The sequence below is a fragment of the Macrosteles quadrilineatus genome, unplaced genomic scaffold (assembly GCF_028750875.1).
Source record: "Macrosteles quadrilineatus isolate MER2022 unplaced genomic scaffold, UCM_ALF_1.0 Scaffold_1__1_contigs__length_201487025, whole genome shotgun sequence".
NCBI lineage: Eukaryota > Metazoa > Arthropoda > Insecta > Hemiptera > Cicadellidae > Macrosteles > Macrosteles quadrilineatus.
In genome coordinates, this window is record NW_026542594.1 from 12,284,398 (window position 1) to 12,416,622 (window position 132,225).

Genomic DNA, 132,225 nt, shown 5'->3' on the forward strand with positions numbered 1-132,225 from the left:
GAATGGTTGTTATGTGTAATGTGTAGCTTTGTTACTAAGTTAAGCTCAGATATTTTTTGTTAATTTAATGTTATAGTTAAATGACAAAGGATAAGTTGGTCTAACCATTTAAAGCTACTGATTTTCTCAGTACAGTACCAACAACCTTCTGGTTGAAACGCTAGCACTACACACACTCAGCTACCAAGCTAGCTACCCCAGCTAGCCAGCCACCCCAGCTACCCAGCTATCCCAGCTAAAAAGCTAATCCTGCTACCAAGCTACCAAGCTACTCAGCTACCCTGCTACCCAGATACCCAGCTACCCAACTACACAGCCACTCAGCTACTCAGATACACAACTACTCAGCTACTCATCTAACCAGATACCAAGCTACCCAGATACCAAGCTACCCAGCTACCAAGCTACCAGCTACCAAGCTACCAGCTACTAAGCTACCCAGCTACTCAGCTACCCAGCTACCCAGCTACTCAGCTACCCAGCTACTCAGCTATCCAGCTACCCAACTACTCAGCTACTCAGCTACCCAGCTATTTAGCTACCCAGCTACCCAACTTTATATATTCCAGTACAGTGCACACAATGCGATTGCAAACACTACAACACCTGCACCTGAATGAGGAAGTTTAAATTTCAGCAAAAACTTCGGCAGACTGGCGAATAATAAACCATAACCGTTGTAGAAAGCAAGCAGAAGACGACACAATGTACAGAGAAACATTAGCGGTGGCTAATCTGTCGGAGGGTTCTGTAGGTCAAAGCAGTGAAAGCAAAACTGAAAGTAAGTGCTCTGCCCTGCTACCATCCGCTGTGGGACATACGGTAGCATAGACTGACAGGAATACAGGGTGTGTTAGTGGTGAATAAGCTTGTAGGGATGTAAAGTAGGAGTTGGGATAGTGGAGTATGAAACTGTTGTACGAAATTGTGAGCCGTAGATTTATAACAAAATACCTGGCTTGACGAAGAAGCAAAAATAAAAATGAGGCTAAAATAAAAGTTTCAATGTGAGGCATCATTCAGGCTTAATTAGAGATAATCTTAATTTCAACAAAACCAATTTCGTTATTAAAACATTATTTTAAAGGAAAAATCCTCTTGGGCAATTATAGTATTCATAGGCTTACGTACTGTACAAGATAAGCAAATATGCATTTACGTATTGCCTGATACTGCATTTGCCTATATGGCCTAAAATAAGCCGAAGAATATTTTACGGTATTTTATAGATTTTTATTTCAAAAAACTTAACTACTGTTACTCTGTTTGGTGTCTTTACTTGTTTTACCTATTTAGAATCAATGAAACATGTTGTGACAAAAGCACTACTGAAATTTAAGCAAGGTTATGGTATATTGGTATATCTTAAAACAAGAAAATAAATGGTGCATGGACGAATTTATATCCAAGCTACACAAAAATGTGTGTTTGATAGAATAAAATCTCAAATGGAGGTCCCTACCTTCCTTACAACTTACTACAATAAATTGTGCGATAAATTAAAAGAGAAAAAATCTTTTTGTGCAATTTTGAATAAACCTTGTATATGCGATGTTAAAGACCTAAAGGGCTGAGCCAAAGGTTGGGAATCTTAATGTGGATTATATCACGGTTAAAGTTGTGGAAATAATCATATCACTTATATGATTATTATAATGTGGATTATATCACGGTTAAAGTTGTGGAAATACTTTCTCAGACTTCAGTGCAACAGGGTCAGTTACGAATTTCTAATCACTCACAGTTTTCTGCAAAGTATTTTTATTCTGGTTAGGAAATTACAGGATTACTATATAACAATAGTATATTTCCTCACTAGTAACGAATGTGACCCATTTCGGGGTGAGATCATGCGAGTCGAAGACGAGCATAGGGGAACATTATCGAGCCCCGAAATGGGACTTAGGTGACGAGCATTGAACGATACTTTTTATCACGATTAAAATAAAAACTACTTCATCATACTTAAACTTCAGTTGTAACTTTGTTGATGTCAGGCAAAATATTGTTTGTGTAGCGAAAATAATGTTTATGTCAGGAAAAGTCAGCTGATCACTATTTGTTTTTGATGTATGGAAATTGACGATTTTTGAAGATCTCAGCTGAAATGGGCTATTTTCGAATACAGAGTGATGAAAAATACAATTCCTACAAATCTGTTCTGCCCTCACCCTATTGGAAATTTACTATTCATAAGTAACGATAGATTTTTTGATAAAAATGATATATATTTTTGTACACAAAATGATGACCAAAATAATTCCATGTGTGCAAAACCTACTCAGCTTGAGGTTAAATTTTAACCTCAGACCCACTGCTTAAACTGGTTTAATCCAGAAAATGTTTTGTTAGCAGTACGCCTATTCTTTCTGTAATGGACCAACAAGAAAAAAATGACCCGTTGTGATTTTACCCTCCATTACCGAGCGGACCTGTTGCACAATGCCAGGAGCGGCGGCGGCGCCCAGGAAGGAAAGCGGGTAAAGACGAACAATACATTATTCGTGGGCTGGAGGCGTCGCGGTGGCCGAACAAGTGGAATAATTAACAAGATCGATTGGTCCTGACAGTGTTTCACCGAGTGTCTCGTTGTACTCCATTAACCCGGAGACACAAAACATAGCCTGACTAACAGCAGCGAGGTATAAGAGCGAGGGCGGCGTCGGCGCGGCCATTGCAGTGTCATGGAGTTAGGCCGGAGCGTCGCGGTGCTGGCAGTGGTGACGTCACTGGGGGTGGTGTGTGGGGTGACGGCAGATACTAACACTACTGGGCCCTTCCCTGTCAACGGCCACTCTGATATATTCGTCAAGGTAGATCAACGATCTAATGAGTCATATGGATTGTAGTTAGATTATAGTTTAATGTACATTGTACACCATTTAAATAATTAAGTCTTGAACATAATGCACTACCATACATGTAGGAGTGCATTTCAATGTTTGTTCAATGTTGCACAATAAACAAAGTAAATATAGAAATCTGTAAACTTACTCCTTTTTAATAAGATAACAATCTTGCAATCCGAGCAAAATTGTATTGTATATAACATTATATTTTTATTAGGCTATATTATACTCTAGTCTTCCTCGTGATTATCCATTAAACCCTACTGCCATAGTTTTTTAAGATGAGCTAAAATTCGGAGTATTAAAAGGATGTTTGAGTAGAACGCGTTTGGGAAATAATTGGCCACATTCTTAGTATTACAGAACAAGACAAACATTTATGTGTTTTAAAAGGATAATCAATACGAAGGATAACTATTTTAATTTTGGTTTATGGTATTTTCTTATGCTAAACGTGTTTTGACTAAGCCATTCAAAACCTTTTAGGTTGGGTTGGATAGGATGGTTGGGTAAATGCAATAGTTAGTCGTTAAAAAACGGGAGGAGTTTCCCTACCTCCCGAAAGCTTAGGTAAAGTCCATTAACTAAAACAAGCATTTCCCTCCGAGTTTTGACATAAATAACCGTAAATGAGTCAAAGTTCAGAACGAATGTAGGCAAGGCCGCCACACTTCGTGCACTGTTGCCTCTTTTTACGAGGAAAAAGCACATTGCTCATATTTAGTTTGACCTGTAATAATGAGGAGGATATGCATTTCTCTCTGCCTGCCTCGCGGTATGACCCATGATACCATCTGCCTAATGGGAATAATAAGCTGCAAATTATAGCCCAACATTGAAGAATTATAGGCTTGGTGTCGTTCGTTAAAATATTCCACAAATTGAAAGGTTGAGGTTTTATCCTGAAACTGGTTTTCAAATGGCAACTCTTTAGAAGATCTTTAATGATGAGAAAATAGCTCTTTTTCCCACCGTAAACAACTTTTAAAAACAGTTTTATAAATGACTGGTCAATTTAACGTTAAACTGTAATCATGATGTCAAGTTTAATAACTTTATACAAGTATTTTCCTATAAACAAATTTTGATAATTTATTCTTAGAAAAAAAACGTCAATCAACTTAAGAAAAAAAATGGTTTTTCTTTTCCGAGTTCGTTTGGTTCTTTTACCTGTCCGATTTTCATGATTTAGGTCCCAAATTAAAGGTATGCACGCAAAGATTTCACATTAAGCATCGACACATATTTATCTACTGTATTACTTGACAAAAAAACGTATATTTGTTTTATTTTCGAATACTTACACCAATCTAAGATGTATTTCACCAGTTATAATTATTTAATCCTACTAGCAGAGTACCCGTCCTTCGTACTGGGTTGGCGTAAAAGTATATAATGCTTATTGCAGTTATACTCGTGCTTTACGTTTGCAATGTGAGAGGACACGGTTTAAGAAAATTTGGTTCTTTTAATTTACAGAATGCTTTAGTATAGCACATATGCCATAGCCAGTTGTCCTACCACTGCCCCTAAACAAAAAAAGTGAAATTCTTATTTTCACAGCTTTTTGTTGCTAGTTGGTTAAAATTAAATGTTGTCATAAATGCAAAAAATAAAAAATAAATAATAGTGCAGGGGGTAAACTTTATAATCTGTTAATGCTATTTAATATCATAGAACCAAGTTTGTGTAGTTGAAACAGCTGACAAATTTATTTAATTCCTTTTGAATATGAATACTCATAAGGTTAACATGGGAAAAATTCCAGAGCCACTGGGACGGAGCCCGAAAGGATTTTTGAGATAGGAACCCTACTAATGTTATGAGTTAGAAAGTTTGAATGTATGGATGGATGGATGGATGGATCGATGGATGTTTGTGACGAGTAAACGCGAAAAATACTGTTCGGATTGGGCTAAAATAATTTGGTGTGATAATTGCTCACATTCCCGATTAACATATTTTTTGTCTAATAACCTTCAGTGAAATACGGCTTTCATTTAACATATTAGTTATTAAAATCGGACGAGTTTCAAGCAAACGCAACGTGAACAACCGACATAAAAATATTTTCTTTATTTTTTTCTATGATTAAAAATCAATAGTCCCAGTATTGTTTAGGTTTTTGTATATGTTTTTGACTCAAAATAATCAGTAAATTATAGGCTTTAATTTGAGCTATTGATAGTTTGAATCGGTTAAGTTCAAGATACTGTATTACTTAATCAAAAATCATAAATTTGATTATTTCTCGGATATGATATTTATTTTAAAGCTGCGGAGCAGCATGGATCCTCTAGGTGCATTTAATTTTAATGCATTTTTGTGAAGGAAATGTATTTTATTGATGTTGTTGGATAAGACACGTAGACAAATAATTTGTGTATCAGGTTGAATCATTGGAAATTAAAATACACCCTTAACAGCTTATCTGATTATGAATGTATATTTGTTAATATGCTGAGGAGTTGAAAAATGTATAACCGTGCTCTTTTGAATAATAACTTTTCCTACTGGCATTTAAAATCGTAAAAAAAGATACAACTACCTTATAGCTGTGCTTTTAGGTGAGGTGAGTTGATCAATCTTATCGTCAAGGTTAATTTATTGGTGGGCTAACAATTATATGACCTCTATTTACACTAGTTAACACAAATAACTTTTCATCAAACTGTCCGGAAAGCAGCCATTTTTAGTTCTTTAAATCGTCCGCAAATTAATTGATTTCGGATAACTTCAAATAGGTAACAGAAGAAACATATGGTAAATTCTTTGATTCGCTAACCCCAACATTTTATCAGTGCATTATGAAAAGGCTGCTAATCACACAATATTTTTAAAGTTATGTTTGTAAACAACAGAATTGTAAACATTGATGGCGACTTTGTATAACCTCAAATTATGTGGTATAATTTTGTAACGATTATAGATGGTTATTTTCACAGTATAATGAAAATAGTTGTTCATCACACGGAGCGAAAGTATTTTTTTGTGTTAATCGCATTTCCTAGTTCGGCTGCACCTCACTTGTATTATACGATTGCGTACCAAAAAGAGCCACATTCGCTCCTTGTGATGAAAACTACTAATGTAAACAAATCTGGGGAGGGAACGTTAAAGGCCACTAGGACAGAGCCCCCAAGGGAATTTGCCTCGTTTCTCTTTTGATGGTTCATCTACAGACCGAGACCTTTCTTTAGAAACCTCTACCAAGTTTCTACGCCCAGCTGTTCTCTCAATACAGAATTAACTTCCTGGTGAATTTTTCATCTCCCCCATACTGCTTGAGTTTCTCATACAACAACATGTTTGTTACAGACCATGTCCACCCACTGCTCCCAGCAGTACAGCCTGACATGTTTCAAGCTAGACGTGGTGCGGTTGGTAGATAAGCTGGGACACTCGCCCTCCTACGTCTTGTTCCCTGGGATCTCCCTGGTACATAACAACTACTCCAGGGTCTCCGCCCTACCGGAGGAGGTGGTCACTCCTCTGGCGGAGGGTAACGACACTGCCTTGGACACCTTCCTGGCCGCCAGAGTCACGGAGTACCTCAACTCTCTCACCCTGGCCGTCAAGGTGCTGGACTCTGGGACTGTCAACAGCGCCAGGAGACTCAGCGAGCAGATCCTCAGTGGAGCGTATCCCCAGGACGTGCAAGCCGGTGAGCTGATGTCAAGTGTAGCGCAACAAATCTCAGTTGTAAATCTGGGTTCAAACTGGGAAAATTGCTTTTAACGCCATGCATTTTTTATGTAAAATTACATCGTGTGAGGCTTATGCTTCTTAAATCCTACTTTTTCGACGGAGATGACGAGACATTGCTTTTATGATTAGTATTATATTTGATAGTTCAGAGCTACAGTGGTAATGCGAAATAAACTGCACTATTAGATAAGGTGATGTTAACGTAGATTAGGAAAAATGCATTTGTAATTTTAACGGAATCGACTGATTGGAAAATACAAAATAATCATCAGGGACAAAGACTAATAGGATTGACTATATAACACAGTGTTATATAGTCAATGCTAATAGCTACTACCAACCATTATATGTCACTGGCTCGTTTATATTTAGTCTGCTAGTTGTACTCGATGAGGCTGTTTCTCTCTATGAACTTAATTATAACTCTATAATAGTCTTTATAACACTTTATTATAAGTGGTAGTAAAGTTGTATACGTTTTTACAAATATATGAGGCCTGACATGGCATGTTTTCCGCATAATGGGGATTTATAACTTTTACCTTTGACTATATATTTACCTTCATTGACTCAGTATCTTATTGACCTAGTATCAAGTCAATAGTTCTATCTAACTAACACGATAATATGTTGTCTGCCCAACGATGGTGTTGCAGGTCGCAAGAAGGGTGGAGGCGCAGCAGTGTGGGCAGCGGGCACGATGGCGGCGGTGGGCATGGCGGCGTTGGCGGCAGTCAGCGGCAAGGCTATGATGACGTCCATGCTGGCACTGATGCTGGCGGGGGCGGGGGCGCTGCGAGGCACCGGGGGCGGTGGCGACAGTGGAGGCGGCGGCAAGTGTGCGCCCTATGCCTACCCTGCAGCCAAACGCAGCATCGCAGTACAGGAGCGACCTGTCTACCGCCCCTCTATCACATCCACCTACGGCCCAGCCACTCCCTGATCATTGATCATCCACTAGCATCTCAGATAGTTATTTATTTTTTATGTTAATTATTAAATAATTTATTTTTACCAGTGTTTCATATTTCCCACTACTATTTAAACCTAGAGAGACTGCATAGTAATTTCAAAGTAGCGCATATAAAACTGGCCTTCTAACCTATAGCATAGTAGTAGTATGTTTTCTGTGCATATAGTATGGTGCTTTAGTAATCAACATGATACACAGATTAGCAAAGTACACTTTTAACAGGTGGGAGGATTTCGTTTAGGACATAGGTTTGTACTAATCTATTTCACGATTGCAGTTTTAATTCCGAATAAACTTGCGATTTGAGAGCTGAAAATCATCGCCGACCGAGTATATTTACAACAAAACTTTATTTAACGCAAATAATAATTTGGCAAGTATTTGCCTTTGTTAAAAAAAACACGCAATCCCTGAAATCGAAAATCTTTTACGGAAAGAGAAAAGACCAGTAAAGATAGCTTAAAACATTCCTGCACCTAGAAGTAATTGTAATATAATTTCTGTCAATATATTCTTATGTAAAAATGCCTTAAAAAAACGATGGCGAAAAGTCTACCACTCTCCGGAGTTGCGTAGGGCTTGATTTTCCAAAATGGCCGCCTTGTTATGTGAATTAAAAGCAGGATCATCATGGAGGCATATACAGGGTGACAAAAAAGTCTGGAAACGGCCTCATAACTTTTTAACTAAATCCGTTAGAAAATTCAAACCTTTCACTTCAACTTACATGTATAAAAATTACTTTTTCCAAGCATTTCCATTTTTTTACCTCTACCAGGGGACGACCCATGAGGAGAGTAGGTACATAATCTTTAATGTAAGCATAGGTTGATATGCACATCATTTTAAAGGGTTAGTCAAGTGGAGTTCATTGCCGGAAACCGCGTCTCAAAAGGTTTATCCGTTACAAAATGGCGGCTGTTCAAAGTTCTTGTTGAATATACCTGCACAGACCTTAGTATTGGTAAATACTCGTATTAAACATTAGCTTGAGAGCAGAAATTGTATTTTAAAGTCAACTAGGTCATAAACTAAGTTTATTCAATCTTCAAAACAAATTTAACCGGGTTTCAGATTTCTCGGCTAATGTTGGCTACGAGTATTTAGGTACCATTACTACTAAGGCATGTGCAGGTATATTCCGCAAGAACTTTGGACTGCCGCCATTTTGTAACGGATGAACCTTTTTTGACGCGGTTTCCGGCAATGAACTCCACTTGACCAGACCTTTGAAATGATGGGCATATCAACCTATGCTTACTTTAAAAATGCTGTTCCTACTCCTCATGGGCCGTCCCCTGGTGAAGGCACAAAAATGGTAATGCTTGCAAAAAGTAGTTTTCCTACATATAAGTTGATGTGAAAGGTTTGAATTTTCTAACAAATTTAGTTAAAAAGATATCAAACCGTTTCCAGACTTTTTGTCACCCTGTATTATCTTAACTTTTTAAGGGGAATGTAGTTTTTAATCATAAATACGTTTTATTCTAAATGCAATATATTTACATCTTCTTATAATACCTATACCATACATATCACAAAAGATATTTTGTGGGTAGTGGTATATTTTCAGTAAGAATGCAAAACTCAAGAACCAACTGGGCTAAAACTTTACATAAGAGTAGGTTAGACTTCTCATCCCATTATGAATTTGGAAGCTAGTTTTTTGTGTCTAGTTTATTTCCGGTGTCACTGATCGCTTGTGTTGACGAAATTTTGTATCTATTATTTTAGGGTCAATTTAATAATTTTACTTTACTCTGTACTTACGCAAACCAAAAATCTATACAATACTCATTCTTCATGTGAAAGTCAAAAAGGATTTATCTGTAATATCTGTGTAAAGGCCCTAAAAACCGAGAAAGGTTTAAAGCTTCACAAAATCCACTGTTTAAGAAGAACAGAGGCCACCAAATTAACACCAATAACTAATTTGCCCCCTAACAATGAATCATCAAATACAAATTCCAACCTTCTATGTAGTCAAACAGAACGGTTAACTCCTGGTATAGGTGAAAATTTGGACCTTAATGCATTTTCAAATCTAGTTACAAATCTGAAGAAAAACGTTCCCATATTGAAGCGCATCCCGAAAGGAGCAAGACCAATCGCAGCAGACAAATTATCACGTCGTATTACAACGTGCATCAAAACTAATTCGCAATCTGCTTGGTTAAGCCTTATGTTATTTTCATACGAGTGTTTAAGAATACCAGAAAAACAAAACACAAAATCATTAACACTTCTAGTAAAAGAAAATATATCACACGAAAAACTACCAATAATAAAAGAAAATAAATTCAAGAAAAGTACAATAGAACACAAAGTTATGAAAAAGATTGAGGATTTCGACACAAAAGGAGCAGTAAGAATAATTTCTTGTAATGACACAGTTGCTGATGTAACGGCTCAAAATCACGACAGATTGCTTTCCATGCATCCTACTCCGTCTCGAGACCTCCAAATACCTGATCCTCCAAATGAAACATCTATTTTCTTAAAAACAAAAGAATCCCAAGTAAAAAGTTCAATCTCCTCCTTTCCTAATGGTTCTTCTTCTGGTTTTGATGGTATTTCACCTCAACATTTGAAAGACTTAACATCTAAATCTGCAAATGACCAGGGGGGGAAACTGCTGAAAAGCATTACAGATCTTGTTAATTTTATGCTTGAAGGAAAGGTCAACAGTTAAATTTTAAAATATATTTATGGTGCTAATCTTTGTGCATTGAACAAGAAAGATGGTGGATTAAGACCAATTGCTGTTGGATGTGTGTTTAGAAGACTCACAGCTAAAATATGCTGTCAAGCTGTTCAAGAAAAGTGTAAAAACTATTTTCAACCTTATCAATTAGGTTTTGCAACCAAGCAAGGTTGTGAGACCATTATTCATGCAACACGAACATTTCTTGAGAATGAAAAAGAGTCCAACAAGGTTTTGGTTAAAATTGACTATAAAAATGCATTCAATTCTGTTGAAAGAGACATTTTACTAAAAGAGATTAAAGAAAATGTTCCCGAACTATACCCATTTTTGTGGCAATGTTACAGTTCGTCATCTACATTATTTTTTGGAAACAAAATTATTGAATCACGTGTTGGTTGTCAACAAGGTGACCCAACAAGCTCACTCACCTTTAGTCTAGACATTCACCCAATTTTGCTCAAGCTCAAATCGAAACTAAAACTGTTTTATTTAGACGATGGTACATTGGCTGGTGATCCGAAAACTGTATGGGAGGACATCAACATACTGATAAGTGAATCAAGAAAAATAGGATTAACAATAATTCCTAAAAAGTGTGAGTTATTTTTCACATCAAACATCATTGACCCTGACATAGAAACACATTTCAGAACTGTTCTTCCAGGCATTCAAACAGTACATTCCTCAGAATTATATCTTTTAGGTTCTCCTTTGTGTTTTGAAGGATTTCAAAATCCATTGAATAAACATTTAGAATCTTTGAAGATCATGGTCGAAAGGCTTAAATCACTACCCAAACACATTGCCTATTTTTTGTTGAAAAATTGCCTCGGTATACCCAAAATGCTTTACACACTTAGAAGTGTACCAACATTTCTATTTCAACAAGCTTTAAGTACTCTGGACGATACAATCATTTCATCCCTGAAGGATATTTTAAACCTAAATATTACACCCAAGCAAATGGAACAAGCAAGTCTCCCTATAAGCCGTGGTGGCATTGGTATACGAAGTCTCATTGATTTAAGTTTGCCCACTTTTCTTTCATCATGTGCAGGAGTAACACCACTCGTCTCCAACATACTTGATATACCAGTTGACGAATTGGCGTTATCTTTCTGTACTAATGGAATCGAAGAGTTTTTAAAAAATTACAATGAACTGCTTTCAAACCCAATCTTACAGCATAAATGGGACAACATAGTAATGAAGAAGAAAGAAGAAAATTTAAAATTCGAAAACGTTCAAGATTTAGCAAGAATGAATGCCATCAAAGAAAAAGAGTCTGGAGCATGGTTACATGCCTTTCCATCAAAAAACATTGGAATGTTTATGGATGACAAAAGCTTCCAAATTAGTATTGGACTTATATTAGGTTGTAATCTCTGCCGAGAATTTCAGTGTGTCTGTGGTGAAATCGTAGACAAGAGAGGTTTACACCCGTTATCCTGTATCAACAGTTCTGGAAGATTTTTCCGACACGCTGAAGTTAACAATCTGATAAAAAAAGCTTTGGTGTGTGCTGACATCCCAGCCCAACTGGAACCCACAGGTCTTGACCGAAATGATGGGAAGCGGCCAGATGGAGCCACAATCATCCCCTGGAGCAAGGGCCAATGTCTAATCTGGGATTTCACTTGCTCTGATACTTACGCAGTAAGTTATATAAATTAAACAAAAAAGCAATCCGGAGCAGCAGCTGAAATGGCCACCCAGAGAAAACATACAAAATATTCTAATATTACGTCAAAAGGATACCAATTAATCGTCCTGGGTGTGGAAACTGCTGGGCCATGGTGCAAGGAAGGCAAGAACTGGGTAAATCAAATAGGCCACAAGCTAATAGAAAAAACAGGCGACCATAAAGCAAGGAGCCACTTAATACAACGAATTGCTATGGCCATACAGAAAGGAAATGCCGCCAGCATAATTGGTTCCACACCCACAGACGACGACCTTTCATCAATATTTTATTTGTAAAATTAATGTAAGAATTAAATTTTGTCTATTTTACTTTACTGTTTGGTTATATAACTAGAGGACGTGTTATTGTTTATGATTAGGTCGTTTTATTTGGTTAAACATTGTTTTAAATTACTGTAATAACAAGAAACAAATTGTAAACAAAACACGACCTCTACAGTGCACCGGACAGAACTGACAATAAAATTGGCTTCAGATGTTCTATAGGGATAAGAAATTGAATGGTAATAATCAACCACTCAAATGACTAATCATGTTTCGAAAATCCTACCCATTGACCGTAAAAGTTAAGAGTTAATTTTGTATTCCAATTTATTTATATTCATGATTACCATGGACACTATTGATTTTTTATGACTTAGCATTTAGATCAATTACCTCCTACATGACAGCTTATGTATATAAAAACACGACTTTCAACTAAACAACATTTATTGCTAAATAATTCAACAATAAAGGTTTTTTTTTATAAAACCCATTTCATTTACAAAATCGTTTACTCGTCTTACACATTATGGTATTTTATAGCTGTATTGGTCAAGATAGTCAGTCCTCATCAACATTGACACTTGCAGAAATGCAGCAGCGCATGCCAAGACAATCAGAGCAAGCACTTGTCGAAACCCGTCCAAGTCGACGGTTACTGTTGAAGTTTCAAGCAAAATCATTTAACTATAAACCAATGATAGGCCTAAATAACTCCATTTTCGGAAAAACTTGGGGTACTTTCCTGTTAAAGGGAACATTCAATTATTATCAATGATTTTCTTTAATATAGATATTTTATTTTTCTATCCGAAATATCGATATTAACGGAATAGAACGGATAGAACTTACTTGAACTCATACTAAAAGTAAAAATTGTTCAGTATCAACAAACAATTAAAAAGAATCTATTGAAATGAAACTGTTTTTAAACAAAACATAACACGACTAACCAAACTTGCTGTAACATTTCAAAATTCCGTTTGTTATTCCTCACATGTATTTTCCGTTACCAAACAGAATTTTGAAATGGTACAGTGAGTTTAGTTAGTTATGTTAGGTTATTTTAGAACAGTTTCATTTCTTAATCCATACAGGCTGGATACATTGTTTTTGCCAAAACAAGATCAGTTGTGAATTTGTAATTTAAATGTATTTCATCTATATAAAAAATCCAATGTATGTTTGTTTGTATGTTTGTTTGTCCTTTATGGACTCCGAAACCGCTCGACAGATTGTAATGGAACTTTCAGGCATTATTAAGCATTATTCAAGGATGGTTTGTGTGAAGTTTGGTGCAGATCCGTCAAAAGGGCTCCACCCCAGTGGCTCTGGAGTTTCCCATGTTAACTTTATGAGTACAGTACTCATATTTAAATGGAATTAAAGAATCTTAACAGCTGGTTCAACTAAACAATTTGATTCTGTGATGTTCAATAGCATTAAAAGTTAATAGGTTTACCAACAGGGTGCAGCACTATTATTATTTTTTTTATTTATGAGAATTGCTAATTTGCAACCAAAAGGTGAGTGAGCGTAGCGAGCGAACTTCAACCTGGAGGTGAGTTAGCGTAGCGAACGAGCTAACCTGAAGGCAAGTGAGCGCAGCCAACGAGCTCCAACCTAAAGGCGAGTGAGCGTAGCGAACGAACTTCGACCAGGACGTGATTGAGCCATGCGAACGAGCTCATCTTGAAAATGAACGAGCATTTTACATAAAACCACATAGGACAGGACGACGTCTGTCGGGCCAGCTAGTTGAATATTAAACAGAAGGAATATGGATCGCAAAGAAAAACTAAAATATCGATATTTTGACAAAAATCTTCGACAATAATGAATTTTCTCTTTAACAGGAAAGAGCCCAACTTGGGATGTTCGTGATTCAGCAGCAAGCTTTAGGTACGTCCGATCTTAAAACAAAATATTTAAATGAATTCTGGTATTTCACTGGAGGTTCTTAGATCAAAACATACAGTAAGTATATCGTAATCAGAATTAAGTAAATATATCTAAAATTAGATTCCATATCCGAGGAATAATCTAATTTATGTATTTTGATTGAGCAGTACAGTATCTTGATCTTGAACTAATTCAAACTATCAATATCTCAAATGCCAAGCCTTTATTTCTAGGAGTATCTTAAGACCAAGACATATTAAATAACTGAGATAAAAATTGAGTTACGTTTCATTGATTGCAGACAAGTCCTAAAACAATTATAATTATTGTTTATTCGTGATTCAGGTACGTCCGATCTAATCAATAGCTCAAATGAAAGCTGTTATTTCACTGAAGGTTCTTGTATTAAAACAGGAAAACATCTTTAATTGAAGTAAAAATTTGATTAAAAAATCAAATTTATGTTTTTGGTTGAGTAATACAGTAGATAAATGAATGAAGATACTTGGTGGAAAATCTGGGCAAATGTGGCAAATTCGTGACCTCCTAGTAGCTGGATTACAGGACGACGCCACCCGTCCCAGTCATATAACTAGATAACAACAATAACAAGATAAACGATTAAACAATGAAAATAGAAACAATAATAGATTTTTGTGAATACAATAACAACAACAAAATACACAGTGTGGAATTCCCTAAGCAAGAGACAAAAATAATTCAAATCTATGTTTACAACAGTAGTTGACATAATTGAGCATTACGTATAAAGCCTTCGCAGTGAAGAGGTGACAGAGATAGAAGCGGAAAGCAGCTGCAAATGGAGTGCTTCACTGCAAATATAAAATATTGTAGTGCCGCCACTTAAACGTATTCTTGCACCGTGTACGGATAGGTACGTGGATCACTATGAATTATCAATGCATTAAGATGGGGACACGTTCGTATTTTAACCCAAACGATGACATCGCAAAATCCACTGCGATCACAATAACATCCGTAAATACCCACCACATACGTGTTGTTTACTCGACGTGATGACGTGAAACGAAAACCAAAAAATTGTCGTTATATTGCCTTCGACTGTAGGTTAAACTGGTGTACAATCCAAGAGCTTTATTCCCGGCCAAAGATACTCAAATTCACATTTACCAGTCACTAGTGGTCTATATCCTTGATGGTGCCTTAATTAAAATTATTACAAACTACACAACACACCTATCTAGATCTACCTAAAATGAGGATCGGCATCATACAAACGTGTGGCAACGTGTGTAAAGTATCGCAAAACACTGGGTTTTTGAACGTTAATTATTTTATTTTCTCGGAGAAGGCCACGTAAATTGGAACTTTGCCCTCTAAGACACAATGATAGACAAACAGACAGACTTAAATTTTGATAAAACTATATCGGCTATAACACTTAGAGACAACCAAAAACATCATTATTCTACGCAAAATACAGACAAAATCTGTAAGTTAAGCGAATTTTCCATATACGGGAATATGTTAATACCAAGTCTCGTGGTAAAACGTGGATCTGAGACTGAGTTACTTTTAGCGAATTACCCTATAGGGAAGTAGCTATTACCGTAGCTGGCACGGTGACCGTAGGTGGCACCTAGGTCCGAGACCGATTAACTTTTTCATTTTGAGGTCTCCAGAGGCCAAAAACACAATTCGTTCAAATATACAGGGTGTCCCGGAACTCTCTACCAATATTTTAGGGCATTGCTCCTGGGTAAGAAACATAACTAAATATCATATTTAAACTGTCCAGAAGTCCTTAGTTACTCACAAGCCACCATTTTGTTTTTTTCAGTTATAAATTTTTTTCTAAAGAATGGTTAAACATAAGAAATGGAAACTTTGCACAAACATTAATGACAACTAGACAAAGCTACCAAAACATTATCACGAAAACAAAATTCAAATTCATAAAACAAAATGGCGGCCATTTAAAATGTTTGTAAAATCAATGGTTTTTGAGTTATTTAAGAAAGAAAATTTTCTTCGGCTTTTTCGGCTTAAAGAAATGTTAAAAGTGAATGTGTTATTGTTACACTGGATTAAAAACGATAATGAATAACATTTTACCTACGACCGTTTTTTGAACTAGCCGTTTCATCTCAGTTCTTAGAATTGAAAAGATTCACTCAACAACATTGTTTTACTTATATTAACACGAGTAACGGACCAATGAGATTCTAGGATTGAGAAAAGAAGTAAAATTGTAATGCTTCGAACTTCAACTAATCAGCTGTAGGGACCAATTTAATTGTTGATAACAATAGAATCAACAGTCACAAATAACCTAGTTTACTAATTCTTTAATTTTAACCTTTTTAATAAATAATATATTATATATTACGATAATATATAATATATATATATATATATATATATATAATATATATACATATATTATATGTACGATGTATATTTTTATTATCGTTTTCCTGCTACTTACTGAAAAGCAAAGCTAAATGTTTAACTTCTTTTGATACAAGTCAATTTTAATAATTAATCATCAGCTAAAAAATGTCAATTCGGTTAAAGACTATCTTTAAAAATAAGGTAAACTAAGGTCTTGTACAAAGTATCCCTACAATATAAATTACTATTATGAGAATATTTACGTGGGCTTTTGAGTTACAGTAAAACGTCTTACGCATAACCTCATCGTATCACTACTCTATCGTATGCGTAATATGTACGCATCCTACTACTATGTACGTTTCTCTGAATTAAGAGGAACAGAGGCACTGAATACATAATTGCATAGGAATTGTGCTTCTATATAAGATGCAATTAATTACTTCAAGCCAATTAACAAGACAAAGAAGCTGAAGGAAACATGTAGTGAAGGAGCGCGAGTGTGGAAACGCTGCTAAGTGAATGCTACTTTACATTGTTTTATCCAGAGGATTTTCCCATTGTGTCTGTACTATTAAACAGGTGCAGTTACTGAATATGTCAGGTCAGGTATAGTTCCCATCCTTGATAAGGATTTACTAGACTAGTCTTGTAGGGATAGAAGGCCCTAAACATTTTAAATGTAAAACCAATTATTGTAATATTTAAACAAAGTATGAATGAATTTACCAATGTTTCAGGACAGATATCCCTGTACAACATATCCTTTGAGTGAAAACATTATCTTTGTTTGCCTTGGATTTGGTTATTAGTTTTCAATAAAAAATTTAATTCCTTCCAGAGTTTAAAATCTGCCCAAGGAAACAAATAATGCAATTGTTTGTGAGTAAATACTGTTTACTATTAAAATACTGTTACATACTGTAAAAAAAACTAATCTTTGATTGATTTCTTTCGACTTTGACACTGGGTAGGGTTTTGTTTCTCAGTTTCCAAAGCGAATTACCAAAAATTGCTAAAACGATACATTTCAACACTGCATTACCATTCTCACAGAACACTAAAATCAATAAACAAACAAATTCGTAATGTTTACATCAGCTGGTGTATTTAAAATAGCTTATAGAAACACTGTAGCAGTACTAACATTAGAAAATTACAGGATGTTTGACTGCATGTGGGGCATAGCAGGGACACTTCTGATATTTTCCCCACCGTCCTTGGACCTTAAGCTTTAAAAGAATCCTTAATAGCCATGCTACCAGTTTCCTAGCTCGATATATTTCGTGGGGACTAATTCGCTTACGGAATCAAATATATAGGTATGCGATTTAGATCCTTTCATTATATAATAATGATAATATAAACTAAAAAATATGAATGATCCTCTGATACACATCGGCATGGCATTCTACGCTCAGTCTACGTGATGAAAAAAGAACGGATACAATTTTCTTAATTAAGTTTTGCCTGAATTTATGTAACTGAACTGCTAATAATAACCTTTATATATATATATTACCCCCATTGACCCCTAAGCTATTTCTGAATAGACGAAAGAGTGGTTTTTGAAATTTCTATTTACTTACATCAATGTTAAACCATACATATATACAAAGTAAACGTGAAGGAAGAGAAAATACATTTCAACTTCAACTACTGTATGGATATTGGATAATGCTTTCTTGTATGCATAGTAAATGAATGAGTTGTTGCATGGCGTAGTACCTTCTTGGTTCCCAAAACGAGATAAAACGACAATTTTACAAAACAGTTACAGTATATCTATATTAGTGTTAAATATGCAAGAAACCGTTTAGCGTAAAAGAAAACTGAGACCTTAACTGGTAAATAAAAAAATATAGAGGAGAGCAGGTTTCTTGTGCGTTTGTTCCAAATGAACTCCCAAAACTACTGAACCTACACATTGGCTTATTCACGTTTTTAAATTGCCCTCAGGCTACGCTTCGTGGAAGACCAAGTTTTTGAGGTGGAACGTTTGAGAGTAAATACTGATACTGATGTCAGCTGCAACAAAATTTAAATATCAAAGTTTACGTTTTCTCTGTTATTGAAAGGAGCGAAGCGGAGCTCTTTGGGATCGACTTCAATGCAATCTTTATAACAAATTAACTCAATAACGGCTGAACATATTTTATCCAAACTTACCAAGGTTGTTTAGTCAAATTTTTGAAAGGTTTAGACGAATCCAATTTCAATATTTTATAATGCATATATAATTTAAAAGTAACTCAAAGTGTTTAAAATTTTAACATTTACCTTACGGGTTGCCATGATGGTTACAAAATAACAACGTAAATGTAAACAAAACAAAGAATCATAGCCTATGTTAAAATCAAGCCAAGTCCTGACTAAACACAGTACAAAGGAAAAAATGCATATGATGACCACTGATCAAATAATAACACAGAAAGTCTTAAGTTAACATTTAAGTCGCTATTTGAAAACAACCACTGATCGAATAGGGAGAGTATTTTACAGATTTGATTTACGTAGCTAAATAAGGTTGTAACAAATAACATTTATCTTATGTTATTGGGAATCAAAACAACTACATGATTCTGCAGTTTTAAATAACAAACATCTAGCAATTCTCAAATAATTTTTTTATCTAAATAGGCTATTACGAACAAGCTTTATTAATATTTACTTTGAAATATTTTTGATGATATCATCGTGTTGGCAATACACTTGTTGTTTTGATTGTTGTGTTGGCAACAACTTGGGGTATATTATTACCCAATAAGGATAAAGCATGTTTTTGCTAATCTCGCATAAGAATGTCATATTAAGGAAAATCTTAGTATGCATTCTCAAAAACTGCCTGATATTTGTAGAAAATGAAGACGAGAAATAAACGCAGGAACAACTATTTCTGGCATTATTTAGATAGTTGAATGTAGAACACTTGCTTGAAAACAATGCTTTTCATAATTATTATGAACATAATTATAATGTTAAATTTACAACACCCCCACCACAGCAAACCTGCATACCGAGCTAATTTCCATTTGCCTGGTTGAATTTTTATCAAAACATCTCCCTAAAAAGATATATTTATTCCCTATATTTAAATAATATTATATAAACTAATACATAGGTTTACCGCTACAGGGAAGGGAAAATGTGTTTTCGATCAAATGTTAATAGCATAGGATAAAATAAATGAATTTGCCAAATATAATCAAAATATATCAATGAACGAGCAAACTACAATAGTTTATTTATTCTCCATAACAATAACATGACAATTTAAAAATTTACATTTTTTATTTAAAGTTTTACGTAACTGTGTGGCATATCAAAACGCTTATATATACTAAATGATTTGTTTGTTAAGCTCTACAAAATTGTTTGAATAGAAATTGCAAAATAGACTGTATTCAGTTGATAATAGGACGTTTTTGTTAACTCAGACTGTGAAAACTTAGCTTATAGTCGAGTCAATATAGGCACTTGAGATAGAACAAATTCCAACAAATGGTTTTTCGACGGTTTTTGGTAGTAATAGGTGTAGAAAGTACCAGAAAAAAAGTCTACCAAAATCGGACAACCGGAAGTCGGGTTTTTCCAAGATGGCCGCCGTGAGGCCCTCAAATCGACAAGATGGCTGCAAATTCGTCGATTCTTAGTTCCAGGATTAGCCGATTTCCACGAAAATTGGCAAACACATGTAGAACTATATTTCCAACCTTAAATATGAAAACTAGGCAGATGAAGTAACCCAAAGATGAATTTTCAGGGTATTATGTGCTAAAAAATAAGATTTTTTACCTCAAATATATGTTTTTCTAATATTTTGTACAAAGTTTGTTATATATTCAAATTTATTTTTTCACCATTAGCTTAAACACAAAAAAACATAACAATTTAGTATATTGAATCTTTGTTCTGCTTCAATTTGTTACAGATATATTGAAAGTAATAACTTTAGTATGTTTTCTTGCCGAGATAACTCAATGTTAATCTTATGGAGAATAAGCATAAAAATATTAATATTATTTTTCATTAAACCTTTATAGATAAGACTTTTTGTTCTGCTTCATATTATCTGTTTTAATATTTTTTTACTAAAAATTCCTTTTTTGGCAGTTACCATTGCAGCAAACCTACGTATTCGGTTCCTTAGTCTTAATCATAAAGAGAATAAGCAAAAATCAATTTTTTTATTAGTCCGAGAAATATAGAATATTACCTTAAAAAAATGCAAGAAAACGTTTTATGGTTTTATGTTGTAGTGTTGGGTATGCAGAGTAACATAGTAAAAATTGCCAAAAATCGGTCTACTGGAAAACCCCTAGAATCAAGATTTAATATGACGGATTTTCTCAACATTGGAAAAATAAAAAAATTCCACATGCATTTTCATTGATATTGACTTCAAACCACCACCGATATTTATTGGGTGGTCATTTCTTCATTTCGATAGGGAACGTGTTTTCGGCCGTCATTTTGGATCCCCCTATTGGATATATATATGTTTTAAAATGTAATGACAGTGTCATTTCAATAGGGAACGTGTTTTGGCCGTCATCTTGGATCGGCCATATTGGATGTAAATAATTTTTTTAATGTAATGGCAATGTTGTGACACATTATTTTAAACTAGATTTTCACGCCCATTCCATTGCCAAAATGAGTTTTTAAATATCTTTTTTTCGTTTTAAAGATATATTCAAACGAAAATTCTCTTGCATACATTTCTTAAGGACATTTCGTATTTTGAACATTTTTTAAGATTATTTTTTCTTATATCTCCAGTACATATTAACGCTTGCAGTTCGTTCTAGCCTTAAACATTTAGTGATGTAAGGGCTTTCATTTGAGCTATTGATCATTAAAATCTGACGAGTTAGAGACTAGTTATTAAATACAACACCAACACCAACAAAATATTAAATTTCACTTTTTAGAAATACATTTTTATTAAAATATTTATATCTCGGGATCTTAATACACCACCAAGTTCTTTCTGGTTTCATATTACTCAGTAAATGTTTGGGTTAATTTTTTAAATCACTTAATAAAATGTGACAAATTTAATATGGGTCTGTCTTATTTAAAAAAAAAATTTTTCGAGATTTGTCTTTAGTTTAAGACATATACCCCCAAATCGAATAATAACTCCCAATGCTCTTTATAATCTTAAAAGTTTCATCAAAGTATTGACTTTTACTGTAGTTATGGATTATTTATTGGGAGTTATTAGAATTGGGGATATATGTACTTAACTAAAGACAAATTTCAAATGCAAATAATTTAATATTAAATTAAGGTGCATGACTCATTTTTTATTAATTATTTAGATATTATTTAGTGACTAATAAAATAAAAAACCTAATTCTCTACTGAGTAATTTGAGACCAGAAAGAACATGGTGACGTATTAAGAACCCGAGATATAAATCATTTAATGATGAAAGCCTTTACATCATTAATTATTTAAGAATGAACTACTAACTGAAGATAAGGAAAATAATCTTTAAAAAATTTCAAAGTACAAAACGTTCAAAACAAAAAAATGTATTTAAAAACGGATTTCGGCAATGGAATATGCGTAAAAATCTAGTATATACAGTAGTAATATGTCACAACACTGTCGTTATAACAACAAAAAATTATATCCAATAAGGTGGATCCAAAATGGCGGCCAAAATACGTTTCCAATCGAAATGAAGTACTGACCACTCAATAAATATCGATGTTGGTCCCAAGTCAATATTTAGAAAATTGTGCATAGAAAATGCTTATGGTATCTTTTTTCAAAATTTGTCCAATGTTGGGAAAATCCGACTCTGTGCACCCAAAACTACAACATAAAACCATAAAACGTCTTCTTGTATTGTTTTTAAGGTTACATTCTATACTTCTCGGACTAATAAGAAATTGATTTTTGCTTATTCTCTTTATGATTAAAACTGAGGAACCGAATGCGTAGGTTTGCTGCAATGGTAACTGCCAAAAAAGGAATTTTTAGTAAAAAAATATTAAAACAGATAATATGAAGCAGAACAAAAAGTCTTATCTATATAGGTTTCATGAATAATAATATAAATATTTACAGTAGACTCCCTCTTATCCGGACACCTTTTAACCGGACATCGGCTTAACCGGACTACACTCGAACGGAAATGACATCTCTTTAACCGGACAATTTTTATCAGCACATTGGTTTAATCGGACTAGATCGGCAGGAAGTGGGTGGTACTGTAACGACTGTTCTCGGGGGAAAGATTTGAGACCAGTGATCGCATGTCTAAATACAATGCTCTCCTAAATTTAAGTTGAATATCACCGTAAACGGTTCATTTTAATGAGTTTTTGGGGACGTCGGCTTAACCGGAAAACTCGTTATCCGGACTGGCCTTGGTCCCGAGGAGTCCGGATAAGAGGGCGTCTACTGTATGCTTATTCTCCATAAGATTAACATTGAGTTATCTCGGCAAGAAAACATACTAAAGTTATTACTTTCAATATCTCTGTAACAAATTGAAGCAGAACAAAGATTCAATATACTAAATTGTTATGTTTTTTTGTGTTTAAGCTAATGGTGAAAAAATAAATTTGAAATTATAACAAACTTTGTACAAAATATTAGAAAAACATATATTTGAGGTAAAAAATCTTATTTTTTAGCACATAATACCCTGAAAATTCATCTTTGGGTTACTTTGTCTGCCTAGTTTTCATATTTAAGGTTGGAAATATAGTTCTACATGTGTTTGCCAATTTTTTGTGGAAATCGGCTAATCCTGAACTATGAATCGACGAATTTGCAATCATTGTCGATTTGAGGGCCTCACGGCGGCCATCTTGGAAAAACCCGACTTCCGGTTGTCCGATTTTGGTAGACTTTTTTCCTGGTACTTTCTACACCTATTACTACCAAAAACCGTCGAAAAACCATTTGTTGGAATTTGTTCTATCTTAGAGGCTTTTTTGAGCTAAATCGACTCGTCTATTAGGCTACCTAGGATACAAAATCAATTATAGATTTTTAAGGTATAATCAAATAACGTCATGTTGAATGGTTTGTACTAAACTAAAATCTATCACAATAGTTTCAAACCTGTCAACAGTGTACTTTTCTAACTTATTTTTGTGAAATTATAATCAGGCAAATGGAAATATTCGCTTGGTCTGCAGGTTTGCTGTGGCAGGGGTATATTATTACTATTCACACAAAAATGTATCTAAAAATAATAATTCTCATAAAACACAGCATTCCACTAATATCAGAACCAGGCTCAGTATGGATCATAAATATAAGCTAATGACCTAACTGAGAGAATACTAAACTAATGATATCAACATGGTTTGTCAGTCCCATTTTAAGTAATGTTAAATTATATTTACATTCGGGAGAGTGACATAATTTATTTATGTTTATGATCCATACAGTTTCTGTTCTAATATTCGTGCAGTAATGTTTGAACCAGCTGTGTGGAATTGTGAAATCAAAATTCATATGACAGTTCGTTATGCTTGTTTACATTTTTAAACTTTGTAGGTGTGTTCTTTGTTACCATGGATACCATCAATCAATATTTGCTTTTACATCTCTCACCTCAGATTTTCGAAAGCCCACGGGGCAGAGTCCTAGGGTAATATCGAAGCGGGAATAGTTCTATACGTATCCTCGAGGCTGTAGCTTTATTTGTGTGCAATTTGAGCCCTGTCGGCTCAGTAGTTTTTGAGATTAGCTCATACAAACACACAGACAGACAGATAGACAGAAACCACACACCTCTTATTTATAATAGTATAGATAGATAGATATAGAAGATTTTTTTTGTTTCCATTTTGATAATGTTATACATTTTATCCTACCAAATAATTAATTGAATAAACCCCATTTTTTTACTTCGAAACACAATTAATTGCGTTTTGTATGTTAAGCCATTGTGTAACATTGTACAGTGTATACAGTAAACCGTACGTGATGTCACTCAGTATTTGCTTCAAAGAACCCCTTTATTCTCTTCCGCTTCCCCACGTAAACTGAAGCACAGGTGAAGCAATAGTACAAACTATACAAGGGAGGTAACCCGAGTTTCCACTAGACCGTTATCTGTCCGTCTAGACAAGTGCATTTTTCACGCTGCAGGTCTTCCGTCGCTGCACTCTGTTTGCAATCCACTCTTGAAGTTCATTCAATCAGAACCACTCAAGGCCTCAGTTCTTGTCACTTTCGTGGTTGTATTGTTTTGCCTAATCTGAGACCAATTGGACGCGTTGGCCCGTGGCTGAGGCACATCTCCAACCACGCTCCACTAATTGCGGGGATCGACTATTCACACCTTTCGATACAGTTTCCATTCCGTTTTTGTTTGTTGAAAAAAGCTTCGTATAAGACTGGGGGTCGGAGTGGCAGAGTAGTTTGGCTGTGGACTGTGTCAGAGTGTACTGGGACCATGAGGAGGTTATGTATTGTTGTGGTTTGTGTGTTGGTGGTTGTGGTGGCGGGAACTACCACGAGTGCCCAGGAGGAGGTGTTGCAGAAACCAGAGGTGCGCGACGAACCGAAGACTGTCAGGAACAACTCCGAGAAGGATTTCAGGCAGGTTAGCTTATATTGAAAATATGGTTGAAGCTCATGATGAGATAAGGAGAAATGGTATCGACACATTCTATTTGGTGTATAAAAGGCCATTAAAGTATAAATAATAAAACTATAACCCATTTAATTGATAAGTGATAGTCAAACTACATAATTATAGAGGGTCGATCTCTTTGTTAGCTAAACATCTTTTGGTTTTACGATTTTCAGATCAATATCAATATAAAACCTTTTGAAAACTAACTTCAATTTAGTTACCTACTATTTTTGTTCACGCATTCAAACCAGTTTATTCCCAAAAAGTATAAAATACATCATCATATAGACTTTTGCTTATCAGGGTATTAGAATTATAAGTCAAATATTTTCGCCAAGCTCAAGCAAGCAAGTACTGCAAGGACGATATATTCTGTTTACTTTTTTAATCCTGATGACAAAATATGAAAATTCAATTAAAATTGGGCAAATTTATTATGAGAGGTTGTCTAGTAAGTTTAAGCATTGCATTGCACAAGCGTAGTACGGGTAAGAGTTGTATAACATTAAAGTAATATAAGTAATATAACATAAAAGTAATATAAGTAATATAAACATTAAAATTAATATAAAATTGCTCCATGCATAAGTCAATGGTTCTTAGTTTTGCATGCACCGTGTAATTTTGAGATACATAATTATGTTCGCATTGATCCTGTTTAATAGTAATCGATATACAAACTGAGCAGTTGCTTAATTGTATAGTCTAAATTATTACTCAAGTGTGCAACAAAAATTAAAACGAATAAACTACCATAAGTTGTGCCTCTTAAGTTTTAAAACAACAAACGATTTAATCCCTTACAGTAATGGTAAAAAAGTAGGACTATACTCATCCAGTTAATTCTTATAATCATCATTAACAGTTTACAATACGAGTACAATTTCAGTTTGTCGTTGCTTAGAACTCGTAACATCAAAATAAAAAAAAATAAAACTTAAATGATGATACTGTATATGTATAGCCCCAGATAGTGTATTAAACGGTTACGAGCTGCTTTACCCGATACCCGTTCTTCGCAACGGGAAGAGGACACGAAAAGAATAATGAATGCGCTGTTAGATCGGCTGTATGAAACAGCTACACATTTATTACTTATTTTAGGAAACTATGCTAGTTAGAGTGGTAATTCTATTTGATTTAAATTCAGATACAGTGATTAAATTTCCTAGTCAACAATTACAGCGTAGGCTATAAAGAGGCACTGATGTGTGTTTGAAAATACTGCTACTCTATGATCTAATTTCTAAATATAAACTTATTTAAAAGAGAAGACCTACTTACTTGAAAACCCCTACTAATACGTCAAGTCAATTGATCCAAAAGAATTTAACAACATACTTCAGTGTAGTAATAAAATAAATTACTTGAATTGATGTTTCATAAAAAATAATATATTTTACCCTTATTCTTAAATTTTAGTCAAGCCAGGTTAGGATGTGGCCCATTATATAAATTACTAATAAAACTGCGAGCAAAATTCTACAAAACCTTTACTATCCATTAAACAACAAAAAATACAGCAAAAATTGTCTTAAAAAACACAAATTACTACAATGTAAATAAGGAAAACTCCTTTTAAGTAAAAACAATATACAGGCAGCTCTATCATTTCCATTAAACAATTGTTTCATTAAATTAAAATAATTTATACTTCGAAAGCATGTGAGTTGTACCTCTTTGGAAATCGCCCTGTGGGTCAGGGCTCTTGGGGAATTCGATCATACTAATAAATTTCAGCAAATCTGCATATTCTGACCTTCGTTTCGATGTTTCGTTTGTCTATATTATTTTTATTTGGTTAATTGTCTTGAACGATGACAACAAATTTGACTGTATCACTTTAATACTGTAATATATTAGATATTAGTAGAGCTAGACGTTTTTACTATTAGGAGATCGGAAGTATGTCTTGTAAGCCAAGTGTATTTGTAGTGTCTACACCAGCAAGTTTTTGAATGAAAATATCTTAATCAATAAGTTGAGGGAAATCGGTAATTCTATCAAAATTTTGTGAATATACCAGCTTGCAGAAAGTCACACCTGTCGCAGTCCGACACACCTAGATTAGCAACATACACATACACATATATCATCACACTTGTGTCATCACACTTAAACTTGTGTGTAACTGTAATGTTACACAGCATACAGAGCGTAATATTATGTCTTCAGTGCAACATACTAACTGAAATGTTGTTTTAGACTTGGAAGAAGTGTTTCCAGAAGTTCACCCCCGGCTGTGCCAAGTTGTTGCTGACTCGTCTATCACATCACCTCCCCCATGCTAAACTACAGATCGCTCCTGGTATTACTCTTCAGGTGGGTACTTGCACTTGTAGATCTAGCCATGTCTGAACACTGGCCACCATGGACAGAGCGTTGCATATCATATCACCTAGACACATCAGATCTAGTAGTCTCCATCACAAATGGCAGCAAAGATACTTTTTTTTTTTTTTTTTTTTTTTTTTTTTTTTTTGTTTTAAAGAGGTTGGCGGCCTCTTTTTACCTTGCATTTGCCCGTCCACATAGACTAAGCGCCCGTGCGTGGATCGTTTACAGCAAAGCAAGGAGTGAGCCGGTACAGTACAAAGGTGAACTGTCCTGATAAAGTGTTATCGGCAGTGACCAGGATCCGAACCCACGACATCGCTGCCTTGGGCCCGAAGTCCGCGACGCTACCGACTGAGCCACCGACTCACTAAGACTTTGGTTGGCCTATGTAATAAAAAGATTAAAGGGACGATAAATGCAATCTTTGAAAGAGGCCTACGTCATATCCAGCCGTTCATGGCCGCGGATTATAATTTGGATTAAAAAAGAACCGTGAAAACAGTTTTTTTATTTACAGATTTGTAAAATAGTCTCAGGTTTATTTAGTTTTGAGTGTAAAGTGAATCATTTTACTCACAGTGTTATTATATACAGTGACATTGTATGAATTAAGTTAACTTCATTAGTTAACACCATTATTAATCTACAAAAGAGGTAGTATGTATGTATATATCTGTATACCCTATGGTCTCAGACAGATTGTAATGAAACTTTCAGGCATTATTAAGCATTATTCGAGGATAGTTTGTGTGAAGTTTGCTATAGATCCGTCAAAAGATCTCCTCTCCAAAGGGTTTAATAGGATCCAATGTCAGACTTTTGGAACCACAATATTTACAAATAAATATAATTTAAAAGCAGATGTTTACTTTAACCAACTATTTGTGGGTTTCTAATAATCACAACATTCTGTATTAGTCATGACTTGAAATGGTGCCACACTGTTTCCACCGAATGCAGTACAGAAAACTATTTTACTTTTGGATAAGTCCAAATCTCAACAACGTTTAAATTCTCCACTATTAAATATGTAAATGTAAATAGTAAAAACCTTTATTAAAGTATTACAAACAATAAAAGCCAATACCTTAATATTTTTATCTTTTGTTCTATACCTACCGATTCTAACATAAATTATTAAGTGAATAATAACTGTACGTGCTATCTCAGGTATTCAAATGCCTTTCAATTTGTCATTAACCACAACATTACTGTCATTACAAGAAGGAACTCCAATAATACTAATGCGTAACTTAAATCCACCTAAGCTGTGCAATGGAACCAGACTGACGATAAAAAAATGACACCAAACTTGATGGAAGCAACAATCATCAGTGGCAAGTTTAACTTAGAAATAGTCTTAATTCAAAGATTACCGATGATTTCATCCGAATTACCCTTTCAATTCAAGCGACTACAATTTACTTTGCGTCTTGCTTTCAAATCACCATTGTAAGGCACAAGGGTAATCCCTGACTATCGCCGGTTTAAATTTAGGAAATGCAAGCTTTTCATACGTACAGCTGTATATTGCGTGATCACTTGGTGGTAGGTACGCCAAAAAACTTATACATTTATACACATAATGAAAATACCCCCCGCCGCAGCAAACCTGCCGACTAAGCGAATTTCCAATTTGTCTGAATAGATTTTCAATTTAATATATTTAAATAACATAAGGTTTAACGAGTACCTACGTTTGCTGCTACAAGGAAACTAATAAAGTGCGTTTTTTAGTAAAGTATTGATAGCTTAGTATAAAATAAATAAATTTGCCAAGTTTGATCAAAATATATCCATAAACAAGCAAACTTCAACATTTGACAATATTCTCCATAAGAATAAGATGGGAATTTACAATTTTCTTTATTTTCTCCGTTACCAATAACCGAACAAAAATACTTTTATATACTAAATTATTTGTTTTTTTAAGCTCTTTAAAAAAGTCTAAAGAGAAATTGGGAAATTTTGTGTTTTGAGGGTCAAAAGTGAGAAAAACCAATTTTTACCCCATAAAACCCCCCGTAAAGCCTTTTTCCCATGGTCCGATCATGCTGGTTCTCGGACTCATTCAAGTTTATCCCGCTTTACACCTTTAAACCAAATTTCATCAAAATCGGACAAAAATTACTCAAGTTATCGCGTTCACGGACGTATATATATATATATATATATATATATATATATATATATATGTATATATATATATATACATATATAAAATTTTGAACGAATGGTGTTTTTGGCCTCTGGGGACATCAAAATGAAAAAATAAATCGGTCCCGGGTCTAGGTCTTACCGTGCCACCTACGGTAATAGCTACTTCCCTATAGGAAAATTCGCTAAAAAAAACATTGTTTATCCGTAAAATAAATATTCTATTTTTGTTTTTGGTATACATTTTTATATTTATCGTAAAGAACAAATTACCATTTAAAATAATAGTTAGCGCAGCAACGCGCGCCGGGTGACGGCTAGTGAACTATATACATAACTATCAAACACTGTTAGTTGGCTGTGACCAAACAAGAGGTAAAGGAAAGAGAGGCGATTTATTTTAAGGATCTAATCTTGAAATACTATATGTATTATGTTTTAAGATTCATAACCACCATAATACACACTTTAAAAGAATATCTTCTCAATTTATACAGGAGAACCGTTTGAAAGTCTAACAATCCAATTTTGCATGAATCGAAAATCTAATCCCAAGTCCGCTTACAGGTTTTATTTTTTTGTAAATATGGTGGTGAAGTTAACCGAACAAAATCACTAACAAACCCGACCATTTAAAACTGTTGGGGAGTTAATTGTATGATATGGCATGTCATGCTTCCTACTATTTGCACGTAAAATGTAAAATAATTACCTCATCTAATACAGAACCACGGCGAGACAAAAGGCATCTCCACAGTCCCGACCTACTGAAACACGTGTTGCTCTAATTCATAATGTAGCGTCTGAGCAATGTTTATGTTTACACGTTTGTTATTACTGTTATTACCATGGCAATGAACATGCTGGCGTGACGTTGCCACTCACCAACCCCGCGGCGGCCTTGTGCTAGAGGAGGCTGTTTAAAAAAATATATCGCAAGTTTAACCATCGAACAAGCAATACAAAGATAACGCACATTCTACATTTTACTGTGTATTCACTTTACCATTTGTGCAGGCCAACTCGTCACACAGCTGGCCTCTAGAGCTAGCCGAGCTGGCAGTAGGCCTGGTGGCCAACCCGCTGGCCAACGTCTACAAAGTACACCACCTCCTAGAGGCTGTCACTGTCAGAGTGCGGCTGGAGGACCCGGCGCTGCTGCGGAGAGTCACTACACTCACTGAGGAGGTGGTGGACGGCATCGTCACTACCGGGGAGACAGGTCAGATTATCATTTCATTATTTTTTTCTAACATCCAAACTGCCTGTCATCGCGGACAAATCATCTGTGCAGTAAACTAAAGTCAGGGGAATAGGTCGAAGAGGGCAAAACCTAGAAGAGCCCTAAAGACTGTTCATTCCCTGAATGAGAAAGACAAAGAGGTCTGGAGGCGAGCTAGTGGTGTCTGCAATATCTGGCTTATCAGCACAGACGTAACCACTGAGTTACCTTGTGATGAGACGATAGTGTGTTCGAATACATTTTTGAGTTGCTAGATACATGCAATGTGAAATGTAAATGTAAGTCATTTGCAATGTGTTAAGGCTATGTGAATTAATTTGCAGTTGATCTGTTGAATGCTAGTTCAGAAACTAACATAATAAAAAAGGACATTTTCCCTCGTACAGTAGTGCATTAGTATTTATTCATTTGTATTTCTCCTTATACCGGTAGTTCAGTGTAGTTTCATGGATCAATAAGAAATATATTTAAAACAAATTAGAATATAACGTAGAAATAATGTAAGAATATAAATTTATAACAAAACGTAAACGTGTTTACGCCACACTATACTATTTTGACGAACTTCCCACGCAAGGATTTAGTCCAGAAAACAGCTGTTTGCCACCAGCTTAATCAAATGGGGTTTCATTGCGTACTACTGTACTGTAATGAGTTTTACCGGGCACCAATCAGCTGATTATACAGTACTGTATTTGGGTAACAATGAGTCGTAATAAACAAAAACACAAACTCTCTTAAAGGTTATTACTAGTGATTTTTAGTCCTTTAGTTGGTGGTAATATGTAAGGATTTGTACAGATTTAGTAGTATGGCGTAAGCTATCGTACGTCAACTCGTCCAAAATGTGTTAACCGAACTCGTCCGGTAAACACTTATTTTCAGGACTAGTCCTCAAAATAATTCCTATTTTCCTCAAACTAATATACTATCTAAAACGCAATGTAATGTTACAAACACAGAACATATATCAAATAATTTAAACAATCCATTTTTCCTAATAAAATAAAGAATGCCTACTAGTGCATTGCTTTTGTAAAATAGTTGCCTCTGTATGCTAAAAAGATATATTATCCTATTCTTAAGCCTAAAATAGATATTGGAATATACATGTTTTTAGAGATAGGATCATTTCATAATTAATACCCATTTTGAAGTTATGCCTTCTATTTAAGCTCAAACTTACATAGTTTGTACCACGAATACTAGTTAAGACCCGTTATGGATCATAAACATAAACAAATGACGTTTTTGGCCCAAAAGTAAACAAAACCATATGTTAATTAATGCTATTAGTATAGGGGTTTTGTCTACTTTCGGGCCAAAAACGTCATTTGTTTATGTTTATGATCCATGTGGTTTGTACACTTTCGATTGTTGCGAATTTAAACAGGTGATAAAACAATTGACCATATACCCAACCATATACCCAAGCAATAACAAATGCTTGTTTTTTATGTCGGCAAAATCCTAAAAGGAAGAAGTAAACAATACTTTTGCATTGTAAATTTTTTTTGCGTAGGAAACAATGTAATGATGAATTTTAGCCCGTGAAAACTTATAACGAAAACGGTCGATTTCACAGTAGTGTAACAAAGTAGTCTACTTATAGTATCTAGAGTCAATGGTTTCATCAATGGCTATACACAATGAGCTGTTTGGTGAAAGGAACCCGCTAACTATCAGTGAGACACTCGGGTCATTGGAATCAGCTGTTTATGACTTTTATGAAATTACAATGCTCCAGGTAAAGCAACTTTCTCTAAAAAATGTGGAGAATCCGTTCTCACGACGCGGCTTAACCTTTGACCCATCTGATGTTTTATCGTAGCTCTAGGATAACCTTGCCCTTCTACTGTCGGTGGTAAAAATAGCTTGAAAACTCAACCCATTAATCTTTTACTGTGTCGTAAACTCGATGGGAGTAGCCTACGTGCTAAAAGCCTACAATAGAAAGCTGAAGCGTAAGCGATTAAACACATTACTGTGTTTCTTATATGTAATTTTGGAGCCAGCCAAAAAGTAATGGTTTTATATTTCAATATGCTTTAGTCACAGTAGATTAAGTAATCAAACATCAAAGTAATGTTAAAGTTGTTTTCTTTTTAGTGTACAGTACTACTACATTAATTATAGTAATTCAGTAAAATCATTGACAAAACTGATATAATTAAGCTACTGCTAAATGCTAAATGATTATTCAAGATGCTACCTACATAAAGTCGACGACGTATAGACAACATAAAATAACAGCTCCTCAAGTGTTGTTTTATCAAAAGCTTTCATATCTTTGTAACTATCAATCACCTGTAACTTATGATTGGTATGCATTGTAAGTTTATATGTTCTAGGATTGGCTCAATTGAATTTAAAGTACGAGGTTGCCACAAAAACCCCTATCAAGGTAAACATCAAAGTAATATTTTTTTTCTTTTAAAACGACTAAATTTATGTTTGATGAAAATACCCAATAAAGAAATTTAAACTTTGTTTCCACACTTAAGAAACGTGTGAGCCTATATAAACATTTTGCATTATTTATACTATTTTAGTGAATTGAAATTGAGACAGCTAATATTCGGCGTTGTTTCCGATAGTACAAAAATGGCTTTAAAATGGTGTACAATCTATTGGGCTTTGGATTTAACAATTTTGAGGTGCCTTTCCCCAGCTTGTGCTTGTCCCTGGTGAATTTGTGATAAATGTCATATCCACGTGGCGTATGCTGAGTTAAGTTTTACGGGTATAATCCGTAACAGGTTAGTGTGATCTACTCTATTGTCTTTCCCTGTATATCAATTACACACCAAATACAAGTCTTATACCATAAATATATTTTAGGTTTTGTTTCAAACGAAGATGAATAAACATTAAGAAAATAATGCAATTTTAAATTTGCATTAATACAATGATCGTTTGCAAATTTGGTACCGTATATGCAGTGTGTAAGCGTTAAAGGAACAATAACAATTTAACTGTACCGTACAACATTATTGTCCTTATCTATAATATCTATTTCAGCAACAATATTCATACATGATAGTTGGGTCCCCTCGTAAGTGAGTACCAGTCTTTGCACCTGTTCGTTGTTCGTATAACATTTGCACATTAAAACTGGAAATTCTTTGGCTATCGGATGCTGAGCCATACTTGGTCACTTTCTAGTACCGGTAGGCTACTGTATGTCTAATCTAGGTTTGTTTGTTCTGTATACAGAAGGACGCAAGAAGGGATACGGTGGGGCGATGTTGTGGTCTGCGGGGGCGCTGGCCGCCGTGGGGTTCGCCTCCCTAGCAGCGGTGGCAGGCAAGGCTATGATGGCGTCCATGATGGCGCTCATGTTGGCTGGGATGACGGCGCTCCGGGGTACCGGGGGCGGCGGAGGAGATGGCGGAGGCAGCAAGTACTCCAACGTGGAGATAATCAAAGCTCCGGCGCACTTCGAGCTGGCACCGGCCCCTCACTACGAGGGTGGACACGCGTTCGAGCACGACCACTACTACACGGCTCCGGGGGGTGGCCAGGCGTACGAGTACGGCCGCATGATGACCGTGTCACGCCCCACCGGCGACAGGACGGTGCTGGTTAACTACAACACACCTCCGACTCAGTAGTTAATATGTACACTATTTCAACTTTGAATATAATACTATTTATTTTTCTGTACAATTTGTTTTAATTTAAGCTTCCATCATTGATCCGTTCTTAAAATAAAAATAAATACTCAATGGGAAAAATTACCATACGTAACTTACATAGAAACGCCGAAAAACAGCAGTAGGTGTAGGTTGGTGAACATTGGTGTTTACAGGATTGTTTCCACACCAACAAAACCTTACATACATTCCTTATGTACATGTGTCCCCAAAGAATGTTTTCATAAAATAGAATAAACCATAATATACAGCGTATAATATTTGTATATGGAGAGAGGAGACTCTCAATCCGATGTTAAAATTTTAGCCAGTTTATGAATTAAATGCGTTAGCTTCATTGACCCACTGCCTGAGTGTGTTGATGTTTTAACTACTGTATCAAATACAATACTTTCTAACGTATACAGACTTTTGAACCAAGCTAAACTGGAAGGACAATTGGAGCGAAACCTGTATTGGTTCAAAGATTCAAAAGCTAAAAGAGAAAAATGTCATTTTGACATTAGCACACTCATTCAACTATGTTTGATTCGAATAAAATATTGGCTAAATCTAGTTTATATAGATGGCATGTCTCTCAGTATACAAAATCAATGATATATTTCATGTAATCCATGGTATCGATCACGACTCGCTCAGACAGAAGCTACGGGAGATCCATGGTAGGTGGTCCGTGGTCTGAGCAGACGTGCTACCGTTGTCACAGCTGCAGTCATGATAGCTTCCTACCACTGACCTTTTTCCGATTTGAATTCATCACGAACCTTTATTCACGATTAGAACTCCATAATATTCTCACGAAGAAGAGGAAGTCCAAGTATTAAATGCAGTCATTTGTTATAAAATTAACTTTACTAACAATAAATACTAAAGGTCGTAGTCAGTCATTAACGTGTTGCTGATCGCTGATGTGTGAAGTTCATGATGTGTAAGCGCGGTACACGATGTGTTGTGCTGAGTCACTCCATCCCCCAGCCTCTGGTGGCTGCTCCCTCCGCCACTGGTGATGATGATGGCTGGGTAGCCCTGAGACTACCACGTGCTGCGGCGCTGCCGCCCCCTTGGACGCTGCAAATAGTATATACCCATTAATGTAGTTAAATTATAGTGGTGAGAATTTGTGTTTCTTTCCTTTAAAATTTATTTCTTTGAAAAAGTTGTACTGATAATTTTGTTGATGTTATAATTAAAATGAATAAGTGTAGGTTCAATAATAAGTTTTATACGCTTCCAATGATTTTTCCTGACAATGGATTTGCTGAAAGATGCAGTAATAAACAAGAAAATCCTAACTTTATGTATTACACTTCAACATGAAAAAGAATAAATTTCTTCAGGCCTTAATATTATAATGGTTTATCTCGGGGAGCAAGCTAGTGGGTATAGCGCGGGACTTTAGTCCCTGAGGTCCCAGGTTCAAATCCCACCAAATCACCAATGAATTTTATGTATGTGATAGTGCTGCAAAGGTCTAGCCTGAAGTAAAGTGAAAAACATTCCCAAGCTCGTGCCTAGTGTCTTATGAAAACAATAGATAAAATGGTTATTTGGTCTTCATTAAATTAGAGTAACAGTTGGTTTCATTTGCAGTATGAACTGCACTTAATTACTCTATTTTGTAGAGTTGTAACATAATTACTATTTTCTTGTACAACTGTGTTTGAATGATTATCGTTTATGGAAAATAGCTCTAAATCTCTAAGAGATTTGTTGAAAAAGGTTGTAAGTGTAGATAATGTAAGAAGTTTGAATGGCAAAAATCGATAACACAAAAGGTCAAGGAAAAGTGGATTTGTTTTGATGGTTGATTTCAACGCTTGGAAACATGACATTCTTAGCAAATCTTGGACATAAATTATTAATATTTAATTCTAGCAAACGGGAATTCATATTAATTTAATGAAATAACTTGATGAAAGAACTACCTATCATATCATATGATAATGTTGAAACACTTTATCCAACTGTAAATACAAACCGTACTATTACCATCTATTGTAGAAACAACATGTCATGGTAATTTCTTATATTTGGTTAAAACTCTGTTTCATATTACATTTTATTTTAACTAATGCCATATTTGGACTAACAACCTTCTAGTTAAATCTTGCATGGATCGGCGTTGTATGTAGTATTTATTTGAGTGAATTAAACAAGTGATCTATTAAATATCTGAGATGTGTTCAAAATATATAACAATAACAATAATATTAAAAGTACATTCCATTAAAACCCGTGTAGAATATGATCATGAGATTATGAATAGCCTGGTTGCAGGGATTCATTTAAAGTATCTTGGTAATATTTACTGCTCAAGAGTCGGTTAATACTGTGGGTATTTAATTTAAAATGTTTATGATTTCAGTTAAATCGATTTATTCAGGTGAATTATTACTATCTATTAACAATTTTTTAAGACATTTTTAAGATCACAGTTATTAGAACAGATATTTATTTGAAAATCACATCGCCTTCAATAGCTTCAATAGGATTTCTCGAGTGCAACACGTTCAAGAAGTACAAAAAGCATTGACATTTGCGAAGGCGGAGAATGCTTTGTGTTGATTAAGAATAACACACTACATCGAGCATTAAAATTCCCTTAACCCTCAATAAATTGACAAATCGAAAATAATGTCGAATAGTAAATGTAAACAAACTATACAATTTATTTTCAAACTATGGACCAATACATTTTACGAGATATTTTGCTTATGGATACATACATATATCAGTAGTACTATACAAAGGTGAAAGGCTATTGTTAACACAACTTATTAAACACGATTGGACGGATTAGATAGGTGGACCATTGGTAACCCCAGACCATTAGATAGGTGGACCATTGGTAACCCCAGACCATTAGATAGGTGGACCATTAGTAACCCCATTTGTTTATTAGATAGTAGTGTACTATTAAATATTCTTGAATAATTCAGTACGATTTTAAACTTTTCAAGCTAGGTTTACGTTTCTGAACTAAAATGAATATCAGTTTGCTTCTGAGAATTAAAAAAAGAAAAACGAAAATGCAGAGATCTCTGACCTGAAGTATATGTTGAAAACTACTTGACTAAACGTGTCAAAATTATAAATTAAGAATATTGACAATAATTTTAAAACACAAATATGTGTTAGTAACGCAAAATTAAACCAGTTCATAAAGGGTTCTTCACTTCTTGATGGATATTTTTGATTATTTTGACTGTTAGACATAACGCCTTCTGTTGTTCGTCGTAGCCACACCACGCCAGAGATGTGGGATGTGTATTGATATTTGTGAAGGCGCAACAATCTGTATGCAACAATTGTTCAGTCAAGTTGCCTTTGTTTTTTGTATTAATTTTATATGTCTTTGTTTTAACAATCCATCTGCGATTCCCATCATATGACCATATGTTGATTTTCATTGTTGAATTCATTCGTCTCGAATCACCGCTCATAACATCACGCATTCATTTTTCTCGTAATAAATTATACTCTTTTATACCAAACCTATCGACTTTTTCCTCTCTAATATAAATACACCGCACAACATTAGTACATATTTTCGTATATATATTCGTACATAATATATTCGTATGTATATTCGTCTAGACCCAAAATACAAAATCCCACTACAGTATTACATCTTAAAATATCTTTGCTTTGCACTAGTCTTGCACATTAACAAGAAATTTATGCATTGACCAGAATATGCTTATTCCTTCATTGTTTCGGCATAGCCCATGGCCCTATAATTAGCTGCTTTACGTGTGTTTGCTACTACACCTAAATAACTAATGTCTTTTGTTATGTGAATATAAATATCCAAATTACTTCCAAATGCTGTACATTTAACACGGTTACGTGTCCTGTGAATAGGAGTAATATAGCGGTTTTATAAAAAGCGAAGATATTTATTAAAAACCAGGCCACGAAATGAGGATTTGAACATTGTTAAAGCTTGAGGGCTATCACATACTGTTTAATTGGGGTATTTTCCAAATAAGACAACATTTTCAAAAACATGTTATCTTAATTGAAAGGTATTTTTTTATATTGGGAAAGTCCTATTCTCAAATACGAGCAATGTCTGTTGTTTGTATGTCTGTCTGTAATATATATCTCGAAATCGGTTTTGACTAAATTTTGGAATTAGGGACTTATAGCCCTAAAAACGTGATTGGTGACAGCCACTACCTCAGGAAAATTCGTTTTTCGCCACACAACTCTTTTGAAAATGTAAAAAAATTACATTGGCCTTATGGGTTGCCAAGTAACTATGTTGGTTGAACAAAATAACAAGGAAAAAGTAAACAAAACACTTGTAGCATGTGTTGATAACTATCCACAGTATACTAGCAAATTACAAAATACAGTACAAAGGGAAAAACATCAGTTGTATATATTAAGCAAAAATTACACTTAAGATTTGATTGTTTATGGATGTTCTAACTAAAGGTATTTAAAAACTAGGGGAAGAATATGGTTGTAATTTTAGGAATGGATAATTTTTGAGATAAGAAAGTTATTGGTGGACCAGTAGGCCTATTGCTGGGAACTGCGAGTGTTGGTGAAAAAACTAATTTGGTAACTAAAAGTCTTAGCACTGGTGTGGTATTAGATCGAAAAATTTTTATGATCAGAAATAGATTTGATCATATCATTATAACAAAATTCCAAGTAAATTAATTAAATCTGGGAGTTTAAATCGACATGAAACATTTACCTTATACTAAATCCCAATGAAAAAAATGAGATCGAATCTTAGTATCTTCAGAAGTAGTAGTGCAAAAGCGAAAAATCGTTGTCACGAGCATTTTAAACTAATATGATTTTGTTTGAATCATACTTTTATCTTCTATCACCTGTGAGTGCAAAAGTCGAACAACGGGTTTCAATGACTAGACTCCCCTAAAAATTCTGTTTCGAGGGTCACTTAAACTTAGTCAAGATCATAAAAGTGTATCTTATTTTTGTTTAAAATTTCATACTTCTACAGAGTACAACTTTACAGTACAGAGTTGTTTATTTTTTCTGCGATAAAATGTATATGGTATGTAATAAGAATGTTTTTCGTAAATAATAAAATGTCTCTGTTTACGATATTGTTTTAACTATTTAACCCAATTAACCACAACCGAGCAAGGCTCGGTCCCCCGGTACTATTGTTTAAAAGACAACGACTACCCGGCTTCTCTTCTGCATGGGTATGCAGTTCTGTAACGCTATGAATGAAGAACCTTCTGCTGTTTTGGATGCAAAATTAAAATGCTTGCCAGCAAGCCAATCCCAACGACTAACTGCAACTGTTTTGCTGTTACCTTTCCTTACTTCGATTGTTTGAAATCTGAGGTAAAAGCTTTACCGTAATAAACAACGCTTTCAATTTAACCCGTAAAACTTACCGATCCATAAAACTTTAAAATGTGTATACGTGTATGTTTTATACGGTTTATTGTGTGCGTTACAGTTAAGCGAATGGTTTGTGGCAGTTCCAAGTACTCTTTAGTCTTGGCATGCAATATTTTATGTTCTGCCTATTTTTGATGCTCTTTATGATACGTTTTAACTAGTACTTGATACATAACGCATGTTGATAACGCTAATGAACTATATGAAATCCCGCTCATATCAGTACGGGGCACATGGTGACGAGCAGGTTATAATATTCAATATACATAGATGGGCAAAGGATGTGTTTGCTTGTAAATGTATAGTTTAGAAATTATACTGTGATTAAATGTATCATTTTAGATTTTAAAACATAGAATTCAATACTATCAGAACTAATCTAGTTGGACAAATGCAAATGCTAACAAATGTTGGAACAATTAATTACGATGCAATTAATTGAGACTAACGGCCTATATTGTATCCGTGCAAACGAAGGCCACACTGAAATAATAATAATATAATAACTAAACACAGAATAATAATGAGAAGTCCACTACATCGCTCATTGTGATGTGGCTACCAAACTTTATTATTTTAATGTTTTATCATAACGATATTCATATGGTATTTCAAATTCAAAGATTGACCAAACAAAAATCAGAGATACTGGCAACGTTTTCATTTGGAGTAAAATGCCACAGCCGATACAGGTAAGAATAAAAATATGTGCGTGGCGGTAATGTCCTTAGATTTTTATTTCATTATAATTTTTATGTTGAATACTAGCAAACAAAGGTGATATAATGAAGGCAAATGTTTATGAGGAAGTGTATTGAATTATTCGACCTACATTTTATAGTTTACAAATCGCAATATAACTTCATCCTCCTCCTTACAGTTATTTAGGTCTTGTCTTGACGAAATCAGCTGTGACCTCACAAGATGGTGGGATGTGTCACAAGATGGCCTGGTTATTCTATCTCCAAGATTCAATCCATCTAGGTGTTCAGATGGGCCACCCATGACATTTATTATGGTTTGATATGCTTCCAAGCTAACCAGCCCCATCATCACAAACAACACCAAACAGGCCAAAATCATTTCGAAAACACTTGAATACTTGGAAATGGTTTACTTTATAAATTTGGGCTCATGGACTCTTGAATCTTTCCAGGTCTGAAATTTGTCTCCATAGATACTGACTGAGATAAATTGCTATGGAATAAAATGGTTAAAGAATTTTTAAGAAACCCATTATTTAGAAAATTATCTTTTTCATACCTCAAATTATGAGTTGAAATAGAGAAATCTTTGGCAAAATGTCAGATTATAAGTTTTCATTGTAGGATTACAACTTCAGATAACATTTTTTTCACGAAAAAAAAATCACATTTCATATAATACAGTAGTTCCCTCTGATTATACGTTACCGCATCGCCAGAAACAAGCTTGCGCTTTCTTAATGCAGTTCTTTTTTCACTGCTTAAGAAATTGCGAGATTGTGTTGACACATGTACTTTTATGTTAGGCTAAATTGACTGTGGGTTTTATATAGAGAGTTGTCTTTCCTTGTAGAGTGATTTCACACAAAGGACGTCTGTTATGATATGATTTATAGAATAAATGCAAGTCCTTAAGAATTTAACATTATAAGGGAACTCAAACCTTTAATTCACTAAAACTTAATTTTTCAGAATGTTGTTATTATCTACAAATCCTTTTTATTATTAGGTTATTTTAGGTTGGGTTAGGCCAGATAAAATTAGAACCAGGATATTACTTAAAACTTCAACTATGTGTTGTTACATGCAAATTATATAGAGGTAGGGTAGTGAACTAATGGAAAAGGCCCTTGACATTCAACAAGTCGTGTGTAAGTATAGTATAGCGTAAATGTAAATATGCATACCTGAAGCAACAAGGCCTTTTATGCCAATGATGCCGGCCAACAAAAGAGCCATAAGGCTAAGAGTGATTCCCTTCCAGGCTGCAAACAAAGCCACAGCCACTGCACCGGGCAGCACAACACCCAACAGAAGTGTCTTCATCCACAGAGCCATGCGGGCCATCATCTTGTGGCGCTTGAAGTGTCTGCCTACAAACAATACACGGTTAGAAAGTAAAATAAACTTGGGATAAATATGAGAAGGCATCGATAAAATACACAACCTTTTCATTTGACAGCACAACTCGTTTATTCGAACGAGTTAGTGAACCCGCATGATCAGGCTATGGGAATAATGATTTTTTTGGGGGTTATGGGGTAAAAGTTGGGTTTTAATACTGTTCACCCTAAAAACATAAAATGACTCAATATCTTTCCAAAACGATTTGAAGGAATAAACAAAATTAAATAATACTAAGGGCAATTACTGTCCTTTACCTCCGTGGCAATACGGCCTTATTAACCATTCCCTATGCTGTGCACCATTCTAAATACTTTCCTTCGTAGTCGCGGTATTCCCCTAAAACGATACATTTCAACCCTGCATTACCATTCTCACTTAAAAACAGAACACTAAAATCAATAAACAAACAAATACGCAATGCTTACATCAGCTGGTATATTTAAAACAGCTTATAGAAACACTGTAGAAGTACTTAAAAACGACTGGATCTTTGACGGCCTGTGAGGCAGAGCAGGGTTGATTTTTGACACTTCTGATATTTTTACCGTCCTTGGACCTTAAGCTTTAAAATGAATCCTAAACAACCATTATACCTTTTTTGTAGCTCGAGATATTTTGTGGGGGCCGATTCTCTTACGGAATTAAATATAGATAGTATATTGAAGCGTTGTTGTATGTTAAATGGTTACAAAGAGGGGAAAAATCAAGTTAAAAATGCTAGTGTTATTCTTATGGAAATACATAAACCGTTGTAGTAATCACTGAAACATTAGATATTTACATTATGATTAGAATGTTGTTTATGATGCAATTTTGTTTTGTTCTGGCATGCTGTCGTTGTTAGTGTGCTTGTTAATGGATACTAGAGGTCGCCCAGTGGTCGAAACTCGACCAAAAATATCTAGGCCTACATTTGGATTTTTTAGCTAGAAGCGGTTTAATTTATGTTGAAATCCTTAAAGATGAACCTTTTTGGCTGTAGTGAGTGTGATCATGTGTTAAAAGTTCAAATGTAAATTTTTGAGGATAAATCAAAACAAACAAATTGGCATGTTGTCAATTAGGGACAATGTTTTATTACTTACAAAAGAATATTCATTTAAGATTAAAAAAAATAATTTAGTAAATGGCATTGTCTGTTTTATCAGAAAACATTCAGTATTTAGGCTACTGCATTTTATAAACCAAACTCGAATCTTGCTATCTTGGCTATCGTAAAACGTTTCCCTCTTTGGTACCTGGTAAACTTTTCAGATTGCATAAGTGAATTATTAGCAATACAATTTTGCTGTTATTTATACCTAATTTAAGTGGATCAAAACTTAAAACTATAGTTTATTAAGGTTCATCTCGTCATTTCAAGAGTATATAAGAGTGTGTATAAGAGTGTATAAAATCCTTAAAAGGTGGGTCTGGGTCTTAAGATATTTTCAAACAAAACGTAAATCATCATTATGTCCCAACAGTTTATCATATGTGTCCCAGTCACAGCAACTACATTATTCTAATAATATAATGATCGACATAAGTTTTGCAATAAGATGCAATATTGTAATATTTGCTCATGTTAAATTAATAATTTTCAAAGCAACCATCACTTAATTTTGAAGACAATAATTAAATAACAATTTATTAATGAATAAATTGTTATTTAATTATTGTCAACTAATGAGTTGATTTGGATCACGTCTTTATTTCACAGTAAATATTCTTTAATGACCAAGTGATTTTATTAAAGTAGAGTAAGTACTGTATATTAAACTATCGTCAACTAAAAGAATATATTATGCCAGTTTGTTTGTTTTGATTTAACCTCAACATTTGAAACGTCGTATGAACACATGATCACACTAAAAAAGTCCATCTTCATCCAACTGTGGAGGACATCCAGTGAATCAAATCTGGACGTCATCCAAAGATTCAAATCTAAAGTTCTAAGGCACATTCTCCAGGCACCATGGTTCGTTAATAACGAAATGCTTTACAGGGACAGTCGAACCCCAACGGTCAAAGGGGAAATTTCAAGGTTAAGTTACAAATACTTCAAGAAATTAAAGTACAGTACCACACTAACTACCTTGCTTTAAATTTATTGGAGAACAGCAACTGTGTCCAGAACAGATTGAAAAGATGCAATGTTTTGGACTTAAGTTGTTGTTTTTAGTGACAAAAAATGCAAAGTGTGTGTGTTAGCTTTATTGTTAGTTTAAGACTAACTACTGTATTTAAATTTTATCATATTTGCTTATTGTTCTATTTTTCTTGAATAGATTTTAAATTAAATAAAATGTTTAAAAAATATATATTCCACCACAGCTTAACCACTTCTAGCTAAAAAAATCCAATTGCACTGTACAGGCTTCTCTACTTTTCACCCCGCACTGTAAATAAAACATGTGATTGGAATTTCTTACATTTGTTTTGATTTGTGTTTATAACTCGTTGTTATTTCGTCACCAGCATGGCAACCCATAAAGCCCATGTTAATTTTGTTTAATTTCAAATTCATTTTTCGTGCTTATTTTTGAGCCTATTTTAATTTTTAAAGGGATTCTGCACATCTACAGGAAAATATCTTTCTAACAGTATGAGTAGATTTTCCCTGCAATGCACGCGAGCTGAGAATAAAGGTTTTAAAGAAACATGCTTGCCTATTAATATATAGATAGATATCTGAATAAAATTTGGAAACTTTGTTTATTTCATTCTAAGCAATCAACATTTCGATAAAAACACACCTCATTAAAAACAACACTACCTTCCCTGTAGCAACAAACCTAAGTGCTCATTAGCATAATATTTTTAAAATATGAAATAAATCTGACCATTTAACGGAATATTTTAGTGGAAACTTATACAGGTAAAAACAAATTCGCTTAGTCTGTAGATTTGTTGTGCCGGGGGTAGCCTATTTAGTGTGGTTATGTTATAAGTTTTAAAAAGCTTTTTTCATAATTTTTTCAAATAATAAGTGGTGAACCGTCTCAGTTTGCCACTGAAGTCAGTGGGTGTAATAATTATGTACATAATGTTTAGTCTTATTGTCTATGAGCCATCCTATAAAATAGAACAATGCATTTAAAATGTAGCTAACTATATACAACTCTATACCTAAATTGAATAATCGTAGCATGTTCATTGCAAAATTTTTTATCACAATTTTGATAGTAATACTCTTGCTCTTACTTATTCCATTAGGGGCTTAGAGTAAGAGTGTAATTGAGTGGGATGTTTTTTAAATACAACACTATAATAATACGGTGCAGTATAATTTACTTCATTAAGATGCATATTTTATGGTTTGATGGTCATCTATTAGTTGATTAAGTAAGTGAAAAATATGTTATGAGTATTCATTACTGCAACTCAACATAGTTTTATTTGATTTGTTATGAATGATTTATCCCAAGAACAATCTACGAAGAACTACTAAAGACGCTTCTTTATCAAAATCAAGGTTAGAACATTTCATAGTAAATTTAGTTAGCATTACTACAAGCAAAATTTATTTTAGCACGTAAAGTAATGTCATCAATTAAGAAGTCCTCACCTTCCTCTTCATCTTTGATCCACTCTCGTAATTCCGTAACGAACTGTTTAGTCGCGGCAACGAGCGACTTCGGTTCTATCCCAGCGTCGAAGTCTCCGGTAAAGTTCGCTTTCAGGACATCCTTGAGGCCCTCCACCAGTAACTCCCCGATGTTATGCTCCCTGGGCCCACCCTGCACCTTCACACCCACGTCCTTGTCTAGTCCTAGACCCACAGTCCGCGCCCATGTCCCTTGCAGAGCACACACCACCAGCAGGCTGAGGCAGATCATTGTAGTCACCCACTGAGTCCCTGCAGACTCTCTGCCATCTTAAGTATGGCTAATTAGGTCCCCCCTCTAGTTGACAAGTTACTTGGGATGACTGCGACGTTTGCACGACAATATCAATATTGATTGATGGTTAGCATACAATCAATCTTAAGCATCCTTTGGAGTTTGTTAGGGAGGGGAGACCCATCATCATCTCATCAACTTGTTCGTGTGTAGCATGCTACTTTCCATTGCTCATCACTTGAGTGTGGTTCACGGGTGGCCTGTTGTATATGTTTAAATAAATATCACCACTTCGTAAAAATTTTTACTTCTGCACAATTTTAATAAAATAAGACTTTATTATAGTTCACCGGTGATTGGTATGTTTTCAAAAATAATAAATATCAATATTTATGAGGGCATTGTACGTTTCAAAAATGTTTAACACGTATGTAAATTTATTAAGTTATTTACATGGTTCTACGAAACAATCGTATTTTCTGTTCGTGTGGTTTCTTTTAGAGCTCTGCAGTTCAATCTCTATAAAACTTAATATTTAATAAAATTTTAAATCTTTTTTAATACAGTTTTTTAAAACTCACGCATCAGCACTAATTGAATTCTGATTATAGCTATAACAAGATAGACATTTGAATATAAAGTAGGCTAAACACTCCATAAAACATTGCATGAGATACTTTCAATTTTGGACTATTTATTTATAGAAAATTCCCCCTAAACTTCGGAAATGAATATTATATATCCATTTTAGCTTGAATTACAAGGAGTTTTTCATCTTAGTTGATAGAATCTTCAGTATTAATTAATCATAATGTCTTTGCAGCATTTACGATCGGAAAAACCTTAGAAATTTTTCGTATCCTTTTAATTCTGAAATAAATTAACTGATTTCAAGTTCAAACATATCTGTAAGGTTAATTATAATGTTATACTAAGAATAGAAATTCTATGTCATATATAACGCAAGAATTATCACGCATTTACCGTGACCTATTTTATCCACGGGAAGTTTCTCCATTGTCAATATCTATGTCAAACAGATTCAGCAACAGTCTTGTTGATGTTGATAGCTGAGGTATTATTAATGTGATGCTGCAGTACATTACTGGTAATGGTGATGACACCAAGTGGTATGTAAATGTTGATCTTGACTTTGGTACCCATTAACCATTACCTCTCCTCATGCAAATGTTCTAATGTCCTGCATCTCATGTAACGGTCAACTACACCGTGCCACGTGTAGGTGGCAAAATAGTCTCATGGATTTTTGTTGTAGATCTTACAAAAGCGAATACGACAAAAAAGGCGTAATGTAGTAATTTTGTATATTGACATTTATTCGGTCTCAACTTACGTTCAATTATACGTCAAATACAATACTTTACTGACATCTTAAATTAATGTCATTCGAAACAAAGGAAGAATAATTAAAATATGAGCTAGTACACTGATGATTTGAAAAATAATGGTCTTATAGGTTAAACAAACTATTAAAAACTAATATTTTTTGTTGAAACACTTAAGAAAAGAACATTAAAGCTGCCTTACAAGTGCTTAAAGATTATATCTTATTAGAAAATTGTGTATACTTTGCATCTATAAATATACAATATTGCGAAAAAACTGAGAATTTACGGTTCAGAAACCTTCAGTTCGGTCTTCAGTTTGATCTTTCAGTATGGTTTTAATCTCCGCCATTAATTAGAAATGCCAACATTCATCCATCTACAAATAAAAGTACAATCTACGCATTTTAACCTCATCTTCTAATTCAGGGCTGGAAAATGACTAGTATTACTGGCATACAGTACCAAAAGAAGATATTTGCACATAGCTTGAACCACGTTGAAAGCAGTAACTTTAAAAACGGTTAGATTTATACAGCTATTTATTTATAAATTTTGATTTAGTATTGATATTCGTGGAGTCCATGTTGGATGGCCGTACGCAGGGCCTCCAGATGATGGTGTTTGGCAGTAGCGACCTCTTGAGTGTCTGCCAGGTATCCGGACTTGAGCACCACAGGCTTGGCAAGAGGTCCATGGTAAGGCACGACATGATGGAAGTGTCCGTAGTTGGCGTTGTAGTCTGAAGCGTATCTGCCACTGTTGTAGTGGTCACCGTGTCCTCCGTGAGCCGTGGCCTTGGCTACGGCGGCGAAATGCTTAGCCTTAGCAGCGGCCACCTCGTGAGTGTCTGCGATGTGTCCGTCATGCAGGACGTGTGGGATGGCGGTGGGACCGTGGTACTTGATGTCTCCATGATGGCCGTCATATGAGCCACTGATTCCTGGACATGATCGTATCCTTTGTCTCCTCCGTATCCACAATGTTCTTCATAGTGATATTCCTAAGCTAGAGTGGCGATATTCCTTAAATGCTATGAGAAGGGAAGGAGACAGGTCCACGATGTAGGAAATGGTGAAGGAAGTAGCAAAGACGAGCGAAGTGGAGTGTGGGAATGGATTTATGTATCTGCAATATTAAGACTGGTCTCAAAGTAAACTAATGATGTTCCTCGAGCAAAGCTTGGTCCCCAGATTACTAAACATTTATAAAAGCAATCTTTTTGCTTTCTGCAAAAGCACGAATAATTAGACACTTAAAACGCGTTGAAAGAAAAAGCTGATGTTTTATTGAAAATGTCTAGTTTTATGTAGGATGTATGCGTTTACGACGAAGGTTCATGGAGTCCAACGGTGGTGTTCATATTTTTATGATCGATCGTATTATCACTCCCCTCAATAACTAATGACAAGTCCAAAAGTTGCCGATTTTATCTTCCGAAGAATCATTTATGGGCAATGTTACTATAATTGATCATTGAATGTTACGATGTTGAATGTACGATACTCTCTACTTTGAATACTACAAGTAAATAGAAAGAGCCAAAAGCAGTTTTTAATTTGTGAAGGCAATGTAAAATGAATATAAAGCATCATTAGTTAAAAATTATGACACATCGTTATTTTATTATAGTAATAGAAGTTGATGTCATAGCAGCCTGTCGCAGATGTTTAGGAGAGTAATTATGGTTTGTTTTTTCTTATAGGTGAATTCAATGAGGGCTTAGAATAGTGTTGTTTTAGTGGTTTGATGGGCAGCTCGGTAGATGTGTTGTTTGAGGAAAACGAAAAAATGTTGAATCAGTTATGACAACTTTTATACAGATATTTATTTAATACTCTTTAGTTAATAATGAAAATCGTAAAGACCATGATGACTGGCCTTATGCAGAGCCTCCAGATGATGGTCCTTGGCAGCAGCGACCTCGTGAGTGTCTGCCAGGTATCCGGACTTGAGCACCACGGGCTTGGCGAGGGGTCCATGGTAAGGCGTCACATGATGGGAGTGTCCATGGTCAGCACCGTAGTCTGAGGCATATCTGCCACTGTAGTGGTCACCGAAGCCCCCGTGAGCCTTGGCCTTGGCTACGGCGGCGAAATGCTCAGCCTTAGCAGCGGCCACCTCGTGAGTGTCTGCGATGTGTCCGTCATGCAGGACGTGTGGGATGGCGGTGGGACCGTGGTACCTGATGTCTCCATGATGGCCGTCATAAGAGCCACTGTATTCATGACCATGACCGTATTCGTAGTCTCCTCCGTAGTGAGATTCCTTGGCTAGAGCGGCGAGATGAGCGTTCTTGGCTGCTGCTACCTCATGGGTGTCTGCCAGGTAGCCGTTGTGGAGGACTACAGGCTTGGCGGTGGGTCCGTGGTAGTAGCTGCAGTACACGCTGTTGGTGTACAGAGCAGCAAACACCAGGAATATCTAATAAACACAATTGTTTAAGTCAACTTGGGTGCATAATTTATTTATTTGTTAAAATACCCATACTTACTTAAAATACACCATACATAAATACACGTTTTTTACTTTCATATCTTGTTTTGTAACAAAGTACCTAGTTACAGTATTTAGAAAAATGTACGTAAACAGTTTCACTGGAATCTAGCTATACTACGATTTAAATGAATTACTACTACAATATAGTTATCAAGCAAACTTTTCGGCAGAATATGCCCATCTTCGATTTTAGGAAAGTGATTTAGAAATGTTCAGCAATGTTGGCGCAAAAAATATTATATAGTCCTTAGACTTTATCAAAATAGTTTAAATGCATTTTTATATACGAGAACTTAATCCACCTTCAAACAGATAGAACCTCTAAAACAGTATGAAACAAGTAGGGTTAACAGTATAAAACAAGCAACAGTATGAAATAAGTTGAAATAAGTTTTAATGGCTAAACGACTTCTTAATCATTTCCTAAACCTAAAATTATTTTGTAGTATTTATAAATGTGGGTTCTACGCCAGAAAAATCATGTTTAATCTTGATAGTACTACGTATGTTTAATCTATGGTACTACTCACCGAAGTGTTCATATTGTAGTGTTGAGGATGATCTGTATTGGCTAGAGCTCTGTCCGGTATATATACTGTTTCAATGAGCCAGCGGTCTGGCTCAACATCCCATGTCTCAACACACAGGTATGTGAAGTGTATTTTAACAGGACAGCGTAACACTGCTGAACACTAATAACTTTAGGTACTATATACGTTTGATAAAGAATAGCTTTTATATTTCAAATAATTTTGTGTTTATCACAATTTTAAGAAGCAACCCAAACTACTAAAATTTACATAAACCTTGGTCTCAGGACTTCGCTTGCCAAAGATATTTACGAGCTATGATTGAAGGGATATGATGAATTGTCAGTATTTTGAATGAAATAATACAATCATTGTATGTTTAATTGTTTATAATTCAAGTATTACAAAATACGAACAAAAAGACATTAAGGTTGTCCTCATACATAGTTGTTTGCGAATATCAGATAACTACTCGTAGATTCCATTAATAGCCTAAGACTTTCGGACCATAAAAGTAGAAATAAATTAATTATTTCTCTGACAGGTTGACTTGTCATCCCGTTGTAAATTTTGACGCTAGTTTTTCGTGACTACTTCATGTATACGTCGACACTCACTGATCGTGATAGTGTAAATGAAATTTTGTTTATATTATTTTGAGGTTATTTTCATGATTTGTGATTTACTGTTTGGTTACGGTATATAACTAGGAGACCAGTTATTGTTTAAGATTAGATCGTTTTATTTTGCCAAACGTTGTTTTACATGACTGAAATAACAAGAAACAACTTGTAACCAAAACATGACCTCTACAGTGCAACGTACTTGCAACGGCTTTAGCTGTTTCATAAAGATGGGAAATCTAAGGTAGTGTGTTTTATCTTTGCTTTTATGAATACAAAAAAATCTGCTGGATTTCAGGCTGAATGCAAGGAACTCTTGAAATCTGTCTAAAATATTACAACTCAATATGCTCAATAATTATAATACTGAAATTACCACGTCTAGCAATACAAAACACATTACTTTAGATGTGCATGAAGTTCTCAACCAATTACACACGTACTTCCATTGTGTGTGAGACAATGTAAAAGCGGTTGTGATCAATTTTTCGTCGTAAAATCCAGCATAAAACTACGCATCTGCGAGAGTGCGATTTTCCACGACACGTTTACTTGCGTTGTCACGCGCCAGTTTCCATGGCCCTATTAACCTGCAGATCATCGAAAGTGGAGGGCCGTGATCAATGACACAAATCCCGGATGACAGGTGCATCGGTGACTCGGTTCGGTTCATCTTGTAAACAGAGGTTCATCTTCCTACTGAAGTGACAGTGTCAGAGAGAGGATGGCTCGGTGGTGGTTGGTGCTGCTGGAGCTCGCTGGAGTGTTGGTCAACTGTAGAGGGCTCAACAACACTGCTGGCCCCTCGTTGGACAGCGTTGTCAGAGTAAGTGAGTGATAGTGTTATCTAAGCTATGAGCTCTTTAAAGAAAATATAGGTATTCAAAAAGTGATAGACTGTTGTTGATTGGAATTTAGCTATACTATTACAACTATACTATTAAAACTATACTTTTTAACTATACTATTACATGAAGGCTGTAAACTTTGCCTGCATTTGAAAAGTTTACACGGATTTTTAACTGTAAGGGTTGTACAATATTGTGTGTTTATAGTATCGCAGAAACCTTTTTCTCAGCTGTCATCTTTAGTTTAAGGTTATGTTTGTTAGTAAACATACATTTGTTAGACTGGTGTGCTTATTGTAAATACTACTAAGATATGTGCTAAATAATTTTGTTTTCGATGTCTAAAAGTATTACTAATACTTTTAGAAATAGTAATCATTTAAATGATTACTAATAATTAAAATTTAGCCTATGAGATTTTTTACTATGTAGGCTAATGTTTTCATTGTGTGATCAGCAGACATTTCTTGCAATTTATGAACACTGTTATGTACTTTAACACACATCAGCAAAAATTCACCCAAACAAGTAAAACCATGTTGTACATTTGTATACAAGACAGATGACATGATCACACGTTTGGTTGGCCAGGTGATGTCGAGCCAGTGTCGCGGAGTGTTCACGCCAAGCTGCATGCAACTGGAGTTCCTGAGTCAGCTGGAGCACGTGCTGACGACCAATGACTACGAGCTGATACCAGGGGTGTTCCTCTCCAGGGCTAACGTGACGTCACCTCCACTACCCCCAGGACTGGTGGACCCTCGCGCTGCCTCCCTGGACCCTGACCCTGCGGCGCGGGCAGTCGCCCCCTACGTGGCTGAGCGGCTGCTACGTCAACTTGGCACTTGGACACTCAGTGTGCCTGTGTTCAGCAACAACACTCTGCTGCAGCTGCAGCGCATGATGAATGTCTACCTCAGCGACGGCGGAGGCGTACAAGAAGGTCAAGCTCTACCTAATTTATTTAAATTTTTATTGATCGCTTTAAACGTGTTTACAATTATAGAAGGTAACCTACCAGTAAAAATCAAATTCTTACATAAATATTTTTAACTGTTCCGTGATTCCAAGTTTGTTTTATAGAGTGGTATTTTCTCTATTTAAATTTGTTAAATGTTTGTTGCGAATCCATAGTAGGCCTATTATGGAAAAAGCTTATATGTGTCTAAAACTTGTTTTGTACAAGAGGGCCCTATATAGAACCCTCAATCCCCTCAATCCCTATATAGAAAAATATATACAATCTTTTTTGAAAATATACTAGTCAACGTAACACGACTGCTTTAGTAGTAGTCTTACTAATTCATGAAATGATTTTTCAGGGAGAAAATCAAAGTTCTGGAAGTACATGGCACCAGCGCTGCTGACGTTGTCGTTCAGTATCTTGTCTGCACTGATCAGCAAGTCTCTGACCATGTCTATCATCGCCCTGATCCTGTCTCTGGTCAGTGGGAGAGGCAACTTTGGGTTCGGGTCCCCGCCAGCCTCGGCCCCGGTACCCTCGATAGCCTACCGCTCACCGCCTCCGCTACGGTCCCACGTTACACACTCCAGCGAGCTGCAGTACGTGGACGAGCTACCCGACGACGGGGCTCAGCCCTACGTATACGTCAACAGAAAGGCGTGGAAGGCGAGGGCTGACACTGTCTCACCGGTTGTACAGTAGACAGACAATTTAAAAGAATTGGTTACTATAGAAAGTGTAAAGAATAAGAACATACTTGTGTTTCAGTTATGATTCCTTACGGAACTGTTAAAAAAACACTGTCAGTTTCCTTAAAGATAAACTAATTATATTCAGGTTTCAGTAACGACATTTTTTATACTATTACTAAATGCGCTTGTAGTGAGCTGGGATTTAATTTATTCTAGCAACACCTGCTAGTCCTGGTTATATGTAAATGTTTTTGTTCGAATTAACCATTTGTGAGTATTTTATAAAACGATGTTATGTAAAATAATGTAATGCTTTCATTCGTTCTCAGGGAGAGGTGTACTGTATGTAGGTTTACTGTTTCTATGTAAATAAGGAAATCCACAACTTTGTGGAACGGGTTTTTTGCTCAGGTGAATGTGGAAAATCTCTTGAAAAGCCAAGCCCAGTGTTTTCGATAAGGGCAAATAATAATAAAAATATCCTTGATTATATAAAAAACCAAATGTCGAGTTGACTTATGTTAAATACGTTAGGCTAGGGAGCGTATTAGTCTAATTTTTGCAAAACCAATATGAAATTTGTTAAATTATTGTAAAGTAATTAAAGTGTCCAATCATGCCAATCGAGGTATGGCTGCGATGTCTTTAGAAGACGCTATTGTTTGCACATAGTAAACAATTATCAAGCAAAACATTGATTTTAAACCATTAACGTGAAAGCAATTTTAAACCAAATATTTATATTTATACAAACAAACAAATTATTTTTAAGTAAAGAATAAATGATATTAAAACTAAATTAAACTTTTCTTAAGCTTTGTTCTTTGGTAACCATTTGATTTTTATGACTTTAACATAAGATTTAAATGATATTTAAGTAATTTAAATTTGAGCTCTGTGACGTTTATTTAATTTTAACAAAATAACTTTCAATAAATTCCATATTGTTTTTAATTTGAGAAAATCCCATACGTAGGTTTGATAAGAAGAATTAAACATTATATGTTACTGATTAGCTTTTGATATGCTTTATGACATGAACTTACGTGACATTATCACAAAGAAAATATGCATACAATTTTAATATGCTTTTCCCAAAACCAATCAAAAACTAAAAAAAGGAAATAACTATTTCGTACCAAAAGTAATTTAAATACAGATATCCCTTCTGTAACTCTCGAAACTATGGTCTAGTTTATAATAACCAAAATATAATTGCTTCAAATAGATAAATGTAAAAAAGTAATACTTATTTATTACTTAGTATTTATTAGTAGATATAGACTAGGAACATGTAATACTAGACTATAAGGAGCTTAATAATTGAAACTTGCTTGTATTGTATTAAAAATACATTTTAAATTCACTATATGTAATAAATATAGAGTAAGAATATGTAATTAAATAAAATAAATTATTTATGGAATTGAAGTTTATATTTACTATAGTACTGTATAAGTTTCAAGACCCTGGTACAATTATTGTTGTGGCTTACATATAACACACATGTTGAGAAACTACCATCGTGGGGTAAAACTTATTACTACAAACATTAAAAAGTCAAATGAAATCAGAACCGTACACGGACAAACGCGGAAATGGTTTATTTTAAGAGGCAGCAGAAAGAAAGAAAGTACTGTATTGACTTGAAGTGTCCAACCACGTCAATCTAGGTATTGTTCGCGTTGTCCTTAAAATACACCATTTCCCATACTTCCCGAGACACACTCTACTCACATGCATCCTAAAAACGCTTTTTTTTTAGCATATCATGACTTAATTTTATAAGGAGAACATTAACAAAAGATGATAGGGGGGATTGCTATAAAGACACACCTTATCTAAATTATTAAAATAGTTATTATTAACTAACTTCTGGGATTGATTAGTCAAAGATACATGAACTAACAGAGATAATAGACAGAGAGACATAACGTAACAGGGGGAATAGTCAAAAGAAACATAAATTAATCGACGGAATAGTCAGAGAGCCATATCGTCACAGAAGTAATGGCCAGAGAGCCATATCTTCACAGAAGTAATGGCCAGAGAGCCATATCTTCACAGAAGTAATGGCCAGAGAGCCATAAATTAACAGGATATACCACAGAGCTATATGCAGTCTAGGGTACAGGAGAGTGACTGGAGCTTCTCAAGGGTAGAACCGTGTCTACACTTCTTCTCCAGCCGTGGTCAGAGTGATGAGGCTGTGCGATGATCTCGTATGTAGTGGACTTGCCGCCTCCACCACCCCCACCCTTCATGGAGCTCAGGGCTGCCAACATGAGTGCCATCATAGACGTCATCATCGCCTTGCCTGCCAGTGCTGCCAACCCAGCCATCATCATCGTCATCATGGCACCGCCCATCATCAGTGCCACAGCGCCTGCTCCTACACTGTCCTTCTTGCGTCCTGCAAACACAACGTTGCGGTATAAACATATAGGACATCAATTCATATAATATGACTTATACAGTTAGTTTGAACCCCTATAAAAAAGTAATTTCTGGCCATATATGGCCATATCAAAATTCCATATATGGTTTTATAAAGCCATATATGGGTTTTGATGAGCATATATGGAAGCATATATGGCCAGATGTGGTTGTATCCATATATGGTGGTGTCCATATATGGCCATATATGTAGTATATATATGGAATTATTGTTCATATATGGCCATACATGTTTTCGATATATGAAATAATTGTTCTTATATGGCCATACATGTTTTCTATATATGAAATAATTGTTCATATATGGCCATACATGTTTTCTATATATGAAATAATTGCCCATATATGGCCATACATGTTTTCTACATATGAAATTATTGTTCATATATGGCCATACATGTTTTTTATATATGAAAATATTGCCCATATATGGCCATAAATATCCTCCATATATGGAATTATGGTCTATATATGGTCATATATGACTCCCAGGTATGAAATTAAATTACTCATATATGGAATAATAATTTTCCATTTATGCTCATCTATAAATGAGTTTTTGACAATAACTGGAATTATTATAAGGGATTGTTGCCACTTTAGGATTATGTAACTCTCAAACTCCCAAACACTTCTTATAATATTAAAAATCTAAAGTTTATCAGTTTGTGTATTTTCTTGTTGCTCTCCAAGCACAAACTACTTAACTGATTGAGTTGATATGTGGTACAGTAAGGGGGCAGATAATATAGGCAATTCTCCTTTAAAGTAATTATTAGTAAAGAAATAAAATATCCAGATTTGAACCCTGATGACAAAATCCTGTACATACATCTATTTTACAATTTTATTATAACGCAACAAAATCTTAAAACTGACGTATAATTTTAAAATTGTAAGTGTAGTAGGCCTAAATAAGGAGAATATTATATTAATAATTAATTAATTGTACCTTTGCTATTAAACAGCCGCAAATATCAATGTCACGTAGTTAGGCTATATTAATAATAACATTCTTCAAATGACATAAAATGTCTAAGAAAAATCTTGTTTTACGAGACCAAATACAGCTTCTCTTATTCGTAATGGGTTTTGATCATCCACATGATATGAAGCAGACGTGGTGTAGTGGCTAAGGGGGCAGACTCTCACGCCGGAGTCCCGGGTTCAATTCCCAGTCAGATGCGTAATAATTTTGTTTTGAAATTTTTGAATTTAAAATTTTTATTATAGTTTTAATTTATAGTTTATACCATTTAAGGTAAAAATATGTTTAATTGTTATTTTTTTATTTATTTATATATTTTTTATTAAAAAATTCCATATATGGAGGATTCCATATATGATCATATATGGAGGATTCCATATATGATCATATCTGGGGGATTCCATATATGATCATATCTGGTTGTATTTGGTCCAAAACCAAATATAACCGGATAAAAAAAATTTTATATGGCCATATATAAACTTTTTCATAAGGGAATGCTTATGGTGACGGGTTAGTTTACATGACATTTTTTGTACCAATTGTCAATACAGAGGTTTAGAAAGCAAAGATCATGTTAACAGTTAATATTGTGGTACAGAACTTAAAAAGCTGGATTCAGACTACCAAGCTTATTTTATAACAAACGAAGGAGACATTCTGTATAAAAATACGTGTATTATTTTAAATGTTATACTCTGTAAATTGTTTGGTTTATCTTGGAAATTCATTAATACTTTAATTTGGTTAAAAAGTGGTATATGACAAACGGAGCGGTTTGTGATTCATGAAAAAATATATTGAACAATTACAAAACTTAAACGGGATACAAAAATTATGATTAAATAAATTTGTGATTAAACATAACATTTACAAAAGCAATAAACATGAACAATATGTTCGCCAGTTTGTAAAGCTAGTTAGTAAAAAGGTTATATTAAGCATAATAAATACTATTTATAAGAACATTTTTCAAATGGTCTGTGAAAGTTTCACCCGTTTTATTCATTTTGAGAGTTTTTTTTTTTTTTTAAATTGACTTTGAAAATTATTTAAATGTGCAATTACATAATATATTGTACCTGTGGAACTATCATTGACTGCAAGAAAGAGGCTCGTGCCGTTGACCAGAGGAAGGTCGAATGGTTTGACAGTGAGTGTGAGTGATCGCATGTACGAGACGACGCGGTGACGGAGATGCTCGTCCAGGCGGTCTGCCAAGGTCATATCACCTCTGCTAGAGGCTGCTGGAGACTCCACGGAGGCGCTGGACTGGTTGCTGGAGAGGGTGACTCCAGAGAGTGGCTGGTAGGTGTCATGTGATAGCCGGTCTACCAGCAGCACCAGGGTCAGCTTGAGACAGACGGGGCTCAACTGTAGCGCGCACTTCCTCCACAACATGTGTCGTATGTCCACGGTGTCGTTGGGCTGCTGAAAAATGTTAATAAATAACAAGAGTTGGTGTTTTAATAATTTTGTGAGAAATTAGTAGACCTGCGTCGGAACAATATTATTGCCAACAATTCCATGTTTTATACTATAAGTTAATTTAAAATATTTGACACAAACTTCAAAAAGTTCTTAGTTGTTGAAAATATGCATGAGCATCATAATCGTTGTACGTTTCATTAATTTTAATAACAGACACTGCCTTATGAAGAGATGACATTACACCCTAAGTTATGAAGTACTGTAATTATAATATAATCTTTTTATATTTAAGGCTCTTTAAATAACAGTGTGTCAATATTTACAAAAATTATTAAAAACTTATTTGATAAATATATTAAATAACCAAAAATGTAAACATATTAAATTTTCATTAAAATAAGTATTAGATACTTAATTAATATAACATACAAAAAAAATACAATTTGCGTGGATGTACCTGCTTTGATTCTACATCTAGAGTCGAATTCGTTGAATTAGAAATACTATCAAAAACCTCTTCAGCGATCACTGATGTAAAAGTGGTGACAACCAAAACCACAACACAACCCCCAAACCCTCCGACCATCTTGACACGAGCTCGGTGACTGGTGTCCTACAGTCCTAGTCAACATTTATACAAACAAACCACCAACCACTGGATTTATGATTCATTGTTCACTGGTTCTTCTGCTCTCCCAACCCGAGATTGGCATTGAGCTCTAGTTCCTCACTGGAGAAACTTGCATTTTCCAATGATTACATTTCTGGGCGGATCCCTTTACAACTGACTGGGCTAATTTTCTTGGTAGTATTGGCTCTAGAAGATTGGACTTCTAGGGTACCTAGTGTTGTTGTGTAGGTGAAGATTTTTTAGAGGTATTTACAGTTAATGAATTATTTTTCACTTTATGACCTCCTGAGTTAGCAAAATACGAGATTAATTTATTGTGTTTTACTATGATTTTATTAGTTACTTGCTACTATAGCCATGCTTCGCAACGGGAAAATGTACTATACCGCCTAATCAAAACACTAAAAGGTAGTTCAAATTTAAAAACAGCCACCAAATTTATAAAAAAAACGTATAACGTTCATGTAATGTTCTACTGTTTACATGAAAATATATCAATACAATTTTTTCATACCTTAGATACTTTAATTCAAAAGCAGAGCCAGGATTGATACAGCAATGGTCATCAAATCTTGTTTATTTCCATAATCAATGACACAGTTTGAGGACAAATAATCAATGACTAAGATTTTTGGATAAATAAACCTACCAAATAGTTGTGTAAAATACTTTATTTGATTTTATATTTGTTTAATATTATATATGTTTGGATCAGCTGTCTGAGGCCTATGACATTCCTACATATGTTGACAATCTTTGTGCTTAATTTTGGCTGTATCGGTTTAGTATTTTAGTGGTGTCAGCTGCACAGACAAACAGACAGACACCACCTCAATTTTATAATATTATAGATTATTTGAATACTTTGTTGCAGCGTATGATTCGATGGGTCAGTAAAATTTTATTCTATTAAGTGTGAAATTAAATATAAATGAGGGGACCCATGCGCTAATTGTAAATTGCATTGGGTCCAGACTTGTTTCTGAGGCAGAATGAAAAATCAACCCATTTACCTTTTCAAGATTATTGTTTGTTTAGAGTAGTAGTTATACTGTTGATGCGATACTCCCTGGTGTGGATTAACGTCCGCACTAGTGAGTACTACTACTATCCGCAGTACTATCTTGATAATTACAACATTTCGTTAATTACAAGCCCTTATTGTATTAAGTATAAATCCCTAGCTGTAAACATAACGTCTCTCATGTTATTCTTGTGGAGAATAAATCGATTGTACGAACATTTTTGTTTTTAGACTCTATCTGACTTTGTTTATTTCCTTGTACCATCGTAGTATTTAACATTTGATAAAACAAAAACTTGGTTATTATGCATATCACCATTTAATTCTTTGATATAAATTTTCATTGAGGCAAAATGATTTACTTGACTCTTTGCGTGGATTTAAGATCAATCATTCCTTTTACTCTTTATTGGACGTATAAAAAATACAACTAGTATATTAGATTCAATTGGTTTGCTGCTGTGCAGGTTAAATGGGGAATTTTAAAATAACAACGTGGCTTTTTATTTGTACTTAAAAGAGTTGCCCTGCCTGCCCCCCTCCCCTGAGAAAATGTAAACTAGGATTGCTTTCATAGCAGTGAAAGCCAGTTGAGCGGAAAGATAACGTTTCATGGTTTAAAGAAATGAATAAAAACATGTTTGTGGATTTAACTGATCAGGTTTGCTCAGAAATATCAACATCTATAACTTTCATCTATAAGTTTCATAAGTAAATAAAGATGTGGAGATTTAATACATATAATTTGTTTCGGTGTTTTCCCTGTGTTTGGTTGCTAATCTAATCTGGTGAACCCACAGTTCTGGTTGAAGCCGGCCTTGAACCTAAACTAATCGACAATTTCTCAATCTTGGAAAAATTTTGCAATTCAGGTAGAAATAATCCTGCATGGATGGTATTTTTAACATAATTATGAAAAGCATTGTTTTCAAGCAAGAATTTTGGAAAGATATTTTAGTTTTTTAACTTTTTAAGATAACCCAAAATATTTTTAAAGCTGTTTCCTATTTAAACTTTTGGAAGCGTAATTGTCCCCGACCCCTGGAACAGGCGCTCCTATTTGGGGGTAAATAATCAAATACGATATCGCACGAATACTAGAAAAATACCGGTATGGATCATAAACATAAACAAATGACGTTGTTGGACCGAATCCTATACTAATAGCATTGAACATACGTTTTGGCAGTTCCCTTTAAGCAATGTTAAATCATGTTTATTTTCGGGCCAAAAACGTCATTTGTTTATGTTTATGATCCATACCGGTATTTTTCTAGTAATCGTGCGATATCGTAAATTCTAGGATTCGTGTAAAATACGGAAAAACTATTTGTACGATTACAATTACAATCCCTCTTGAAAACAAGGGCAACCGGCGGATTGACGAAACAAGAGTAGGTCAACAGAGCCGGGACGGTGCGCTTCACCGGAAAAGGAAACAATTGCCAGGCGCGCAGCCAATTAACAGCTGGTGGCTAACAGGTAATCAGCTGTTCTTGCGATCAGCTGTTTGGTGCACAACAAGAACAATCACAGCTTGTGAAAAGAAACATAAATTGCAAGTAGTTTACAATGCAGCATTGAGGGGGGACAAATTATGGTTTGAAGTGGGAATAGTTTGCTGGTTTGCACTACATTTCACTGCAGAAACCAATGAAAACTGCCACAACTATTTTAAAACTATGTTACTTTCCCTTCACATTCAGTCAAAAAATTTAAATCCCAATATTTCAAATGGAAAGTAAAGTATAGATCTTTAAACTGGTATTTTAAAATATTAGGTAAATTTTATAAATTGTTTTTGAAATAGTAACAATAACGACTAAATTTGTATCTAGTCTCTATTAATTACACACTTAACTAAAAACTTAAATATTGACCTCGAATAACTCAACAGTTTTCATGGATTTGTATGCAAAAATTAGAGAGGAACATTGACAATAAAACATTCACGAATAAAATAACGATATAATTCCTTAATTGTAGAGAGATCCGAGATTCCTCGTAACAGTAGATCAAAATTAATCAAACGAGGTTTAAAAACGTAATACAGGATTTTTAAATGCATTTTTGTACGTGAAAATAACTTTAATAAATATATATACATATACAGTATTTTCAGTAAAAATTCATGAACTACTAATTTTATGTCTTGACGCTGCCGTACAGTAAGAAATTATTTAACAGGTCTATCTTCCTCCAGTGTATTTAAGCATTACCTTAATGAAAAGTCAAACCACTACAAAAGTACATCTGATGCGGTTTTTAGAGATTGAGTTTCAGGAGACCGAGCATTGCTCGTGGTGTTTACTTTGTAGGAGACGTTAAAAAAACATAGGCCTAAATATGTACAATTTGTATTATATTATAAAATAAAGTCTAAAATCTGTAATAAAAAATATGACATGTTATCATGCTCACGTTTGTGCTATTTGCACGACATTTTGTACACGGCACGGACGCTGTCGTCTGAAGTCATTGGAAAGCATTTTAGGCATGAAGACATAAACTCGCATTACTGATACAATAAAAATTTACTAACATAAGTATTCTGCATTAAAATAGTATCATTAGAGTAATGTCAGTTTTGAAAGCTGAGCCATTGTATAAGACTTGAATCTATAATAGTAGTTAATCTCATGTCATCGTTTATTGGTCTATATTTGACATCGGGTTTCATATACCAAATAATTGACTTTAAATTGATAAATTAATTGCCTAGACGAATCGTACAGTTTTGTGCTAGGCATCAGAAAATGTTATTTTTACTCAAAACTAATGAATTCCACTGATGAATCTACTCTCAGAAATAAATTAAAGTGTAAACATAAAAAACGGCAATATATTTTTCATATTAGATAGTTAACATTGTGTAAAAAAATATCCATATTCCTTTTAAGCATTTCACTAAACCTCTAATTGTGTAATATTTAAGGACGTATGAACATCCAGAGCTAAGTCAGTTGTAGTAGGTTAGTTATATGTATGCTACATTTTAACACATATTATCGTATGACAGAGATAAATGGCCGTTGTAACATAAACATAGACTCAATTCTTCATAATTTGTAAGGCTCTTCCATGCAACAATGAAAACGAACTTTTGCATTTTACATCAGATATAAGTGGAAGTTTTGGATCCATAAAGATTTCTAACTATCACTTTGTAAAACAAACTAGAGAAGTCCGAGGAATATTAGTATAATAAAAAACATCACAAGCCGTAAAAATTAATAAAAAACTTAAAAAAATATTTGATTTAAAAATATAGAAACACCATATGTATAATATATAAACTCTTGTGTGTGTACTGTTGTATGTATAAGTGATATTTTGTCTGTTAGTTAGTAAGAATGGTGCTTTTAATTAAATCGAGATTGACCACAAAGAAGTGCTCTGGCCACGCACGATGAGCTTACGCAAGCAATAGTGGACCAGATACCACAGTTATCAGCAATGATATCAGGGATGCTTATCTACCCAGGATGTTGAGCCATCGACTCTATGTGTACTTATACCCTGGCATCGTCCTGTACCTGTCAGACACCCTCCGAGCTCTAGGTCCATCCTAGCATCATGTTCACCAAGGTTAGTTGTACGAGTTAGATTAGTATTTTTATATGACGTTTTTCATTGCAAAATAACAGTCTATTTATGTATTTCAACAAAACTCTTCAATATCTATATTGTTTTATCAATAAATAGCTTCATTGTTGCAACAGTATAAATCAACTCTGTAAATACTACCACCACTGGGTGTTAACTGCAGTAGTACAAATCTAAGTTTTATATACAGGGTGTCCCGGAACTCTCTTCAATTTTTATTTTAATACAGTTATAAGAAATATCTAGTCATTAATGCCACGCTAGTCAAACATATTTAAAGTAGTTATATATAACACAATAATATTTAAGCTTAGTTTTCTCCCTAAACGAACACGAATATTATGATTTTAATTATCGTTGTATCGCGTTCATGCTACCTATTTAATAGTTTCAATTTAACTCAGTATGTAATCGTGATAATATTTTTCGTTTTAGTTTGAGACAAAAAGTTTAAATTCTAGTCTTGCCCCTATTTTATATATCGTGATCAAACTTACATCCCTAAGATATCTTTCTTCTTTCATAGAATCATAACAACCATATTTAAATTTTAAATAAACAAATATTAACTAAGACATATTATCACAATGACACTATATTATCCACATAATATTATGATCATGTATTATCATATCATATTATCCACATGTATCCATGATTATACTAGGATAACAAATAATAAATCTTGTTATACTTTTTACATTCTATTAATTTTTAAGTTTTTGATTGGCTAGAAACTGTACAAATGGATTTATAATAATTAACTGTTAGTGTTGTTTCCTAAACTCGTTTATTATTCCAGGCCATCCTTTTGATCGCTACCGTTCACACAAGTAGTGTATATAGCAGTTATCACTACAATGGACCCATAGCCAAGCCTGTCGTCCTCCACAACGGCTACCTGGCAGACACCCATGAGGTAGCAGCAGCTAAGAATGCCCATCTCGCAGCTCTAGTCAAGCAATCGCACTACGGAGGACATTACGGATACGGTGGAAGCTACGGAGACAACTACGGATACGGTCATGGCCAAGAATACAGTGGCTCTTATGACGGCCATCATGGAGACATCAGGTACCACGGTCCCACCGCCATCCCACACGTCCTGCATGACGGACACATCGCAGACACTCACGAGGTGGCCGCTGCTAAGGCTGAGCATTTCGCCGCCGTAGCCAAGGCCAAGGCTCACGGAGGCTACGGTGACCACTACAGTGGCAGATACGCCTCAGACTACGGTGCCGACCATGGACACTCCTATCATGTGGCACCTTACTACGGACCCCTCGCCAAGCCCGTGGTGCTCAAGTCCGGATACCTGGCAGACACTCACGAGGTCGCTGTGGCCAAGCACCATCATCTGGAGGCCCTGCATAAGGCCAGACATTACGGCCATTACGACTACCATTATTAACTAAAAAGTAATAAATAAAATAATTATCTCTCTGAATTTTATAACTATTTTAAAAGTTGGGGTTTCCTGTTCAAACAACACCTACAGAGTCACAACAATTTAAACAGCCCTATGTATGTTGTTATTTAACTAAAGCAACTATGTATGTCCTTGCTGAACAGACATACAAATGAAAATAATCCAAACAGCATTATGCTCTCATCACTAGCTTCAACAGGTCGTTATTTCGTAATACAGCGAGTCCCTGTCAAAGCCTGCCTAAGGTGAAAGAGGACAGAGTCTTAGAACATCCTCATTATATGTCTCTACAACTATACGGCCACGTTGCTTACAATCCTTTGCTGTGCCAAGCAACATTGCGACCACAGTTATTCACTTTTGCAAATATAAACAAAACAATATTTTTTTTTGTTTTAAAGTATGCAATTTTATAATATCATTGACTATACACCTCTACCAAGTAGCCACATATACCATCCGATCAGATCCGCACGGATGAGAGCTAGGGATGTACGCATAATGCAAGCCACATGTCTGTTACCCCATGATATCTTACATAAAAATGTGGGAGAGGGTTTTTATTCCAAGATTCTAAATCAACTACTTGACGGATTTTCATTATTTTCTTATTTATTTTTTTTTCTTTTCGTATTGTTTTGTATAGAAATATAATTTTGAAAGGAAGGGAATGTTGAAGCCATAATTTTAATCTGGAGTCAGAGAAATTAAGTTTTAATTTTTAAAAAGTGTAGCAGCAGTCGGTATTATTTAAAGTTTTTTTTCAGTGTAACTTTGTTTAACTAACAGCTGGTTCCAAACTGTCACTGAAATGTTTACGTTACAAGTAGTTTACAAATGTTCGTATTTGGTAGTACATGTTTGTAATGGTGTTACTAAATGTAGTTTTTTTTACATTTTTGTAAAGTATTTGTATTTTCAGGAAATGTGCAATTTTGAACTTTATATCCTAAACATTTACGGATAATCAAAATTAGTCGTAAATATAATCTTTGTAAATTTAAGTTTATGGTTTTTAAATTTGAAATCATATTAGGGAAATATCTTTTCAACAAACTATCACTTGTTTAAAGTTATAAGTGGTTTGAGTGTTGATAGTTCTTATATTTATGTTCGAACGTCTGTCCGTCGGCATGCCCAACTGATACAGAAGATAGGTATACAATATTTGTCTTTAGAAAACTGTTTAAGTCCAAATTACTGACAGTAGAAACAAAAATCAATTTATACTGTACCATAACTATCCAAGTAGGTAGCATTGGGGTATTTAGAATCGTGGGCACTGACCAAGAAACCTGAAATACCTTTTAATATGAATAGAGTGCAGAGAAAAATATTATAGAATAGAGGACCAGTTCAAGATAAGGGAGGTTAAAGGCTAAAGGGTACAAAAAAACTAAGGGCTAAGAGATATGTATTAACAGCCAGATATAAGTGATCTTTTCAAAAGTAAAATATAAAATTGGCATGGAGGAGAGAAGACACACCAACTTTTAAAAGTATATTCAAAGGAATACAACAAGGTAGACGACAACTTGGAAGGCCAAGAATGAAGTGGAAAGTCCAAATAATGAATTAAGTCTCCAAAACTGGGATCTTCATTATAAGAGGCAGGTGATAGAAGAAAATGGAGATATGTTGTTAATTATGGGCGAGGCCAAAGCCCTATTAAGGTTTCATTGGCCATGGAGTTATAGTATTTAGTATAATTATTATTAGAGTAATTAGTTATAGTATGTATCCAATGTAATAAACAATTATATCCTATACTTTAATCCTAGACGTCTGTTTGTCTGGCTGTCCGTCTGTCTGTCCGTCCATCTGTCTGTAATATACTGTACATATTGAAATCCAGTGGGAGGATTTTGATAGAATTTTGGAATTAGGGACTTATGGGCCTAACAACGTGATTTACGGCAGCCAAAACCTCAGGAAAATTTGTATTTCGCTACACAACTCATTTTAGAATTAAAACTTTTAACATTGGCCGTATGGATTGCCAAGTAACTATGTTGGTTGAACAAAATAACAAGGAAAAGGTAAACAAACAAATTGTCACATATGTTTATAACAATCCATCTACTGTTTTGTATGTTCCTAGCTTTGATGGTGGAAATGGTAAGGAGAATCGAAATGAACGATAGCCTAACTAACCAATAGTTTAGAATTATTGTTAAACTATTTTGTATGGAGCCGGTTACGCTATAAAAGAATCTTTACTTAACATATGCTAACGCTGTGATACATATTCTGTTTTAAATAGGCCTATTTATTTTTATTGTTCCAATAATGAACATGGATTACGAATCTAGCTAGGCTCATTACAACATCAGCATTTTAAGGAAGACGTCGTTGATTTTCTGTTTATGGTAGCTACAGCTGGCTTTTCTAAGTAAGAATTAGCTGTAGATGCAAAAAGTTTTTTTCATCACTCTGTTTTCAATAAACCCATTTCCATACACCTGAGATCTTCGAAAATCGTCAACTTCCATACACCACAAACAAATGGTGATCAGCTGACTTTTCCTGACATAAAGATTACTTTCGCTACACAAACAATACTTTGCCTGACATCAACAAAGTTAAGTTCCTGGTTAACACAAAACGAGCGAGCATCATTGTGTATTAATTAAAAATACATAGCAGAAAATTGATTAATTTAAATACAATTTTTATTAACAGAGTTTACAACTTGCATTCATATCAAATTTAGTCTAGAAACAAGATTAGATGTGACGAAATATTGGATAATCTTTTTAAGTTTAATGAAGTAGTAATTTTCATCGTGATGAAAAGTATCGTTCAATCAATACTCGTTACGAAAGTCCCATTTCGGGGCTCGATATTGTTTCCTACGTTGCACTAGCATGTAAAACACTATCTCGCCCGAAATGGGTAACTTTCGTGACTAGTAGTGAAATATACTATTGTTAGATTAATATATCATGAGGGAACAATTTTCCTGAAAGCTGTATTTATGATCAAACTTCCAAAATACGCCTTAAGAGGAAAGAATTGCCTTTTTAAAGCGGCCTTTGTTCACATATGTTACCTCGAATGAATAATGAATTATAAGGTAATTCCCTAATTTCAGAGACTAATAATAAACTACTTACCATTGTTGTTTATATAAATAGCTAAGGGGTAATAAGATGGAACTCTGTAAAATTAAAAATGTACTGTTAGGATGTTTAGAGGAAGGATAGTCAGAGATCGTACCTATTTTGTTTATAAAATTTCCTGTTAAAACTATTTCTATCGTTTTTACCTATAGCCAGAGTGGTTTGGATTGAAACCGAATGTGTATTTTTGTTTCATGATCAATGATCATGGTTATAACCACACACATTGTGCTTAGTCCGCTCACGTTGTAAGAGAAAAGAGTGTTACTAGCTTTTTGTGTTTAAACATATTTGTTGTTTGACATTAAATTTGCATTACAACGATATTTTACAATCACCCATAGTCATGACTCTTATAAGACCCAACTGTATAACATTAGTAGGAAAAATGTAAAATCTTATAATACGGACTGTAGATACCTTAAAAATGAAAATGTACTCTTTGAATGGTTTACTATATTTTTATTTTTTACAGTTAGTAATAAGTTTGAGAATCTGTTCTGTATGAGAAGACAGGAAAGTATCGTCTCTGGACAGGACGATGAGAGGTAGCTCTCGCGGCAGATCTCGCTCTCTCCACAGCTGCTAGGTGTTCCTTACGTGCAGCCTCCACCTCGGGGGTGTCAGCAAGATAGCCGTTATATAGAATAACTAGAGGTTGCAGTTGAGGTTCTGCACTGGGTCTTAGTGGCTCGTAAGTAGGAAGTTCATAGTTCTTTAGAGGAGATACAGGTTCTTGAGGATTTACAACAATTATTCGACGACTTAATTGCTGAAGCTGGTGAAGAGTCTTACTTGGAGTAACCATGGGACTGTTTCGGTGAAAAATATTTGGATTTCTCCGAAACACTGATTGCCGTCTAGATGAAAAATTTTGTGAATGCTGCTTGATAGTCCCTCTTGCGAGCTGCCACTTCTTGAACATCATGAAGAGGGTAGCCGAAGACGTCTTGCGATATCTCTGTCTTTGGTGGTGAAATTCGTCTGAGTTCTGCGGTGTAATGCTGGGCTAACGCTCGTGATAGAATAGTCAGGAAAACCAGTTTTGGCAGCACCTTTAACAAGTCATTTACATTTATTATCTCTTTATACTGGAAAGATTGTGACCAGCGAAGGAGATATTTACTTGGCGGAGATAAAGTTATTTGTTGCATTAATTGCTTTTTTAACAAAATGAAAAAAAAAATAAACTTAAATGTTAGTCTGCTAGGATACAGGCGTACATATTTACAAAGAATGATTTTCAAAGGGACATAGCCTCATGACGTTTACTCTTACTTATATGTTATACTTATATGTTACTTATATGTTATATGTAACTACTAAAGTTCAATGCGTCATATTATGAGATCGACATCTAAAATTCGACCGTACCACTCGGTTTTTATAAAGGGGCTATACCAATTGTGGGTTAAACATGGTAAACTATGTATGTGTTGACTTAATGAATCTAATTAGCCTGGTAAAAAAAATTACGATAGACTATTATTAGAGATTAGAGTGTCAAAAGTAGGTACTTAACAAATAAAATGAAATAAGTAAGTACAACAAATACAGTATATTTATATACTTAAATTTGGTCTATATGTCAAGTATTCTTCTCATGATTTTCTTAACTGATCCAACAATAATAAAATAAAATACCGGTAATGAAATATACATATGGAAAAAAAACATTGTTTGATATTTATATTACTATAATATTGGTTTTTATTTTTGGAATTTTCCCTGATCACCCTAGGTTATCCCATTCAGTAATCTGCAGATAGAATTGAATGAGCTCATAAAACCCTATGTATACTAAAGTTCATTGTAACTTGTCTTCTTTAAAGAAGAAACAAACAACTGATTTTATTTGCTGACTAGCTGTGTACCCGTTCTACGGACGGGATCATGTAGTCAGCTTATAATCAAAACAGCAGTTGGTTTGCATATTTGGTGTGCATTTTTCCAGATATGCAGGCAAAACTCCGTATACAACACGGATTCAAGGTCTTCTTCCCGATGATAAAACTCAAGAACAATTTTATATACAAAGAATCTCTAGTTCCTAACCTAGTCATTTAATTTCATTTACGGTTACACATTTTGCGATTAATCAAATTCGTTATATAAGAAAAACGTTTTTAATCTAACTTGGTTTGGATTTGCTTTCAAAACGTGATCGAAAATGGTTGTGGTATTTGTAAACAACATTTAATGTAAACATATCAGTGACAATATCTCCAATATCCTCTTCATCATCTGTTTTTACTTTACTTAAAATTAATTTATTATTGTAAATATTTACTTTTTGTATCAGTTTAAACACAGCCTGACGATGGAAACATAGTTTCTGAAAGCGCTTGTAGATTAAAATAATTTATTATATATTGGCTTTTTTGAACTTTTAAATTTAGTTATACATTTCATTATATCAGTGACAGCTAGGAAAAATAATCTTAATCCGAACAGATATGCGTTATCTCATAAATGAATATGTGACAAACATTGGGAGAAAATTTGACAAAAATGGGACAAAACTGCGTTTTTGAACGCCTATTATTTTTATTTCAAAAGTAGTGAGGTCATATTTAATAGCTAAAGACACTCTCGCCAATCCAGTGAATACAAAAAGACTATTTGAATCCTGATCGCTGCTCTCGTTTTTCAGGAGAAGGCCGCGTAATATGTCTTCTGGTCAGTGACAGACAGACAGACAGACCGACAGAAAATGAGATAAGAATTGTTTAGTCGTCTTTAATGTATCAAACGTAAAAATAACCAAAAAATATATAATTATGAGCAATGTACAGACAAAATTCTAATTTTATTTATATAGATAGATAGACAGATAAGAACAAGTCTCATGGCAAATTACTTACCTCAGTCATGGTGCCTCATGTGATCCACTCTGTTGGTCGGACCGTATGATATAGCCAACACGGTCTTGTTACGTCATCATATCAATTCATTGCGCAAACCTCCTCTCATCATACACTAACCATTCTTTAGAATTCTTTAAATACCTAACAGTTCAACATCTTGTCATGTATACTGCTTTACCAGCTGACCAGCTGGTAATTATTTTCTAATGATTGTTTATGTTTCGATTTTACTGTTTAGTTTTTCTGTTTACTTTATATCTTTAATCAAATGAGTTCAATAAGTTTATATCACTTATTGTTTAAGAAAAACAATACATACCAATTTAAAATCCTCAATGGTTTGTAAAATTAGTGTTTTAACTTCACGTAACAAAGAGGAATTTCTTATAACAAATATCCGATCTTTGTCAACCATTCACCCATTTTGACGATTTAAGTGTCACAAAAATGACCCTGATCTAAAGTTTTGCAAAGGGTTCTTTTGAGTCATTATTAATAGTTCTGGCAGGAACTTCCTTCAAACTTTTTTACCCCCACAAGGTTAACATTGGGGAATAAGTTGTTTTAAATTTTCTTCTGTTTTGCTTATGAATGCTTGGCAGCTTTAATAAAGCAGCTAATCAGATCATTTGTTTATATTCTTGCTCAAATCAAAGCTTGTGTCAGAGAGTTCATAATGAAAAGGATAATGTTTTTAGTGAATTTCCCTATAGGGAAGTAGCTATTACCGTAAGTGGTACGACCTAGGATACGGAACCAATTTACTTTTCCATTATGATGTCCCCAGAGGCCAAAAACACTATTGTTTAAATTTATATAAATATTTTGTATATACATATGTCCGTGAACGCGATAACTTGAGCAATTTTTGTCCAATTTTGATTAAATTTGGTGTACAGGTGTAAGGGGAAATAAACCAGAATGAGTTCGCAAACCAGCATGATCGGATCATGGGAACGGGGTTTTATACGGGGGGTTTTTATGGTATAAAAATAGTTTTTCTCATTTTTGACCCTCAAAAAATAAAATGTCCCAATTTCTCTCTAAATCTTTTTAAAGAACTGAAAAAAAAAACACAAATAATCTAGTATATCAAAGGGTATTTGTACGTTTATTGGTAACGGAGAAAATTACAAAAAAAATTAAATTTAAAATTGCCATGTTATTCTTATGGAGAATATTGTGAAAATGTTGTAGTTTGCTTTTTATGGATATATTTTGATCAAACTTGGCAAATTTATTTATATTATACTAAGCTAATAATATTTTACTAAAAACACACTTTATTAGATTCCTTGTAGCAGCAAAACTAGTTTTCGTTTAACCTAATGTCATTTAAATATATTTAATTGAAAATCAATTCAGACAATTGTAAATTAGCTTAGTCTGCAGATTTCCTGCGGCGGGGGTATTTTGCGATGCTGCAGCAAAAATAGCCGTTTGTAATGCATGAGGTGCGGGCCTAAAGTAGTATTTTTACTCTCTATGGAGTTAGCCCCATTTTTAGCACCTATAGAGTTAAAATCGAGTGTATCGAAAGTATGCATGGATTGTTTAATCGATTTTAGCTTATTGTTGCCTCATTTTACATAGTTCAACATATCGATAGGATAATGTACACTAACCCAATCATAATAGACGAAACGATTGGGAATCACTTACAAAAAAGCTGCTCGTTTCCATTGCTAAATTAAATTAAATACAAGTTAGAACTAGTTTTAGAGGTTATCTTCACATTAAAAACTATTTTGGCTTTGTAACATATTTTGTTCAAATGATGGTTCAATATGACGAAAAATATAGATTTTTTTGCACTGATAATTTATTGTTATTTACCTTTAAAAAGTATGTTAAATTAAAACAATCAAATTTAGTTGAAATCTTCAGACCTTTATTTCAAGTATTTCTCCTCGTATAAATTAAGTCTCCTATTTATACGAAGTTTTTTCCACTAATCACAAACAATTAAACTTATACAAAGGTTTTTCACTTGAAGGGAAGTCACCAACAATCAAGACATTATTATAAGTCAAAATCAAAAGCTTCAACAACTCCTTTGTAAGTGATAGAACAAACACAACCAAACACAAGAGAAGGACCTTATGTGTCAAGTTCATCACAGAGTTGGTATAGCAGTCGCTATGGTCAAGTTTATTTGTATGGATGTTGTGCACTCTGACAGACAAGATAAAAGACGTTACAATTGGCCAATAAGTTTTCAATCAACTCTAAGAATCTTAATACAATTACTCGAATTCAAGCACATAGTTTGTGTTTCTTACATCTTGGCTCATTGAGCCGCACGGGTTCCTTAGTATTATGGCCTATATTAGGCCCATATAATTTAAAAATGCACACCTTTTCACCAAATAACTGAACATATAAATTCTAGTGTGTGACCACATATTACTAGATGAAAATCTAGTAATATACCGTAACCTTAAACCCAAGGTCAAATTCTGGTTATAGTGTCCACCTGTGTTAAGATTTTATGGTTTATAGATTTTTATGTTCCATAAGATGTTATGGCACTTAATCCATCAGAAAACATCGTTTTCAAAAATGGTGAAAGAAAATTTATCAAAACGTAGTTAATGACCGAAATGGTTTGGGTTGTACCCAATACTGTGATCTATCTTTTTTAGAATGGATCGTTATATAGTGTTTGGTTGGTCTGTTAAGAATAGGCTTAACCGTTTTTTATGTCTAATGTTCACATCCTAGGAAGCTAGTTTTAGTCCGGGACTGTTTTACATATTGCTTTAGGCTAGTCATAGAGGGTTATGTGGCATTATCACACAAATAAAAACTATATTGTTGGAATTTAAACCTGGAACCCCGGGAACCCAAGCCCCGCACAATACCAATACAGCTGCCCGCTCCCCTTACAAATAATCTTTATATTAAACTAGAGTTAACGTAAAGGGAGATCTTACTATTATACGAAATTTTTCGTATTTTCTTCCGAATCACAGTAGGCCTAACTACAAAGTTATGTTAAGCCGTGTAATGGGAAGCCGGAAGTTCTTGGATTCGTTTTTGGTAAAACGCAGTTATATTAAATTCTCATAGATATAATGACGTGGATTATTTTTTAGAATTCATACTACAGCGCATTTTTATAGTATTATTTTTTTTATTTTACATTTCTCCTTTATTGAGCATTATGGTTTCAGTAATATAGCAAGGTACCTTTTTCTTCTGGATCCATGATAATAGCAATCGTTATCTCAAACACGTTGCAAATATTTACTCATTGGGATGTATGATGTTTTCTTCTACGTTGTGCTGATTTACGTTCCATACATATGGCTCAATATCTTAATGGATAATCCCGTTTAATGTTAATTTAGAACGCAGCTAAAATAATCTAGTTTCACAAAGTTTACAAGCAAATGAAAATAATAAAATGTGTGCAAATTTTAAGCCACTAGGGAAGTGGACATCCTATCTACGAGTATATTGGCCAGTTCGTGCTGATTTTTAACTCAAAGAGAATACAATTGAAGTATACTATCGTTACGGCGTGGAACTATTACATTATTGCTTTTTCCCAGTGTTTCATCCTATGATAGTTTATAGAGATTTATTCAGAGACACATTATGCTATTATAGTTTGTAATTAGCCTAGTGGTCATTTCAGGTGGCGTGGAAATTTTGTTGAATAAGAAAGAAAACGTCACTTTATAGCAGTACTTCACAACAGTTGACTGACGGTATTACAAATTCGTTTTGACTCTAATACCAGCTACTAACTTCACGGAAATGAACCTGTCGTTCATGGTGGTGCGTTTACGGCAGAACGTACTGTATAGCTCACATGCGTTATTCTGTTATTGTTCACATTACTGTTGTCGCATTTAAGTTTCCGTTCAGTGTGGTGTGAGTTGTAGGCCTACATCACATTTTTTGTAAACTGTAGTAAACAGAATGTCAAGTGTAGAGAATGTTAATTAGCTGTTGTATTGATGTTGATGTTGCAACTGACAATCAGCGTTGGATAACATGTATCAGGGCTGGCTGGGTATATAGGCCAGCTTACAATGCCCATTTACACAGTCGCCTCTGAGAACGGTTCCAGTCACCTGACGTTGCAGAAATGTTTTGGGTAAGTGGTTACTTGTTTTATTGATAATAGCATTTTATAAACTCTTACCTGTCTAATTAGTGTAAAAAAATATTATATCATATATATGGGTATATACCATTATCTATGTATATACTTAAAAATAAGGAATTTTATCTGTTACACTTTTTTTATTTGTCCTATTGACAGATTTTTACGATTTAGGTGAAGAGCGTATGATTTAGCAGAGGAATAAATTTCAACAAAAATGGCAACTCCGCTAAAGACTTTGCACCCATAATGTTTGATGTGTTTCTAGTGTAAGCTTACAAAAATACAGTGCTGCTGACTAAATTTCTTTAATGGTTTGAAATGTAAATTGAAATTCAAAAGCTTTATATAAACGTTTAACTACAGTCAGATTGTTATCAAAATACTAAACATATCATTATGAAGAGTTGTTCTCACTAGCAGCCAGTTCCACTTCATGATGTGATTTCAAAATCTGTGATATATTTGAATTTATTTAAAATTTTCTATTTCTCTGAATATTTAATTAAGTGGAAAACATGCTTCAGATAATCATTGTGATTAAATGGAAAATCAAATGTTTCCCACACGCCTTAAGTTTATGAAAAACATGTGTAATATTTAAAACCAAGATAACTTTTTCAATAGTAATGGTAACACTTAGACTTAAATATTGTTAATTTTTTAATATTATTGGTATTGTTCGCAACAAAATGTTGATGTTTTTAAGCCTAAGATTTGATGACATCAACTACATCCAACGTTTATATTTTGTAGGTAATCATTCCATAAAAATCTCCTGTAAATAAAAGTAGGTACTTATAATTGTTTATATATGCCTTGTGTGCTATACATTCATTAGTCAGACATAAACTAGTTTACAAAATAGTTTATCAACTAAATAATTAGTCTATAGCCTCATCTGTTGGTTTATTTGCTAGGACCCCGAAAGCATCAGTCCGTAATTAAAAGTGTGTGTGAACAGTAATGGTATTTGCAACGACGGTTGAAGGGTATTAACAAAGACACATTTAACGAAATAAATGTGTAAACAGTAAGTTAATTTATATTATAAAGTTCCTATGGAAAATGCAGTGGTTGATGCGAGAAACGTGATATTTAAGAGTTTGCCGTTCGCAGGAGCTCGCGTTGGTGTCCCTGGCAGCATGCGTATGCTATACTGAGGGCCAGACCAAGTACAGAGCTTACGACGGTCCTCCAGTGGTCCCAGTTATTACCAAGGATGGCTTCCTTGCAGATACTAAGGAGGTGGCCGACGCCAAACAATACTTCCTCAACGCTCTAGCAAAGACTGCAGCTGAGGTTAAAGACAAGGGGCCCAGGGGATACAGCGGGTATGTTGATAGAGTGTAAAGAGTGTAAAAACAAAGTTAATTCAAAAATCTTTCCCGAACCTTTTCAAGGAACGGAAAGTGTGGTCGCCTCTAATCCATAGTATATTAATCGTTGTAATGTATGAAATTGTAGTAAATTAACTACATTTTAACTAAGGTAAAACTAACCAACACATAGCACCATCGGCTTATATATCCTCTCGAAATCACCTTTGTTAATCGGTGTACAATTTTATTTGGTTTTTAGATCACCCCATCTCCAGCGAGTGTATGATCCAGTTCCTCTGCAGCCACAGCAATACCAGCCTCAGCAATATCAACCTCAGCAGTACCAGTCTGAGCAGTACCAGTCTCAGCAGTACCAGCCTCAGCAGTACCAGTCTCAGCAGTACCAGCCTCAACAGTACAAGTCTCAGCAGTACCAGCCCCTGCTACACCGCTCCCAGCCCCAATACCGCCCTCGTCCCACACAGCCTGCCCCTGTTTACGAAGACGACGGACAATACGACGACGGAGAGTACCAAGAACAGCCGGAGTATTCTCCTCTGCCCAAGACGTCTCCAACATCTTCACGGCCGGACCCAAATGTGACACCGATCATCCTGGAGAACGGCTACATAGCCGACACTCACGAGGTGAACGCTGCCAAGGCTGAGCATTTCGCCGCCGTGGCGCGCGCCCAGGAGCTGGTGGCTCGGGCGCAGCAGAGGGCTGCCCAGAGTGGCTACCAGACGCCTGCACCACAACTGCGACCTCAGGCTCAGTACCCCTCTGCTCCGGCAGACTATTGAATATCGCACCAAACTTGACAACTCATACTACCTCTGTGATATAGTGTAATTATTGTAAAATCTATTGTAAATAAGTAAACTAAACTACCCTTTCGAAATTTACTTATTTGTTGCCCGCGGTTGCTGACGCTGAAAACTCCAGTTGAAATGCTACCTAAGATACAATTGTTACGAATACTGAAGATTTCAATTCATTTTGTTACGGTGTGATACTGTTCACCTGAAATTAAGATACAAAGATGAGCCTTTTCATGAAAGTCCTTAAATGTATATAGAACCAGCATAAACAATTATTTACCGTTGAACAGAGCTTTATACTCTACTTCTAGCTTTTTATACTCTAGGAAGTATAAAATATTTACAGTTATCTTTCCTATGTGGACATATGGCCTTAATCATGATTCATAGTCATAAACGAAATGCATTTACTAATTATGAAGGATTTATTTGTAATAAAGTATGGACGAATATATATTTTAAAATTATAATTAACAAGTTTGGGACAAATAAATAAATACTTATTTTCTAAGAAAAACAATAAATAATTATTATAACTAAGAACTAACTATGATAGTTTGAAAGGAACTGTTTCACTGGCTGAATTTGTAGATTAGTATATAATTAACAAAACATTTGCTAACGAAATAAGCCAAGAGTCCAAAGGTATGTATCGTCACTGTTCTGGAGAGGGTATCCACTTCTAATTATATCAGAGGTTGACACTATATTGTGAGTATGCCCAGGCCCCAGGTCCACACTTCTCTTGTGGTAGTGACCGTGGTGGTCGTGTTGGACCTCTGATGAGTGTGTGTTGACGTGACTGACGATAGGTTTAGCTATCACTTCGTAGGTCTTGGTCTCTCCTCCTCCACCTCCTCCGCCCTTCATCGCAGCAAACGCTGCCATCATCAGAGCAGCAAGTGACGTCATCAGTGCCTTGCCAGCCAACGCCGCGAGCCCTGCCATCATCATGGTCGCCATCATACCTCCCATCATCGCTGCTACTGCTCCGTATCCTCCAAGACCCTCCTTTTTTCGACCTGTAACATTAATACTGTACATACTTTCGATGGCATGGTTGGTATGTGATTTTGTAGCTAGGATACGTTTATATGTGGAGTGCATGTTAAGGCAAATATTTTTGAACATAAATCAAGCTCAATTTTTATATTTTATTGTTTAGTGTAATAAAAATGTCTATAAACAAAAATCAGATTTATAATAATTAATATAAAATCAATACTAGTCCAAACAAGGTTTAACCTCCAAAAAGATCCAAAAGTTTTGAAACTTTGCCCACTTATTTCTAGGTACCTAGGGAAAATTATACCAAAACTCCCCATGAATATGAGGCGAGCTCTAGCGGTGGTTGGCGAAAACAGGGCACCCTTTTCTGTTTTTGCCTAAAATCTTGAGAACCGTTGGTCGAAGTTAAAAGTAGCTACACACCAAATGAAAGGTCATAAAATTTTCAACAAAAATTTAATTTACACTTTTATTTTATTACTAATGGTTAAGGAGTTATAGGGCTTTAAAATGTGGCATTTTTTCTTAAACTGTCTGTATTTTAGTTTGCACCATTGTTCACACCCCGATAGTTTGAAAAAAACACCATATTTTAGCGACCTATAACTCGGTACCATTAGGAATAAAATAAAAGTGTAAATTTTTTTGGGAAATGTTATAATCTTCCATTTAGTACGTGGTCACTTTTAGCTCCGACAAACTGTTCTTGAGATTTTAGCAAAAAAACTAAATAATGGGCCATGTTTTCGCTAATTGCCACTACATCTCGCCTCATATTTATGGGGACTTTTGGTATAATCTTCCCTAGGTACCTAAAAATATGTGTGCAAAGTTTAAAAAGTAAAAAGTAAAAAGGTGTGCAGCTTTCAAGCCATTCTTATCAATGATATTTGATAAAAAAAAGACACTTTTGGGGTTATGTAATATTTTATTATTGTTTGAAATAATTTGAAATTGCTTAAAATAACTTTCAATTAGGATGGAGACTGTTGCATTGTTGTGGCAGACTTTAGCCGCATGCCTCGGCATGCACAACAACTAACCTCCAGCGGTCACGTATTACTAAAGCTGCCATATCTCAGTTAATATTCGTCCAATCTTAAAAAGTAAGGTGTCAATCGATTTGTAATTACATTGCCTTAAATAGGTAGCCTTGTAATTTTTTTGTAAAATTAACGGTTTTTGATTTATGTTAGAAACAAAATCTTAAATGGCCGCAATTTTGTTTTATGTTTTTAAAAAAATTGTCTTAGTTTTTTTGTAGCTTTGTCTGGTTGTCATAAATATTTCTGAAAAGTTTTAATTTCGTATCTTTTAGCTTTTTTAAGAAAACAATCAATAAGTTAAAAAAAAATGGCGGCTGTGTGAGTAACTAAGGACTTCCGAACAATTTAAATATGATATATGAATATGTTTCTTAGCCAGGAATAATACCTTAAAATATCCGACTCGAATTCTTAAACACCCTTTATAAGCTGGAAGTGTAAGAATTTCGAGTGTATTAAAACATACGCTTGGGAATTGAATGAAAACATAGCTTTACCTGTTACAGAATCAATAACTGTGTTCTGAATGGTTGTATTCCCTCCTGATAAAAGGTCTGCGATGTTGACGTTTAGAGTGAGAGACCTCAAGTATTTTCTGAGTGAGAAGGCTACCAGATCATCCAGAGGGGCGAGGTCTGAGGAGAGGCTCCGGGCGAGCTCCGGCGGTAGCTGGGAAGTCTCCGAGGAGTTAGTAGAGAGGTAAACTCCGGGGATCAAAGAGAGGGCCGAGCCCTTGGACATGATTTCTGCTGTGCGGACCAGGTTGAGCTTGAGGCAGGCGGGACTGAGCTTGCGGTAACACCGCTTCCAGACTACCTGGGAAACATCTCAACATTATTTACTCGATGAGTCAGGGTCTAGAACTAGATACCCAACTCTTAATTAGGTGGTCTTTTTGCATTACCGTAGATGTCCAATGACTAAAAAACTTATAGTTTGTGATGGATTTCCAATTAAATAGTTTGATTACACATTCATCCCTATTACTTTCATATCTTTAAAGATAATCTGATGATCAAATTGAGTGAATTTATGTAAAAGGACTTGTATAATGTGTTGAGGCCAACTATATACTTGCAATCCCGGTTTCAATACTTTATTACTGGATATCTAATACAAATAAAGGCGTGTTTCCTACTTTACTTTACTACCTATATGTTTTTATTTAGCGATGTCCATGTTCAATAATTTCACATTTTGCAAGAGCTTATCGGAAAATCATAAATTTAATCAACCCATGTTTTGTCCAACGACCAATGGGACTCAGCCAGTGCAGTGTTCTGATTGGTTCTTTGAATCGCATGACCAGGTTGTTTTGATTGCACAGTGGTACAGGTTATGTGATAGTGAGCTATATACAGGGTGGCTGAAAAGTAACTTGCAACCCTTCCCTTAACTTTTCAATCATTTGAGATATTTGAACTCGGTTTGCGGCAACCTTCTTAGATATGAGAGGCTACAATAATTATGGTCAATTTTGAAAATTTTGCCCTTAGGGGTAGCGGGGGTAGGGGGTAGCTCAACATTTTCAGATGACAAGTATAGTCGATTTTGGTATCATTTTACAGGTCTTGACGAAACATAAACATTGACATAAATAAAACCAAAATCGGCTCACTAATAACAAAATGGCGCTCTAAAACATTTCAAATCCAAAAACCATGAGGGTGGCAAAAAAATTTACTTGCACCCTCTTTAACATTTTAACTATTTGAGATATTTGAAATCGGTTTGCGGCAACTTGTTTGGATATGAAGGGCTACAATAATTATGGTCGGTTTTGAAAATTTTGCCCTTAGGGGTGCGGGGGTAGGGGGTAGCTCAAAATCTTCAAATAGCAAGTATAGTCGTGTTTGGTATCATTTTGTAGGTCTTGACGAAATATAACAATTAACATAAAGAAAATAGAAATCGGACCATTATTAACAAAATGGCAGCTAAAAATGATTGAGACAATGGTTATTTAAAGTAATTTTGAACACAATTCCTCAACCGAATTTCAAAATTTTGTTTTTGTTTTGATTAAACAAGATAGCCTGTACACAATTTTATTAGGTTTTCCACTGTAAACGGTGGAATTCTTTTTTTGTGTTTATTGGTTTGTAGTTTACCTTCCAGCTCTATAATTAGGTTTGGAAAGTAGCGATTGTTGTAAACTAGAATCAGTGAGGTGGTAAATCTGTGGGGAAGTCGCAGCTTCCTAGGTGAGCGTTCTCTCAGCCGTGCTCTATTTACACGCAGAACAGTGCTGTGGAGTGTGGAGTGAGGTGGTAAATCTGTGGGGAAGTCGCAGCTTCCTAGGTGAGCGTTCTCTCAGCCGTGCTCTATTTACACGCAGAACAGTGCTGTGGAGTGTGAGTGTGGTGGTAAATCTGTGGGGAAGTCGCAGCTTCCTAGGTGAGCGTTCTCTCAGCCGTGCTCTATTTACACGCAGAACAGTGCTGTGGAGTGTGGAGTGAGGTGGTAAATCTGTGGGGAAGTCGCAGCTTCCTAGGTGAGCGCATCGATCTCTATTAATACAACTGGATCGCGCGCTGTGTGTTGGAGTTGCGGTCCGGCCGCTCGGCTCTGCCCCCACCACTAGTCCGTGTAGAAGCGTGCTCTCTTACATTACACCATACGGCGGGACCACGTCTGCCGTCACGAAAACTGCTATATCTTCACATGTAGCTGCTCGATTTTCAATTCATTTACATATTTTTAATCCGTATAAACGTGTGAAGAGTATAGTCTAAATTTCATATCAAAATAATGTAATGGCAAACTTTAAGTAAGTTAGAAAGCGACCTACTGTTCTGATGTTTATTTTAACCACATCATTAATTGTGGTCTGATTAAAGCTGAGGAGATCAGTCATTCCTTATCATTAGGTTATTAATACGTTTTATCGGTATACCAATCACCGATCACTATATTTCAAATAAAAAATAGTTAAAGTAAACTCCAATTTAAAATGTATACTGCAGATTATTGTATGAACACATACCAAACTTCTGTTTACCGTAAACATAGTGTACAGTATTAATTTTTAGCTTAAATTCATTTATTTTGAAATTGTTGACAAAATGTATGTATTAATTTAATCATTGCTAGGCTATATTTTTATATCTCTCAACTAATACAATTAATTTACGAGAAGAACAATAAATCACAATGAATACTTTTACACACTAATTTAACTAATTCAGTTTCAAAATGTTGCTATAACATCTATATCTATACTTCTATACTATTATATAAAAATCTAATGGTGTCTGTATGTGTATTACTAATAGGTGCAAAAACTACTGAACCAACTGGGATTAAATTATACGAAAATATAGCTACCATACCAGGGACCATTATAGGACTATTCACATTTCGATACTGACCGTAGGCTTTGCCCCTTTGGCTTTAAAAATTCTGAGGTGAACATTTTAAAAGTAAATATTGATTGGTCTCCATATCTGCGATGAGAACACTAACAATGTTTGTTTACATTTGCTTTGACATTTAAATGTAAACAAGAAGAACTGCTAAACTGCATATTTCACAATTTTAGACAGCTGATACAAAGAAATTAAATATAATATTTTCCATAACTATGAGGTAGGTTTATTTTAATCTAACTTTTTATCATGGATTATTTATTCTCAAACTATGTCAATGATTATAAAAAAAAAAGATTCTATAACCGTTGCTGTATCAACTCAAGGCCCCACTCAAAGCGTCTAAGTTATGAAAATAATGTTATTGATATGTTTTCATGGAAACAGTATGAAAATTACAATGTATAGATGGTTTGTATGAATTTGGAGGCTACTTTAATTAAATTGAAACTGCTTAACATGCGTTAGATTAACTTAACATAACTTGCACATCACATTGTTTTTTATATGTATATTTAGGTAAATTAAGTTATTGTGTTTTGCTAAACCTATGCTTAAACTAAACTAAAGAATATCATCAATAACTAAATTGTACGTTGATTTTTGTTTTCTTAAATTTGTTGTATATATGTAACTATATTTAATTATCAAATGCTAATACAAAATACTCTTATTTTATCTTAACACAGCTTTCAGTTCACATTTACTTTATTTGATTCATTTATTATTTGTGTTTTGCCAAACCACTGATTAAACTAACCCAAGGAAAATATCATAAAACTAATCAGTACACAGTGCTCTTTTGTTTCTAAAAGCAATGAAATATCTGATACTATGTTTACTTAATGGTAATTGTGAAAATGTAAAGGCAATGGACGATGGAACTGATTAAAAGAACGAGTTTGTATATTAAGTTGTTTGTTGATATTTTTGTAGAGTAGAATCAGGAGATGCAATGAAACATATACTGTATTTGCTATTACATTTTTTAGTCTTTGATGCTTTGATAATCATATTAGTTTTGTCTGCTGTCTTTAATGCTAAATTATTTGTTTAAATTTTGTTATAGTACCTATAGATATAGTCTCTTTAATATTTAAAAAAAAAACAGTATTGATAAGGCACAGCAATATTTCTAAAGTTTATAACAGCTGACTTAGTTTTGCTAATGATTTATTGTGAGTGAAGAAACTGAAGATGGAAGGATTTGTGATTTAATATAAAGAAGAGTGAAATTTAAAAAAAAATGTTCATTAAAATTTAATAATTGGTATTTTTGCAACTTCAAAATTGAAATTTAAAATGGCAATAATAAATCAAAAGATATGTAAGATGAAGGTAAATCATGTAGGCCTATGTCAATGTTTTATTCGAAGATTTGGTAATGTTTTCTCACATCAGCCTACACAAGATTTAAAATTAATCAAAACCAAAATAGTGGTATCCCCTACTTACCAGATTTAAAAAAACGATATAACTTAAACGTTTCTATTAAGGCTATAAAAGTTGAATTTTGTTTCTAAAAGCGTTGGCGGATGTGTAACTATTATATGCAACAGATGTAAAGATTAAAATGTTTCTATTTTGTGTCCTCTTCCCGTTGCAAAGCACGGGTACAACAGCTAGTTATCTATAAACAAATGTTTGTTTACTTTAAAATAAGTAACGTGGAAGAAAATCAAATAAGAAATTCAAAGCTTAGAGGTAATGTAAAATAAAACTTATTACTGACGAATAAAATGGTTTAATACATAAACAAAGATTCCATTAAAATATTTACATAATCATAATACATTAGTTGGTTCTCTATGTGTTTTTGAACAGGATTAACTTATATAGTTTCTGTCGAAGTCCAGTGGAGCTTGGGTTTTGGTTTATTGTCCTCAATTTAGATTGGTGATGCAGCATAATTTTTAAATACAAGTATCCAATCATTTTTATTAGTTTAATTTCATGTGGAGTTTCTCCCAGTTGGACAACTTCAGTGTGACCTTGAAACATACTTCTGGCAAAGGTAGAGCATGCCATGTTGACAATACGGTCAACCATTCCACTCTTCGTAATGGTTTCATTCAAGTGGGAATACTATAAGTGGGGGGTACTATAAGACTTGACCTTTGAAACATAAATAGATTACTATTATACCGTATAATTAATTCACTAATTGTTCAAACGACGTGAAACTTAACATACGTCTTCGTTATATTATGGAGAATGCAATAGTAAAAATCGCAATAAATTCCATCAAGTAACAACAAAGTTATGTCAGTTTTTGTTCACGCAAACACGGTAGCTACATATGATTTGTAAGGCTACAGTGGCGCAGTTCACGGACTAGGGGTGGGGGGAGCGCTGTCAAGAGGCGGACCGCTACAGCACACACACTCATATGTGCAGCGCGCAATCCAGTTGTATTAATAGAGATCGATGGGTGAGCGTTCTCTCAGCCGTGCTCTATTTACACGCAGAACAGTGCTGTGGAGTGTGGAGTGAGGTGGTAAATCTGTGGGGAAGTCGCAGCTTCCTAGGTGAGCGTTCTCTCAGCCGTGCTCTATTTACACGCAGAACAGTGCTGTGGAGTGTGGAGTGAGGTGGTAAATCTGTGGGGAAGTCGCAGCTTCCTAGGTGAGCGTTCTCTCAGCCGTGCTCTATTTACACGCAGAACAGTGCTGTGGAGTGTGAGTGTGGTGGTAAATCTGTGGGGAAGTCGCAGCTTCCTAGGCGAGCGTTCTCTCAGCCGTGCTCTATTTACACGCAGAACAGTGCTGTGGAGTGTGAGTGTGGTGGTAAATCTGTGGGGAAGTCGCAGCTTCCTAGGTGAGCGTTCTCTCAGCCGTGCTCTATTTACACGCAGAACAGTGCTGTGGAGTGTGGAGTGAGGTGGTAAATCTGTGGGGAAGTCGCAGCTTCCTAGGTGAGCGTTCTCTCAGCCGTGCTCTATTTACACGCAGAACAGTGCTGTGGAGTGTGGAGTGTTCTGCAATACCACAACATCGTGGTTGTCACTGACACGGATGAGAGACAACACGTGACATTTTGTAATAGAAACTATCTATTCCAGCCATACAATAGGCATACTGTACTACACTCTATTCATAATACGGAGGAATTATTGATGCTGTACGAAAGATACCGAAGATACAGTATTTGTAATTCGAATGGTTTCTTTTTCCCTCTACAATTGAAACTCGTGATAGTTCAAAACTCTTGATAGTTCAAATATATTTGCTTGGCCGACAGATTTTATATTATCTATATTACAATCATTTAAAGTAATAATAAAAAAAAAAAAAAAAAAAACAGGCATATCGGTATTAAAATGGACACCTTTACACCTTTAGGGCTGGAAGCCAATACAAAAACTAAATTACATATTTTTTCTCAAAATACATAAGGCATTTATTTTTTATAAGGATAAGGATTTTTTTTGTACAAAAATAAAATGTAATGTTTAAAATGCTGGAGAATTTTTACTGTTTATCATCAACTAAAATATGAAATGATCAACGTGATACATACCATTTAATATCCATTCTAAAGAGAATCGGTAGAACTAGTTTAAGGAATAACGAAAATAAAAATTAAATTAATTAGAAATTCACTTTTGTACTATTAGCTAACATGATTCATATTTTTTAAAGTTTCCGCACTCATTCGCATGATTGACACAACAACAAGGTTTCAGGAAACTTTATAGCACGTAAATGCAGCTCTTTAGTCATGTCGGAATATTCTCAAGCGTTTGATTCATTATATCATAACTTGTTGTTAGCCAAACTGCACTATTTCAGATTTAATAACACAGCAGTATCATCTCCCCTGTCAAAAGAAAGGGAAACTCCCCAAGGAACATGCTTAGGACAAAACCTTCTACAATATATACACTGCTGACCTGACAAGAATCGCAAAAACGTGCAAATTACATTGATTATGCTGACGATTGCCAGATACATCTGCCCTGTGATAAAAAAACCGACGTTAAAGCCGTTGATGAAATTAATAATGAGCTAAATCCGTCTGGTCAAAGAGCCATGGATTGAAACTGAACAATGATAAATGTTAAGTTCTCCATTTTAAACGAAACACATATATTAAACACATATTAAACGAAATTAGGCAAGGCATGGTCAGTAAAATTAAAACAAGTGGGACAGCCGGCAATATATGCGAGAAACTAAAAACACTTGGAGCAATTCTCAATGAAGACCAGACGCTATCTGACCATGTAAACTTCATGTCGGCTGCGAGGTCTGGTCTATATTATATTGAAAGTGATTTTACTTGAGAACGCCGAAATAAAACTAGTAAGGGCCTTGGTATCGTCAGTTTTTGATTATTGTCTTCCAGAATAAGAAAAAATCATTACAAAAGGTGATCTAAATAAAATCCAACGACTAAAAAACGCATCACTTATATTTATTTATAATTGGACGAGAAGATATCACATAACTCAACTCCTTGCAGAAACCCAGAACGCTGAACAAGTTATGCAAATTAAAGATAATTGTATATACAGTACCTAACCTGCAGCCTGATACGAAAAGCTACAGAGCACGGCCATCCCATCCTGCTCTATTAGTGTTATTTGTGTGAGAAACTTCTCTCTCGCTGAGATGTCTCTGTCCGTAGCACAAGGCAAGACAAGTTGATGCACTTTCATAAAGTCAGGCATGATGTGGGGAGGCGCGCCTTCTCATACTTCGGCCCTACCATGTATAAAGCTCTCCCTGATCAAGTAATAAGGGTTTTGAAACTCTTTCAACACTTAAAAAACTATAGGAATATTTGTACAGTATCTAAAGGAAATGCATGTTTTCATAAATTGTTTATCTATTGTTATATAGTTTGTTTTTATGGGTAGTTTATTCGTTTTCCTGTAGCAGCAAACCTAGGTACTCCTTAAACCTAATGTTATTTAAAAGGGTTTAATTTAAAATCAACTGAGGCAGATGGAGATTCGCTTAGCTGGCAGGTTTGCTGTGGCGGGGGTATTTATTTATTTAACAGATTAAACATATGAATTATAATAACAATAGTTTGTACTTTAAATGTGGATTGATTTTCAATCATCTTATTTTCAATATCTCTTAATACTGTTAAGAATATTAGCCATTGTTTTGATTTGGTTTTGATAATGTATATTGGATGAATGAGTTACGGATAAGTGTAGTTACATGACTAGTTACTAGTTACATGACAGCTTTGTTTTGGCTTAGTCATACAAATCCTTTTGCCAAAATTACCTATTATAAGCCCATTGATCAATAACTAACTGGGATATGGTTTAACATTGTCTCAATCGTGGTTTATTGATACTCACAATAGTGGAATATACTATTTCCTCTTTCATTATACACATATCCATTGAAAATGTGTATGAACTTAGTTTTAGTTTTATACTATTTTAATAATCTTTATAGTAGCTTTGACTATTGATACAACTACACATTCCACCCCCATGTTAGAGTTGTCACCTGTTTTTAATCAAATTCGTCGTAGTTTATGTGAGCTACCGACATATTGCGCTGATCTAAATTACTCACTTCTGTAGAATACATGATGTTTTCTACCAATAAAAACTTATGTAACGACTTATTATTAGCTATAGCAACTGTTTTGATCCATCATACCAGTATCAAAATATAAGGTAGACAATATAAGTTTAGACACTAGCGCATTCTGTCACTGGCTCACACAGCAACATTCTTTTATAGTAAAAATGGCAACAGCTGATCCATACAGATGGGATATATAATTCTGTGTCTAATAGTAAACTATAGTAGTTAAGTGCTGATTAGTAATGTCGTTTAAAAAAAAGTATGCCATTTGGTTTAAGGAGATGTTTAGTGAAGCTAATTTAGTTTGTAAGATTGAAATATAGTTTTAGATTACTTATCTTAAATCCTTACACTTTCATAATGCTATTATGAAATAATTAAGGCAATTGGAGTACTATAAAGGCTAGTTTTACAATATTCTTTACGTTATAAGGGTATTGGCAGCAAAACCTACTTTCGATCTACCATTTTAAAGCGAAATATGTTAAATTTGGTCAACAAATCAAGCTTACCATAATTAAAACAATAAAAGTAAGGAACTCCAGAACTATTAAATGTTACAAAATTAAGATAACATTAGTTTGTACTACCTGCTTGACGAGCTGATCTTCGTCAGCTGATAAGGTCGGGTCTGACTCAAGGCCGTCGTCATCAGCAGCCACTATCGCCACCATCACCACTACAACAGCCACTAACCATCGGGCCACCATCCTCTTGTGTCGGTCCTGTCGCTCACTGACCATCCACCGGACACTCTCTATATTTATACTGCCAGGAAGGCACATTCGGTTTTTGCAGAAGCGTCGGTTAACTTCTTGAGCAGGTAATTGTGAGAGGCGCTCGACCGTGGTTCATCGCCCATCTTCACCATTGTCTGGACAATAGCTGCACTAGGATGCAGACTTTTTCAATTTTCAATGTGAAAGTTGTGGAATATTATTGTATTTTCTCTTACTTTGCCAGTCGTCTGAAGTGTGAAAGTATTGTCAATAATAATATATCCTTATTTATTATAGTTCCAGTTGGTTTTAAATGAGTTTATATAAAAATGTTTGGTTATAAAATAGCAGTAGGCCTAGAAATGTTTTTGTCGTAAACATGTTTTCCCGATGTTAATTGAAGGTCTATTAAGATTCTTAAATCAATTAAATGTTAATTTACAGATATTACGAGTAAATATACGATATTGAACTTTATAAGTGGTATACAGGAAACATTATGTACCCTATATGGTACTTTCCTGTTAAAGGGAACATTCATTATTATCGATGATTTTCTCTCTCGATATATCGATAGTTTTGTTTTTCTTTACAATCCATTAAAAATTGACAACTGATCTTGTTTAGGCTAAAATATAGTCTATTATATGGATTAAGAAATGAAACTGTTCTAAGCTATCTTAACATAACCAACCAAATTTGCTGTACCCTTTTTAAATTTATAAATTCCATTTGATAACAGAAACAGGAAGTGGAGAATATTAAACGGATTTTTAAATGTTACAGCAAGTTTGGTTGGTTTTGTTAGGTTAGTTTAGAACAGTTTCATTTCAATATTCTTTTAAAATTATTGTTTGTTGATACTGATTAATATTTATTTATCGTAGTTGTCAGATGATAGGTTTCAATTAGTTAATATCGATATATTGGGGAAAAAATCATCGATAATAATGAATGTTCCCTTTAACAGGAAAGTACCTATTAGCCTATTATATTGTGTATTTTATAAATTCGTACCAAATCCCTCAAGGGCTACTTGGCGAGTGGAGTTGATGAGCAATTCTGCATACTCTGCATTAGAATAACCATCTTTAGTTATTTTTGGGTTTCCAATCACAGAATAAATAAAACTTAAACATAAAGGAGATAATACTCTACCTAAATTGCAGATATAATGGCCTAATTCATAGCGTAATCAAGTCAAGAAATATATCAAAGACTAGCTGTTGTACCCGTGCTTTGCAACGGGAAGAGGACACAAAATAGAAACATTTTAATCTTTATATCAGTTGCATATAATAGTAACACATCCACCAACGCTTTTAGAAACAAAATTCAACTTTTATGGCCTTAATAGAAACGTTTAACTTATGAATTTTAAATCTGGTAAGTAGTGGACACAACCATTTCATCTCCCTTAATTACATATCTTTTTATTTATTACTTTATTGAGATTTTAAATTTAAATATTGAAGTTTCTACTAATTATTCAATTTAAATGAACATTTTTTTTCATTTCACTCTTCTTAAATCACAAATGATTCCATCTCCAGTTTCTTCACTCACAATAAATCATTAGCAAAACTAAGTAAGCTGTTATAACTTTAGAAATATTGCTGTGCCTTACCAATACAGTCTTTTGAAATATTAAAGAAACCATATCTATAGGTACTATAAAAAATGTTTAACAAATAATTTAGCATTAAAGACAGCAGACAAAACTAATATGATTTTCAAAGCATCAAGGACTAAAAAATGTAATAGCAAATACAGTATATGTTTCATTGCATCTCTGATTCTAGTCTACAAAAATATCAACAAACAACTTAATATACAAACCAGTTCTTTTAATCAGTTCCATCGTCCATTGCCTTTACATTTTCACACTTACCATTAAGTAAACATAGTAACAGATATTTCATTGATTTTAGAAACAAAATAACACCGTGTACTGCTTAGTTTTATGATATTTTCCTTGGTTTAATTTAATCAGTGGTGTGGCAAAACACAAATAATAAATTTATCAAATAAAGTAAATGTGAACTGAAAGCTATGTTAAGATAAAATAAGAGTATTTTGTATTACCATTTGATAAGTAATCATAGTTACACATATACAACAGATAAAAAAAAACAAATATCAACGACTTACAATTTAGTTATTGATGATATTCTTTAGTTTAATTTAAGCATAGGTTTAGCAAAAAACAATAACCTTATTTACCTAAATATACATATAAAAAAACAATGTGATGTGCAAGTTATGTTAAGTTAATATAACACATGTTAAGCAGTTAGAATTTATTTAAAGTTGCCTCCAAATTCATATAAAACATCTATAAATTGTAATTGTCATACTGTTTCCATGAAGTCATATCAATAACATTATTTTCATAACTTCGACGTTTTAAAAAATTCATAGCAGAGCCGGAGTTGATACAGCAACGGTTATAGAATATTTTTTTTCTATAACCATTGACATAGTTTTTGAATAAATAATCCATGATAAAAGGTTAGATTAAAATAAACCTACCTTATAGTTATGGAAAATATTATATTTAATTTCTTTGTATCAGCTGTCTGAAATTGTGAAATATGCAGTTTAGCAGTTCTTCTTGTTTACATTTAAATAACAAAGCAAATGTAAACAAACATTGTTAGTGTTCTCATCGCAGCCATGGAGACCAATCAATATTTACTTTTAAAATCTTCACCTCAGAACTTTTAAAGCCAAAGGGGCAAAGCCTACGGTCAGTATCGAAATGTGAATAGTCCTGTAATGGTCCTTGGTATGGTAACTATATTTTTGTAAACTTTTAGCCCAGTTGGTTCAGTATTTTTCGCACCTATTAGTAACACACATACAGACAGACACCATTAGATTTTTATATAATAGTATAGATTACTGTTATATCATGTACACAAATTGGAATCGAAGGGGATTTGAGTCTAAAATGTTGATTTATATCATATAATGGTTTTATCGAATAATAAAACTAGGTTTACAATACAATTCTTTAATTTATATTATTTTTAAACAAGAGCTTAAAAACAATAAATTAATAAAACAATTTTGTATTGAAATACCAGTAATATGGGGTTAGGGCATGTAATTGTAGGTAGTCAATAATAATTTGCTTAACATAAAGTTTTTCTTGCCCACAGAATGATGATAAAACTGTTTCGCTGTAGTTTACTCCTGATAACTCTATTTTTAAAGTCGTATCTAATTAGGAGAGTAAATAAAAACTGATTTGATAAGTTTCTTCAATGCAGCCGATAGCCTCTGATCGCAGCATGAGTTATTGATCTCATGCTGAACACAATTCTGGTTATTGTAGGCCTACACTCAGACAGCTCCCGAGGGATATGATTTAGGTATCAATGAGTAAGCAGACAGTATCATTCAGTATTATTCGGTATTATTTAGTAAGCAGCTATCATTCGGATAGTCTCTGAAAAAATAGTAAAAAACAACTGTTTGTAAATGATTTTTATAAAATTGAAATTTCAAACATTGTGTCAACTGGTATTGGATGTAATTAAAATAATATGAAATATGCGATTTATATGTGGTGACCAGATGTTAACAGACAATATTAATGTGGCAATCACAATTTGTATCGTATTAAGAGGTACATTGATGTCCATTCTGCAGACATATTGATCCCCGAAAAGTCGGAAATGACATTCATTAAGCAATATTGTTTGTAATTTATATAATCATACCAAGAATCTTGCTTTATACAATAAATAAATACCCCTTATAAATATCTCTTTATAAAAGTAAACCTCCTGCTTTCTGCAGAAGCATGATTAATTAGACACTGAAAGAAAAAGCTGAGGTGCATTCAGTGAAGGCTAAGTTAAAGGAGGCCGTGTTTAGTGTTGTTTTAGTGGTTTGATGGGATACTGAGGTGGCTCGGTACAAGTATTGTTTTAACACGAGCGAATGTGTTGTTTGAGGAAAACGAAAAATGTCGAATCAGTTATGACAGCATTTATACAGATATTTATTTAATACTATTTAGTTAATAATGATAGTCGTAAAGACCATGATGACTGGCCTTATGCAGGGCCTCCAGATGATGGTGCTTGGCAGCAGCGACCTCGTGAGTGTCTGCCAGGTATCCGGACTTGAGCACCACGGGCTTGGCGAGGGGTCCGTGGTAAGGCGCCACATGATGGGAGTGTCCATGGTCGGCACCGTAGTCTGAGGCGTATCTGCCACTGTAATGGTCACCGTAGCCTCCGTGAGCCTTGGCCTTGGCTACGGCGGCGAAATGCTCAGCCTTAGCAGCGGCCACCTCGTGAGTGTCTGCGATGTGTCCGTCATGCAGGACGTGTGGGATGGCGGTGGGACCGTGGTACCTGATGTCTCCATGATGGCCGTCATAAGAGCCACTGTATTCCTGGCTGTTACCGTATCCATAGTCTCCTCCGTAGTGAGATTCCTTGGCTAGAGCGGTGAGATGAGCGTTCTTGGCTGCTGCTACCTCATGGGTGTCTGCCAGGTAGCCGTTGTGGAGGACGACAGGCCTGGCGATGGGTCCGTGGTAGTAGCTGCAGTACACACTGCTGGTGTACAGGACAGCGAATACCAGAGAGGTCTGGAAGTAAAACAGTAGCTATTCGTTACATAGTCCATAATTATCAGTGTCCATAATTAAGTATGGTTTATCCGTAGTACAGTTTGGTTTGAGTTTGTCAATACATGCTGCAATCAAGCTATTTACGAGTTTAAAACGGAAAGAAATAACACATTTAATCACTCAGTTACCAAACTGGAAAAAAGTATGATTAAGATGTTTGTATACAGGGTTAATCAGACCAACCCTTGCACATACTTTAACGAGATATACAGCCACTTGTGTAGCTCCCTGACTCACTGATCAGTTAAATGTTTACCCACTCTTAGAATAGCTAGGGGTCTGAATTTTGTTGTGGAGGTACATATCGGTTCCAAACCATCCAGAAAATCCAAAAAGTTACATTTTCAAATTACAACCCTCCCCCCAACAAAATTCTCTTAAACCCCCTTTTTATTTTAAGAAAAAAATATTGTTTTTACACTCATGTAAAACTATAAGATTAAGATAATCCTATGTGTAATCTATGTAATAGAGTGTAATCTATCATTTTACGCGAAAGACAAAAATACACTTTTTTTGCAGCTGAAACAGAGTAAAAAATCTTTGGTACCGTACATTTTGGCAACAGCGTTATCAAGATAAATCCTGCATAGTACAGTGTTATACTCACCAGGGCGTTCATGTTGCATTCAATGCTGTGGTGTGTGAGGATGATACGTCTGGGTCATGTATATATACTGTACCACATCGTGAGCCAATATCCTGTGGCTCAATACCCAGCAATGCGGACTATGTTTTAATTATACTGTTGTAATAAAGGTTCACTAGCATTCCAACAAGATGAACCAGAGTTGCATTTTTTCCCTTGCCCTGACTAACGTTTAAAAACCCATATTATTTCAAACCCTATACTGATTAACTTTAGATTAGGGTAATACAACGCCACTAAACCCAGTGGCATATTTTAAGGTTAACGAGTATTGTAGGATGACTGCTAAATGAAGGAGATGATAGCTTTGTTGCTGGCTAATATTATGTGTTTTTTTACCTGGACCATAATTTATTAACAGTTCGAAGATTAATCACATCTACACCTAGTTTCACCCAAGATGTCCTTATTAAAACAATTTTACGGGATCTGGTGAAACATCTAGCTATTACTAAAAAGATCTAAAGTATTAAACAAAATAAAATTCACAGAACATTATATTTATAGTTAAATAACTAAATAATAACATTAGGTTCACGTTAGTGGTAGGATGATTTACGCTGATAAGCATTTCACGGTTAGAGTTACCCGTATTTGTATTAAAAAGCTAAAAATACATTCACTCAAGGAAAAGATTTTAAGTTTAATTTGTTTGAGAGGTTAAAAAATAAAAACATACATATGCATGTTTTTTAACAGATTTTAGTTTTTATTGTAGACAATGATGTGATAAGATACAGTCTAAATTATGTAGTAAATGAACAAAATGGTTAATTGTTATTATGCTCACGTACTGTTGCTATCTATACAACATTTTGTTCATAACACTGTCATTTATAGTAATTAAAAATCGCTGTAAATAAACACGCATCACTGACACAGTAAAATATACCATTGATACAAATCATAATCGATTTCAATAATGTGATTTTAGTATCACATTGAGAGTGAAATAGGTGTTTGTTAGTATTTACATATTTTATTAATATACCTAACGTAAGCTTACATAGGCTACTGTAATAAATTATAGAATGTGTAGCTTTCCCTCCAAACTTATCTTCGGGATGTATGTGGGAAAAATCTTTGTATTTTGATTTCGCCATAAGCTTACTTTCATGTACGTGCTTAGTCAAACTAATGCTACTAAACTCAATTTGATTAATCTCGTACATGTTAGTAAAGTTTGGTTGTGACAATTTTTAATTTTATGTCGAAGGAAGAGTAACGGAAATATAAATTTTATGTTGAACAAGCTAGTAAACTATTTTAATTTATATCACATAAATACAGTCTTATATTTGCTAAGTAGCTTAGAGAATATAAATAAATAAATAAATAAACAAACAAATACATATATATATATATATATATATATATATATATATATATAACAAGTTGAGACTAACGCCTCCGCCTGTTGAGGGGGATAAGCAGGTTGCGACGTAGAGGCTGAGGAACAAAGTAAGGGTACATCCCAGTAGAGTCCCCTGCTGTTGCAGGATCCATGCTGCGGTGCTTGATGTCGTGACCTCCATGGATGATCTCATACGTGGTCTTCTCACCACCTCCACCACCGCCCTTCCCCATGGACATCATACCGGTCATCATCAGAGACAGCAGCGACATCATCAGGGCCTTGCCGGCCATCATCGCTATGGCTGACATCGCTAGAGCCATCATTGACCCACCGGACATCAATCCAGCCATCATCATGTGCGAGCCAAATCGCTTCCTTCGTCCTATAAAACAATGATGATACATGAAGATTATTTAAAAGTAACAAAAATTTACCGACTGTTTATACCATATGTATTGTGTTGTATATATTCCCTTCCTGTGTTTAAGTTTTAGAATTTTAAATTGTGTTTTAATTTGGCCAACAACAGAGAAGCATTTGCATTGCAATACTTTTAACTACTTCAACATACTTTTAACTAGTGATGTGAAATCGAAAGATAGCTTATTGTGAAATGAGTATTATTTTTCATATTCCCATCAATCAACCGTTTAGGATCTCGTTTTATAGAAGAAGTATAGCTTATTTGGCTACATATATTTAGCTTATTGTCAGTGTTACATCTTATGTATTGTGTATTTATTGTTATCTATATTAATTTAGTACGAGTGTAATATAGTGTAATCGTGTAGGAAAAAGTATTATATATCTTTATGATAGCATTATCACTTAAAATGCTATCAAAAAGATATTTATCTTATCTGAAATTTAACTTTGCTTCAAACAATACACCTGACTGAGTAAATTTTAAAATATTAATGGAAGTTTGATTTTGCAAAAAAATATCAATTTTATAAGCTACCTGATTTTCATAACTACTGATTGACTAAATGAACTATACTCAAAGCAATATAACTGGCGGGTGAAGGTAATGTTTTTAAATAGGCTAGCTGGTATTAATCAACCGCCAGTTCTATTTGAGTTGCCTGTAGTCCTCCCGTGGCAAGAAGCATATTTAGTACGAGCTATGTTCACTTAGACAACTGGAGAGAAAATTGGACGATTGGTGTCTTGTGTCACATTGTACCATTAAGAAACAAATATTGGATTATCTATTAAATCAACCCTATGTACATCTATTTAGTTGGGTCCAGCCACTTTGAAACAAACATCGTTGAGTGCTGAGCTTGGTCTTAGCCCAGTCTTAACCTGGTGCCAATAAATTCAAGATGTAGGTGGATCATTGATGTTGATTCATAGGTGTGGTTGATTAACAAACCTCTATGTAGTTACCTGTGACTGAGTTGTTGTCTGGCGCTAGTGTGAAGACCTCGCACATCTCTCTGATCCTCTTGAGCACCCCGCCGTCTAGCACTCGGACTGTGAGACTCAGCGAGCTGAGGTAGCGGGTGAGAGACCTCGTCAGCACCTCCTCGTCCAGCTGACCACTGGTGACGTCACGAGACAGGTCCTGTAGTGACGTCATGTCACCGGTCACCGTCAGCCCAGGGAGGAGCTCCACCTGGGGGCGACGAGACAGACGCTCCACCCCGCGGAACATGGACAGCTTCAGACAAGACAACAGCTGCTTGGCCGCGCACTGCTCTTGCAAACTCTGGTCATAGTTGAATAAGAATTTATTTCAGCTGACTTAATTCAATTAGGAACAGGGTTAGGAAAGTGTATGGATAGCCCAGTTATAGGTAGAGTTACTTTAGGTACTAACACATCACAGTTACAACTTAGTTAACGTTGGTGTTTCGCCTTTCTTACAGTCACAGTCATATTCAATTTAATTATATTTTCATAAAATGTGTAATGTTTCACTATGTATCCCAAAAATTAATTACTATACGTGTACATCAATTTTGTCGAAAATACTCTCTCTGGGACCTAAATGTTTCTTTGAGCTATGCAAGATTTAACACATTTGAGTGAAATATTTTTTGAACAAACCATCTATATATTTTATTACGTAAGACAATAATTTGTGTAAAAATTGTGGGTATCTGGTAAGTCGTAGAAACGTGGGAGAGGGCTCAAATTAAAAATCTTTGTTCCATGACAGCGGGAAATATAGTAGAATTTTTTTCTAATCAACTGTGACAAAAAATTGTATATAAAGCGAACAGCTGACTTTTGTTTACTTCATTAGAGGTGATTGTGAAATTTCTCTAAGCTAGTACAAAATATTAACATTTGGATTGGATTACTTATTTATTTGGCAGTCAACTATGCAATGTATACATACTATAATAAATCAGGGATAACGTTGTAGAAGCATTTTCGTTACTTCTCTGTGTTCTCTGTGGTTTATAATTTTGAAATTAATATTTTATAGTTCAAGGTGATTTTGAATGTAAATTGTTAAGTTTTATTTTTGAATAATTTTGTATTTACATTTCAAGGGTAGTCTAGTTTTTAACGTATATGCTTATTAAATGTGTTCTGGATAAATCTTTTCTCTTCAAGGAATTCGTATACTATAGACACAGAGGAAGCTCACAAAGGTAAGGAATCGTTCACTGGAATGTCAGTGTGAGAAAACGTACAAAAGCAGTCCATGTAAAAGTAGATGGAAATATATTGTAACCACTATTGAGAAGTCTAATAATATACATTATAGATGAGATACGTATAAACCACATAATAGGGGGAGAATGGACGACAGCAGTGCATACAATACAGGCGTCTCTATTCGAGAAGAAATGCTTATAATCATTTTCACATCACCTTGTCATGACGTATCTAGGTCTACATGTTTTGAGCCAAGAAATAACTAAACCCATGGTTTGAATGGAGCTCAAAAATTTTTCAAAACATAAGTCAACATAACAGTGCAATGATTTTGCTTCTTTTCAGGCAATCATGAATATCGACCCTATTGTTTAACAACTCATTTATTTATTCATTTGAAAGTACAAACATGTCAAATATCACTTGAAATAACATATTTACACTTACTGTTTACTCATAAGACGGTAAATACATATAAAAGATGGTAATGATTTAATAAATGGAGGAGTGTCCAAACTAAAACGATCACCACTCACAATCTTTGTACAATGTATTTACCTTCTAGTGAGTAAATAGTTTGTAAATATATCATTACAAGTGTTAATTTTGACGTATTTTTGTACTTTCATGTAATGTACACGTACGATGCTGATCAAGAAGTTATGAATTTAACTGTAACAACCAATCCAGTGAATAGATTTATGAGTAATATGGTATATTTGTGCAAGAGCAAGATGGCAATACAATGAGATCAATGTCGGGGGTTATAATCCAATCTCTGATTAGCTACGACTGACTAAAGGATGAAGACCTTTCCTATTGACCCTTAAAATGTAATCGAAATCTGCCAAATGCACAATGAATAATAATTTTAAACGTAAGATATAGTTAAGACTTGCCAAAGTTTTATAAAAAATTCCCTAACCCCCCCTCCCCCAAGTTGTTATGAGCTTCAGAAGAAACGGTTGTGCACGACTGATATAATAAATCGAAGCTTAGATTCGTAGATTACATTAATATGGGTTTTCGTGGATACAACTAACTGTAGATAAAATCGCCGGCGTCTTTAATTAAACCGAAGGTTAACCTCCAGCACCTTGATATAGGCCTACCTATAACATTGTTCACCAAAAAGACAAGGTGATTCAAAACTACCTAAGCTTAACTCTACTTCCGGATCGGACTAGCTTATTCTAATACAGAAAAGCCACTCAAAGACAAATTGTATATTGATTTAGCCATGTTCTCACTCGGGAAGAAATCATATACTGTAATTTAAAATAACAATCAAAGAAAATGTACTTACACTAACAAATATTTACAGGGATATTGTGACACATAATTTATTTATCCTTGATTCTATGATTTATGATATCAAAAAGTCTATTTTAAATTTGGTTCTTAAGGGGCTTCGGCCGTGTCATAGTCATGCGTTATTTGCGCTGTACGTTGTTTACATATCATCAGCTTTTAGCCTGTTATTGTACATCATCTCACGTTTGGAAATCGTCTTTAGTAGCCTACTTCATTGAATATACCATTCCATCATATCAATACCAATTCGGCTGATCTGTTGGATAAGGCGAATTTAATTACTTTTTACCAGTATCCACTGTTTTAGTTTAATCATTGAACATCGATTGATATATAGACTACTAAATCAATGGATACCCGCCTGAAATTTAATTTCAAGGCCTTTAGTTAGCCTTAAAACTGTCGGATGTTGGGTTTACGACGGTTATGTGTATAATAGATTTGCCTACATATCTGTAAAAATACAAACTTGCGATATGCAAACTAATTGCTGCTCTGAATATAATAAGGTTTCAACTGACTACGAGATCCCCGTCTGTAGAACGTAGAACATTAATGAGATTAATTAAGATGCAGAACATTAATGAGGATCAAGAACTTTTGAGAAAATCATAAGCCACACATCTATCAACCGCATGAATTTTTTTAGTTTACCTTTTCCCTGAGTTAATCTTTTCATTGTGCCAACACTTAAACGCAAACTACATAAGATATTTTCATTAAAATAAGCAATAAGTATGATAATTATTTACCTGAAATATCCATGGTAAGTGTGTGAAATTGTTTTTTACAGTAGATTTAGAGACCCACATTGTTCTCTTAATATTCTCTCCCCTTTGCGGAGTGTGGTGAGAACAACTAGTATATTATTTTATATACAGGGTTGGGGCAAATGTGTGGATACCCCTAGTTAACTTTTAATGGGGCTTTACATTTAAAATTGTTGAGCTTCCCCCAAAATACTCCATTTTGGGGTCCCGGGAAAAATTGGGATGCCGTCCAAAAAGTGCAGTTTTATTTTTTATGAAGGTATGTGGAGTTTAGTTTTCCTGGTGTCACCCATTAAAAGTTAACTAGGGTTATCCACACATTTGCCCAACCCTGTATACCACATTATGGGATTATTTTATAAAAATATCAATATAATATTTTTTCAATAAAACTCTTGGTCTATACGTGTAACAAATTGTAAAATTTAATTATCTTCCAATAAGTCTATACAATAGTATTACTATTAATTAAAAGGGGAGATGCATGTTTCTTTTTTTTAGAAATAAAATTATGTTCACCTATAAAGTCAATTATAAGAGGAAAATCAATCCAGAGTGATGGAAGACTAGTCAATCCAAGAGTCTATATTGTTATGTGTGCTGTACATGGAGCCGGTGGCATAGTCTGAGTCATAATTTTGGGCTCAACTACCTCTGTACATAGCTTGAAGGTGAAGAAAAAGAGTCCTTAATCCGGGGCGAATTTCATTCTGCTTTCGTATAAGATACGATAAAAATGACAAAAACTGCACACAAAATCAAACATACCTTCATATCCAGGAGGGTGTTATCAGTGCCCAGACCGTTGTCCTCATGAACTACCGCAGGCTCCTCTGTCGCCGCCGGCGCCGCCCCCAGTAACACTACCAGTAGCGCCGCCACCACAGCAGCTCCTGACATCTTCACCCTCATCTCTGGTCGGTGCTACTGCTACTGTATCCGAGAGCCAGGTAGCTCTACTTTATAGTAGATCTCGGTTTTCGGACGTTTAGCGATAATACGCCACATTACGTGACGCACGTCGGGTCACCTTGTACGCCATCTGTGTCGCTATGTCGCACTTTCTGCCGCCGCAGATGTCCTGCTACGACTCGTTAAACTATTATGGTGAATTGTCCTTGGCGTTGTGCCGCGAGTTACTTTCGCCCGCGAATTATTAAATCGTAGCTATTGTAGTTTTCGAGTCCCGTTTCTCCCTAACACAGCTGGTGATAATTTGCGTGGTGCCAATTGTTGCTTAATTTCTTCAAAAGTTTCTCTTTTACTATACGTTCCACGGACTAAGGATACAAAGTTGCAAGATACAATACAGTAATTTAGCCAAAGTATGCATTTGAATTATGGATTGTCTGACCTATACGGCAATTATTGGCTCCATACAAATATTATATATATAAATAAACATATTTTCATTTTATGCATGTAAAAATATAGTATTAGTTTAAGAGTTCTAATTTCTTCCCTTATTTTCCTGTAGAAGGAGGAAAAACAGCTATGTAACCTGAGTGAGGCTGGCTAATTTACAGAATAAAGAGCAAACGCAATAACCTGTATTTCAATAATTATTATTGTTTGCCATGCGTTGCATCGATATTATTCACGAATATGATTTGATCTTTTTCGTGAACTACTGTATTCGCAGTATTGGAAGCCTCAGTGTACAATATTTGTAACAAACGATGAAGTAGATGATGAACGCCTCATTATTTTATAGTACTTATTTTATAATCAGTTTTCACAACGTAAACAACTAACTATAACATAATGCGTGGACAAAACATTTGAACTACCTATTGAGTAGTTATTTAGTTTAAAGAACTGAAATATATGTACCATATGTTTCAATTATTAGTATAATAATCCAAATTGTAAAAAGAAATAATATATTTCATTAAAGTGTCTAGTATTGCAATAAACTAATGAAAATATATGATGAAATAAACATATCTGTTAGTCTTGTACGAATACACTAAACATATGTATTTTTTACTGCGTTATCAGTCGGATAACCACAGTCTAATTTACGGAAGATGTAATGGTGTATCTAGGGTTAACAAGCTATCAAACTTTTTACAGACAGTGCTAATGTCCACAGATGTCTGGTTTTTATCATATCAATTGAATTGTCACTCAATTATCAAGACCTTTAACATTTTTATAACCTTTAGGATTATTTATTCTAAAACCTACTATTGGACATTTTGTATTATTGGAAAAAAATGTTTTGTTATATTTTAAAATATACAGTACTAGCTATTGTACCCGTGCTTTGCAAAAAAAAGAGGACAAGAAATAGAAATATTTTGAACTGGACATGTTCTATAAAATAGTTGCACATCCGCCAAAGCTTTTAGAAACAAAATTCAACGTTTATGGCCTTTATAGAAACATTTATGGCTTTTTAATCTGGTAAGTTGTGGAAACCCCTATTTTGGTTTTGATTAATTTTAAATCTTGTTTAGGCTGGTATGTGGAAATCTTAGAAAGTTTTCAAATAACATTTTCACACACACGATTTACCTTCAACTCCCTTATTTACATATCTTTTTCTTTATTTTTGCAATTTTAAATTTCTATCTTGAAGTTGCAAAACTACAAATTATTAAATTTAAATGACTACTTTTGTTCAATCTTCTTTAAATTAAATCACAAATCCTTCAATCTTCACTCACAATAAATCATTAGCAACACCAAAATCAGCCGTTATACACTTTAGAAATATTGTTGTGCCTTATCAATAGTCTTTTAAAATATTAAAGAAACGATATCTATACTATAAAAAAGTTGTAAATAATTAATTTAGCATTAAACGGCAGACAAAACTAATATGATTATGAAAACATCAAGGATAAAAAAATGAGTTTCAATTCAAAAAGTAAACAGTATATTGGACAAAGTGTAATCTTATCACCATATAAAATCAAACGCATATACATACGTTTTGCATAAATATTGTAGAGTCAAAATATCTTATTGTTAAAATTTGTGTCAAATTTGTCACAATTTTCAATTCTTGATATACCAATGGGTATGTATTTGCTTCGATTTGTCTGTATACATAAATAATACTATCTTACAAATTTGTATAGACCCTTAATAAATACAGGAACTGGATACGACGATATCTTATAAGGAATGAGTAACACGATTGGAATAAGTAGGTATTTTGCTAATGGCTAATAGACTAAATTCAGGTCCAAGTTTCTCCATAGTAACAATTCAGCAGATCTTATTAATAACTCGCTAAAAACACCCCAGAATCTAAAGATCTGGGGTATTGGACCTTATTCAATAGCTGCATTGTCGAAAAAAATCTTCTGTAATGATCTGTTATATAATAAATCCGTATATATATTTAATATTGTTCTTTTAAGAAGAACGAGATATTTTCAAAGTTCCCCCAAACGTTATTTCAAACCGGCTCTTAAACGTTGAACTAGAACTGAAAATTATTATATATGTTGTAATTGATTTCATATTATAACATACGAAAACATACTGTTACTTTAACAGTCAAGCTTTATTAAGTTTATAAAAAGTGTTTTTTTTTCAAATTAAACATATACTAAGAAAAACCACAAAAGATCGAAATGGTTATAAAATTATAAAAATAGTTATACAATCATAGAACTCTTCTTAATGTCCAATATTAAGAAATACATAGTTAAGGAACTAAATTACAAACATAATTTTCATTACTTGACTTCATTGTGGCAGACAGCCTTGCAGCGGCCTTTATATGGTTGCCGTATCTATTACACACCCACTTCGCAACAATACTCTTTAACTCTAACTTTTTATGGGACTTAAATTTATCGATAATTAGGAAATTACTCCCCCTAGAACAGCCCTCTAAAAACCCGATTGAATTTCGCACATAACTGAAATCAAGTGCCGGATGAAAATGAGGTTTTACATCGGCATGATGGTAGGAGGGTAGTTGGAATTACTAAAACTTGCAGTGTACCTGTGTATACCACCTCCCTGTGAATGACCTCTTCTTATTTTTATCTTCATTAACAACACAATTTGATATAGCTTAGTACGATGTTTTCATCGTCCTAAGCTATATCAAATTGTTTAAATAATGAAGATAACACTTTTTTGACAAAGTGCTGTAGGCCTATAATATGCGTGTACGTCAAAACATTAAATTGTATGAAGTATTTCATGGCTTTCTAAAACGATCTGGAATATTCTAGGCTGTTTTATTGCTTTATGAATTAACTATGGAAGTGCGTGATAGTAATTGGTCTGGAATATGCTATATCAGAAATCAGAAATCAGAAACGTTTTATTGTCCTTCAACATTTACAACAAATGCAATAGACAAAAGTCAAGAAAATTCAGCTATTACATAAACAGCCTATTTTTAGGCAAAACAAAACAAGCCTAAAAACAAGTCAAAATAGGCTATACTAATACATATGCTTACAAATAAAAAATAATGTGGAAATGTGAGGACATTAAAAGTTAACTTCGTCAACCTTAAAATATTCTTCTAAGTCATAAAAAGGATTTAAAAGTAACCAATCCTGAGCTCTTTTTTTAAATGACTTAAGGTCCAATTCTTTGGCATTGATGCTAAGCTTATTAAATAATCTTAATGAAATAACATGGTAACTATTTTTACATTTACTTAACCTACAATAAGGCACGTCTAATAGGAACTGATTACGTGTGTTGTGTGAATGGATATTAAACCTATAAACATGGGAACTAGTATTTTTCTTAACCCTAAGTAAACACATAAATATGTACAGATTAATCACAGTCAATATTCTACTTCTTATGAACAATGGCTTGCAATGCTCTTCAATTGGAGCTTTGTTTATTATTCTAACTACCTTCTTTTGGAGTATTAACACTTCACTTATGTGACTACTGTTTCCCCAAAGAATCAAGCCGTAGCTAATTATGGATTGGAAAAATGCAAAGTAGGCTACCCTTATGTAGGTTTCAGGTACAACACCCATAAGATTTCTAAGCAAACAGATTACTCTGGACAATCTTGCACAAACCAAATCTATCTGAGGAGACCAGCTTAAACATTTATCAATTTTTATTCCTAAAACTGTAATTACATTTTCATTGTTTACATCTTGTGACTCTACTGGAATGTTTTTAAGACTACACAATAGGTTTTGAGTTTTATTCTTATTAAGACAAAGGCTATTAGCATTAAACCACATATAAGCTGAATCAGTTGTGAGCTCAGTTACTGACATGAGATCATAAAAGTTGGGATGAACACTCAAAAAATTGGTGTCGTCCGCAAACATGATGGTAGAGGATCTTTTAATATTGGCTGGTAGGTCATTGATGACTGTGATAAAAAGAAGGGGGCCTATAATCGAGCCTTGTGGCACACCTGAGCTAACTTTCAAGCAGCTTGACACCTTGCCTCCTGCATCAACGAATTGAGTTCTCTCTCTCAGGTATGAATCAAAAAACTTAAGCTGTATACCGCGGATAGAAAAATAGAATAAATAAATAGAATAATAAATAGATATAGAAAAATTATTCCATATTTTTGTAAATTTTACTAAAATTATAGACACAAGCCCTTACAGAAGTGTACATAATTCAGGGGTGTTTTTTAATTTAATATAGAAGTAGGTTTTGGATAGTATAAAATATTCCTCCCACTAATAATTTTATAATTCCCATTGTACTTTGACACGGGTATCGCGAGGTTCACTGCTAGTCTTTAAAAACGTTGTCAATAAATTATAGAGAATGTTATATTATTTTATAAAACAATAACTTACAGCCTATACCATGTATATATTTATATTTTTTGCGTGAAAATTCAATATAAGCTGATTGCATACTTTGTAGTAAACCTACTAGTTGAACTATGGATCAAGATACATGAACTCGTACCTCGTACTGAATGCTTGTACGTAAATTAAACTTTCATTGTGTGCAAGAGATTTAATTGAATTTGTAATGTTTTCTCTTATTTTAACCAAGTTATGTGATAACTGGTGTATCACTAATTATAAATTACAATATTATTAATTATATTACAAATCGTCCCCATCATTATTATCAATATCATCAAATTACTTTCTGAAAGTATCAAACTTACTAATTTAATAATAAATATATTATTTTCACTAAAATCTTACAAGAATCAAAAGAAGTTAGAGAAGTAAGTTACATAACCATATCTTAATCTTAAATCCACAAAAAAATTAATTTTTAAATTTTAGGAAGCATCAAAACAAACTAAACAAATGGCACTAACGACATTTTACAACAAACGGTGTATTATTTTTAGGACAGTACCTATATAACACTGTAACAAATAAGGAAATACACGTGAAAGTTCAAGTACATTAAATAAACAACGTACAATGAGCAAATATCATTATATAGGATTAACACAGAAAGCCCCTGGGGCGAAGCAGTCAACACACGCTGAGCTAAGTAAGGTTAAATAACATACAATGTTAAAATGACAAAACCCTTCAAAATTTGTTAAGCCATCGGGCGTGTTCTAATCAATCAATAGAAACCTAAAGCAATAGTTTTACCATTTGGGCGTACCTTTTCGACCCGAGCTCAAGTTTACGATCGATGCAATGCCGATGTTGGAAAATTAGTGAGGGATGAAAAGAAACTTTTTGCCCATGCAATGAGTATACTTTCGTTATATTATTGCACCATTAGAAACACTAAGTCACATAACAAAACGATTTTTATGTAAAGATAGCCTCTCAAACGACTTCCGGCTTGTTTTCAATTTTGCTAACAAAAACTAGCTATTTTTTAAGTGGTTCAATTATTTACAGTATTCGATTTCGATTACGTAAGTGTAACTATACCATCGACATGTTGACTTATTAAAAAGAAGGCAACAATAATCTCTAACTGATAAACAAACAATATATACTTTCAATAATGCGATTGCTTACAATATAATTCAACTTTTACTCCCTAAGGACTAAAAACTTATTTTCTTTATACTGTCCACAAAACAGGAGTTTTTAGTTCCCCAAATCGTCCGCAAAATCATCGTTGTCGGCTAACTTCAAATAAGGGACAGAAAAAAACATAAGGTAAATTTTTCTGTTAATTTTTTGGTTCAACCTTAACATTTGTTTATAAAGCATTATAAATAGTGTTTAATACGAGTATTTGAAACCCTTATTATGAAGACGCTGCTTATGGCACAATATTTAAGTTATGAATGGAACTAACAGAAATGTAAATACTGATGAAGAGATTCTATTACCTCAAATTATGTGATCTAATTTTGCAACGATTAGAAGGCTATTTCCACAGTATGATGAAAATAGTTGTTCATCGCACTTATAGAACGTGTCTTATTGGTACTTAATTGTATTTCCAAGTGAGGCACCACAAAGAGCCACTATCTCTCCCACTGAAATATACTATTTACTACCTATGGAGAAAAGGGGGCCTTAGACCCACAACGCACGTATTAAAACCAACAGCTTTGCTGCCATATGACCAAAGTATATTCTTAATTTTTCACAATGTTACTGAAGTGAATAAGATCAAATAAATTGAGATTAAGGGAAGTTGTAAATAAAAAAATAAAATAATTTAATTCAAAACCCCACATACAAATTAATGATGTCTATAAATAGAACTTTAATAATGGGTTTCCTGCTCATTTTGTTGTTCCACCATTTCCCCCTGACTAATCGGAATGAAATGAGACCCAGAGATATGTTTATCATATATTTACATATATCATCATACTGTACTAATATTATAAATGTGAAAGTCTGTGTATTTTTTGTTTGTTTGAAGTTTAATCACACGCTAACTACTGGTCGGATTGGTTTGAAATTTAGTATGATGATTGCTCACATTTCCGATTGACATATAACATATTCTTACCTTAAAATTCTTTCGGGATCTGCCCCAGTGGCTCTATAGTTTCCCATGTTAACCTTATGAGCAGTAAAAGGAATTAAACAATTTTGTCAGCTGTTTCAACTGCTAAGTTGGTTTTATCTTTGACTATTTCAATAGTCAATGGTTTATGATATTCAAAAGCATTAAAAAGTTATGAGGGTGACCAACAGGGTCACTATATTATTTTTTTAAGATTTGTTATAAGTTCAAATCTAACGACCAAGTGTCAAAAAATACTTTTAATCCATCACAATACACCTAAAAGAATAATAATTATAAATATTACTTTAAAATATAGCTAATTTCCTCGACAATATAGTTTTTTGATGTAGGAATAAGACAACCATTTCACAAACTATTTCTGTTGGAATGCTGTTTTAAAATGCTGATATAAGAAACTTTTTATCTGTGATTACTGGTAAAGCTAATGTTGTTAAAAATCATAAATATGGATGTTTTTATATTGTTAACTTTCTCAACAAATTAAACGCCAACTAACAATGCACGGTCCTCTGGTACTTTAAATAATACAGTACTTAAAAATATATTTTTGAAATTTATATTAGTTAGAAATGTCACTCTATCTGTCCAAATACGAATCAAAAAATTTAATTATTTTAGTGATGAAATCTTTGTGTAGCTTGTAGATTGATAACAATGAACTTTTCAAATGGAAATTTTGGCAATATGCATTATATCTTACCAGTACTTATCTTCGTGTCGGAGGTCACAGAGGAGTACTAAGACTGATAAAGAGCACTATAAGTAGCTGCTGCTGCCGAGAGGTAGGCACTGTTCACCATGAAGGTCACAGCCCTGCTTCTGTGTGGATTGGCGCTCGCCTCCGCTGCCGCATACAACGGTAAGCACATTGAAAGATTAATTAGATAAAATACAAATCGAAACTATCAAAAGTAGTGTCGTTTCTAATTAATATGATTAGTCAAAAAGCTTCTCTGGCCAGCATGTTAAATATATTTCTTTTATTAATTGTACTGGGAGTAAGGAAACATTTGCATACATTTTTTTTGAAGGAATTAGTTTTCATATTTATATATTTATTCACACGGTAGATACCATTTTGGTAATACATACATTAATGGCAATTAACATGATGCATATTTGAATAAGAACGAACAGACAAAACACTGTTCTGCTATAAGAGTACACACATAGCTAATCGGATTCATCTTGTTTGACTATAAAAATGATTGCTGACTTAAGAAAATGTCAATAAATTTTACTGACAAATAGGGCTGGACTAATTTGGGGGATAACACCTAGTTGGAAGAGGCAAAAATCATATGTTAACGGTTTAATACATTGATCTCTTCCAGTTTTGCGATCCAAAACAATTTGTTGATAAACTTGACGTATGTTATAAATAATTAAGCAAATACGATATCTCAGTACAAGCAAGATAAATCGCAAATTCTAGGCAACCAAATTTTAGGCATTCGAGTTATATGAAGCTTTTGATTTTTCTAAATGAACAACCTATGAGTCATATTTAACATAAAACACATTTATTTTCAATTGAATAGATCTAAGGACTGATAGTTGATTTCACTATTTTACCTTTATATTGTACGTTTGATTTACTCTTATATAGGCCTAATATATTGTACTTTTTATATTGTTTTTAAATCTATTGCCGTACAATTCTTTCAAAGGTAATTTTGTAAAGGGCACTGCTTACTTATTTCTTACTTCAGTTTCATACCTGTGCGTCTGTAAATAAACACACATAATACAATTATTAACAAGATTTAATAATTACATAATAAGGTTATTCAAGTTTATACATGCAATAATTATTTTTAGTCATAACGGAAGCTACGTGAAAGTTTTAGCTTTCACCATTTTAACCACAACAAAATGATAAGATTTAATCAACTATTAAAGATTAATCTCAATCGATGAAAAGACGATGTAAAGATTATTGTTTATCATTCATATTTAAAAATTTGGGGATTCGCCCTCAAGCATCGACATTCATTATTTATCTGACGTATATTTCAAGCTATGCACAAAAGCAACCTCTTCCCTGTACATTTCTTATGGGAGTTAAATTAGGGTTTTCCTTTTAAGGTACTTTTGGCTCTTCTACCAGGATTATTTTCATAATTCCGGTCTTAAATTAAAGGTAAGCTAGCACAAATTTGTCATCAAGCATCATGCATTTATCTTCTTATTACTCGACCAAAAAAACACAAATTTTATTTTATTTTGAATTCTTATTTCAATTAAAGTTGTTTTTCACCAGTTCCAATTACATTATCCTATATGTTTTGGTCTAAGAACCTTCAGTGCAATACTAGTTTATACTCATTTGAGTTATTCGTTTTTAAGATGGGACATACCTGAGGCAAGCTGCTGTATAACGAATCAACAATAAATATAATATTTTAGGAATCTGCAATCAATGATACGCAACTTCATTTTTGTTTTAGATATTTTATATGACTTGATCTAAAAATACCACAAAACATAAAGGCTTTCGTTTGATATATTGATCAATTGAATCAGTATAGTTCAAGATATTGAATTATTCAATAAAAAACATAAATTTGATAATTTATTGTATGGAACTTTATATGAGATACATTTACTCAATTTCAATTACGTTATCCTATACGTTTTGATCTATGAACATTGAGTGAATACCAACTTTCATTTTAGTTAAACGTACCTAAAGTACGCTGCTAAATCACGAAGAACCCAAATTGTTCTAAAAATAGAGTTATTTGTTATGGATTGATAGTTAAATTATTTTGCTCTAAACCTAAAAAGTAACCGCTAATTTTAACGGTTCTCATTTAGTTCATTATTAATTTTCAATGTTGATTCTTTTTTAAGGGCGACAATTATTGCTATATTTAGATAATAATTTTATTTGCAACAAATTACTTTAATAATTAGGTATTTAGGTTTTACAGAATTAAATAACTTATCAAAACACAACAAAAAGAAGGTGTTATTTATAACTCAATGTTTCAGGCAACCAAAATGACGACCAAAAGCAACAGAACCTGTACAAGCTGTTCGTCAATGTTCAGCAGCCCAACTACAACCAGGAACAGCAGCAGATCGGCAACCACTTCAACTTCAACGCCCAGAACTTCAACGTAAGTGTAATGCTAAACTGTAATTCCAATTTTTTAATATTTTATTTTTATACATGAGCAAAGAATTTATTTGCTATTATTGTAGAAAATTCGTAACATGTACACGGTTATAGCTTTAAAAGTAAACATAGTTCATTAACGGCAATTGTGATACCTACATTTGATTATTTTGATACCATAAATTGGATAAAAATTTCAAAAAAATACTGTTTATATAAGAGGCAACTGCAATTGATTTTTATATATTATTTTTACTGATTTTTGTACTCCAATGAAAGAATGAGAATTAGAATGATTTATTTCTAGAAAGAATACAAAATGTAGGCTTCAAGGAAAAGTTAATGCATCAAAATGCTTAACACTTTAATACTTTTTAAGGGGAGTCCAACATAAAAACATGCATAGTTCATAGTTCACTTCTTACATTACTAACACAACTTGAGGTATTTAATTTTTCAGATAGTAAAAATAGTTTAACTTTTCATACGTAATTATTTGTTTAAGTTTAAAAATAATGGGTTAGCAAAATGTCTATTTACTTTTTACAGATAACAGAAATGATTCAAACTTATATACCTAACTAATTTTTGAAGTAAAAAAAAAAATGAGTGTAGCAAAATGCCATGTATGAAGAAATACCAAAAAATTAAAACAATTTTGAATGAGTGCACCTTAACCCAAAACACATATACTATTTTGAACATATATATTTACTTATATACATATTATTATATACAGCAAGCATAAACTAAGGACATTATATAGTATTCGGTTGTTTATAAAACAGCTCAGTGCAATATATCATTACTGATACTGATGTATGCCACTTGGTTTCAGAACGCCTACGCCGTAAAGCAGTTCCAGAATGCATACAAGCAGGGTCTGTTGCCCCGTGGACAAGTGTTCAACTACAACAACCCCAACCAGCTCCAACAGGCCATCCAGCTGTTCGACGTCTTCTACTTCGCCAAGGACTTCGACACCTTCTACCAGGCCGCTTGCTGGGCCCGTGACCGCGTCAACGAGGGACAGTTCGTCTACGCTCTGAGCGTCGCCATCGTCAAGCGTCAAGACACCCAGAACATTCCTCTGCCTCCTCAGTCCGAGGTCTACCCTAACTTGTTCGTCAACGCTCAGGCTATCCAGCAGGCCCAGAACAACAAGCAGCAAGGTCAGAAGCAAGCCACCGTCCAGTCTAACAACACCAACAACTACGTCCAGAACCAGCAACAGAAGCAACAGCAGCAACAGCAACAGCAGCAACAGCAGCAGCAGGGTAACCAGAACCAGTTCCAACAGCTGTTCAACAACCAGAACCAGAACAACCAGAACTACGACAACGAGAACCAGGCTAACCAGTACCAGAACCAGCAACAGCAGAACCAAGAGGGTCGCGTCGCTTACTTCAGCGAGGACATCAACCTGAACCAGCAGTTCGCCAACCAGCAGATCTACAACCCCACATGGTTCAACCAGCAGAAGTACAACCAGAAGAACCAGAACGCCAACCAAGGCGAGAACTTCTACTACTACCTGCAACAGGTTCTTGCTCGTTACAACCTGGAGAGGTACGCCAACGACCTGCCTAACGTACAGCCCTTCCAGTTCAACAAGAACGTTCAACCCGGCTACAACCCCCAGCTGCAGTACCACAACGGACAGGCCGTGCCCGCCCGCCAGAACAACGCTAACATCAACAATGCCAACAACAACTACCTTCAGCAGCTGCAGAACATCGACAGGCGCATCGCTGACGCCGTCGACAGCCAGCAGGTCAAGAACGTATGTACTCTATACTGCTTTTATTTTGTATTCTAATAATATTGAACTGTGGGTTAACTTAACAATGGCTAAAAAATGTCCATCTAAATTTTATATAAGAATCATGTTTAAAAATTGCTTAAGTAATTTAATCAAAGCCTCAATGTAAGTGCTTGTCCTATAGGCCAACACCAACAAAAAATAAATGTAAAGAACGGTCAAAGAATTATGTATCCAATTGTTTGAGGGCTCATTTCTTTGCATATTTCTGTGAACGTAAGAAAAGTATAATATTCTATGGATAAGTATTTTTTGTGTGTTATGTTATATTAAAATACCAAACAATTTTCTGATTATATTTTTTATTTACAGAACCAGGGTGGTAAACAGGCTCTGAATGCTGAGAATGGAGTTGCTATCTTGGGTAACATTGTGCAGGCCAACGAGAACTCTGTCAACAACCAGTACTACGCTGCTAACAATGGCCTTTACGGATACTTTGACGTCTTCAGGAAGGTGGTCGGAAGCATTGTTGACCCCAACAACAAGTACCAGGTAAAATAATTTTCATTACAACTATTTGTTATTTTGCGTATGCTAATGTGGGCTGAAAAAATATTCCATAGCCATGGCATTGAGTAAAAATAGCTTTTTTGTGCTTTTTATTTATCTACTATAAGAACCAAAATTTAATTCTAGAACGCTCCCGGTGCTGTTGAGACCAACTCTGCCGCCCTGAGGGATCCCGTCTTCTACCAGGTCATCGCTCGCATCGTCAACTACTTCCAGAACTTCAAGAACCAACTGCAATCCTACAAGCAGGAGCAGATCAACTTCAACGGTGTTGAGGTCAAGGCTGTGAACGTTGACCAGCTGGTTACCTATTTCGACAACAACGAGGTTGACCTGTACAACGCTATCAACTACCAACAGGGAGAGCAGGCCGAGAGCTACCAATTCAAGGCTCAGCAGCAACAACTTAACAACAAGCCCTTCAACTACCAGATCCAGGTCAACAGCCAGCAGGACACTGACGCCGTCGTGCGAGTCTTCATCGGACCCCAGTACGACGCACAGGGCAACCAGTACACTCTGGAGCAGGCTAGACAGAACTTCGTTGAGATCGACCGCTTCGTCGCCCAGCGTAAGTTTCATAACTCACTTAGAGAAAAGCATTTAATAAACTAATTTAAATTAAGATTAAACCATTGACTATTGGATACAGAAGTTGTATTAATAGTCAAAGATTAAACCCTACGCATTAATAGAATCAACTTTATTGTAATACTGAATTATCTTTTTCTTGGTTTTTTCTCATTATCGTAAAATGTTTATCGTTTCCTTAATAGAGAATTACAGTTTCGGAAGTTAAAACTAAAGCGACAATCATCGGCGTCAATCTTGGCGAACTTGTACAGACAAAGACAAATTGACTTCCTTTTTTACGTTGTTTAACAAAACTGTAACAACTCTTAATACTGTGAGAAACTAAACCTCGGTTGTTTTGTTTTTAGTGAAGAACGGCCAGAACCAGATCCAGCGTAACTCTCAGCAGTCCACCAGGTTCGTCCAGCAACAGCCCAGCACTCGCGCTCTGTTCAACCAGGGTCAGAACTACTACAACCAGACCCAGCAGCAGCAGCAACAATACACTCTGCCCCAGAACCTGATTCTCCCCAAGGGCTCCCAGAATGGCCAGCAGTACGTCTTCGTCGTTGCTGTCAACCAGTACCAGCCCAACAACAACCAAGACAACAACCAGTACCAGAACCAGCCCAACGACAACCGTCCCCAGGGCTTCCCCTTCGACCGTCAGGTCCAGCCTCAGAACTTCCAGCAGGCTAAGAACATCTTCTTCCAGACTGTCACTGTCTACAACAAGAACCAGAACCAGAACAACGACAACAACCAGTACTGAACACTTGGAGCAGTAACAATGCAATCCATCTGTGATTAAACGTGATTAACAACAATAAAATGAACGTTTGACTCTAATTTATTCTTTTCAATGGTATTTTGTAAAACCCCGTCACCAAATTATTTTTACAGCAAATAAGTAACTGTTGAACCTAACACGTGCTCTACCAGCTATCAGCCACACCGCTCTTTATCTGAGGCTTAGTGTACTCTGTAGTAGAGATTTGGCATAATGAGGAATAAAGCTGAAATTTTTAGGAAATATTAAAAGAAAATGTTTATTTAAATTTAAATATGTTTCGTATTGTATTTAATTTAAATTTCAATATATATTATTTAATTTATTGTAAATAATATTTTATATGTATTGCCACATTAATGTCATTCTGATTTGGCTTTATTACCTTATTTTTAACCACATAGAAAGACTTTCCAGGAAATTTGCCCTTTTGATTTAAAACTCCATATCAGATATGTATTTCAATCTCTGATTTGCTGCCGTCACACAATAATTAAGACCACTCTTAAGGTCAACTATACGTTATTGACACCTCAATGGCCACCGAAATTTAACAAAGTTCCAAAGAAAATAGTTGCTTATTACTTGATAAGTAGTATCTACATGTATGTTAGTTATGTAAATGAGATTAAGACTAGCTTTAATTTTATCGGAGACATATAATGGCCTATATTTATGTTTACAAAAGAGCTTCATGATAAATAATTGCAAAAGAAGGAAGCAATGAATTTTGAATTGTAACTTAGGTTCGTAGACAGCATAAATTCCGATTTCGTAGATATAGTAAACCAACCGTAGATGAAATTGCCGGTGTCTTCAATTCAACCGAAGGAAAACCTACAGCAAATTACACCCATAGTTTTGTACACACAGTAATTTATATACAGAGCTATATTCAGAGAATTGGGTTAAAACTACTTTCCACATTGTAATTCAAATCAATATCCACTTTTAGGGAAATTCTGACTCATAGATAATTTATTATTCGTTAATTTTATTTAGGTATAACCGTAATTGGCTTCCTTATAGTGTTTTAGAGACTTGGAAACAAGCCAAAAGCTCATTTTGAAACTGGTTCTCCTCAATTGAATTTTACTTCAGTTAGCATTGTTGGTTTATGAGTCAGCTGATTAATAATTTGCAATTGTTTACTTTCAAAGTGTAATCGGCCAAAAATAGTTTTGTTATGAAATACTTACAATAGTAAAATAAATAAAATACTTACTCGGCTTGGTTTTACCGTAGTACTCACGGTAAGACCTGGACCCGGGACCGATTTTTTTTTTCGTTTTGAGGTCCCTAGAGGTCAAAAACACCATCCGTTCAAATTCACATATATATATATATATATATATTAAATAAAATTAAAACATATATAACAAAGTACCCTTTTAGTAATTATTTTATTTTTCATGACGACATGTTTCGGAACTAAGTCCATTGTCAAGTCATTTTTACCATAACCTCATTCTTTAAACTAACAAAATTAAAAATATAATCATATGTAAAAATAATAAAATATGTTAACTAAATCTTAATACATTTTGGTATTAATTTTTTTCATTATACTATATGAATGTTTTTCTTTCTTTCCTTAGTTTTTCAATTTTATCGTAGATAGGTTGGTTTAATTTTGGAATCATTGTGTTGAGTATGTTGTTGGGGTCCTTTTTGTTGTGTATATAAATATTTAGCTCTTCTTTCACATTAAGTTTCTCACGTTCTTTTTCAAATTCTAAAATAGTTAGATTGTCTTTCATGTTTTTATAACTGTGGTCTGTGTTCATTATATGGTCGGCGAAGTTCGACTTCATTGATGTCTGATTTTTTGATTTCAATGCTTGTAGATGTTCCTTGAATCTTGTTTTAAAAGTTCGAGATGTTTGACCTATATAATACTTGCTACAGTCACTACAGTTTATCTTATAGATTCCTGATTTGTTGTACTTTTCGTCTTCATTATCTTCTGTGTGTTTGATTTTTTTATTGATTAATTGGAAAATATTGTTCTTAGTTCTGTAACTTACCCTTATATCCGAATTTTTAAACGTATTTCTTACTGCTTTAGTCATATATTTGTTATAAGGTATACATATATATTTCTTTTTCTCTTCATTTTCCGTTGTTTTATTTTGCTTTTGTAATTTGTTTTTCAATTTATTCTTTATCATATTGTCTATCATTTTTGCCCTGTAGCCATTTTTCTCTGCTAAGTATTTAATGGTATTTTTCTCTTTTTTGAAATTTTCTTTATTCAAGGGAATATTAATAAGTCTGTGGATAAGTGAATGGAAAGTAGCGATTTTATGACTCCAAGGATGATTAGAATAGTATGGAATAATGATGTCTGTGGTCGTAGGTTTTCTAAATATGTTAAATGTATGTCTGTTGTTATTTTTTGAGATTGTAATATCTAGAAAATTTATTTGTTCTTTTTGAACCTCTCCTGTAAATTGTATTTTTGGAGATAGGTTATTAATATATTTTAGTAGATTATTAGCTTCATTTTCATTTCCTTTGAATAAACAAATTATATCGTCTACATATCTGTACCAGTATTGGATTTTATCTTTAAATGGGTTACAATCATTCATTATTTTGGTAGTTTCCATTTCTTTCATGAATATATCTGCCATTATTCCAGATAGAGGGGAACCCATTGGTACACCATCTTCTTGCAAATAGAAAGAGGAATTGTAGCTGAAATAGTTTTGTTTCAGTGTCAATTGTGTAAGCTGAATAATATCTTCAATTTCTTTTTTGTTTAATATATTTTTCCCAATTAGTTCTTTTCTTAGAATATTTAATGTTTCCTTTGTTGGGATATTTGTGTACATGTTACAAACATCAAATGAGATCAGTAAAGAGTTCTCTGGAATGTCTATATCTTTTATTCTTTCAATGAAATCATAAGTATTTTTAACATTATACCCATTATCCATATTGATACTATTTTTTATTTTGTTGTCCAAAAATTTTGATAGTTTATAGGAAGGAGCATTTTGAAAATTTACTACAGGTCGGATAGGTATATTAGTTTTGTGCGTTTTTGGTTGTCCTCTTAGTATTGGGGCTTTTGAGTTATTTGATTTTAGCATGTTTTGTTCTAGTTTCGTTAGACTTTTACATTTCATTATTTTACTATTAATTGTTTTTGAATATTCAATGGTTGGATCTTTGGTTAGGACTTTAAATTTGTTATCTTTCAAAAAAGTGTCTACTTTTGTTTCATAATCATTTCTGTTGATTATTACAACAGCATTACTTTTATCCGCTTTTGTTATCATTGAATTATCATCTTTTAATTTATTAGAAATAGATTTGATAAGATGTAATTCTTTATTGGTTTCTTTTAGTGTATTTGGGTTAGATATATTCTTTTTAGTTTTGTTTAGTTCGTGTGTAAAACTAAATCTGATTGGATCTCTGATTTGCGTATCTGTTTTTCTTATGGCTACCTCCATATCAATTAGATCATTTTCTATGCTTCTGTTCTTATGATCTAAAGAAAGATTACATTTTAAAGACTTACCTAATAAATTAGTTTCTTCTTGTGTAAATTGAATGTTAGTAAGGTTTTGAACTGCATTGTTGAATTGGTTATCATGAATAAGGTTGATTTTTTTAAATTTACCTTTTTGAAGTTCAATAAGTTTATTGATCTTTTTCTTCTGTATTTCTTTTTTACTATCTATTAATGGTTTGATCCATTCTGTTATGTAGTGATTCATTTCATCAATGCTTTCTTCATGGAACAAATTCTTAGCTTCTTCGTAAGATGATTTAATTGATTCATTAACTTGATGAAGTTTTGAATATAAGTAATTGATCTCTTCCTTAACCCATATTTTTCTTGCTGTTTCCAATGTTTTTCTTGCAGCTTGAGTGTTTGATTTGGTTTTCAACTGAACGTAATTTGGAATTATATTTTCGGAAATACAAATTTTGTTAAATGTGATGTCTTCTTTCAATTTTTCAGATTTGAGTTTGAGGTATTTAATGGTATGAATTATCTTTTGGTTGTTAGCCATTTCATTATTATTTTCTTGCATTTTTAGGGCTACTAATATAATAAAATTAAAACATATATAACAAAGTACCCTTTTAGTAATTATTTTATTTTTCATGACGACATGTTTCGGAACTAAGTCCATTGTCAAGTCATTTTTACCATAACCTCATTCTTTAAACTAACAAAATTAAAAATATAATCATATGTAAAAATAATAAAATATGTTAACTAAATCTTAATACATTTTGGTATTAATTTTTTTCATTATACTATATGAATGTTTTTCTTTCTTTCCTTAGTTTTTCAATTTTATCGTAGATAGGTTGGTTTAATTTTGGAATCATTGTGTTGAGTATGTTGTTGGGGTCCTTTTTGTTGTGTATATAAATATTTAGCTCTTCTTTCACATTAAGTTTCTCACGTTCTTTTTCAAATTCTAAAATAGTTAGATTGTCTTTCATGTTTTTATAACTGTGGTCTGTGTTCATTATATGGTCGGCGAAGTTCGACTTCATTGATGTCTGATTTTTTGATTTCAATGCTTGTAGATGTTCCTTGAATCTTGTTTTAAAAGTTCGAGATGTTTGACCTATATAATACTTGCTACAGTCACTACAGTTTATCTTATAGATTCCTGATTTGTTGTACTTTTCGTCTTCATTATCTTCTGTGTGTTTGATTTTTTTATTGATTAATTGGAAAATATTGTTCTTAGTTCTGTAACTTACCCTTATATCCGAATTTTTAAACGTATTTCTTACTGCTTTAGTCATATATTTGTTATAAGGTATACATATATATTTCTTTTTCTCTTCATTTTCCGTTGTTTTATTTTGCTTTTGTAATTTGTTTTTCAATTTATTCTTTATCATATTGTCTATCATTTTTGCCCTGTAGCCATTTTTCTCTGCTAAGTATTTAATGGTATTTTTCTCTTTTTTGAAATTTTCTTTATTCAAGGGAATATTAATAAGTCTGTGGATAAGTGAATGGAAAGTAGCGATTTTATGACTCCAAGGATGATTAGAATAGTATGGAATAATGATGTCTGTGGTCGTAGGTTTTCTAAATATGTTAAATGTATGTCTGTTGTTATTTTTTGAGATTGTAATATCTAGAAAATTTATTTGTTCTTTTTGAACCTCTCCTGTAAATTGTATTTTTGGAGATAGGTTATTAATATATTTTAGTAGATTATTAGCTTCATTTTCATTTCCTTTGAATAAACAAATTATATCGTCTACATATCTGTACCAGTATTGGATTTTATCTTTAAATGGGTTACAATCATTCATTATTTTGGTAGTTTCCATTTCTTTCATGAATATATCTGCCATTATTCCAGATAGAGGGGAACCCATTGGTACACCATCTTCTTGCAAATAGAAAGAGGAATTGTAGCTGAAATAGTTTTGTTTCAGTGTCAATTGTGTAAGCTGAATAATATCTTCAATTTCTTTTTTGTTTAATATATTTTTCCCAATTAGTTCTTTTCTTAGAATATTTAATGTTTCCTTTGTTGGGATATTTGTGTACATGTTACAAACATCAAATGAGATCAGTAAAGAGTTCTCTGGAATGTCTATATCTTTTATTCTTTCAATGAAATCATAAGTATTTTTAACATTATACCCATTATCCATATTGAATACACCTTTATCTGCTGGTAGAATCATGATTGAATCATCAGATCTCAACGATTTTATAGCACCTACTTCGTCTATGGAGAGATTACATTTGGTTTTACTTTTCTTATATATATATATATATATATGTGTGTGTGTGTGTCCGTTAGCGCGATAACTCGAGCAAAAATGATCCGATTTTGATGAAATTTGGTACAAACGTGTAAACCTACGTTTATTCGAACGAGTTCGCAAACCAGCATGATCGGACCATGGGAACGGGGGTTTATGGGGGCTGTTATGGGGTAAAAATGGGTTTTTCCCATTTTTGACCCAAAAAACATAAAATTTTGCAATTTCTTTCGAAACTATTTTGTAGAGCTTAAAAAAACAAATAATTTAGTATATTGAAGCGTTATAATGCGCCTAATGGTTACGGAGAAAATTCCAAAAAATTGTAAATTTAAAATTCCCATGTTATTCTTATGGAGAATAAGTAAACTGTTGTAGTTTGCTTGTTTATAAACATATTTTGCCCAAATTTGGAAAATGTTTTTATTTCTTACTAACTATTAACATTTTACATAAAAAACACTTTTACCCTCCCTGTTGCAGCAAACCTAAGTATGTTTTAAACTGATTCTATTTAAATAGGGAATAAATGTGATAATTTTAAGGAGACATTTTAGTGTAAATCCATTCAGGGAAATGGAAATTCGCTTAGTCTGCAGGTTTGCTGCGGCGGGGGTATTTTATTTTTAAATATACAGGGATTAAATGGGAAAAATTATTTTAGAAAGTTTTTTAACCAGGGTAAATGAAGTTGATTTTATTTGCTTGTACGAGCACCGGCTCAACCAAAATGAAGTTATGAAATCTTTTCCAGATGGATATTACTGTGTTGCGCTTTTTGTAGAGAAGAACGTATAAGGGGAGGCACTGTTATTTTTGTAAAAAAAAAAACAATTTTAGTCCTAAACTTAGGGAAAATTTTTTATGTTGAGTTACATTTTGAAGCCTCTGCGGTTATTATGGAGAGACATAAATTAATTATTGTGTTCATTCTCCCTCTGGTGATGCTGATGTATTTTTAGATAAGTTGGATGGTCTATTGTTATTTTCATCTCAGTAGCCTAATTATACAGTGGTGTGGGCGGAGATGTAAATAATAAGTTCAATATCAATAAGGATGTAAAAACTGTAAAAGAATTTCTCAATATTTTAAGGCAAAATAACTTTTTCTGTTTGAGCGCAGCTGCAACCCGTGGCAATAACTGCTTGGATAACATCTTTATTAATTGTTAAGACAACGAGTTGGTCCGTGTAAAGTCTTTGACTTTCCCTTTTCGGATCATGATGGTTTAAGTTTTAAACTTCATTGTACATAAATTTATAACAAGACTAGTCACAATGTTCCTAATACATTTAATTTAGTCCTACCCAGTAATTTTATACCTGATTTGACAAGTAGCCTAACTGCTTTTGATTGGAAATGTTTCTTAATAGGTGTTGCACATTTGGATGAAAACCTGATTTTTAATGCAGTTTTTGAAGTAGTACTAGGGAAATTATATTACAGATTTTGAAAGAGAGTTAGACCTAATATTGGTAAAAAAATCAATCAATGAATGGTATACAAATAACCTTGCAAAAATGAAAGACGGATTATTGTTTGTAGTCTAACTGAAAACACCAAAGGCTAATGTTCAACTGAAAACTTTGAAAAAACAGTATAAAGATGCAATTCATGAGGCTAAGCTGAACTTTAATGCAAATAAAATTGAAAGAAGTAAAAATAAGTGAAAGGCTGCGTGGCAAGTAATGGACATTAATAGGCCTAATAGTAATTTGTTAAGTAAGAATCAGGAAGTCAATATACATCCCCATGTAATTAATGAATATTTGATCAATTCGGTAAAAGATACTAAGAAACAAATAGATAACCCCCGTATTAGTGTAAGAGACTTGGTGCATAAGGTAATATTAATCGTAATATTAAGGTAATATTAATATTAATATTGGTGCAATATTAATCGTAGGGTTTTTAAATGGAAGTTAATCTCACCCAGTTATGTTATTAATGCTGCAAAGAGGATGAAAAACACGCAAAGTAAAGATATTTATAATTTATCAAATTATCTGGTAAAAAATATAATTCACAGCATTGCTCAACCGTTATCTTTGAGCTTTAACCAATGTCTGCAGGAAGGCATTTTTCCTGGTAAATTAAAAATCTCAAAAATATGCAAAATTTATAAGAAAGGCACAAAAGACAAACCTGAAAGCTATCGACCTGTTTCGCTGATTCCTATTGTTTGTAAACTCTTTGAAATGTTAGTCTATGGTCAAGTTAGGTAGTTTTTCTTTTAGAAGATAATAACTTTCTCAATTTTTCTCAATTTGGTTTTCGGAAAGGAAAATCCACTATCAATGCCGTAAATCGGCTTGTAAGAGAAGTGCTAATGACTTTTGAGAACAAAGCCTATGCTCAGGTCACTATGTGTGATCTGAGCAAGGCTTTTGATTGTTTTGACCATGATGATCCCTTATTAAAACTTTACTACTACAGGTTTTCTCGTAATTAATTAAATTCTTTTGAATCTTATCTTAAAAATAGACTTCAAACTGTCTCAGTTAATGGTGAACATTCCAAGGATATCTTGGTTCAATACAGAGTCCACAAGGATCTGTTTTAGGACCTATGCTGTTCTTAATTAGTATTAATGATCTTCCTAGCTCTGTTCGTACACAGTCTCTGTTATATGCCGATGATACCACTTTTGTAGACATTTCTGATGACTTTGTTCAGCTCAATTTACTTGCCCAGACAACTTTGAAAGACGATACGACTTGGTTTAAAGCAAATGGATTTTTAGTTAATGATCAAAAAACTCAAAAAATGTGATTTACATTATGGACTGTAGATGGTGTAATTACTGATGATTTGGTCTGAAATGCAAAGTTTTTAGGAATTTTTTTTATTGATGTCAAGTTAAACTGGCAAACACATATTGAGCACATATCTTGTAGACTTTCACTAGTTATCTATCTTTTAACTCTTTGCAGCACGGAAAATACTGGTGTTGGGTGACCCCAACCGGCACGGAACATTTTTGTTGAAATGTTTGTTAATACTTTATGATTTGTGTTTAGAACTATATAAAGTCCTAAAAAAAATAAACTAGGTGGCGTTCGCAGAGGCATCCACAAAATTGAGCGGAGTCATCAAGGGTTTATATTATATTGTTACTGCAGTAATACCAGTCGTTTTTAATGCATGCGTTGCGGGTCTAAAGTAGCATTTTTGCTCTTTAGGAAGTAAAAATAGTTTTTATCCTCTATGGAGTAAAAATCAGCTGTTGTAAACTCAGTTGTAAATTACTATTATAAACGATTGTATGTATCGAAATATGTATCGGTTCGTGCTTCGTAATTATTTTAACCTACAGTCTACAGTCTCTTCCCATAGTGTTTTAGCATTGCAGATACATTAATCCATTCCCCCACTCAACACGCTCACCTTTACTACTTCCTTCACCACCCCCTACGTCGTGGACATATTTCCCTCTCTCCCCATAGCATTTTAGGATTGCAGATACATTAATGTAATTGCTTTCACCATTTCCTACGTCATAGACTTGTTTCCTTCCCTTCTCATAGCATTTTTGGATTAAAAATACATCAATCTAACTGCCATAGACGGTTTTCACACTATGCTCATACTTTACTACTTTCTAAGCCATTTCCTACATCGTGGACCTGTTTTCATCACTTTCCATAGCAATTTAGTATTTTAGATACATTAATCTAATTGCCACAAACATTTCCCACACTCCGCACTGCTAGCCTTTACTACTTCTTTCGCCATTTTCTATGTCGTGGGGATGCTTCCATCCCTTCTCATAGCATTTCAGCATTGCAGATACATTAATCTAACCGCTACAAACGGTTTCCAGTTCCCACACTCCACACTGCTCACCTTACTACTTCCTTCACCTCTTCTTACGTCGCGGACATGTTTCCCTCTCTTCCCATAGAATTTTAAGATTGTAGATACCTTAATCTAATCGTCATAAACAGATCCCACTCTCCGGACAGCTCACCTTGACTACTTCCTTCACCACTTCATACGTCTCGGACCTTTTCTCTCCCTTCCCATAACATTTTAGGATTGCAGATCCCATAATCTAATCGTCATAAAAAGTTCCCACACTCCAGACTGCTCGCATTTACTACTTCCTTTACCACTTCCTACGTCACGGACCTGTTTACCTCCCTTCCCATAGCATATTAGGATAGCAAAGCTAAACCCTGAAAAATGTTCCGCTATACACTTTGCCAATACAGCAATCTATGAGCAGCTGGAAAAAATAGCATCAAAGTTACAGTAATAACTCAGAGCTTTCAACTTCCAAAAGCATTAAGATTCTTGGTGTGACAATTGACTCGCAGCTGACTTTCTCTAGCCATGTAAAACAGATAAGCAAACGTGTTGTTGGAAAATTAAAAGTGCTTAATAGGTTTAGAACATTGCTCCCAGCAAACATCAAGTTGAGGTTGGTCAAATCCCTGATTTTCCCTACTTTAAATTACTGCCTACCTGTTTTTGGATACAGCTTAACACAGGAACAGATCACAATACTTCACAGGCTACAGAATTGCTCCCTAAGGTTCGTATACAAACTTAAAAAATATGATCATATAACAAGTCACCGTAGGATCTCAAATACAATGTCCGTCCGAGAGAGCTGTGATAAGCAGGTTGCATGTATCGTCCACAAAACACTGGTCACTCAGGCACCACAGTACTTGAAGGAAAAACTGAAAGCGAGGTCGGCCGTGAGAGAGCGCAGAACTAGACAGGACTTGTTGCTTGACATACCAAGGGTTGTTCTTGATGCTGGTAGAAGGGGTTTTTCTTACTTCGGGCCGGCTCAGTACAATGCACTTCCTTGCAGGCTAAAAGCACTGTCTTACAACAGTTTTAAGAATCACCTTAAGAGTTTGTAACTAATATTATTTTGTTTCGTAGTTACAAGAGCTTTTATTTCGTTTAAGTCCTGACTTGAGTCAATTTGTAAAACAGTTTTGTAACTGAAATTCGCTCATGAATAAAGACCTTATTTATTTATTTATTTATTTTATACCTTGATGTAATCGTCATAAACCGTTCCCACACTCCGAACAGCTCGCCTTGACTACTTCCTTCATCACTTCCTACGTCGTGGACCCGTTTTCCTCCCTTCCCATAGCATTTTATGATTGCAGATACCTTAATTTAATCGTCATAAACAGTTCCTACACTCCGGACTGCTCGCATTTACTACTTCCTTCACCACTTCCAACGTCACGGACCTGTTTACCTCACTTCCCATAGCATTTTATGATTGCAGATACATTAATCTAATCGTCATAAACAGTTCCAACACTCCGGACTGCTCGCCTTTACTACTTTCATCGCCACTACCTAAGCCACGGACCTGTTTCCCTCCCTTTCCATAGCATTTTATGATTGCAGATACCTTAATCTAATCGTCAAAAACAGGTCCCACACTCCGGACAGCTCGCCTGGACTACTTCCTTCATCACTTCCTACGTCGTGGACCCGTTTTCCTCCCTTCCCATAGCATTTTATGTTTGTTGATACCTTAATCTAATCGTCATGAACAGTTCCCACATTCCAGACTGCTCGCCTTTACTACTTCCTTCACCACTTCCTACGTCACGGACCTGTTTACCTCCCTTCCCATAGCATTTAAGGATTGCAGATACATTGATCTAATCGTCATAAACAGTTCCCACACTCCGGACAGCTCGCCTTTACTACTTCCTTCACCACTTCCTACGTCACGGACCTGTTTACCTCCCTTCCCATAGCATTTAAGGATTGCAGATACCTTGATCTAATCGTCATAAACAGTTCCCACACTCCGGACAGCTTGCCTTGACTACTTCCTTTACCACTTCCTACGTCGTGGACCTGTTTTCCTCCCTTCCTACAGCATTTTATGATTGCAGATACCTTAATCTAATTGTCATAAACAGTTCCCACACTCCAGACAGCTCGCCTTTACTACTTCCTTCACCACTTCCTACGTCACGGACCTGTTTACCTCCCTTCCCATAGCATTTAAGGATTGCAGATACCTTGATCTAATCGTCATAAACAGTTCCCACACTCCGGACAGCTTGCCTTGACTACTTCCTTTACCACTTCCTACGTCGTGGACCTGTTTTCCTCCCTTCCTACAGCATTTTATGATTGCAGATACCTTAATCTAATTGTCATAAACAGTTCCCACACTCCAGACAGCTCGCCTTGACTACTTCCTTCATCACTTCCTACGTCGCGGACATGTATCCCTCCCTTCCCATAGCATCATAGGATTGCAAATACCTTAATCTAATGGTCATAAACAGTTCTCACACTCCGGACTGCTCGCATTTACTAATTCCTTCACCACTTCCTACGTCACGGACCTGTTTACCTCCCTTCCCATAGCATTTTATGATTGCAGATACCTTAATCTAATCGTCATAAACAGTTCCCACACTCCGGACTGCTCGTCTTTACTACTTCCTTCACCCCTTCCTACGGCACGGACTTGTTTTCCTCCCTTCCCATAGCATCATAGGATTGCAAATACCTTAATAAGCAGATCCCACACTCCGGACAGCTCGCCTTGACTACTTCCTTCATCACTTCCTACGTCGCGGACCCGTTTTCCTCCCTTCCCTTATAGTTTTTGGAATGCAGATACCTAAATCCAATCGTCATAAACAGTTTCCACACTCCAGACTGCTTACCTTTAGTACTTCCTTTAGCACTTCCTACGTCACGGACCTTAAGCTAGTGTCGTCATTTGATTATATTTATGATTCATACCGTTTCTGTTCTAATATCTGTGGAATAATGCTTAAGCTATTTCTTTATCTACTGCATTCAAAATTCAACAGCTGATCATATGTCTTTGTTTATGTGTCAAATACTGCTTCCATAAGGATTACATTGAAACTTTGAGACCCAGTGGGGCGGATTCCTAAGAGTTATTTTTAACGCCATATAGATGTTGGCACTCACCGATATGGTCTTTATCACCATCCAAAATTTGAAAACGATTGATTCAGCTCTCTAGGAGGAGTTTGCGTATTACGAAATGCATAAAAGTCGACGTATAAGAGCTTCGCTCGCTTCGCTCGCTCCGCTCAATTAAAATTTTTTTTTGTTATCACTTAGTGATGAAAGGGAGTTACACATATGTAACACCGTGCAACAAATGGAACATATTTTATCGAATCCCCTAAATATTACAAACCAATTTAGAGGGTTTCTTTGGGGATATCATAAATACAAATGCAAATTACAATATAAGAAAGTATATATTTTACACATATACAATATAAAGCATTAATACATCATATGGAGACCAGAATAAATGTAGTAAAAGAAAATTCACACACTGATAAATGTAAAAAAAAAATTATAAAATGTAAAAGTTACTTAGCCACAACAAAGTAATATAAAGGCCAATTAATATTTAAGTAATATAAACATAAATTTAAAGACGGGTATCAATAAAAAAATGTTCCAATATGCCCAAACTTTATCCAAAATTGTATTGACACAAGAAAAAACTATCAATATCGAGCCAAAAATATGACAAACCTATTTATAATGTCATATTATTTATAAAAATTCATAAACGCAATTAAAATTAAGTTTCTGGAAGATTTCATAGTTAATTTATTATTTATGGATAGATATATTTGGAACGCTGAGCTGCATGGTGTTACATTTGAGTAACACACTTTGAAAACTCAAAATACATTCTAGTTTACTGATTTTATGACTCTAAACTATTACAACGGACGCTATTATAACAGTACATTACAAAACAGCATAGGAATTATATAATCAATAACAACACATCTTCCATTTGCATAAAAATAAAGACGGGATCTTGGGCACGAGTCTTTCACCAGGAACAGCTGTTTTCTAGGAGTTATTTGTCAGAATGTAAACAAATAGATGGTGCTGCCACCTAGCAAAGGTCCATAGTACTATCTTTTAAAGTTTCCAGATGCATAGCGCTAGTAGTCTCGTTTACAAAAAATAAAATGTCTTGCGTTACAAAGATGTAACACCGTGCAGCAAAGAAGTCAAAAAGTCCGTTACATAAATGTAACACTGTGCCTGAAAGAGTTAAAACGACTGACAATGTGCGTCCCAAGTCATTATCTAAAAACAGCTTACTTTGCCTATTTTCAATCTACTTTTAGATATGGTCTGTTTTTGTTTAGCAACTGTGCTAAAATTGATGCTATTCTTATCCTTCAGAAGGGGGAATTAGGGTTATGACCAAGTCAGATGTAAGTGCTCATTGCAGGGTGTTATTTATTCAGTTGGAAATACAAACCATTATCAACCTTTACATTTTTGATCTTGTATCCTACATACAAAAAAATCAGGACCTTGTTACACTCACTGGGGATATGCACAGTAACACTCGCAATAAGGATGAAGCAGCAATTGAGTACAATAGGTTGAGCAAATCACTGTCTAGTCATGTAGTTAATTATTCTTAGTAAGAAATATAATGTTAAAGTTTTTAAGCAAAAATTGTATGAGTGGTTATATAAAAATCCTTTCTATTCACTTAGTGAGTTTTTCTTAATAAAACAGATAAAATTTTAATGTTTGAAATCTGTTATGTATAATTTGTCATTCTTGTATAATTCCTATGACTTGTATATTCCTATGATATGTGATATTACCCTTAGGCCTACTTAGAATAGTGACTTGGCATTTCTGCTTAATATTTGACTTTATCAATGCTTATGTAGCCTGAAAGACAATAAACATATTCTTATTCTTATTCTTATTCTTAGTGTTAATTAGTAGTTTGTTGCTTGTAAGCTTTTAAAATATATATATGTTTCCTTTTCCAATAATATTATCAGTCCTACTGGTATGAAACAGACCCCTAAGTATTTTTTATGAATGGTCTGTGCTCCAATAGTTTTGTAAATCTGTACTAACATATTAAACAATAATTTTATCACATTCATAAATACTTGGGCTTTAGACTATATAGCGGAATATTTTTTATATAAAAAGAAGTAAGCAATAAAACATGCATGAATACATGTATTTCTCTCATAAATTTAACTATATACAACGAAATACTGTCATACTTAACATTACATTCATAGTCTAACACAACTGCATTTTGTAGCGGATGTTTTGCATATTACATTAGATATGAACCTTGTACAAAGTGTTCATACAAGGACATCAATTTGATTCCCACACATTGATGATATAACTTTAGAGGGTTATAAGTTAGATAACCCTGGTTTAATACGTGTTTCATAACACTGCCATTTTTACTTGATGGAGCTATATGTCCGTCTCTAGAAAACAACGTCCTTCAAGTGACATCCTACTTGGTATTTTAATTGCTTGCAAATTCCATCAAATGTTCGTCCCAACATTTCTTCAGAAGTCGTCAGTAGTATAAACACGCTATTAACTAGACCAGCAGCACGAGCAACCCCAAATTTCCCCATAGCACCCCACCATGTGTACTGTCTATTTTTTGCTTTTCCTCCGCTATATACTGTCCATGCAGTAAATATACAACTACTGATTTATATTATTTATTTTCGCGTGTTTTTAAATCACGCGATATTTGCACCAGAACTCTCGGGTTCGCTCCCGACCCATAGGCATTGCCGCGAGCTTGCTTCTCGTCCCCTCGTCGTTTGGTAGGCAACCCCCAAACTCATTTCATTAATGTTCAACTCCTTAAATTATTTTCAATCCCCATCTATCCTCTTATATTTTCAAAATCAGGGACTTGACTTTGCGATATTTGCATCAGATTTCATACCAAGCTGGTTCGAAATATTGAAAAATATAAAGTGTTTAGCCGGAATTACTTTAAATGGCATGAAACACATCGTCTTGGGACCTTTGGAGATTTGATTGCAAAATATTGGAATTTTTAGGTATAGACTTAGAAAATTTTTGAAGAGTCAAACAAATAATTTTTTGCCAAACCATTTTTTGAATGAAATATTTTTTTTACCTTACAATATCATTGTTTGGTGTTGGTAGACAAACTACATGTTCGTGGCAACTGCCACATGATCAGGTTATCCTCTTCTCAGGCTCGAAACACTGAACACACGTAAAAAGACATAACATTTAATCGATCAACCGTAGCGGTGCGTGCACGCAGTCTGGCCGGTGCGGCTACGACACGAAACATGTAGTTTGTGTAAAACACCAAAAAAGGATATTGCAAGGTAAAAATATTTTATTAAAGCAATATCCAGAAGTAGGACTATGAATTCTGATTTACTTGCGAACCATTCTATGAGTCTAGAAACATGTAGTAACGAAGCCTCAGGTGAATATTTCATGTCGAAATGATATGGGGCTTTAGAACTTGGGCTCCCTACCGACCCACAGCATTGCCATGGGTTTGCTTCTCGCCTCCTCATAGTTTGGTAGGCAACCCCCCCCCCCAAACTCATTTCATTAAAGTCCAGCCCAATAAATATTTCCAATTCCCATTTATCCCCATATGTGTGTGTAAAATCCAACTCTTGTATTTATTGTCCTATGTTGGTGTATATGTAAACATAACTTTTAATTTGGAATTATTTTAATGCATCCTATGCGGAAATCCATGAGTTATGGCTAATTAGGAACCCGAGCCACTTGACATAACAAACCACCCCTCCTCCTAATTACCTTCTCTACAAAATACATATCTTTTATACACTTGGCGTTAGCAAAGGTTACAAACACAATGCGCTTTATTGTTTTAAAATGCTTATATCTCAAAAACAGTTTAATATATTACAAATTTAATATATCTTTCCGTCCAGAAACAGTAACATTCTTACTTCGAATGGGGGTCTGCTTGCATGCTGTGCAATTTCGATTCTTTCCCTTTCCATGTCGACCATCAGCCAGCTACATATGCCGTATTAATTACATACATTTTGCACATATCTTCTTGCTACTTTTTGGATAGACTTTACTTGTAATGAGCAATTTAGGGGTAAAGTTCATATCATAGTATAAATTCGTTGGCAACACGTGAAGGCAATGTCTACGAAACACTACTCCTCTGTTAAAAATGGACGGATTTTTACAAACGATGTCTCAAAATTTAGTATTTTTTGTGTAGACACCCCCTTTCACCGATTCCTCTAATAAAAGTCCTCGGGCTTTGCCATACAGACCATAAAATCCCAATGTATAAAGAAAAGATTGTGTTTACTGAAACAGACGGAGACGAATAACAATTTGTATTAATTGCAAACTATATCAGCTATTAATAGTAAACACATGATACACAGAGTGTTGCCTTGCACAAGAGAGTTTGTTTTCAGTTATTTAGTTTTCAATTTTGAATGACGACATTAGCTGGAATCTTTGAGCTATTCACTAAGAGCTTTAACATCTTGTTTGGACGTTTATTGACAGTTCCATTTTGAATAATAAAACAAACATGTTTGCTTTCAGTCCGTTCAATTAAATTACAGTTGAAGTTGTGTTTGAAGTGTTCTAAGCTTACTTTGGAAAAGCTTATATAATCTTTTTAGTAGCCCGTATATTAGTGATGAATTATTAGTTTGTAAATTAGTAT

At 34.3% G+C, this 132,225-nt stretch overlaps 10 protein-coding genes across 10 annotated transcripts; 4 read left to right on the plus strand and 6 right to left on the minus strand.

The window, feature by feature from the left end:
* Window positions 1–35,372: 35,372 nt before the first annotated feature.
* Window positions 35,373–45,822, minus strand: LOC128994562 (uncharacterized). Its single transcript, XM_054419207.1, has 3 exons — window positions 45,552–45,822; window positions 41,782–41,967; window positions 35,373–35,561 (listed from the first exon to the last, which is right to left on the minus strand). Exons 1-3 carry the CDS (start codon window positions 45,820–45,822, stop codon window positions 35,413–35,415), a joined length of 606 nt encoding a protein of 201 aa, XP_054275182.1. The 3' UTR covers window positions 35,373–35,412.
* Window positions 45,823–48,983: 3,161 nt separating this feature from the next.
* LOC128994570 (small histidine-alanine-rich protein-like) lies at window positions 48,984–51,496 on the minus strand. The gene is made up of 3 exons (XM_054419219.1): window positions 51,376–51,496; window positions 50,201–50,352; window positions 48,984–49,595 (listed from the first exon to the last, which is right to left on the minus strand). The coding sequence occupies exons 1-3, from the start codon at window positions 51,494–51,496 to the stop codon at window positions 49,017–49,019; spliced, it is 852 nt and encodes a 283-aa protein (XP_054275194.1). The 3' UTR covers window positions 48,984–49,016.
* Window positions 51,497–51,547: 51 nt separating this feature from the next.
* LOC128994578 (uncharacterized) lies at window positions 51,548–53,337 on the plus strand. Its single transcript, XM_054419230.1, has 3 exons — window positions 51,548–51,649; window positions 52,263–52,614; window positions 52,994–53,337. Exons 1-3 carry the CDS (start codon window positions 51,548–51,550, stop codon window positions 53,335–53,337), a joined length of 798 nt encoding a protein of 265 aa, XP_054275205.1.
* Window positions 53,338–55,450: 2,113 nt separating this feature from the next.
* On the minus strand, window positions 55,451–58,789 carry LOC128994585 (uncharacterized). Its single transcript, XM_054419244.1, has 3 exons — window positions 58,661–58,789; window positions 57,855–58,203; window positions 55,451–55,740 (listed from the first exon to the last, which is right to left on the minus strand). Exons 1-3 carry the CDS (start codon window positions 58,787–58,789, stop codon window positions 55,451–55,453), a joined length of 768 nt encoding a protein of 255 aa, XP_054275219.1.
* A 4,609-nt stretch (window positions 58,790–63,398) lies between these two features.
* LOC128983423 (histidine-rich glycoprotein-like) lies at window positions 63,399–65,091 on the plus strand. The gene is made up of 2 exons (XM_054402706.1): window positions 63,399–63,446; window positions 64,267–65,091. The coding sequence occupies exons 1-2, from the start codon at window positions 63,435–63,437 to the stop codon at window positions 64,876–64,878; spliced, it is 624 nt and encodes a 207-aa protein (XP_054258681.1). The 5' UTR covers window positions 63,399–63,434; the 3' UTR covers window positions 64,879–65,091.
* A 9,844-nt stretch (window positions 65,092–74,935) lies between these two features.
* On the plus strand, window positions 74,936–77,213 carry LOC128983228 (cAMP-dependent protein kinase catalytic subunit-like). Its single transcript, XM_054402451.1, has 3 exons — window positions 74,936–74,993; window positions 76,122–76,336; window positions 76,584–77,213. The coding sequence occupies exons 1-3, from the start codon at window positions 74,985–74,987 to the stop codon at window positions 77,125–77,127; spliced, it is 768 nt and encodes a 255-aa protein (XP_054258426.1). The 5' UTR covers window positions 74,936–74,984; the 3' UTR covers window positions 77,128–77,213.
* Window positions 77,214–77,715: 502 nt separating this feature from the next.
* On the minus strand, window positions 77,716–88,840 carry LOC128983639 (uncharacterized). The gene is made up of 3 exons (XM_054403010.1): window positions 88,716–88,840; window positions 79,697–80,015; window positions 77,716–78,167 (listed from the first exon to the last, which is right to left on the minus strand). The coding sequence occupies exons 1-3, from the start codon at window positions 88,833–88,835 to the stop codon at window positions 77,764–77,766; spliced, it is 843 nt and encodes a 280-aa protein (XP_054258985.1). The 5' UTR covers window positions 88,836–88,840; the 3' UTR covers window positions 77,716–77,763.
* Window positions 88,841–92,719: 3,879 nt separating this feature from the next.
* On the minus strand, window positions 92,720–94,127 carry LOC128983565 (histidine-rich protein PFHRP-II-like). Its single transcript, XM_054402881.1, has 2 exons — window positions 94,106–94,127; window positions 92,720–93,453 (listed from the first exon to the last, which is right to left on the minus strand). The coding sequence occupies exons 1-2, from the start codon at window positions 94,115–94,117 to the stop codon at window positions 92,875–92,877; spliced, it is 591 nt and encodes a 196-aa protein (XP_054258856.1). The 5' UTR covers window positions 94,118–94,127; the 3' UTR covers window positions 92,720–92,874.
* A 1,418-nt stretch (window positions 94,128–95,545) lies between these two features.
* LOC128994593 (uncharacterized) lies at window positions 95,546–101,113 on the minus strand. Its single transcript, XM_054419256.1, has 3 exons — window positions 100,970–101,113; window positions 96,894–97,215; window positions 95,546–95,883 (listed from the first exon to the last, which is right to left on the minus strand). The coding sequence occupies exons 1-3, from the start codon at window positions 101,111–101,113 to the stop codon at window positions 95,546–95,548; spliced, it is 804 nt and encodes a 267-aa protein (XP_054275231.1).
* Window positions 101,114–108,851: 7,738 nt separating this feature from the next.
* On the plus strand, window positions 108,852–114,981 carry LOC129004104 (arylphorin subunit alpha-like). Its single transcript, XM_054432513.1, has 6 exons — window positions 108,852–108,959; window positions 111,098–111,225; window positions 112,063–113,007; window positions 113,359–113,541; window positions 113,686–114,130; window positions 114,501–114,981. The coding sequence occupies exons 1-6, from the start codon at window positions 108,899–108,901 to the stop codon at window positions 114,902–114,904; spliced, it is 2,166 nt and encodes a 721-aa protein (XP_054288488.1). The 5' UTR covers window positions 108,852–108,898; the 3' UTR covers window positions 114,905–114,981.
* The last annotated feature ends 17,244 nt before the right edge of the window (window positions 114,982–132,225 follow it).

Excerpts from the sequence above, each read along its gene's own strand:
- LOC128994562 (XM_054419207.1), bottom strand. The coding sequence starts at position 45,822 with ATGATCTGCCTCAGCCTGCTGGTGGTGTGTGCTCTGCAAGGGACATGG. Across the intron at positions 41,968-45,551 it reads GATCAAAGATGAAGAGGAAG|GCAGACACTTCAAGCGCCAC; the intron begins GTGAGGACTTCT and ends TATTGTTTGTAG. Across the intron at positions 35,562-41,781 it reads AAAAGGCCTTGTTGCTTCAG|CGTCCAAGGGGGCGGCAGCG; the intron begins GTATGCATATTT and ends TACTATTTGCAG.
- LOC128994570 (XM_054419219.1), bottom strand. The coding sequence starts at position 51,496 with ATGAACCGAACCGAGTCACCGATGCACCTGTCATCCGGGATTTGTGTC. Across the intron at positions 50,353-51,375 it reads ACTGGCGCGTGACAACGCAA|TGTTACGCTGTCCTGTTAAA; the intron begins GTAAACGTGTCG and ends AGTGTTCAGCAG. Across the intron at positions 49,596-50,200 it reads ACTACAATATGAACACTTCG|ATATTCCTGGTGTTTGCTGC; the intron begins GTGAGTAGTACC and ends TGTGTTTATTAG.
- LOC128994578 (XM_054419230.1), top strand. The coding sequence starts at position 51,548 with ATGGCTCGGTGGTGGTTGGTGCTGCTGGAGCTCGCTGGAGTGTTGGTC. Across the intron at positions 51,650-52,262 it reads CGTTGGACAGCGTTGTCAGA|GTGATGTCGAGCCAGTGTCG; the intron begins GTAAGTGAGTGA and ends TTGGTTGGCCAG. Across the intron at positions 52,615-52,993 it reads CGGCGGAGGCGTACAAGAAG|GGAGAAAATCAAAGTTCTGG; the intron begins GTCAAGCTCTAC and ends ATGATTTTTCAG.
- LOC128994585 (XM_054419244.1), bottom strand. The coding sequence starts at position 58,789 with ATGGTCGGAGGGTTTGGGGGTTGTGTTGTGGTTTTGGTTGTCACCACT. Across the intron at positions 58,204-58,660 it reads TAGATGTAGAATCAAAGCAG|CAGCCCAACGACACCGTGGA; the intron begins GTACATCCACGC and ends AACATTTTTCAG. Across the intron at positions 55,741-57,854 it reads AGTCAATGATAGTTCCACAG|GACGCAAGAAGGACAGTGTA; the intron begins GTACAATATATT and ends TTGTGTTTGCAG.
- LOC128983228 (XM_054402451.1), top strand. Across the intron at positions 76,337-76,583 it reads GGGCCCAGGGGATACAGCGG|ATCACCCCATCTCCAGCGAG; the intron begins GTATGTTGATAG and ends TTTGGTTTTTAG.
- LOC128983639 (XM_054403010.1), bottom strand. The coding sequence starts at position 88,835 with ATGGTGGCCCGATGGTTAGTGGCTGTTGTAGTGGTGATGGTGGCGATA. Across the intron at positions 80,016-88,715 it reads AAGATCAGCTCGTCAAGCAG|GTAGTCTGGAAGCGGTGTTA; the intron begins GTAGTACAAACT and ends GATGTTTCCCAG. Across the intron at positions 78,168-79,696 it reads AGTTATTGATTCTGTAACAG|GTCGAAAAAAGGAGGGTCTT; the intron begins GTAAAGCTATGT and ends TTAATGTTACAG.
- LOC128994593 (XM_054419256.1), bottom strand. The coding sequence starts at position 101,113 with ATGAGGGTGAAGATGTCAGGAGCTGCTGTGGTGGCGGCGCTACTGGTA. Across the intron at positions 97,216-100,969 it reads ACACCCTCCTGGATATGAAG|AGTTTGCAAGAGCAGTGCGC; the intron begins GTATGTTTGATT and ends AACTATGACCAG. Across the intron at positions 95,884-96,893 it reads AGACAACAACTCAGTCACAG|GACGAAGGAAGCGATTTGGC; the intron begins GTAACTACATAG and ends ATTGTTTTATAG.
- LOC129004104 (XM_054432513.1), top strand. The coding sequence starts at position 108,899 with ATGAAGGTCACAGCCCTGCTTCTGTGTGGATTGGCGCTCGCCTCCGCT. Across the intron at positions 108,960-111,097 it reads CTCCGCTGCCGCATACAACG|GCAACCAAAATGACGACCAA; the intron begins GTAAGCACATTG and ends TCAATGTTTCAG. Across the intron at positions 114,131-114,500 it reads CGACCGCTTCGTCGCCCAGC|TGAAGAACGGCCAGAACCAG; the intron begins GTAAGTTTCATA and ends TTTTGTTTTTAG.